The sequence below is a fragment of the Odontesthes bonariensis genome, chromosome 16, assembly GCF_027942865.1.
Source record: "Odontesthes bonariensis isolate fOdoBon6 chromosome 16, fOdoBon6.hap1, whole genome shotgun sequence".
NCBI lineage: Eukaryota > Metazoa > Chordata > Actinopteri > Atheriniformes > Atherinopsidae > Odontesthes > Odontesthes bonariensis.
In genome coordinates, this window is record NC_134521.1 from 25,221,522 (window position 1) to 25,365,700 (window position 144,179).

General features: G+C 41.4%; 3 protein-coding genes across 6 annotated transcripts; 2 read left to right on the forward strand and 1 right to left on the reverse strand.

Moving 5' to 3' along the window:
• The first annotated feature begins 4,145 nt into the window (after positions 1 to 4,145).
• On the forward strand, positions 4,146 to 7,104 carry cytl1 (cytokine like 1). The gene is made up of 4 exons (XM_075487087.1): positions 4,146 to 4,298; positions 4,410 to 4,454; positions 4,731 to 4,877; positions 7,060 to 7,104. Exons 1-4 carry the CDS (start codon positions 4,146 to 4,148, stop codon positions 7,102 to 7,104), a joined length of 390 nt encoding a protein of 129 aa, XP_075343202.1.
• Positions 7,105 to 10,392: 3,288 nt separating this feature from the next.
• stk10 (serine/threonine kinase 10) lies at positions 10,393 to 47,897 on the forward strand. The gene is made up of 20 exons (XM_075486693.1): positions 10,393 to 10,989; positions 20,181 to 20,345; positions 26,941 to 26,989; positions 27,626 to 27,775; positions 29,549 to 29,621; positions 32,387 to 32,581; positions 33,163 to 33,244; positions 37,442 to 37,576; positions 38,710 to 39,060; positions 39,175 to 39,576; positions 42,419 to 42,543; positions 43,329 to 43,452; positions 43,708 to 43,887; positions 44,020 to 44,112; positions 44,267 to 44,396; positions 44,485 to 44,609; positions 44,733 to 44,921; positions 45,019 to 45,144; positions 45,277 to 45,390; positions 46,260 to 47,897. The coding sequence occupies exons 1-20, from the start codon at positions 10,831 to 10,833 to the stop codon at positions 46,398 to 46,400; spliced, it is 3,108 nt and encodes a 1,035-aa protein (XP_075342808.1). The 5' UTR covers positions 10,393 to 10,830; the 3' UTR covers positions 46,401 to 47,897.
• Positions 47,898 to 48,281: 384 nt separating this feature from the next.
• sh3pxd2b (SH3 and PX domains 2B) lies at positions 48,282 to 93,711 on the reverse strand. Of its 4 annotated transcripts, XM_075486694.1 has the most exons (15): positions 93,339 to 93,711; positions 90,512 to 90,592; positions 81,144 to 81,219; positions 73,618 to 73,694; positions 66,134 to 66,225; positions 62,272 to 62,297; positions 61,876 to 61,911; positions 59,829 to 59,960; positions 58,594 to 58,695; positions 56,038 to 56,121; positions 54,775 to 54,892; positions 52,121 to 52,335; positions 51,854 to 51,900; positions 51,625 to 51,750; positions 48,282 to 51,499 (listed from the first exon to the last, which is right to left on the reverse strand). In XM_075486694.1, the coding sequence occupies exons 1-15, from the start codon at positions 93,408 to 93,410 to the stop codon at positions 49,958 to 49,960; spliced, it is 2,826 nt and encodes a 941-aa protein (XP_075342809.1). In that variant the 5' UTR covers positions 93,411 to 93,711; the 3' UTR covers positions 48,282 to 49,957. The 4 variants fall into 4 exon arrangements, with proteins under 4 accessions (XP_075342809.1, XP_075342810.1, XP_075342811.1 ...); XM_075486695.1 differs by lacking the exon at positions 61,876 to 61,911; XM_075486696.1 differs by lacking the exon at positions 56,038 to 56,121.
• Positions 93,712 to 144,179: the final 50,468 nt, after the last annotated feature.

The window sequence follows — 144,179 nt, forward strand, 5'->3', positions numbered from 1 at the left end:
GATCGGCGGAGCGGCAGCGTTGCGTTCTCAATGATTGGTTCCGCCACTCTTCATTTAGGCTACGTTATTTAGGCTTTTCAAAATAATAGTAGCCTAGTTGACAAATGAAACTTTTGAGGAGAATGTGATACGGAAAAGTTACTGCACAAATTTTAAGACCAAGATATCAAAATTCAAGACTTTTTCAAGTCTTTTTAAGGTATTATTTCCAAATTCATAAATTCAATGCTTTTAAGACTTTTTAAGACCCTGCGGGAACCCTGCAGAGGTTTCTTCCTGTTAAAAGGGAGTCGTTTCTCTCCACAGTCGCCTCAGGCACGCTCAGGACGGGAGATTGGACTGAAAAAGAAAAAGTTTTCAGTGCAATCTGTTGGTTTCCCTAGCTAGGAAATTGTTTTTGAATTGGCTCTATATTTGAATTGGCTCCATATTATTATGGAATAATTTATGAATAATTATGATTACAATGAATTGAATTCCAATTGGCTTGAATTGGACTTACTATCTAAGTTCCTTTGAAATTACATTTGTTGTATTTGGCGCTACATAAATAAAAATGAATTGAAATTGAATTGAATTGAAATCGTAACACGGCTGCGCAAAACCTCCATGACGTCATTTACACGGCGCCGAGCAACGTACAAATCCGGACCTCCTCGACCGACCAAGGAGTGGATTTCCTCTGCGAAGCCATCTCGTAGCAGTACAAACTGAAGCAGTAAAATTTGGAGTCTTGTCTTGAGTCTTGTATTTATTTACATTCTAGTCAGTCGTCGCACGGTTATGACGCTTCCAGTGACGACACTCATCGGCCAATCAGTGGCAGGCAGTCGGCTGACGTCACGTTTTAGTAACGCTTCGGGTCGCTTGGAACCAGGCCTGAGGTGGTACTGCGTGCTAGTGGAAACGCGCAATAGCGCGCCGAGCCGAAGCGAGCAAGTGGAAACGCGCCATTAGTTAAGGTTTCCTCAAAGTGTTGAGGTTTTTGTGGTTGGTGCTTCCTCAGAAAAAGAAAAGATGTTGAAAGGATCTCAAGAAGAAGTTCATTAGTGCCTAAAGCTAGTTGTGTAACCTAGCGAATGTAACTGTGATTGTATTTGATCCTGTGCATGTTTATTAAGAGGAAAGGGGCAGATGTAGAGAGGCTGAGAACACTACAGAAGCACTTTGGTAGATTTCACTATTACTATAAAACACACAATGAAATTGTTTGAGTAGTTTGCCAAATATGTGTTTGGTGTGGATTATTATTATTTGCTTTAAACGACTTGATTAGGGGTCTGTCTTAGTCAACGACTCTGTAGGGCAATGAACGTGATACAGGGAAAAAAAAACAGTCTGTTCTGGTAACACTCCTCGTAGCACCATTTGCCCAAGATGTTAAAGCATGTAAGGGTGGTTGCTTTTTGAAAAATAAAGCCACTAAGTCGGCAACAAGAAGAGAAGAAGCTGTGAGCCAGTAGAGCTCAGCTTGTTGCTGACAAACAGAGAAAAACAGGCAGGGGCGGGGCTGCACACAAAGGACATAGAGAGCATTAGATTATAACAGGATGAGTCATATTGTCTGAGTGGCTGAACCTACAGCATCATAATAACCTTTGAAGTTTTACAATAAATAATGATTATACAAGAAGAACTGTGGAAAAATGTTTGTCAACTGCTCAGTTTAGTGTCCATAAAGACTGAAGTGTGGTTTTTGGTATTTTCTCTTCCTCAAAATCATCATTATATTCACATTCTCAAATGGCCAGATGTACTGTATGTCATAGAGAATTTCTCATTTCCTGCAATTTTGTAATTAAAGTAACCTGCAAAAATAGGCAGACAGACAGCGTCTGGGTTATATCACGTTCAACAAAATTTAACATATCATGAACATAACATTGTACACATACATGATGCTAAACTTTAATTAGCCTTTTGTATCTTGGATTTATTGGGTTGAAATGCTGAATCATTGTTTTATAGTCAGACTACTTGATTGTGAAGCACAATGCAGATGAAAGTCAGTAAAGAGTCAGCTGTTTCCTTGACAACTAACATGTAAAAAAAACAAAAAGCGCCTTCACATTATGTGTGTCATCTCGATAATAGCCTGCCTGCCAGTTTGTAAACCAGAACAAGTGCCTGCTGCATTGGAATTTTCTGTCTTTTAGTGACATTTTCTTTGGTCCAGTCCCACATCATATATCAAGTTGTACAACCGTTTACTACTTAGAGCAAAACACACCCATCCATTATATGGACTGGACAGTCACCTGTGTCCCCTGTTAATAGAGCAGGCCAAGGTCAAGAGGAGAATAGCTGAGTGGTGAGACTTGGGGATGAAAGATATGCTTACAGTGCACATTACAAATTTTTTCCCTGTATGCCACTCCCTCATGCCAAAACACACTCTTTGTGGGCCATCCATCTTCACATGGCGACGATCTCAACACGCAATGAAAAGTGGCGAGCATCACTCAAAACCAGGCCAATCCCTTATTGAACATTTGGCAGCATCAGGAGGTGTTCTAGTCTTTTATATGGAATGAGTGGTGACTGTGTCATATCCCACCTTGACAGAGATGAAATGAAGCTACTTAACATGCAGAGGGCCTCAGCATGAAAAAAATCCACTCCGAGTTTTGTAAATAAAAGTATTTCTTTGGCTAGCAAAATTAAGTCCTGGTTTGTATTAGATTCCGTTTTTATTTAAGAGATGGTGACTTTCCAATTTAATAACCTAGCCTAAGGTAAGTGTAGAGATTAGAAGTGTTGAAAATTAGCTTCCTCTAGTAGATGTAAACCACAAGACAGTATGATGGCTGCTGTTAATTGTTAGGGCTTTCTGGGAGAGGAATTTTCAGCATACCACACTTAAATAATATAAAATTCTGCTGTTTAACATCAACCCTTTATACCGTGCAAAAAAGGCTTAAAATATATGTGGTGAGTTTTTGTCCAGTATAGAAACATAAAAGGAGTATTTGAACTCAAGTCATAAATGCACCTACTATGTGAATTTGATGAATAATAATAAAGAGGAAATTTATAAACAACGTTTGTAACTTATGGCCAGTTATCACATCGACTCTCTGTCGGAGAGATGTTTTGCTTGGACATCTCTTTGTAAACTTGTGATATAGTAGATTATTTTGATGGTGCTACACCACAACTGCATCGCAGGTCCAATCACCTGAAGTAGGTGGCCCCTGCTCAGTAAATTTCATATATAAAGTATATTCAACTGCAAGCAAACTGATGTTTACAACATGAAATGATTTTGACACAATGATGAATTAAAACAAAGTACTTCATCTTGAGTTGAGGTCTTCGCAGCCTACAGGCTGTTGGAGAAAACTAATGTCATTGTTGCATTTGACCATTTAACGCGTAGAATACATTTCTATCAAATAATATTCTTGATAGTAAGAGATGAAATGTATGGAAACAAATCCTCTGGAGGAGAGTTACTTTAAATAGTCAAAACAAGTATTGCACATACAGTTGTGTGGTATCTTACTTCAGGAATGAAAGGTTTTGGGTTCATGAAACAAATTGACTGGCCCTTCTCCAACACCCCTCTATTAATTGTATAGCTTTAGTTTTCAGTCACTTTGCAGACATAATCCTCCAAAATGTGTATATGTACTACATGTTTTATTATTAGAAGTTGTACTATAAGTCATTTTGAGTGATCTCACAAACTATCCAGAAATAAATGAAGTAATTTAACTTGGTTCCACCATTAAAAGCTGCAACAATTAAATAATATATAAATTAATGCATCAATTATTATAATCCAGTAATGTAAAAGACATTATTTTGAGTAACAAATATTTTTACTATGCATTTTTCATAGATGTTTGTTTTGACTTTAAAACAGCTGTGCTGTCCCCTCACTGCCACATTTCAACTTTCCTTTTAGTAATAAAAAAGATCACTTCTATGAATTTTGTTGGAGAATATATTCTGTAGTTCCTTCTAAACCAAGTTCTGTCTTATCTTCCACACACAATCTTTGCCTGCCCTCCTTCCATAGTTGTATTTTTTTAGAGTAAAGAAAGGGGTGTGTTCAAATCCGTCCACTTGCATACGTGGCTGCATGTGTTCGTTGGTCAGACAAACGAAAGCTTCATTGGGACAGCAGGTGTCAGCGAGTAATGTCGATTTTAAACCACTTGTTGCTTGTTTTGCTCTTTGTGCCACTGGCACTGAGCTCCCCTTTCTACCCGCCAACATGTTACTCTAAGATTCTGAGCATGGCAGGAGAGCTCACCCAGATGGCTGCAGATTTGAAGAGGGACCCTGAAACTGTAAGTCTGCTGCTGCGTCGTTACTTTGACTTCTGGTCTACATGAAGTTGATTTTAAAACTAGCTTCACCATTTTTTTAAATTCACGGCAAATTTTTTTCTTTTCATCCAGAGTGACTGCATGGTACACATGCCAGATCTTCATCTCGATGTCCATGTAAGATGACTTTAAATTCTCTTTAAAGATAAGATGTGAAAGTTTGCAAAGCTGGAAAAAAACATAAAGCAACCAAACAAGGTTTTTAGAAGAACAGATTGTGTTTTAAATTCTTTTTTTAGAAGCTCTGCACTTTGTCAGCTTTTCGGTCGACTGTCACTCACACTCTGCTTTGAGTTCTCTGGCTGTTGTTGGACTTTCTTCTGTGGTGTTTTGACTGCAAACCTCAGCTGCTGTAAATCCTGCACAGAGACACTAAATTGCTATTCATGACAGAATGCTTGTGTGATGCAAAAAATGAGGACCTACATCTCCTTGGTGGAGGGCCTGAGGCAGCGCCGGTGTGCTTACACTAGAGAAGTGAGGAAGCTGGGGGTCACTCTGAGACAGCTCTTCATCTTCATGTCGCAGAAATGTCACGGGGTAAGACAAGACTAACTGCCTAAATGATCATCTGAGTTCATTTCTGATGGGTGTTTTGGAAGTTCAGTGGCTGCTTGTTCCATCCCTATTTGTGTTTTTCTGACTGGAGGCTGGCCAAGTTGCTATTGTTGCAGTTTTTATTGTAATTCAGTGACAGCTCCAATGAGTCTCCTAACCATTTCTTGTGAGCAGAAAAACAACCATTATTGCCAGCTGCAGTTGAAGACTGTGGGGTTAGTCTCTAATTGGAGAGATGAGCACCACAATGGATGAGATCTAAATGGATGAGCACCACAGCAAGAGTCTGGCCAGCCCACAGGGAGCAAAGCGCAAAAGGAATGAGCAAAAGCAACTGTAGCTTCGAAATAAAACACTTACAAATGTACCATTCTAGGTAAATTGAGGTAAGTAAAAAAAGCCTAAAGTGTCTTCTAAATTAGATGGGCTATTTATCAGCTGATCAGGTAATTAGCATTCTATTTGAATATCAATAATAATTAAGCCTGTAAAACCCCTGGCAAAAAAATATGGAATAATCAGTTTTGGCCAATTCAGCTGTTTTATTTGCCAAGAAAAAAAAAATACAGAGCAAAACACTTTTTATTTTATAGCTGAGCCATCTGGCTTTGTAAAACGTATCGCCAAAGAATTATAGAAAAACCGTTTTGATTCAAGACACATTCTCTTATTTTCAAGACAAGTAGAGAAAAAGGTCTTGGAATCATCTTGTAATTTGAGTTACTAAAACAAATTCCTGCACACCTTTAAATCTGCAAAGCTAAATCTGTAGCTAAAAGAGAGTGCTTGCAGAACTTATAGAGCTTTTACAAGTGGGACAAGGACGTTTGTTTTCTCCAATGAAACATACAAAGATGACTGCCTTAAGTAAAGAAGCAAATTTCCACAATCACTGATGATATTAAAGCACTAGAGGATGTGGCAGTCATTGCCTCTACTCTAAATGAACAGGTCAATGTTCCAACATTCCAACATTCCAACATAAAATTCCAATTTTAGACTCTTCTCTCATTCCATGAATCAGGAGGGAGGTTTGGTGATGCTAAGGCCATTTTACAGGATGAAAATGCATCTTGCACAGAGCAAAGGCTGTTCAGTGTTTTGTTTAATAGGTTTGTGTTACATCTGTGATTTTTCTTTTCTTTTTTTCCCTATAAAATGAAACAGCTGAATCAACATCCTCCAAGCGAGATGATTGGATATTTTTTTGCCAGTGGTTGTATTTTTGTTGCCGGGCCACACTCCTATCACTGCAGCCTGAAATGAAGCAAAGAAAAGGACAACAGAGAGGCTGCAGCATAATGGGTCGCCCAGAATGGGTCGCCCAGATTGGGTCACTCTGAATGGGTCGCTCAGATTGGGTCGCTCAGATTGGGTCGCTCAGATTGGGTCGCTCGGATTGGGTCGCTCGGAATGGGTCGCTCAGATTGGGTCGCTCGGAATGGGTCGCTCAGATTGGGTCGCTCAGATTGGGTCGCTCAGATTGGGTCGCTCGGAATGGGCGCCTCGACTTGGTCGCCCGGAATGGGTCGCTCAGATTGGGTCGCCCAGATTGGGTGTCCCGGACTAGGTTGCCCAGAATGGGTTGCTCAGAATGGATCGCCCGGACTGGGTCGCCCAGAATGGGTTGCTCGGAATGGGTCGCCCGGACTAGGTTGCCCAGAATGGGTTGCTCAGAATGGGTCGCCCGGACTAGGTCGCCCAGAATGGGTTGCTCGGAATGGGTCGCCCGGACTGGGTCGCCCAGAATGGGTCGCTCAGTGCGTGATTAGACAGGATTGAGCAGGGTTTATGATGCAGATTATTTAAACCAGAGCCGTTTATAGAGATACGGCTCTGATTTAAACCATGCTCTGTGGATGTTTAATTCTGTTCACCTGACCTGAAGTCAGGCACAACTGAGACTGCAGACAGTGTCCTGCAACCAACTGACATGACGTGTCTGCCCAGACTAGACCAGGCTGTAAGAAAGTCAGCTTCATGTCTGACTAAGGTCAATTATAGAGGAAATACAGTGAATGGAATGTGACTGCAAGTGTGTCATATAGATAACCTTCTGCTTAAACACAGTGAATCAATACGAAATACAAAAATACAAACAAAAACAATACTAAAAGTTGACTCTTGGCTCACAAATGTTTTTTGCTGTGTTTTGTCTTGATAGGACTTGGTGTTCACAATCTATGACTGTGCTGCACTGGAGCGTTAAGATACTGGAGGCTGATGATAACATTAACACCTTTTTAAGGAGTGTGTAAAGAAAACCAACATGAAGAGGTTGCTTGAAATGCATTAAAGTTACTTCTGCTTTTTGAGGTAATCTATCCTCTGCTGTCCTCTGAAAAATACAAAAGAATTCCCAAAAAGTGGTATTTCTATTCTTCTTATTGTTTGTCTTCTTTGCCGCAACACCCCAAAACAGCCACGAAATGATACAACAGTTGATTCAAGGTGAGATTGTAAGTTGTAACCTACAAGACGATCCCCAAATAAATTTTGTCTAAACAGTATGGAGAATCATTAGGAATATGACATTTCCAAGACATATTAAAGAGCTTTACTTCTAATAATCTGCCTCCCAAGCAACATATGTGATGTGACTTTTGGCAAATATTGTGTGTAAGTCAGTGGATGCGTGTCAAAGGTATCTTATGTGTAAGTAAACTGTAAACTGGGCAGCTTTAAAGAGCCAAGGATGATCCACAGCAGATATCTTCATTTTTACCATTGTGGGTGTATTAAAATGCATTTGTTCAACTCAAGTGACAAAGTAAACCAAAAATGTGAGCCAACAGAAGCAGCTAAGTATTACTCAGCAAGAGGTGCTTTTTTGACTGTGACATGTCAAAATGTGAAAAGGGTCTTCAGGCAGTTCTGAGTGTTGTTACTCATCATGGATCAAAATTACCAACTTACTCAACAAACTTCTAAAAATCTCCAGAGGAGGGGAAAGTGTTTCATGCTAACACTCCGGATCTTTGAGCTGTTGTCGTGGATGACAAACAAAGTAAACGTGTGCAATAGTGGCAGGTCATAAGACAAGTGGAAACCTCTGTGGGCTTGCACAGACTTGCATGAGCTTGCTTCCTCACTGTAGGCTATTGCCACTGTGGGATTTACAGGACATGTCACGAAACTATTAATGACCTAATAAGAACGCAAACAGACAACAAATGACATTCTGTGGGCTTTGTATTATGTTTCGGCAAACAAGATGACTAACATGGACAGAATACAATAAAAGGCTGTCTCATTAAAGTAAAACAGCAGAGCTGAAGGTGAAACACAACAGCTCATTTAAACAGTGAGGTGCTTAACTGGTGACAAAGCAAAGCATGACATCATCCTACTGTCACCAGTCTTCACGCCCATTATTGATGACTCAGCAGTTAATTAGTCAGCTAATCTTTCCTTAGAGATAATAGATTAAGCTCCCTGAGTCTTTTTCTGAATTTCTTTATGCGCTCTGAAGGGAAATGTTGCCTGAATTCACTGCCTCGTGTGTGAATGCCACAATTCATTTTGATGTCAGCAATCATTTCTACCCAAAATAATGGATCGGAGCTAACCTTTAGTCTTTAAACTTTTTATAATGCAGGTTATTGAAACGGCAGGGTCAAAGACTAATGCGATAATCGATATAGGAAGAGTAAGAACAGTTAAAATAATGAAATAGCATGTAGAATGTGGGGAGGATTGATTGATGATGACTGCTGTGTTAGACAGGTGAGCGTGAAGGGATGAGGAAATACAACTCAACTCTGAGTTTATGGAGGTCTAACCTTCACCTCGCTGATATGAGGGGATTCAACAGTCACAGATGCATTTCAGTTAATATAAAGGCATTGTTGAAGTGAAGTGAAGTTAGATCACTTCAGGAATCAGGAATGAATGAAATAAGCACTTTGAAAGGTGTTTTAACAAACCAGGCCAGTTTAATATACGACTGTGAAATTGGGACTGAAAGAGGAATCAGTGCCAACAGCCCATAGCCAAAGCATCCAAGCCAGGCTTAGCTTGTTAAAGTAATACATACAGTATAGAATCCCGAACAGCTCAGCATATCAGGGAATTTAGTCTCAAACCCCTCAGGAATCTACAGGGAAGTTGAAAATGAAGAGGAGAACTGCAATTCAGCACACCATCAAACCAAAGCACACATAAAAACCAGCACAGAAGTGGCTTCACCAAAAGAGGATCGATGTTCAGCAATCTGTGGGGTGATTTAGAGAAGGCTGCACAGAGAAGATCCTCTCACAACGACTGTAAAACTTTAAAGTAAAAGTTGTGAAAGTACTGATGCCATTCAGCATTTTTACATTTGAAAAGCCCACCATTTTAACTGGGATGTCCAGGCATTCTACATCCACTATATATTATTACTTTTTTGTTGTTGTTGTGCTAGTCCCTCCTTTATTTTAAGAGGACAATAAGATTCACTAAAGGACAACTATCCATCATCAGTAAGCTGACAATGTACAGGCCTGTAATATAACCATTTTTAGTCATTTAAACAATGGCTACTTTATTATTCTATTATTCATTCAATCTACAGATTGCCATTAAATGCCAATCACTGTTGCTCTGGGGCAGAAGGTGACCAACAGTCCAATACCCAGAGACATTTAGTTCATCATGATACAAAACATAGAAGCAGCAAAGCGTCAAATCTGAGAAGCTGAAGAGTGAAAATGTTTTTAAAAATAAATGACTTAAAGCGCTTAAACATCGATCAGAATTACTAAGCGGTTGATCGCAAGCCACATAATCGCTGACAATACCCAGAGATGGTCTGTTTTTCATTTGCAAAAAGTCGCTTTGTCTAAACCAGGGATGTCCAAAGTCGGTCCTCGAGGGCCGCTATCCTGCAGGTTTTTAGATGTTGCCCTGCTTCAACACACCTGATTCAGATCAAGACATCATTAACAGGCTTGTACAGAACTTAACAATCTGTTGAGAGATCCTTTTAATCTGAATCAGGTGTGTTGAAGCAGGGCAACATCTAAAACCGACTTTGGACATCCCTGCTCTAAACCGTCAGCAGGTTCGTTGAGTCAACTGCTCCACCAGGGGGCGCTGTAGCGCTGCCTGTGCGGGTGAAGCGAGGAGTTGACGTTGAATGTTCATTATTTGAGGATTTTCATCCAGCTGAACTGTGACAAAATATTAATTTTTACATCTCATTCATTATTTTGTTTTTTTTTCATAAAAACAAACAAACTAACTATCTGACTAACAAACTAAAAAGACCAAAGTAAACAGCACCGAGTAGCACAGTGCTGTAGGGTGAAAATGAGCAGCAGAACGGTCTCATCTAGTAAAAAAGAAGAAGATTAATCTCCACACATCAGGTGCCTGAGCAGGGCTCTCCCAGCAGATGGGCTGATGGGACAGCTGTCGGCCTCGCGGGAGAGGAGGACCCGCCCAGCCGCAACCCGGACATGGAGTCCTGACGCCGCACTCGCGCTATAATGACGACGACTTGAGGGACTACATTTCCATGACGGCGCTGACAGGACTGTTGAGTAATAAGGTGGGGCCTTTTTCGCGCAATTTGAATCAACAAAGTTGGCCAGCCACACAGAGGCTCGAGCTCCATCTGTGTGTGCGCGCGCGGCGGCAGGTGGTCACACCGTTCTGCTCTTCAACCGCAGCTTGGGAGGCGGATTCCGACGCGTTTTCACCTTAGAGAACAACAGACCCGGGACTGAAATGGATGGAGTAGAACAACTTTTCTGACAGAAAAAAAAGAAGAAAGCTCGGTTTTATTTCTTGGTCTGAAAGCGAGCGGAAAGTGAAGAGAGAGACTTCTTGACGGAGCTGCGCGTCCCTCCGAGCGTGATGTTCTCGGCGTAAAGATCCGAGCCTGCGGATCGTTTTCTTTCTTTCTTATTTTTTTCCCCCTTATTGAGTTGTAGCTACCGCACTGCAAATAATGGCATTCGCAAGATTCAGTAAAATTCTCCGTTTGCCGACGATTGAAATCAAAAAGAAAGTCAAGCAGTATGAGCACGTCCACCGGGACATCAACCCCAACGACCTGTGGGAAATAGTTGGAGAGCTTGGCGACGGTGCGTTTGGGAAGGTCTACAAGGTGAGTGTGATTGAGGGGACACACAGGGCACCTGTGGGCAGACCAGGCTCCGTCCAGATGAACCTCTTTCTAACAACATGTTCTCATCCCACTAAAGCTGTGTCAATAAGTTCCTCTTTCCTCTCACAAAGTGTATGTTTCATGATGTTGACCACATCTCATACCTTTCGCTGTCAGGTTTGTGTCTTGTGCTTTTTGGGGTGTGGTGTCACACTACCCATGACTTGGTGGACTGCTGCTGACATATGACAGATGACTGAAATATGCTGCTGGTCCAGGGTTCAGCTGTGACTCTCAGCTTTGGTTGAAGTGGAACAGTTACTCCATTCAAAGCAAACCAGCTGATGAAGATGGAGGAGACTTTAGAGAAAGAAAGCACTCGTCTAAAGTTTGATACTGTTCACTTCCTCTTCTTGTTCACTTGTTTACCGTGGCTGTGACTCCAGTATGAAGTCAGGCGGGCCCCATGGGCAGAGAAAGCCCTTTCAGTTCGTTGCAAACCTCAGCAGAAGCAGCAGGAGGAGGATTCTGGCTCAGAGGAGATGTTTAATCTGGATGTGCTGGCCGGTCAGGGCACAGACCCTCTGTGTCTGCACGGCCCACTGGAGCACACTGGAGCACACTGGGCCTCTTTGACGTGTTGCGAGCTGCGGTGGAAAAGAAGTGATGCTTTTAGTGGAATTCTGCCCCGGTCAGAAAACGCAGTTCTTTTAAGAGCAGCTTGTTTTCCCTGGAAAGCGTGCACACACTGGGGGGAAGATGGGAGGAAAGGTGAATGTTGAAAGTTCACCGTTTGAAGCGCACAAAATCCTGCATCCATGTTTGATGTTTGAGTGGGTGGTTTGCTCGAGAAGGGTTTCACACTGGCAACTGTCTGAATGTTTTAGTTAAATTCTGTCTTTAGAGTTTGGGAAGCACGTGAGACTGTCTGTGGAGCTTTTTGATGATTAATGAAAGTCCTTACACTTTGCTTCCACGAAGCTGAGAAACTGCCTTTGGAATAGGACTTCATAGGACACCTTTTGAAATTCTGAGTGCGGGAGCATTTGCAGTTTAAAAAAAAAGAAACTAAAGGCACAAATGGGCTGATGTATTTAGGAAGATTAAGTGCCTCTTTGGTAGCAGACAGGCTCTCTGAAATGCAGTGTGTCCCCACTATGTTTGCCTTTTCCCTTTCAAATAGCAAGCCTGCGCTTTGGCCTGGGTTTCCTCTCCTTGAGTGGGCTGTGGGAGGACAGATCCACACCTGTAGCTGTCAGATGGAGGAGTGGGAGTGGGGAGCTGCTAATGGCCAAGGGAGGAAGTCGTGGGACAGACACTGCATCGCAGGGGCCAATGACTTTCTCTCACAGCTCCCAAAGCTCAGCATAATCAGCTCGTGTGTGGGAGGGAATGGCCTCTGGTGGTGAAGCGCACATGTTTTCCGTAGTTAGACTTTGAGAGAGGAGGCTCAGTTTTCTGTCGGGGGCAGGTGTGGGAGAAAAGCCAGTTGTGGATGTGTGATAGGCAGCAGGAGGGTGAGGCAGATCTAGGACAAAAGTACAGTTTAAAAACTTGCTTGCGTGTGGAAACAAACTCTGCGTTCTGTTGACAGATTAAAGCACTGTGATGAATTCAGTAGGTTGCACAGGGATGATTTAAAACTGCCTCACCAATGTGAACTGCATTTTCGTAAAGCGAAAAACATCACATCTCACAGACTACTGAAACAAATTCTTAGTAGTATACATTGCTCTCTGGTTGAGCTGTGAAACCCTTCTTTAAGAGCCACGAATCTTCACAAACCGATGGTCAACAACATCCTCTGGTATTTCCAATCACATTTGAGGAGCAGTGGCTGCACACGTGTGCTTATGAGCTCATCCCGCAATCCTTAAGACGCTGTCACGGCGCCTTTTCCTTTGAAATAAAACAAAAGTTTGCTCATCTGTGCAATTTGTCTGTTTATTACCAACTCCTTTATTTATCAGTAATCCAGACAAGAGGGGAAAAACTACGAAAAGCTTTTAAGCACTATTCCTTTTAGTGCCACTGCTCCTGCTTTCAGTTGGGGCTGTCGGTGTCGTTATGCAGATATGTTTTCCTTTGAGACGCCCGGTACGGTATTTATTAGCATCGGTTTAAGAATTTGAGTCTGTTGTCAAACTGTTTCTTCGTCCAATGCGAATGCGAGGTCGGCAAAGTGAATTTTCCAGAGGTTCGTGCTTGCATTAGTAGAATTCCAGGTGGAAGCTTAATGCAACAGTGGAAGTGGGGTTTGTATCAGGAGTTGTCTCAGCATGGATAGGAGTATATGCAGTGATATGTTGAGCAGTGGTCGGAGAAGTCGGTGCGAGTTGCACGAGTAGTTTCAACAGTTACGTGGTGGAGGTGACTGGAATACCAGTTTTACTAGAGTTGCGGTGGTTGAATGACACCACGAGAGTTGGAAGGAATGTGGTTGTAGTACTGCTAGTTTCTTTTTTGTCCTTGGTCAGTGCAATCACACCACTTCCTGTTTTCATGCCTGAACTCCAGCTCGACTAAAGGAGGATGTCGTCTCCTCAAAATAAACTTATCGACCAAAATAAAGGAGAAGAGATTTCAGCCACTGTCCCTGCCTTCAAAGTATTTAAACTCAACCTGCTGACGGAGTGTCGCCCCAGCCCTGTGTAACTTTGGTCCAGGCAGGGGAGGAATGCCCCGTCACAAAGCACACGTTTTTACTCTGCTTTGCACGCTTGTGTCACATTCACACACTTGCTTTTTATGTGCAAATGTTTTCATACTGATTTTAGATGTAATTAAAGCCTGATGTCAAACATTTATACACGGTCACCTGGGTGACTGCATGGACAAATCTAGTAGAATGATAACCCTAAAACTGAGTTTAATGAGAGTACTAGGCACTTTTGACTGAATTCACTTTGCTGGACTCCTGCTAAATGAAAGATCTGTCTCATGGAAACCACTTGCAGTAACTCCCTCATAGTTCCAATAACTACAGGAGAATGTTGCACTGTTCTTACAAGCAGAGTTTGATAGAAGGGTGTCTTACTTTTGTCTGTCTCTGCATGTTCACACTTGCTTGAAAGCGTGTGTCTGCAACTGAGGGCATGAAACATAGGAGTTGTATGCTTCCTCTGACTAATTAATGAGCCACGTGCCACTGAGCACATTGCCCTGCTGCTGCTGCTGCTGCTGGTGAAACGTTTCCATAGACACATGCAGGCTGTGAGGATGCGCTCCGTCAAATTCCCATTGTCCCTTTTGGTCTTGAGGCGTAAAAAGACGGTGTGCCGAACCTGAACTTGAATGGTCTTGTGTTGTCAGTTGGCTCCTGCACAAGTGTTTTACATGGAAGCTCTGTTTGTTCAGACACTCTGAAGAAAAGTGTTTTAAGTGCCTAAATTTGAAGATTTTACTCCAATGTCTGCATGACAACTTTTTATTTTTGTGGCATTGTGAAGAGAGAGAGGGGAAAAAAAAAAGAAGCTGTTACAAGGTGGACTAAATGTGTTTTGATATTTTCCAGTTACAGATGGTGGAAAAGCAGTGTCCATGGTTTAGGTTTAGGGAAATCTGTTCAAACTTAATTCATGCACATCAAGTTTTTGAGTCAAAAGTGTTGTGGTTATCTGGTTTAGACTGTCGGGTTATTACAGACAGTGGGACTAGTGAAAGTCTTACTCAAAAATCACCTCAAATACAACCATCCTCCACTGTCAAGTCAAAGAGAAACACTGAGTTGGTGAGTGGGTGGGGCGCCGGTTTCAACATGCTCTTTCAGAAAGAAAGCCACAAGGTTTATGAGAAATGCAATGCGAGACTTTAGAGTATGGCGGCGTCGTAATGATCTGTTCACATGTATTCAGTGTGAATGTTGTGACTGCTCCTCCAAGCCTGGGTCTTTCCTGGGTCTAATCTCAGGGCGCAGCTGAGCCCACGCTGACTGATAAGAGCCCAGCTGAGTGGGTGGGGGCTCAGCTGGGGGGGGAGTCCCCGTCATCCTGGTGGTCACGTTGATACTCGCACTGCGAGTCTGAGACAAAGCGAAGGTTACAGAGTCACAGTAGAAGTTGTAAAGCTTTTCAGTCCCGTGTCAGACAGCTAAAAGATACGCTGCCGTACAGGAGGTTCTGGTTTTTGTTGGGACATTTTCATCAGCTTGTTTTTTTTTTTTTTTTTTTTTTTTTTTTTAACCACTTTACCATCAGCGTGTGAGATAGCTTTCCTGAATAATCTGGAGGTTTGCACACTCCTGCTACATAACGATACTGCAGCACTGCAGTCAGTTGTAGCTTGCTTTGTGTCGGCTGTTGTCAGGAAGTTCTGCTCATCTGTCAGGAGGCTCGTGGTTTTGAAAGCACTGCGTGTGTGTGTGTGTGTGTGTGTGTGTGTATGTGTATGATTAATTGGAGTGATCATCATCATTTCCTGCCTCAGTGACCTGCTTTGCTTTAGTGACTTGTTGCTTCAAGGTTGAGTGTGGGACATTTTGCAATGTTGATCAAAACTTTCACATCCTGAAGAGACTGGTTGCTTAATCTGAGGGTGTGTGTCTAGTGTGAGTTTGAGTCTCACTCTGTTAGATTCTTCCCACCCAGTCGGCCTTTTAGCTTTGAGCCGTAGGAGTCCAAATCTGAATGCTGAAAGTACCCACTGAAGCGTGTCTCACTTTGTCCATTTTTAAGGTTGAAGTTAGTCATAAGATCAGGTGTGAAGTATGCATTTCCAGGGGAAAGTTAACTGGTAGCTCTGAAGCCAAAATGTAACTTATTAGTCACGTCCCAGCACACTGTCCTAATGCCCTGCCCTAATCTAGTTGATAGTTCCTCTTAAAAACATGTTAGTTAGTAGATTTGAACAATGTAAGCAAGCTTTGCAGTATGTACCAAATGTGCAGAGCTGAAAAGTTCTGCTAGCTAAGTTCTTTTCGGTTTTGGTGAGTGACGCAATCAGTCGTCTGTAAAAAGCCTGATCCTATCCTACATGCTCAAAGGGGAGTAGAGCTCTTAAGTTTGCATGTAGACATACTGGATGATGGTTAAAAGAATGAAATTCAAGTTGTCAATTGATATTTCTGACACCCTGAGACGCATTATGTTATTAAATAAGTTACCATGCTTTCCAAAATGATGTTACTGCATTAAAAGTCCCTCTTTCAGTTCTAATGAACTAACTCGGTGACCACGCATAATTCCTTTGACACAAGCTTGTTTTATATAACATTACTGTCTGTTACTGTATTATATTTGGCTGATCTGAAGCTGTTGAAGAGCATCGCGTAAGTGAAAGCAGCCGGATTCCATTTTTGCCCCAGAAGTGCAGCTGAGAGAGAGATGTGACTTTTTTTTTATCAGCTCTGGTATAAGACATTTTGTACATTGCCCAGGAGGCAAAATCCAAAGAAGGAAAACCTCTTTTCTCTCAAGCTCATAAAGCTTCATTGCTGTAGGCAAGCAATAACTTAAGTGTGACTCAGATTATCATTTTAACGTTTTGATAATTCAATCTTTCTCCAACATGGAGCCGAAAGCTCACATAAGATGTTAGGGTTCTGTAGCTCTTTGAATGGACCCCACTGAATCTATAGTGGACAGAAAAACAAAACAGAAAAGTGAGTCACCCCTGTCTTCAAAAGTAATGACACCTTCAAGTATTTAGAAACCTGACTATAACCGCCGCCGCTATCAGCACCACGTGACACAGCCATAATGGACCAAAACAAGCAGGTGATCTTTAAATGGCTAATCTCCCGCTAAAAAGCGATTCAGTAATCTGCATACGGCTATTTAACGTGCTCTCCCTGCTGATCTGGATGAGAGGTCATCACTTCTACAGGAGTCTGCCGCCAGATGTTACAGAGGTGCTGTGAGACACATTCCTGCTCTCGGACATGTGGGGAGAGCCTTCAGAGGAGAGGTGGTTTCCAGGTTTATGATGGCGAGCAAAGGTCCAACATGCTCACATTAATCTCCCTGAAGGGAGTCATGTGTTTATTGCAGACGGCATAACGCAGCACGAAGGCTGAAAAAGGCACAGCGGCGCGTGTTGTGCTCATTCAACCTGGAGGTGACTGACCTCTGATCGGTCACATGAAGTCATCTGGTCCGTTGACACAATGATTTATTCATTTAGATTCAGACTCCTCTGAATGAACAAATAGAAGTTCAAGTTGAAACAGGAGATGATTACAGTATTCTTTTGATATTTTAGGTTATTTTTTTTTTTTTTTTAGGTTTGCTGTCTTAGCTGGAGTTGGATCCGAGGGTGCTCTCTTAAGCCAACACACCCACAGTAATCATTAATAACTTTGTCAACATTGTTACAGTGTTGCACGTTATTATTTCCCAGCTAGATTGATTATGTGAAGAGCTTGTGCACACGAATGGTAAAGTGTGTGTGTGTGTGTGTGTGTATATACTCGGTCAGCAACTAGAATATATTTATCTGCTGACACATGATCCAGCAACATGTGCTTTTGCAGGTAACCATTTCTAAAGCTGCCAACAGACGGTTCCTGAAAAAGCGATGAACACGAGTTAGAGATTGTAAATAAGGCAAACTGCTAATTTTGAATTTGATGCCAGTATCACGTTAAAAAAAAACAGAAAAAAACAATGTGACAGTCCCTACAAAAGACCACAGTCTGAGACCCGTCCCCCCTTCAGGTTCATTAACAACAGTCGTCAACATGAGCGGATGTGAGAGGGAGCATCCCGGAGAGGCTGATTCATTCAGAAGTTAAGAGCAGGAGAGATTGATCACTGAAACCACAAGGGAAGTTGGGACAGCAAATTAGGCTGAAAAAAAATGTGCAAAATTCTGAGGACTCAGGTGGAGACGAAGCACAATGCTGAAAACAGTTGTGGAAGGGCAGTGATCTACAGGCTGTCGCGTTGCTCAGCATTAAAAACAGACTCCAGTGGGGGTAACCGCATGGGTTAGTGCACTTCGTATATATGTAACGTGCACATCTGTAAAGGCATAATTATTGCGAAATGATGTGTTCAGGTGTAACTTTTTGTATTTCAGGAAAATGAACCGCATTCTGCACATTTTACAGCAGCATGGCTCTGTGGTAAAAAAGCCTGGCTGTCTCCATTGTTCAGTTTGGAGATTTCCTCTCTGCTATTTTTACAGCGAAACACCCAACCCTACAACTTATTTGTCGTACTTGGTTAAGATGCATCGTGTCTTGTATGATGCAAAATCAGTCCTGCGTATCAGTTTTCCTGCGTATTTGTTGTTTGCCTGTTGGTACAGAAGTGAACACTGTGTAATGCATTAGGCACACAATCTGTGGACATGTTGTGAAGGTTTAAAGTAAGGTTGGCATCCTGCTGCCGTGTGTTTACAATATGTACAAACATCCTCGTAGTTGTGTGTTGATGTCATACTGATTAGTAAGAAGTCAAGATTTTGGGAAGTCTTTCCGTTCTGTGGGGTGTGTACAGTTGGTAAGGCTCACATACAAACAAGCACACATGCTTACATTTTACACTCGAGGACCTTCATTGACGTCACGCATTCCCCCCGCCACACAAAAATGCAGCGCATAAATGCACTGAGGCACCGAATCCTTTGTCTACCTGCTTCAGCCCCAGAATCGTCAGCAGCCCGGAGGCACATTCCTCAGCCTTGTTACCACTGAGATGTTAAGGTGTGCATCCGTGACAGAGGAGGCTCTTTTGAAGCTGGGTCACGGGGGTCAGCCTTTGATTGTGCAACAGCAGCCCCAGTCTGAGCCCAACAACAAGTTCTGATGATACTTTATTCTTTCCGATACTGTCCAGAATTATTATAATTTTTTTTAACTAAATCATTCCACCCAGTCAGATGAGCCTGAATGTACAGAACTTTTCCTTTTGAGAGATTTGGCACAACACCAACAAATACAGAGCAGTAACCAGTTAAGTATGGCATGCTCGCCGGTGCTGAAATGGAACCCTCAGCGTAGCGGCACAGAGCTGAGATGTTGGCAGCATGGTGGCGGTATCGGTGTCTCGGTGTTTACTGCTGCGGCTCGTTACCTGACTGACTGATGGTTTGATGGCAGGAGGAGTCGTCCTGTTGACTCACCCTGTGGCTTTCCCTGATGGGGCAGTTCAGCTTCTTTAGAACTCTGTTTTCCTGTTGCGCGCGCGCACACACACACACACACACACACACAGTCATGGCGTGCAGCAGTGTGTGTCGCTGAGAGTCTGATATGTTTGTTCAGATGTTTTCCCACAGCCCCTGTATAGCAGGGCAGCATCAGCCCCCATCAGGCTGTTTAGTCTGTTGTCTTTCTAGGTGGACATGTGCTCACACCATGATCCCTCCCTCACTTTGATTTGTCACAGCCGACAGATACTTTCTCATTCATTCTACTCACTCTGTGAAGGTTCTTAGTCACCGACTCTGAGTCTGTTGTCCTTGTTTTTTTTAATTTAATCAACCGAAGCAATCGAAGGCATCCTTTTATTTGCTGTCTGGCAGATTTTTGGCCAGACGTCCTGGCCGTGCTCAACGCAGTCACAACACTGAACACATGGTTCTGAATGCAGGAAGACAATAATGTTGTGTTTTGCCACAACTTCCCGTTGGTCTGGATCATGACATGTTGTCCTTCACATGATGTTCAGCCTTGTGTTTTGCTGCTGTGTGACTCATTCAGCGGGTTCTTGTTTCTTACCAGCAAGGCGCTGGTTAATCTGTTCATGTTTTCTCAATATCATTTGGAATCGTGTGTGTGTGTGTGTGTGTGTGTGTGTGTGTGGCCTCACTGGCGTTTCTCTCTGGCTTCTCTGTCTCCACGGCCCCTCGAAGAGGGTGTGGAGCTTCCTTTCCTGTTTTCTGTTTAGTTGTTAGTCAGCATTTAATTGTTGTGTGGTGGATCCTGATGTTTCTGCTTCCCTTTGGGTGCAGTTGGAACAGGAAAGTAGCTTGGTAAATGTAAAAAAAAAAAAAAAAAAAAAAAAAAAAAGTCTGTCTGTGTACATATGAATATAAAATATATTTGTTTGTATAAATAAGTAAATTAAAAAAACAAATCTCTTTCTGGAGCTCCCTGTTTCACAAGGTTGGTTAAATTTGAAAGAATGCCTTCAATTTCCTTTCACTTTGACAGATGTTTAGCCCCAAAAAGACATGAAGCGAAATACAAGAATGCTTTATTTAAAAAAAAAAAAAAGCCTCATGTAAGTCATGTTTTTGTCTCTCAGGCCCGTAACAAGGAGACGGGAGCCCTGGCTGCTGCCAAAGTGATCGAGACAAAATGCGAGGAAGAGCTGGAGGACTACATAGTTGAGATTGACATCCTGGCTAAATGTGACCACCGCTACATCGTCAAGCTGCTCGACGCATTTTATCATGAAAACAAACTCTGGGTAAGTAAGACGGAGGTGCGATTCCACCTCGGAGAGAAAACCGCACACGTCACCCCTTTCTTTCTTTCTTTCTTTCTTTCTTTCTTTCTTTCTTTCTTTCTTTCTTTCTTTCTATATATCCTTTTAATTACCCTTTGCTGAACACCATTATGCAAGATAAATCCTCTGAATCCAAACAGAGATTTAGGAAAACAAACCGACTTCATTTTTCTTCTTTTTGTCGGAGCCCAAAATGTTCATTTACACAAACAGTCCATGAGTCTCTGCGTGGAAACACTGGATGCTGCTGGATTAGATTGGCACTTCAAAACAAAGGGAGCTTATCTGCCCTCTAAAGTAGCTGAGATTCTGATAATTACAAAGAGAAATGCCACGCAAACTTTTGACAGGTTGTAATTTTTCTTTCATGCCAAAAGTACTTCATCAGCCATGTTGCTCCTCAGGGGAAACGGCTGATCAGTCATGAAGCCGATCTCATGAGATGGATGTTCTCAATGTCGGAGATTTTCACAACTTTCTTTGATATATGTGTTTTAACTGTGTTTTTTTTTTTTTTTTCTCTGCCCATCAAATTTTTTTTTTCTTCCTTCAAAATGTACATTTAAAAACAAAAACAACAAAAAAAAAAACCAACAACATGGAAATGTTTTGTTTGCTGTCTTTGCACCCATCCGCAGTATTTTCTTTTCAAGATTTCGAAATGGCCTGAGCACAAACGTGAACGATCATCACAGAAATGGAAAAACAAACCTTTTAACCATATATGTTTACGCTCACCAGATGTTCCGTTTCTTTTCTGACAGCCACGTTAATGTATTGCACCTACATATTTCCTTTAAAAGACTCTGAGAACAGTGGACGACCTAAACGGGAGTGACAGCAGATCCCAGCAAATGACCAAATGTATCAGAATTGACCCCGTCCTCACCCTGATGTTACAAAAAGATCAATTTTACTTCAGAGTCGTTTCTTCTCTCCCCATTTGCACACTGGGTCAAGAGTAAATTCTTCAGCTGTAATCTTCCGCTCTTTCCGGCCAAGGCAAATAAGAGTGACCTCATGTTGGGGCACGACCTTGAATATCTGAGGAATTGCAGCGCAGTCTCGAGTCTAAACATAGTTGGCTTTTCTTTTTTCCCTTTTTAATTTCTCTTGTGAGAGAGGAAAAATCAAATGCTAAATGTGGCTAAACGCTTGTTGAGCAGCTGCTATTTAAGAGAGTGAAGCTGAGCTGTCAGAAAAAGCACTTCCTTAATAAACAGGGTGTTCTGACAGCTCTCGTTTGTAATGTCAGTTTAGGTGGCATTTTAAGGTGGTAATGCTCCGTCAGCTACATATATTGAATTGTTTTACGGGTTAATAATAACTGAGTCGTGAAGCCATGAAAGACTCTCGCTGTGGGTTGTCTTGCACTTCATAATGCTATTGCCCACTCTGCCCACTTCTTTTTTTTTTTAATTTATTTTTTTATAATTAGCAGCACATTAGCAGCCATAGTAAATAACCGCAGTGACAAAAACTCTTGTAATGCCAGTGATATACAGTGAATTGTAGTTTTAGGTAGCTGGACTGAATCCACTCTGCTGTGTTGGACTCCTCAATGACTTCCTAAGATCCACACAAAGAAATGTATCTCTAAATTAGGGCTTAACATTTTTTGAGTGCGTCACCAACACGACACACCTTTTTAACCTGATGGACGACTTGCAACAAGATATGACCTCACACACACACACACACGCACACAGAGCTGTATCACAGTTGCAGAGTTGGCCACAGCTGTGTTGGCCATAGCTGGAATTCCTGAATGTGGAAAGGTTCACCTTTTCCATCACTCGGGATTCTTTCTGTCGCTCTGTTTGTTTATGCAAAGAAGTTGAATGCACAAACATTCCACCCCTGTGGGTTTGTGTGTATTTGCAGTTTCAGACTCATCGCCTTAGCTTTAACGTTTCACCTCCAAGCTATGTTGGGTTGCAAAATGATTTCCTCTTTCAGTTCTGAGACTTGGACAGGGTCAGCAGTGCTTGTCAACTCTTTGCTGTAGGCACATGTGCAAGCCTCAGGATCCTAACAATTAGCCTGATGGTTGGTGGTCCGGCCTCTGTAGCCCCCCAGATGGGTGAACTGGGCTGGGTAGGTTGCTGCATTCCAGTACCGACCCACCAGTTGTGCTCTCTGCTGAGAATGAGAGAGTTTAGAGGAGGAAAGAGGAGAGAAAAGCTGTTTGTTCCACTTCAGGGAACAATCTGGTCTTGAGGCTGGCTCGGCAGCCAGGCCCCCAGCGTGAGAAAAAGAGGGCCTTTAAAGTGATGCTGACATCAGCGTACTGCAAAGAATGAACAGAGACGGGGAGAATGGAGGAGGGCTGTTAAACAGATGGACAACAATGCATTAAACATGGAGGAGAAGACATAATTTCGTATTGTTTGAATCAACAAAGGGATGTTTCATTAAACCAAAAATGTATCTTCACTTGCCTGTATTGATATCCCTTCAAGAAATATCTACTAAATATAAAAAAAAATCGATGGAGACTATCTCTTCATTTGAGGAAGGTTAAAGTAAAATGGATGCTGTCTCTCTGGGGATATTTTTAGGGATTTATATGGCAATATTATTCTGTTCTGTAAGCACTACGAGAACAAATCTATCCTCTTTATTGTTTAACACAGGAGGCTGAAATTTAAGATGTGTAGATGTCATAACCCAGGCAGAACTCTTAAAACTGTCTAAAAGCCTAGATACTACAGAGGTAAATGATAATATATAGACAAGAGACAAAGATCAAAGAGAAAACCAACAAGGTTTTATAGTTGGGTGACAGGGCTTCCACCAGCCAACGGCAGCCTAACCAGCTGTGGTGCCATTGATGCTACCCTCTAGAACTGTACTGGGAAGATGGAAGTTAGATTTTTTTTCTTTGCTCAGTGCCCTGACTGACAGTCTGATTACATCCTGCACTCGCACCATCGGTCCTGAAAATGCGCTCAACAGTATGTTCCCCAACAGACGGCAGTAATGCATCATGCTTATTAAACGTAAACCTTCGGCCACTATTGTCAAATCCATTTACAGATACCGTTTGCCGTGGACCTAAACTCAGACGTCCCATCTGTAGACGTTTGGGTTGAGACACCAGCCGTTGAAGCGGTCTCTGGGACTGAAGCTGCTGCCGTCTGTGCCATGAACCTTCTTTAAAGTCTCTTGGATCTTTTGCCCTTACCTTGTAGATACAAAATCAGAGTCAACCTGGCTTGCTCCCCACTTATAGATTCCACTGTGCAGGATTGGACTGGCTAATTGCTTTATGAGGACATATAAAATGCCTGTCAAGTAACAAAGCTCAAAGTCCCTTCCAAAGTGAGATATTGCCCCACTCAGAACACGCAGTCCCTGATCCTGAAATGCCCTTTTTCTTTTTTTTTTCTTTTCTCCTTGATTTATAACTACGTTGCACATTTACATAATAGCCATTTAGTGACTTTTTTTCCTCCAATATCAAAGCATGTGCAATTATTTCAGCGGACCCCCTGCTCCATCTGAAACTGTTCGCTTTACTTTTGTCATCAAAGCATTTTTGGTTGTTTATGCGTTTCCATTTCTTCGCTTTTTTTTTTTTTAAAATTTGGTTTCCTGCTATTTTGTGCCCGTCTGTGTAAAGTCAGCTAATTGTTGGGATCCATTTCCCTCCAGTTTGAGACTACAAAGGCTGACACGCCTTTCTGAGGGAATTGAGAAACCTTGGTGTTAAATCATTTCGAGTGCAACTTGTGTGCACATAGTCTGCGTTCAGTGTTACTTTGACGATTTTGGCCTGTGTTTGACTGTGTTTTTATGTTTTTACACACGCAAAACCAGTATTGATGTTGTTATCATTATAATGATAACAATTGTCCCCAATTGTGAACAGCAATGTTTACATAATGACTGAGATTTTTAATGGCCTTGTTACTCCGTATAAAGACACTGTACTGTAGGCTCCTATTTCTTTTCTTCCCCACTGCCGTTTGGAGGCAGGTCTTTGTTGCTGAACAACCTTTTGCTGTCCTTTGGCGTTGGACATAATGAGGTGAGAAATCACTGTGAGACTCCTAAGTGGTGAATTAAAGGAACTCTGCAGAGTCAGCGAGGACTGCTCCTTTTATTTCAGTTCTTCTTTTAGTTTTTTTTTTTTTTTTTGGGGGGGTTTGGTCCAACTCGTCTCAAAAGAAATGATTAAAAAGTCACTCGAAGCGTATAAATGGTTCATGTAAAATATTGGATCATATCAGTTCTCCCAAGTAGAATAAATGTCTTGAGTTTAAAAGTAGAAATGTATTGCTCAGAACTCTGATTGGTTTCAAAGTGCTTTTACTTCCTATTCCAGCTGAAATGCTGGCAGGTGATCAGTTTGTTTTGGTCAACTTTTAGGGCTCCCCGTGTGTCCCAGGCCTCAGTCTGCATGCTCGTTCCACCCACAGTGGGTATGCTTTACATGCAGCTTGACCAGTTGGAGCACATTCTTCACCGCAGCTCGACACGTCACTCAGACTTCCTTCAGGCGGGGCTAAATAATAAAACTTGTTGCATAGAATCCGATGACAACGCAAACCACAGTTGCCCCGTACACAGTCCTGTAGCATACGGCTGTTTTGGTTGGCTGCTATGGTGTGTAGTTCCTTTAATTTTTCTGGGTTACTTTAAGCAGAAGAAAAACAAAAAGACATGTTGTGCATTAGGTGGTGAAAAGGAATAGGGAAGTGGTTTGTGCTGAAACTCGCGATTACCCCTCCCTTTGTGCTCCTATTGAAACACTTGCACGGGGTGTGTGCTTTCAAACCACAAAACTCTTTGTGGATATTTTTACAAGCTTTTGGCATGTGTCACAGTTTGTCCATTTCTAGGAGAACCCACAATGCATAGTTCTATTGTTTAGCCTATGATTCCAACTTGATGCTCAGGTTGGAGGTTAGGTGGTCAGTAAATGAATCGGAACTCACACACTCCTTATGCTGTCCTCGCTTCCTGCCAACTGCATCAGGTGGGCTGAGAAGCCGAGATCGCAGACCTTATCCAGCAGGTCATCATGCTGCTTGGTTGTCATAATCTGTTGCCTGCAGCAGTGTAAAGAAAGTCAGGCTAAGAAACCAAAAACATCCAATCTTTTTTTGACTATTATGATAAAGCTGCTGTCTTTCTGATCCACTTGTTTCCATCTACTAGCCAGTTCAGTCACTTGAATACAAAGATATTTTTGTGCTTTTACAGACTTGGAACACTGGTCAGAAACGGGGCCGACCTTTTTGATACGGCGTGAAAGTTTGAATGTTAGGAGCATTTGAGACCAGACTGCGTTTCTGCTGTGTGCTGCTTAGAAAGCTGAGATGCGAAACTGTCTTTTAAACAGACCATGACAGAGCTGAAAAGTCCTTGATTACACATGACAAAACCCAAACTTTTGGGGATCGTCAGTCTGAACCTCACAAAAGAACATTGTTCCACTCGGTAGCTGCATGCCAAGATTGGCATTCCTCATCCTCTGGTTTCTGTATGTGTGTGTCTGCATGTGTTCGCAGAGGCAGTTGTCATTTCTCGCATTCACACGTGCCCTTTGTGGGTGCGAGTGTCTGCACACGAGCACACCTTTTTTTTTTTTTGTAACTGGCTTGACTAAAATGCCGCTCCCTGTCCGGTGCCAGTCTGATGCTTTGACTGCGTTGTCATAACAGTCGGAGACTCTGTGTTTGTACAAGAGTGAGATCACACAGCAGGTATGCTGCACACCACCTGGGGCTGATCTCTGCCCATTTGGAATCGAAGCGTATAAGCTGCTGTTCACCTTGTCCGGGTCAGACTACATGACCATTCCCACTGACTGTGGGACCCGTGTTCGTGTGCAGTCAGTTTTCCAAATATAAGTCGAGTGGTGTGCACAGGATTCTGAAATCTTCTGGTCTTTCATTTGTATGCGTCCTCGTTTTGACAGAATTTTAGTTTTTGTGTGTTTTCAAGAGATTGACTCGTTAGAAGATATGTATGATGATTGCTGTAAGTTGCATCTGGCAAACAAGACACCATTTAGAGATTTGTTTTTTTGTCCTTTTAGTTCACTGGCACTAAGGTGCGTGTGTGTGTGTGTGTGTGTGTGTATGTAAAATTAAAGCATGACAGTTAATCACAAGCTTCAACTTTAGACTCCATTAGACTCTAAACATTCCCTGTGATGCTTCTATTGTATATTATATTTTCTGTCTTATGTATTTTCTTTTTTGTGTATTTGCCTGCTTGGTACTACGGATGAAAACTAGCTTTGTAGCTATAATCCGGCATATTTACATTTGTTTTTATACTGATGTTCATTAATGTGCATTGTCCCTATTCAAATAAATAAAGAAAATACAAACAAACAAAACCACTTTACAAAGTGTGTGTATCATAGTGTTGTGCCCAGAGATGCCAAACGAGTGACGACATAAGTTTTTATCATTCATGGACAGGGATGAATTCTAATATTTCATTTTTTTTTAAAAAAAAAAAATGTTTTTGCCATGAGAGTTGTGTGCTTATACATCTGGGTCAAGTTTAACCTCACCTCCTCTCTTCTCTCTCACAGATCATGATTGAGTTCTGCCCTGGAGGTGCTATGGATGCCAATATGCTAGGTAGACCTTTCATGTTCCTTTGTGCTCAGTATCTTTACCAACACCCCCTTCCTCCTCGATGTCTGTCTAACCCTGAAGAACTGTACAGATGTGATTAAAAACCTGTTTCAAGTTGCAGAGCTCTGGTCGGAGCATCATTTATGAGAAAAAAAAATGACTGCACTCTTTATGTGCTCTGACCATGTTCTACATTTTGAATACCTGGACACAGGCAGACACAGTGGAGTCCTCGGGTGTGGGAAACCCCCCTGGACTGTTTTCACAGGATAATCCACATCCCCATGACTGCCTGTACCCCTCTGCAGCTAACCAAACACAGACAAAGCAGAGTAAAGTCTGCGGGCCGGGACGAGCTAGGATGTGTGACGGTCATCCTAATCTGGGATTACTTATCCAGTAACACTATCTGATCTGATATCCCAGGTTTATTTTGTGATGCTATTTCTCCCATGAAATTCACACACTACTTTCAGTCTTCAAGGCTTTGTTTGCCACGAGCGTATGTAAACTAGAAATGCGCTGTGCAGTGTGTGCGCTCAACAGCTTCTGAGCGCCAACTCTTTGGTTCTGCTTTGGTTTAAACTTCTCATCTTTACTCTATACTGAACCTCTCCATCTCACCTCCCTTGCCCTTAGAGTTGGATCGAGGCCTTACAGAGCCACAGATTAGGGTGGTTTGTCGGCAGATGTTGGAGGGTTTGGACTACCTCCACAGCATTAAGATCATCCACAGAGACCTGAAGGCGGGGAACATCCTCCTCATGCTGAATGGGGACATCAAACTGGGTAAGGGTTCCATTTCAGGTGTTCGGATGAAATCTAGCATTTCTAGATATCAATGCATCGACCGCTGCATGTACAAGTGCCATCTTGCAGACGAAGCCAGTGGGAAATGTTTTACTTTCTGATGGAGGATCAACAATAACAACATGAATTGTTCAATCATGTTTCATGTTTTCAAGAGAAAACCCTTTCACTGCCAAAATGATGCAGGTGGAACAAATGCTCAGATAAACCTTCATTGCACATTAAAGGTCATCTCCTGATCTTTGGTTAAATGTTTCTTTGGCATGTATGAATGTTATCCTCACACACACAGTTGGAGGCCCCGCGTCCCTCCTGCGGCACTGTCGGAGGATCATAAGCCAGCATTGTGTGGGAAAACTGCATTCTGAGAATGTTGGATATTTTCTTTTTGTTGGCTTTTTTCGAGAGTCCTCCACATTCCTCACATTGCACAGCTGAAGTTGTGGACCCAGCCCAAAAGCCCGTGTGTTTTGGATTAAAGTGTGGCTTTCCAGAAAAGGGGGAAATGTCAGTTGAGAAAGTTGGCTCATGAGATGTAAAACTTCAAAATGAGAATATCTAAGTGTCTTTGGTGCACGGGATGCTTTTGTTTTTCTTTTGTGAATCTAAGAGCTTCACACACACGTGTTGTTGGAATCAGCTGCACTTTTGTTTTACAACCATTTGCCTTTTTTATGCTTTAACATCAAACGAATCCTTTTTGTCAGACACACTGGACGCACTGATCTGGACTTGTTCTTTTCACTCATGGATTCTTTCCCACTGTCTTGTATTCTTCCCCAACTGGCCAAAGTTAGATATAATCACTGGGAGTTGCCTCTTTTAAGCTCATTATGTCATGGCATGGACTCATTAAGACTTCCCAAGCTTGTCTAACTACATGTTAATTCAAACAAGGCAGCAATCAACTGTCTTTGAGGCTAGCCAAATGCAACAAATTTGCCAATGAGACACAGCATTAAACGATGTTGCGATGCGGCAGCCTTCTTTAGTGCCGATGAATCTCCCAGGTATCTTGGTACCCATCTTGTTTGTTGGGATTCCAGTTAAAACATCTGCTGTTGAGCTTTCATTTACTTCCTTGTGGTGTGCTGCTGTATGAGTTTGCCTTGTAATATTTGCATATACCTACAAATAGTTCTTTTGAAGACAGGCCGTGACTCTTTTAAGGAATGTCTGGGTTACAGCACTGAACTGGTCACTCCCTCTTTAGGAGGTACAGTTCTGCTCGGCTACAGTCTCAACTGCAGCAGTTGGAATGATCTGTTTGGAGGGTCAGGGATATTCGAACTGTAGTCTGTAAAAACTGAAAGTCATTTAAGTCCCCTGTAATAGAACATGCCAGTAATTGAAGAAGTAAGAATGTTTTGTGTGCAAAATCTTGGGATCTTGGCCAAACGCCTCTCTGCTGTGGCTGTGCCGCACATCATGTTTGAACTTAGAAAGTGAAAAATGGAGAGAGAAACGTGTTGAGCCAGAGTAAAAAAACAAAACAAAAAAAACTGACACCCCTGTAATCTGAGGGTTTTGTAAGGGAATTGGAGGGACTTGTTTGGGAAACAGGACTGCTATAAATCCTCTGGATCTGGCTTTGTGTCTCCGCCCATCACAATGCCATGAAAGCTTTACAAGCGGGTGATCTACAGCAGTACAAAAGGGGGGAAAAAACGATGAGAAGTTTTCAACTAACTGTTAAATACCACGAGAGAATATCTGTGTTGTCTAATTTGCTAATAATTTGCTTTCTTGCAGCTGATTTTGGCGTGTCTGCAAAAAATACCAAAACCTTACAAAGAAGAGATTCTTTCATCGGAACTCCATACTGGTAAGAAAAAGATTTGCTTCGTGCAGTTCAGTAAACACTTGACAAACCTACGCATTTTATTGCTTAGAGCAAGTCAAAAAGTGGATGAACCAAAATTTCCTTCAGTTAAATCAAGAAAAAACTGAGGTCATTGTGTTTGGCAACAAAGAGAAGAGGTTTGCTGTCAGTAAACATCTTGAGTCACTGTCTCTAGAAACTAAAGACCAAGTCCGGAACCTCGGCGTGCTGATAGACTCAGACCTGACCTTCAACTATCATATCATATCAGTCACCAAATCAGCCTTTTATCAACTTAAGAACATATCCAGGATTAAGGGTTTCATGTCCCGAACAGATCAGGAGAAGCTGATTCATGCTTTCATCTCCAGCAGACTTGACTACTGTAACGGTCTTCTGACTGGACTCCCCCAAAAGAGTCTCAAACAGCTGCAGCTCATTCAGAACGCTGCAGCCCGAGTTTTAACCAGAACAAAGAGATCACATCACATCACCCCAGTTCTCAAGTCTTTACATCGGCTCCCGGTCAGATACAGAATAGATTTTAAAGTTCTGCTGCTCGTCTACAAATCACAGAATGGTTTAGGTCCAGAATACATGAATGACATGCTAGTAGAGTATAAACCCAGCAGAGCTCTGAGATCTACTGACTCAGGTCAGATAGTGGAGCCCAGAGTTCAAACTAGACACAGTGAAGCAGCTTTTAGCTGTTATGCTGCACACAACTGGAACAAACTACCAGCAGAACTGAAATCAGCCACAACTGTAAGCACTTTTAAATCCAGGTTAAAAACATTTCTCTTTCGGTGTGCTTATGGTTGAGTTTATATTTTTCTTTTTTCCCCTCTTCTTTGATTGCTTTTAACTGTGTTTTTAATTTTTATTCTATTTTTTTGTCTCTTTAAATTGCTGCTTTATGCTGTTCTTTTAAATGCCTTGTCTTTATGTAAACCACATAGAGTTGCCTGTGGTATGAAATGCGCTATATAAATAAAGATGCCTTGCCTTGCCTTGCCTATTGCTCGGTGCTACACTTGAAAGGGACCATTTAACAATCCTGCTCACTGAATTGGAACATTGTCTACAAATATACTGAACTAGTTCAGCGACACAAACGTTTGGGGAAAATCTGCCTCCAAAAGACCCAAACTTAGATTGTTTTCATATTTTTGGTGAGATAATCGTATTGTTTTTGTTGTGTACAGTTTTAGATTTGTATGGAGCCTCTTAGTTCCCCGAATAGAGTTCATCTTTTTTTTTTTTTTTTTTTGCTTTTTGATAGTTCTCAATCGTCTTAACAATAGCCCAGAAGACACACATTTCATAGCTTTAATAGAAAGTATTTGGCATCAAGACACTCCTGTAAACAGCTGCTGAGCATTCTTAAAATTCAAATGACCGATGTTCACAGATGGCTATAAGAAGACGCCACAGTGTTTTCATGGCACCATTTCCTCAGTGTGCAATATGATTAATAAATTAAAGTTAACAGGACTGATGGAGGTCATAATAATAATTTATTTATATAGCACCTTTCATACACAAAATGTAGCTCAAAGTGCTTTACAAATAAGATCAATATACAAAGTAAATAAAGTAAAATAACTACAAGTTGAGGTCATGTTGACCAAGGAAACTCAAAGGGCAAATCAAACCATTGTTTGACTTCAAAGAGTATGAAGTGGTCTTAAAAGTGCAAAAGGATGCAGAGATCTATGAAAAATACACCTCAACTGTCAAACATGGTGGTGGACCGAACATGGTTTGGGCTTGTGCTGCAGCTAGTGTCAAAGGAAACATTTCACTGCTAGAGAGAAGAATGGATTGAACTGATTGTTATGAAGCGGCCAACTGCTGCAAAGACAGCTGAAGATGAAAAGGGAACTGCCTCTCCACAAATCCACATTTATTGCTTTGGCCTCCTTTCTTTTATACTCTTTTGAAACTGTAAAATATGGGAGTAAAGTAAGTGTTATTGTTGAAATGATGAAAGAATTGTGTGATCTTTTACTTTGAACCTTTTGAAAATGAAGTCTTCTTTACTTTTCTTCATCAGTCACAGAAACATAAAAAATAGAACGGTGGTGCCTAAAGCTTTGCATTTCCCCGAGCACTCTGAGGGATGTAAAGGAAATATAGTTGGGTGTGATGCATGCAGCAAAATCCCAAACTGCAGTCATTTAGGCTTTACTTTTTTACAAAGACTTGTTTCTCACTGCTTCTTTCAGAATATCTGGAAAAGGCATGATGTCGTGTACTCACAGACTAAAGCGTCCGCCTCGGTTCAGTGCTTTAATCCTCTGTTGTTCCCACCACGGTGCAGGTCCTTCTCTAAACTTAGACAAGCCAGAAAGGTTCCTCTGTGAACCTTGTTCTATTGTCTTATCCCCAATAAAGTATGGTTTAAAGCTGTTAACCATTGAACAGAACACATCCATCAGTCATGGCTGATTTGGGTACCCTCCCATCTAAATTAAAACGCCATTGTGCTCTAATGTTGCACAATACTGATCTGGAAAGAATATACGCGACATTTTCTTTGACTGCACGGATTAACAGAGTCAACAAGACAAGGCCACCTGCCTCCAAAGTTCAACTTCAGTGTCTTTCCTCTTTATGACAAAGATTGTTCAAATATTTGTATATATCCTACACATTGTGAACATAGATTGTTAAAGTGGTTGTTTTCTTATGCTAAAAGGCACAGTGTGTTGTGTCCCACACTACGCGAGCACCCATATAAAGATTTAACCTTTATTTTGCCACAGGATGGCCCCAGAGGTGGTGATGTGTGAGACGATGAAGGATGCTCCGTATGACTACAAGGCCGACATCTGGTCTCTAGGAATCACTCTGATCGAGCTCGCACAAATCGAGCCCCCACACCACGAGCTCAACCCCATGAGGGTCCTGCTGAAGATCGCCAAGTCTGATCCTCCCTCCCTCGATGAACCGAGAAAATGGTGCGGAAACCACATGTTGCATGTTAGTCCAGACTGTGTTGTCATTTGTGCAAGCTTGGAGAAGAAATCAGGGATATGTATTCCAGGAGTGTGTTTAATTATTCCTGAATGAAAAGCCCTGAAAGTAAAGCTGCTTTGCGCAGTCTATGATTCATTGGTTGCAGCATAGACCATGACAGGGGGAGATAACGCTGCCGTATATATCTTCCTGTCTGGATTTCCCCCAGTTATTTCATTACATTCTTTCACAACATTTGTGCACCTCTGGTGTATTCTAAGTATTTTAGACGAGCCGTGTATCGGTTTGGCCTCCTATCTTCCGCCTTCAGTCTCAATGTTCCACTGCAGCAGAATATGTTGCTGCAAAAGCAAAGCATTAGGTTCCAAAAGGAGAAAGCAGGATAGGTTGCTGACTCATCAGGCTCATTGAAAGCCCTGTTTTTATGAAACAGCTGCGTGCAGCTGATCTGTTGGTTCACATTATTTCTGTACAGCAAGTTTTTCTCTTCTCCGTTCTTCCCGGCCCGTGCCATGTTCCTCTTTTTCTTATTTCCAAAGCTGTTTTCTCCTGTTTGTCAAAGGTCGAAGGATTTTAAAGATTTCTTGAGGAAAGCGTTGGACAAAAACCCAGAAACTCGTCCAACTGCAGCACAGCTCATGGAGGTAGGTCTGGACAAATGTGTGCAATTACAAGCTAGAGAATATTATATAATGCTGCACTTTGACATATTATCATGTCCATGTAAGATAAAGACAAAAAGAGCACAATGTTCACCAGAATCTGGTCCGGAAACGAGGGCTTACAGGCTTGGAACACTGCTGCCTGTTTGAGAGCAATTGGTGTGGACGGATTGCTTTCATAATACACTGATGAAAGGGCAACTTACGGGTTGCCGTGTAAGTGTGCCCTGATTTTGGCAAAATAGGCCAATGGTTCCAGAAAAGAAACTTGAATATCTGAAAAACATTCAATTCTTCATCTCCAGAATTTCAAGACAGATGACAGAAGGAGTAAGCAGGGTGTGGATTAAAGAATAAGAGTAGCATCTATTAAAATTCAGAGCCACAGTTTCCTGTCTGTATCCCACAGCTGAGGGAACGCCAGCTATTTACATTCCTGCTCTCAGCCAATGGTGTGCTGAGACCACCCTGAGCTCACCACCTCTGGCCAATTAGAGGGAGGCAGAAAATGAAAATCCTAAACCCAGGCCCGTTGGGAATTCAGCCTGTGCTCTCCAACGTAGGGGTGTGTGTGTGGGGGGGCGGGGGGACGGGACGGGTGCGGTCCACTTTTTGGTGCCGTGCTGGAGGTTTTAGATGTTTATCATGCCTGCTGCGCCTCACGCCTGCAGATACTTGTGTGATGAAAGCACAACATTTAGCTATGCAGTGGTTGTTGAATGGTGTGTGTGTAACAACTTGTAAGGCACAATGTGCAATCTGTGGTATACGGAGGTATATAATATAGTGCTCTGTGAAAATCTAGAGTGTAGCCTGAACTAAGTGAGATGTGTTAATAAATTAAAGAGAAAAGTCATCAAGCTTTAAAAGCGGAGTCATTTTTCTTTTTGTTGGTTTTTTAACTACAGTCTTTGCTTTTTTGCCATCCGTCGGTCCCACATGTTTGCCTGTTTACAAAACAACATGACACACTATCAGTCACTGCGGCCGGCGGCACACCATCTGAATGACTAGTGCTCATTACACTGTACAGCTTCCCCTCCCACATGGTTTCTCCTCGTCCGGAGTTTTTATGGTGTTTTTAATCTAGCTCAAAATAACATCAAAATAACCATGTGACGGCACAACGTAGCCCTCGTGAGTTCTGTTGACTATACGTAGCAATAAAAAAAAAAAAATGTAAATTTTTCTATTTCTGAGATCGCCTCACGAGATCCAGAAATCTCAAGAATGATCATTTTGAACTTTTGGTACAGAAAAGTCAAGCCAGTGTTATTTGTGTAGACCAAAATCCCAACTTGCTCAACCCTAATCCTCACCCCAGACTTTAGCTAATTATACCCTTCAACCTTAGAAACAAACCTTAATTTCTGACTCGCCCTTCAAAGACACGAGGACTGACTGACCGGGTTTGAAACGCTGACTTTGTCCTGCCAAAGACGGAAGTGGGTAGCGCACACTCTGCCCTCGTCGCTTCACAGGTAACTCGGCCCGCACGCAGATGCCTGCTCTTAAACTCACAGGGCCATATTGTTCACGTTGCACCTTTTCACACCCAGCCGTGCATGTCAAATCTTCCGCCTCTTTGGGCCTAAAGCAACACGACACCTAAAGGAGAGGACTTAAGCTGCACTGATCCACACCTTGATCCGTGGCCATCGTTTAGAAAGAAAACACGGCTGGATTTGAGAAGGCGGCACTGCAACAGTCTGGCTTTTTCCTCCTCTGATTTGCCTCAAGGAACCTGTGATCAGAGCGAGCATGAGAGGTCTGATTCACAGTTTGTTGAATTCACCAATGCTCACTTGTGTAAATATACTTCTGGTACCTGAAGGTAAAAAGAGACGAGATGGTTTTCAATCAGAATAGTCATTCTCTGCCATACTCTTTGGAGACATTGCTTATTGTCAGCCTCCACATGATATAAAGGATTTCAGTAGAACAGCACCAATTAGCTGAGTTGTCTGTTTTTGGAAAAAAATCTGTTTCTCTGCCTTTTAATTTAGTAAATTGCTGTTTGGTGTTGTGAGGTAGCAGGGGATCATGGGAGTTGTTGTTTTCACCACTGTTGTTGATACAAATCTGAAGTGACCTCAGCTGTAACCACGAGCTCATGTATTACATCTTTATTCACATTATTCTTGGGCACATGTAAGTTAACTGTGCTATCTTACAGTCTGATAATTCAAGTGCAGATACAACTACTGAAGTTGATGTTATGGGAAAAATTCACATGGAGTCCAAGCTGTTATGAAGTTCTCTCCTGGTCTGCAGTGTCCTTGTGGCTGGAATGCGCAACGTCTTGCATAGCGTGCCGGGTTTGATCGATGTTTAAATCCTATAATCAGCACATTTATGACAACTGGACAGTTCTGAATGCTGGACATTTAGCCACGGGACAAGTGAACACGCCCACAACTCTCAGGATCACAAATGAACGCGTCACATTTGAAGGTCTAATGTGAAACTCTTCTCTGTTGGCAGCCTGAGGCACGTTGTGAGGCGAGCATTTAAAAAAAAAAAAAAAAAGTCAGGGAGGCAGCAAATTGAAATTTATTGCTGAGCTAATCAATGTTCTCGCACACTGTAATTAGCTGGTGTCTACTTTTTTGATGCATGTTGCCAAGTGTTGTTTGAAGAAAAGCAAAAATGACAAACTAAAGGCTGACATGTTTTTATGTCTTATGTTTTTTGGACCAACTCGGTTTCAGGCTGTAGAGCGCAGCAGCTTTCTGTGGCTCAGAGTAGGAGGGATGCAACGGACAAACGCGGCATAGAGGAATAACTGGTTTCGCTTAGTTTTAATTTGGGTTCTAGGCAAAACGGTAAATCTACCTTCTAATCCAGTTACCTATCAGGAGATTAATTGTTGGCCTGCTGCTGGAGTACTAAGTCGACTACGGCTCTCATGTCAGCATCCAGTTACCGCAGTCATTAAGCCTGACGCTGATGTATAAGGACGCAGAGTTAAGGAAGCTCTTTCAACAAGCTTTTTCCTCTGAGAATGGCTCATTTGATTGTGTTTCGTAGTAGAACCGTATGAAGAGAAGAGCCTGCACACAGGAGTTGGGCTATTTATTTACTTCTGCCCTTCAATGATCCCTCTCAATACTAAACGTGTATCACCTAATTTCCAGCTTCAAGTATATGGAACGCCTGTGAACACGTTTGCTTTTAAATGTCTCTGGGAGAAGGCGTACAAGTTTTCATGTTGGAAGTGTAGCAGCAGGTCCCAGTGATGCAGCGTTCACCTCACTTTCTCTGCCACGTCTTATGAGTGGTCGTTGGTGTTTCAGCCACTTCAGTTTTAAGAGTGAGTTTGTCTTTATATATCCATTTGTGTGGTTTTGGAAGTCGTAAAATCATAAAACAAGCCTGCAGCATAGAATAAAAGTGGCTCTTTTTTGTTTGATCATTCAGTTTAAGTGCAGTGGCACCTTTGAAAAGATTTCAAATCCTAAAACCTGGAAGCGGGTTGACAGTTGAAAAACTGCCCCACTTACGTTTGTGTCATAAGTGGGACTTTATCTGATGCTTTAAATGGGCTGGTGTGAGCCAATATGAGACCTCTCACTGACGGTTCAACTTAGGATGGAATCTCATTTTCATAGTCAAACATTGAAATCTTATTCCCTCCAACATAACTGTTAAGTAAGACTCGAGGCCACGTTTACACATGGGCAGAGCCGAGGTCACATGTACACACACCCTCACATTTTATGGTCCAATATCACTTCTAGCTTTCTCCCTTTGTCAGCTGTTCTAATTAAATTGCACCGTAGTGCAAGGCGTCTGAATAATGAATGATCTCAGCTGCACTTACCTTCTAATTTAGCCTTTTGTTTTCCTTGCACGCAGCTTATTTTTGCAGCGTTTTTCAGGTGGATTTATTGCTATAAGGTGTTTTATGTTAGTCTGAACACAGCGTCAGCGGGAGAGTTGCATTGTGAAGCAGCTTGTTGTTGTAGCTGTTCAGGAACTGCCCGGTGGAAAAGTGTTTCCTCGGAAGGGAAAGTTTCTTGTCGCTTTCCCTCACCTGCTTGCGCCACATTGCTATGCGAGTGTGTTTGACTGGAACTACTTTATTTTGCATAGTGAGGCTTCATTTAAAAAAAGAATAAAAATTATTTCAGCCTGTGATTCATTTAAGATGCTCATCAGTTCTAACTCTGCCCACAGCACGACTTTGTGAGATCGGTGACGTCCAACCGTCCGCTGATAGAGCTGGTGGCCGAGGCCAAGGCTGAAGTCATGGAGGAAATAGAGGACAATAGAGAGGAAGGAGAGGACGACGACACCATGGAACTCACTGGGGTACCAAACCTGCATCTTTTTTTTTTTTTTTGTCATTTTCTTCTTTGTCAATGTTTGATTGCAGAAGTGAAAGGAATGAGAGGTCAATGTGTAAAGTAACTGGATTGTAAGGGTAATCATGATTTAAATTCCCATCATAATGGGGCAGTTCGTTAACAAACGAGTATCGCTTTTTGTACAAACGTGACTGAGCTTTTTTTCATCTTGCTGTGTGGTGTTAAGGCTTAAATGGATAAGTAAGAACACTGTGATTGAGCTCAAACCCATGCACGTAATCACATAGGCATGCACTCACCTGCACATGTACCCATTTCCCTAAAAGCACACAAATTCTGCCTGAACCGCCTCCGTGTGTGTGTGTGTGTGTGTGTGTGTGTGTGTGTGTGTGTGTATATCCCACGATTGCTTATTGACCCTCATCGAGTAGCATGTGTTTTTTTTGGTGAACAGAGGCTTCCTGCCGATGGATTGATTGTCTGTTCTGCAGAGGCCATTCACAAATCCACAGAGGGCACAGGATTAGAAAGTAACAGTGCGGGAGGGCAGTCAGCACAAACAAAGGAACAGAAACCGGAATACTGGCATTCACCCACACCCACACACGGTTAAATATAGGTGCTGCTGTCAGCCTCGCTCCTGTAGAGAAAACAATTGTTTTCCCTCAACCGCTGATGGAGTAAATAATTAAAGGTTGCTCATTGTTCTGATGCTGTAATCTGACCCTTAAATAAATAAATAAAAACGGGTGGTTTCCAAGTATCTACAGAGGATCTGTGGAAAACTCTTAACTTTGCTGCAGGGAATAATTTTGCTTATGTCCCTTTCAGTATCCTGAAGGTACAGTTAGAAAATCACACGTAACTCTGTGACTGTCAGGGCAGTCTTTGCAGATTTGCTAACCTAGCCGCAGTTTAAAGTAGCTATCCAAGAGTATAAAGCTGCTCTGACTGCATTCTATTCAAACTGAGGTTAAAGTTACTTCCTTGAACGCAGGAGGCCTGAACTGCTCCCTCCATTAGCGGTTGGACTGAAATCAAAGGTTGAAAACATTAACATTTGGGAATCCACCAGCGACTTAAAGCCTGAACACATCAAATGTTTTGTTGCATAACAACACCTCTCTGTTTCCTCAGTCTCCAGGCAAGGAGCCATGCCAGACGAGTCAGACCAGTTTGGAGGAGGACCAGTCTCAGCACACGCCGAGCCCCACCACGCCCTCCCCAACCTCACCGGTACCTTTACCGGGGAGAGAGGCCCCGTCAGATCCACTTCCGGAGGACCAGCCGGACCCGGTCACGGTGGTCCCCGTTCCCCTTCCACGTCACAATCTCCCTCCAAAAGATCCTGAGGAGGACGGAGACAAGCTGACCGACGAGGTCCTTCAAGAGTCGAATAAATCTGAGAGCGAGGCCTCCACCAAGACTTCCAGTTCAGACTCAGGAATTGAGGATGGGAAGAGTAGCCCCACACTGGAGGAGGACAAGGTGCTCAGCCAGTGAAACATTCCTGTATCTGCAGTTGCTGAAGTGTTAGCTGTGGTTTGTTCAAGTATTTTTCAAGGAAGTATTTTAGCAATAACACTTTTACTCACTTTTCAGGTTGCTTTGGAGACACCAGAGACTGAAGAGCCACCATCTCTTCCACAAAGTGAGGCACCTGCTGAACACGTCGGCATCGTCGTAGACCCCAATGTGCCCAAGGTCCTGGTGACGGAGGAGGAAAGTGCCACACTGAAACACGGAGAATCCCCCACTTCAAGCTCCAGTCCTGCACCCACTCCCACACCCTCCTCTGCTGCCACCCCTGTGCCCCGTTCTGGGCCGAATGGCAGCATAAGCAAGGGCACCGCAGAGCGGACATCGATTGAAGGAAACACTGACACTATCTCGTCTTATATCAATGGAGGGATTTTCAACAAACGGTACTCTTATTCAGGCAGCATGATGTCCGAGAACATGGATATGTCGATCAACAAGGAGAGCATCTCCATGTCTGCAAGGGTGAGTCCCCAATGAAGCGGAACTTTTCCAACCTGCCGTTTAAGTGCCAAGTGGAAGAACCAAAATATTGTTGTATTGGTTTGTAGAAGCAGAGAAGGTGGATGAAACACTTTCATGTCTCGTGCATGGTGAAATGAAACCATTATTGAAGTCTTAAAAAGGTACAGAGGCAGCTCCATAGCCTAGCAAGCCAGACCCCTACAGCAAAAAGCTGTACAGGGGTCTAGTGACGCTGGATAGCAGTGTGGGCGGGATAAACGGTTGTCTGTTAAGTTGCCTCTGCACTCAACGCCACGCTATAGGATGGCGCAACAACCAATCAGAGCGATGAAGAAGGATTACGTAGTCAGCGCGACGGAAAGTACATGGTGGAGTGTAGTCTAATGTCAGAGAGGAAACTCCGAAAACATCCTTTTTTTTTTTTTTTCAAGAAACTCAAGTGCAGTTTTCTGTTCGCAAAGAAAAATGTATATTTAAATCTTCTAGAGTCGCTGTCAAAGCCAAATCATAAGACTGTTCGCTGGGCGCAGCCATTGTTTACCTCTCTCTAGAACTACACTCTGAAACGTCGCACCTCTGTCGTCACTAGGTAACCCGGCCTCCGACCCCGCTCCTCACGATTTGATTGGCCTGAATAAGTTTCAATTTTCAGCCTCGCAAAAGGACCGCAACTGATTAGACTCACCCAGGAGCAAATTCAATTTGCGGTCGCTAGGGGCGTCTAGATTTCTAGGCTAGCAGCTCCGTGCATCTGTAGGAAAACCCCTCCCTGGAAAAACTTATTTCTCAGCACCCATCGGGGAACTGAAACTGCATTATGTTGTGTTTTGGGATGTGGGTGTTGGCTGTCTGACACAGAGGACTGCCTGTCTCCCATTACGGCTTACAACACATATCGCCCTTTTAGGGAGAATAGAGAGATTCAAAGTCTTACACATCTTAGAATTTGTTTAAAAAAACAATTCCATGTTAGATACTTGATGTTTTGCCCCCCCCTCCCCAAAGAAAGATTATTCTCTCGATATTACAGAAGAGGGTTTATCTCGGTTCAGTGATGTGTCCCTGACTGTTCTATTGAGCGAGGGAAGCTAGAAGTTGGAAGTGAAGCCAAATATGCAACACGTTTAATTCAAAAGGGACCAATGGGGCCCTTTGTCTGGGCACAGTCCAGCATTCACCATTGTGAATGGATGTTTCTATGCAGCTCATTGTCACTCCGTTGCCTCTGGAGTCTATCTGACAGACCCTGATTGAAATCCTATTGACTTTTCATGGAGTCATGTCCGTTTGCGGCAAGTCAAGTTTTTCCAGAAGGGATTACGCTGCAGGCAATCTGCCCCGCTTCCTTTGTTTTCGGGGTAGAACGAGTAAGGGCTCACTCCAAAGAGGTAACGATCGAGGGCATCAGTGTGAGCGCGTGCACGTGAATCTATCTACAACACGTGTGCAATTTTGTAAATGAAGAGTGATGGGAAGTCAACAGATTCACGGATGACTTCAAACGCAAACGGCTGAAAGAGAAAGTGGCTAACACGTCCTTTTGATGACGTCAGTGTGTACTTAATAACACGCAGAAACACACTGGCACTTTTATTGCCATTGTAAATGTATCAGTTGGGACAGAAAGGCAATCGACAGCCCAGAACTGTGCAAAGGTAGCATCTAATAGCTGTCATTTGTGACAGGAGCTTCACTTCACTGCTGTTTACTCAGCTGTGAGTGGACTCACCAACCTTCTCTGCATGATGAAGAGCCTCACTTATTCTTCAACTCATTGCTTTTCCCGTCCTCACACTGTATGTAAACCATTTATGAACCCAGGAAATGACGACAGTCAGCCAGTGTTTGCTGAGTAAACCCTGCCATATCATTTTTGTAAATATAATCTACAAAGGCTTACTTGGATGGGCGACACTGCCACGTAAGCGCTTGACAAAACAAGCTAAGTTTGCCATGACGACTCTTTCTATGCAGACCTATAGAAAAGCCACACTCTGACTCATTACTCAGACTCATTGTTTATTGCAAATGATAGATTTGCGCTCTGATCCTTTCAAAACTCTTAATACAGGACCGTTTTTTTTAATCCCTTGTAGGTTCTGGCGCAATATTTAATATTAGACATTAGGAAAAAACAAGGTTAAGTCGAGATGTGTCATAGTTGGTGAATGAGGCCACGTTTTTGAAAAGATAAACTCACAAAGACTTTAAAAAAAGAGTTTTTTTTTTTTTTTTTTTTATTTCACAAGCTGACACTTTTCTGAGATCTTCATGAAACGTCTGGGAAATGTTTTGTTCAACAGACTGAGCATACAGCACAATTTGCTTTCCAATCAAGGTTTCCCAACTCTGTGAACACGAGACGGTTTATACTGAGCTGGCCCAGTTTGGAAAAACTATGGTATGAAAAAATGCTGAGATAGTCAAAAGCACGTCGTCATTGCTCTGTCATATATGGGCTCCGTAAACCCTGAGCTCCACTGTCGTCCGTTCCTCTGTGTTGTTTGAGTTATTTGAGACCAACAGTAACAACCAAGCCGCTCTTCATCTCTGCTTTAGTCCGGCGGCTCAGTTCTACATTAGCTGCTGGCAGAACATAGCAGCTGAAAGGCCGAAGTGTCCGTGGACAAGTTGTGCTGCGGGTAACATGCGTACCAGATTTTGACAAAGACACAGATTGTTCCCTGAATTTGTCAATTTTTATTTATTTATTTTTAATGGAGAAATCGGCACACACAAGTGCAAGCACGTATCAGTCAACACTTAAGGTTTAAACAAATGTGATATGGTTGCTGTTGTTTGTTTTTGACCTAAACTTGAATGATCTCTGTCTGCCTATCAGGCCTTTTCCAGCAAGACTCTAAAGCGAACCAGGAAGTTTGTCATCGACGGTGTGGAGGTCAGTGTGACAACCTCCAAGATCATCCGAGATGATGAGAAGAAAGATGAGGAGATGAGGTTCCTGAGGTATGTGGAGGACTTCTCGCAGCTTCTAACATCCGTGTACTCAGTACTCGCCATCTGGAGGAACAGTTTGACTCGTGTGCTCTTTGTGTTTCCTGGAAATTTGAATCCGAACTGAGGACCATAAACAGTTTTGTATATTAATTCCTGAGCTAAGACTTCAGACTGCACTGTGAAAAGTAGCCTTTTGGATGTTGTTTTTTTTACAAAGCCAACTATTTAAAGGACCCTGTTCCCCAGGGGTTTAGGTTCTTAAGATTAGAGTACACAAATACCCAAACTGTTATGGGGAAAAACACCAATTTGGTCTGCAAAATTGGAGAAAAACCAAATGTCTCTGTCATTTATAGTTTAGGGGGAAGATGACTATTTGGGGTACAGGGTCCATGCTGCTTTATTGCTTTATTTACTTTGGCAGGAGTTGCTCAGTGCTGTTTTTAAATGAGCACTTTCTACTGTTGGGCTGTTCTACTGCTGCCATCTAGTGGTAAGAATATGACCTTGGAGGTGTAGCACACAGAACAACCAACCTGAAAGTCATTCTGGCCCGAAAAGATGCTGCTCAGGTCATTGGCTTCTCAAAACCATTGTGGATAAAAGCTTTCCTGCTCCAAGGGGGTTTATTTTCCCTCTCTTCTCCCATGCTGAGGCTTGGCCTGCCACTGCATATAAAACGGATGGTGTATTAGAAAAAGCAAATGATTTCTAAACTCTTACTGAGTTATTAATTGGAAGTCTTCTTGCTAAGAGGTAGACCTAATGTGTAAACGTGCTGCGTGTGTGTTTAGACGGCAGGAGCTGCGTGAGCTCCGTTTGCTGCAGAAGGAAGAGCAGCGTGCTCAGGCTGCTCTGAACGCCAAACTGGAACAGCAGAGGGAGCAAATGCAAAGACGCATCGACCAGGATATGAATGTGAGTTCGATGGCACTTCAATAGCCTCAACCTGCAACATTAAACGCAGTTCAGCTAGCATGCAGATGTATGCTGAACTTTGTGTGTGAACCATTTACAACTTGACCTTCATGATCAGTTGTTTTAGACTTAATCAGGTGATATAAATAAGGACACATGGGTGACACAAACCAGAACATTAAGGGCTTTTTAAAAAAAAATGTATTTCACTTTAAAATTTGAATGTTCTTTTTTTTTCTTATTGGTGTGTCTCAGGCCAAGAAGAAGAACTATGACACTGAGCTGGAGAATCTGGAGAAGAATCAAAAGCAAACTATTGAGAAAATGGAGGTAGAGCACAATGTTAAACTGAAGGAAGAGACCAAACGCATCAAAGCTGAGCAGGAACGGGAGCACCGCAGGTTCCAGGATCAGTTAAAACAGAAGAAAAAAGAGGTACTTTTAAACAATCTGCCTGAAGCGATGCTAGCTGCAACAAGACTGAATATAAAGCAAGGAATGACAACTTCTCACGCCTTGCTTGAGCTCCGACCTGAAATTTTATTTTATTTTTCATCTTATTTTTAGGTAAAAAATTCTGTTGATAAGCTGCCCCGAAGTCAACGGAAAGAATCCCTGAGACAGAGTATGAGTTCTTTCCAAGAAAAGAAGATAAGAGAGGTATGTTGATTGGTCAGTGGGCATTTAAGCAGGCTCAACTTCAGCCCAAAGGAGCCAAATGCATTGTGTACTGCTCTTCCATTTAAGTTCCCTTCACCCTCCACTCCACCCACTCACTCCCTCCCTCCTTGACTTGTTCTTTGCTGGGGTTTAGGAGGAGAAATTCTTAGCGGATCAAAGGAACCAACTGGACACGACGCTGAAGACGATAATCGCCAACAACAAGAGGGAGATCGCAGAGACTGAGAGAGAATGCCTCAACAAGAAGCACCAACTTCTCAGAGGTACAGCATCTGACCAACATGTGTCTATCTTGATGCTAGCCCCACCCCGCTTTTGTTTGACATACTCTGTTCTGCTAACTGTGATCAGACCGTGAGTCTGTTATATGGAACATGGAGGAGAGCAACCTGTATGAGAGACACCAGTTGTTGAAGCAGCAGTTGAAAGACCAGTACTTCCTCCAGAGGCATCAACTCCTCAAGAAACACGAGAAGGTCAGTACCTCTTTGCACCAATCCTCAAACCGATTTAACTTGCCGCCGCATGTAAATCGCACGAGAACGCGTCTCTCGCTAATCTTTCTGAGTTTTCCGTCCTTTTTCTCGGTGTCTCTACAGGAGCAGGAACAGATGCAGTGCTACAACCAGCGAATGATTGAGATTCTGAAAGCTCGGCAGCAGCAGGAGAAGAGCCGGATGCCCAAGATTCAGCGCAGCGAGGCCAAGACTCGCATGGCCATGTTCAAGAAGAGCCTCCGCATCAACTCGACAGGCAGCGCCTCGGAGGACCGCGAGAAGATCAAACAGGTCGGGCCGCCAGGTCCTCACACCCCCCCCCCCCCGGTCTGATTTGGTGTTCGGTTGATGATTCAGTCACTCACTCCCTCCCTGTGGGGCTCTTCAGTTTTCTCAGCAGGAGGAGAAGAGACAGAAGGCCGAGCGGCAGCATCAGCAGCAGAAACACGAGAACCAGATGAGGGAGATGGTTGGTCAGTGTGAAGGCAACATCAGAGAGCTGCAGCAGCTGCAGGTGAGCCAGGAGCAACGCGTTCTCCTTTTGCACCTTACTCTGCATCTTCTCAGTTTGTGTCACATAATGGGTGTGGTAGAAGAAGTAGACGTAGCCTGCAATTGCTAACACAAGCTTGTTTTTGTGCGTCAGAATGAAAAGTGCCACCTTCTGGTTGAGAATGAGACGCAGAGGCTTAAGTATCTGGATGAGCAACACAACCAGATGATGAAGGATTGGAGGGATCAGTTGAAGCCCAGAAAGAAGGTACTTCCAGCAACACTTTACTATACAAATCTACTTTGTGGCCCCTATATTTACTGAGGTTAAGTGTATAAAACAGCATAAATACACGACTCAGCATAAGAAGTTGCTCTTGAGAGTACAAATCGATCCATTTTATTACATTGGGTGAAAGAGGCAAGAGGTGCCCCCCCCCGGCTAATTTTAAAGTTTTAGAACACGTCTCCACACACCTCTAAAAGTCATAAATTAGCTTTATGTAACTGCACACAAACAAATTGCATATGCACTCCGCATCGTGTCCTCTCCTGCTCTCTGAACTCGCACGTACCCGGTACTGTTGCTGCCAAATGCCCAAATGTGCTGTTCTCGTTTACATTTTGTGTGTGTGTGTGTGTTCTTTGCCGGGGTTTAAAGAGACAGCACCACATATCAACACTAAAATTAGTTGAAAACTTTGACGGTGCCAACTTTCCTAGTTTAGTATTAAAGATGCGTGTTTCCATGCGTCCAGAATTCTTCCAGATGCTCTGGTGGTGATGCAGTAAATCTGTAGTTTCCAGCAACACGCTTACAGCATGTGTGTAATTATCTTGCTCTCTTCATCTAACAAATAAGCCTAATTCTGTATAAAATAAGCATAAAAAGTCTTTCACAACTCCCTAAATTTCATGAATGATATTAACGTTTTGCACAACATGAAACCTTGTGTTCATCTTTATGCTGCATGCATGAAAGGTTTTCCATAAAGCGCCTGGTGAGCACTGTTGTAGCGGTTTTACCTGCACAACATTCAAACACAATGGGGATATATAAGATTATGCAGGCTTTGCAAACGCAGTCTCTACGCCGGTGCAGTGATCTAATGCCCATTTTGTTCCGCACCCTGCTAGGTCCTGGAAGATGAGCTGGAAATGAAAAAAAGAGACCAGGAGGCGTTCTTCAGGATGAGCGAGATCTCCGACTGCCCAAACCCGAGCTCGCCTCATAAACTCTCCAAGTTTGTGCCTTACCGAGACTCTTCTACCACATGAACACAGATGCTGTGATGTCGCACAATGTTCCATTTGCCTTACCAGTAATAGCAGCATACCTATCCCTCCATTTGGTTTCATTTTTATTTTAGTGAATATTTATGTTTTAACTCGTGTTTTAACTCGCGTTTGATGGTTATTCTTTGGAACAAAATGTTTGTTTGTATTTGATGTGCTTCACATGATTCACCCATCTGCTCCCATACAGTGCCTATGTTTTTTTTTTTTTTTTTTGTAAATGTTCATGTCTGTTTCTTATTGCCCACCAGTGAAATGTGAGTAATGCGACGCTGCGGCTGCTTCTTCAATGGAGCTGAAGATACCAAATGATCTGCTTTTAGTGGGTAATATATTAAGAAAACACACTTTATCAGTGGAACAGTGTTATCCAAAGTGCCCGGCCGTGGAATTTCTTTTGTATGACAAGTAGGAATGCTATGAGTACTGGTGAGCCAGTAACTTCTTTTTGTTAACTTTAAATTATCGGCGACGTCTTCTGAATTGGTTGCCTTTGCTTGGTTTAACTTTGCTCTGATGATCTGATAAACTCTGATGCATGTCACATGGATGCCAGAGTGTATTTAGCTTTACCGCTCACAGAAAAACAAAACCCTGTGCTTTTTAATTAAAGTGTTTATATTTCTTTCTCAGACATCCATGGCATAAAGTACGGGCTTTAAATCTTCTTTTTATCGATGGGGAATGAAGCGAAATCCAAAATTCTTAGAATTTAATCATACTTTTTGTTTCAATTATTCAGGAATTTGATTTTTATCACACAAGGGAAGAGTGTTTTTCTTGGCGTTTCTTTTTTTTGTATTTTTACTGTAAAAATCAGTCACACTGGATGGGAACTGGCAAAGCCAAAGTAAAGTAGGTTTTTTTTTCTATGTTGTGTAGGGAACTTAAACCTGTTAAGTGTACAAATCTTATACCAAGTGCGGTGAAAGAACTGCCTGCTAACCAATGTGCAATATTACACGTATGTCTCTGCTAAGCTTAAAGTTTATTTTTCTTAAGTTTGCCTTCCTTTGCACAGAGGGGGAATAATATGAAGAGTTGAACTCCAAATAACTATATAGTAACCTTTTAAAAAGAAATCTTAGTTTAGTCATTTCTAATTTAATAAAAAAAAAGAACTGAGTGGCCTACTCGTTTATGAGGGTCTGATTTTTGGAAAGTAGCTCTTCATCTTCGTAAGCCTTTCAGTCTGCTGTACGATGCATTCAACTGAAACCCATCGCCTTGTTGAGGGAGGGGAAAAAAGTGTTTTGTTGCGCAGTTCGGCCTGCAGATTTCCACTGAATCAGGTACATCTTAGATTTAAATTAATTGTGAAAATTTCTTTTCGGTGGTGTTTAACGGCTTCATCTATGTCTTCCTCTGCCTCAGTTTACATAACATCCGTGTGGAGGGACTGGGTATGAATAAAACTATCAGAAGGAACCACTGATGTACATAGCTCACAATAAAAACCAAATGCAGATTTTCTAATTACTCAATTGTGGTGGCAATTTTTATTTTTTTTTATTTTCTCCCAGTGTAAGCACTAGAATTTCATGCTGTGAAGGACATCAGGGCCATTTTGTTAAATTTTTATTTTTTTAAAAAGTAGTTCAGTTTTGGACAAAGGATCGAAAAAGGTACGTCTTCATTGCTTCATTTTGTCATATCACAAGCCAGCTCTAATCATCTAGAGATGTGGCAGTGATTACTGGTCTCTCTGGTACCTGCGAAAGCCACGTGGGCTGTGAAGAGATGCAGAACCGTCCATATTAGAGGCCTTTCCCAAACAGACTGGGAGCTTTAAAGAGTGCCGTTGGTGAAGGAACTGGGAGAAGGATTTAGAAACGGTATGACTCTTGAGGAGGAAAAAAAACTTCTTTTTTTTTTTTTTTATTGACTTAAAGCAAAAGCAGACTTGATGTAATGACAATACAAAGTTTAAAAAAAAAAAAAAAAAAAAAGTTACAATACTGAAATGAAACCATCCACCACATACAGTTGTCTTGCACTTTTCTGTACCCTCCTGCCCCCGAACATGTCTTCAAGGTTTCATTAAACTTTTGCTTCTTTTCTAGCTGCTAACATATTGTCATTTGTGTAAAATGTGGCGTGTCGGTGGTGGAACGTTATAGCGACTAGAAGCGGAACAGAATCTGAGTTACAGCTTGAAGCCTTGTCTGCACACTTGGATTCTTAGATTGGACGAGTCGATTCGAAACAAATGGGTGTGAAATGAGCGACCACTTGTTTGACAGAATGCTCTTAAATGTTCCCTTAATTTCACTTAACAAAAAACAAATCCCTTATCTTAACTTTTAACTGCTCAAAGTGTACAAAGGGGGAAAAAAAGAAGGGAAAAACTCTACTGGATGGACCACCGAAGGCAACAGTTAAGATATGACTCTTGCTACTGTACAATAAAAAATAATTTGCTATACTGAGCACGCTTGAGACCAGTCAAGCATCAATGTAAAACATTTTTTTATACAATGGTCGTCGCTTTGAGCACCACACTTCAGGCAACAGCCTGTACACTTAGAATACTGCAAGTCATTGCACAAACCAATGTAAATCCTCTATTCTTATGGTCTGACGTGCAGATTATCTCTGCAATTCACATTTAGCAAAACTCAATTCCAGATGTGAGACAACACAATTCTGTTAAAATACTTTTGACACAGAGCCTCCTCCCACCCTCCGAGTTTGGATATTGCAGCCTCGTCCTTCCATATTAAGAAATGAGACGGATATTTTTGTTGCGTTGTGGATAAAAATGACAACATGGCACATAAAGAGGCCAGTCAAAAATGCTCTGTGGTATTCTCCCTCCCTCCAGGGTGTGCAAAACTTTGAACTAAACTCACCTGAACTGAGTGAAAGTGCACATCTGTTACAAATCACTGCAACATTGATTAGGTGGTCCATAAAGAAAAGCGTTGTGATGGCCGTAAACTAAGTCTCTGCTATAACACGCTGCATGTCTACTGGGCCAGAGATATATTGAAAAGTAATTGCTAATAGAACTTTAAAGCTAAGATGAAGTTGATTAGCTTCACCCGTGAGCTCATGTCCAGCCTGCACCAGAGCGACCGGCGAGATTTGAACATCTGCTCCTGTGATGAGGATCCTGGATCTCCAGACAAATAATTCCATCTAAGGACTAAGTCTACGGCTGCGTACAGTTTAATAAGCACTGAAGCATTTTGCATATACTATTGAGGCACCATATAAAAGGCATGGGTGATATACGTTTACTGCTCGTCACGTGTCGAGCCTGAGTTATGGCAAAACGGACACAAAAGCAAGTAAGAAGTCATATAAAAGCGAGAAAAAAGACAAATAAGTAAACATCACAAAACCCCAACCAGGTGATGTGTTATTGCTGTTTCAGGTGGTGGGTAAAATATTCTTATGAATATATATGTAAAAAAGAAAAGTACCTATAAATAATAGTTATAAAAAACTGAAGTAGAAATAAACGAGCGATGTTTTGTTCATTTTATTCTCTACTTATTTTTCCATATGGTTCTACTCTAAAACATATTTACTACCTAAGGTTTCTTGCTCAGGTAATTCGAGGGGATCCAGCTCTCGATGTCTTCTCCTACATTTTTACAGAACCACCAACCACTGCTGTTTTTCTCCAGAACCTCGAACACCGTGCCCACCTTGAAGCGGGATGTTTGCTCATCCCCCTCAAAGTCTGCCACAGCCAGATAGAGCTCGTCCTTACTGGCTTCCTTTAGTAAAGGTGGAAGTTTGTCTTTGGGTGGTCCTGGCTTCTCACTCTTCAGCTGGGGTTTGGGAGGAATTGGGACTTTATGCACCTTAAGCTCTTCTTTCTCTTTGCTTGGAGGCGGCTGAGCAAACCCTTTGGGTTTCGGGGGAGGGGGCCTGCTGAGTGGTGGGGGTCCTGGCTTTGGGATTTCCTGGAGTTCTTTTAGAGGAGGAGGCTTGTGTTCGGTTGGGCTCGATGGGTCAGTTTTCTTTGGAGGAGGAGGTCTCCTTGGAGCCATGGTGGGAGGTCTCTGAGGGGGTTCCTTGTGGGGGGGCACTGCTGGTTTTGCAGAGGGGGGTGAGCTCTCCAGGTTAAGACCATTAGTGAGTTTTGATGGGAGTTTGGGCTCATCAGTGCACTTACCATTGTTAAGAAAAGGGACATGGACTGGGGAAGAGCTGGGGGGTGAACTTGGATGGGAATTATTTCCTGCCCCTGAGGTCCCATTCTGCTGGTTCACCTCAGCTGACGCAGAGCCAGGGTCCGCAGGTTTGGATGGCCTCAGCTTGCTCCTCAGGTTGGTGATGTCCACTTTGTTCTCTGCTGGGGGATCTGGCTTGGCAGCTGGAACAGGTTTAGGTCTGAGCACCGGCTTGGGTTTCATCAGCACTGCAGGTCCAACTGCTTCTGGCTTCTCTTCTTGCACCTCTGGCTTTTGCTTTGGCGGCTGTTTGGGGACAGGCTTCAGATTAAACTTCTTTACCTCTTTGGCAGAGATCTTGTGGCCACATTCGAGACCCATTTCATTTCGAAGATGAAGAGCTTTGCTCTTATCTTCTTTCTTGGCCTCTGGTGGTTTGTCTGGTTTGAATGGGGCAGTTTTGGCTGTAACAAGGGGCATGATGACCCCAGGTGTGGGGGGTTTCGGGGGCAAAGGCTTGGGGTGATCTGGTCTTGGTTTCTCTGCTACCTCCAATTCAAAGCTCTTATTAATGGACTCCCTTCGAGGAGGCAGAGCTGGTTTCTCCTCAACTGGAGGGGCCGCTGGAGCTGGCGGCAGAGGCCCAGAAAAGGCAGAAGGCCCTTTGCTGGCATTGGACTTCCAGTCTCTCAGCTTAGGCCGGGCACAGGACTCAGAGGCTGCGGTCGGCTCATCTGGTAAAGGCTTGGACCAGGTGTCATCTGTGGCTGAAGCATTTGAAGAACCACCATCCTCCAGACTCAGCCTCTCCATCTCATTGGGCAGTGGAGCCAGGAAATTGGGTCGCAGGGCGTTACTGGTCTTCTTGTACTTGTCAATATATGTGGCAGGTGCCCAGCCCTCTTTGTCATCAATCTGAATATACCACCAACCACTCGTATTCTTCTCAATCACCTAGTAGGTAAAAAAAGTGATTCGATAAACCTTTTACATTACTGACGTAGATATACATACATTTAAAAGTTATGGTTTGATAAGTGATAGTATTCAGAGTAATCTATACTTTAAAAAGGTTTCACCTCTACTTTGACTCCAGCTTGAAAGCTAATACCATCTGGGATGGTGGTCTGGAAGTCTGCTATGGTGTAGAACTCCTCCTCCACCTGAGGAGGGCCGGGCGGCTTGGGTAAGTTTGCACCACGTGGCTGCGGGACGCCGGAAAGACGCATAAACATTAGGTTGATGAAAAAACTTTATCATGTGAAATTCAATTATTTATCTTCCAGTACACACAGTGTCACATCTTACAATGGTAAGGTCTCTGCGTGGAGGAGGTCTGTGTCGCAATCCCACTTCTGCAGAGGAAAAAGATGCAGTGTCATCAAGTCTTTCAAACAAAGTCTGCGATTAGCTTTTCATTTCCATTTGTTCTCTGGGTATTTTGACTGCATCTAGGGATCGAGACTGCGTCCTCAATTTCGTCGCCACCTTGTTTGGAACAGTTAAGGATTCAGCACTTGTGTGCGAGCCACTCATTTACGACAGGAATCACAAGCCGTTGCTAAATTCACTCACTGCTTTTGTTGTTCTCAGAGAAAAGTGAGAGTCTGTTTTCCTTCTGGCTGTTGTCTCGGTTCTCTCTCGCTGCGTTGTTCTGCTGGTTCTGTTTGGAAAAGCCTTCCAAGTCGTTTGCACTAGCATGAGCAGCAGCGCCTGCTGACTGCCTTTGGCTCTGAATATCGGACTTCTTCAGGTAAGAGGCTGGGGCCCAGCCCTCACGGCCCTGGTACCTGCATGGAAGAGAGATGTACATTCAGGGGCTTTAGTCGGAGAAACACAATCCACCTGCAGTTAGTGCGATACCATCAACAGTTAAAAGTATTTCTCATCTAACGAACTGTGGTTTCTGAAAGTATTTGCACACTAAAATGTAGGACTTTTATCATGTTGAACAAATGTCAAAACAAATTTTTTTTTTTTTGTTCAAGAAAAACTACATAAACTGCAAAATGTTCCACAAGGAGAAGTTTGTTTGGATTTAAATGATAAATAACAGTTTTCATGTTTCATCAGCGAAGCTAACAAGTGGATATTTTCTCCAGGACATCCCATCGTTGGTCTGCGACCGACTTAAAGGGATAGTTCGCCTCTTTTGACATGAAGCTGTATGACATCCCATATTAGCAACATCATTTATGAACATTGACTTGCGTCCTGTGAGCCGAGTTCCAGCCGAGTTTTGGTGTTGACGAAGGTAGTCCGGCTAGTTGGCTGGGGCTAAAAAAATAAAGCGTCTTGCTTCTCAAAACAATATGCGTTCAAAAGAGTGATACATTTGCATCACAAAATCGTTGTCCAGGAAAAAGTCAGACCTCACATCGCTTGGCACTATTTTCTCTCCCTTCGTATCACTGCACGCTGCCGCCTGCCGCGCCTGTTACGGTGTTTGCTGCTCGGAAGCAGGGGACTGCTCGGTCTGCACTTCGGTCTGCACGGTCTAAACCGTGAAACAGGCGCGGCAGGGCGCAGTGACACAAAGGGAGAGAAAATAGCGCCAAGCGATTGTGAGGTCTGACTTTTTCCTGGGGAACGATTTTGTGATGCAAATGTATTACTCTTTTGAACGCATATTGCTTTGAGAAGCAAGACGCTTTATTTTTTTGACTCAACTAGCCGGACTACCTTCGTCAACGCCAAAACGAGGCTGGAACTCGGCTCACAGCATGCAGTAGGGGGTAAGAAAATGTTCATGCACGATATTGCTAGTATGGGATGTCCTACAGCTTCATGTCAAAAGAGGCGAACTATCCCTTTAAGAGCTGAATACTGTGTCTGAATGCATCCCATGGACAGGAGACACAGACGGAGCACCAGGGCTGTGTAAAAGGCATTTTTCTCCTTGAGAGGAATCTTCTTTAAACAGGTGACAGGTATTACTTTGTGTGCAAATTTTCCCACAAAATGGCTCTGTACACACCAGTGTTGTTAATTCTATTTGCAATCTGACTGAGGCCCCATCCACACGTAGCCGGGTATCTGCTAAAACGAATATATTTTTCTACGTTTGGACCTGTCATCCACATGAAAACGCATAAAAACGCATCGTAAACGAATGTTTTTAAAAACTCCGGGCAAAGTGAAGATTTTTGAAAACTCCGTTTATGCTGCTGCGTGTAGACAGAGATAACCGGAGTTTTGCGTTTTCGAACGTCACAATATGCGCCAAAACAACAACAAATCTGCTTTAAAGCCTAAAGTGCGACCTTTGTTTACTGAAGAAGCATGGATGTCTTGAGAACTGTGGTGATTATTATTGTGCAGGCGCTGTTTACTGCCTTGATTTTACACGCCCAAGTCGTACTCCCCGAGGAATAGCGTGACAATTTCGCATGTCCCGGTCCTCACTCCTCTCGGTCGGAATTATTACGTCCTCATATCGAGGGGCAGTCCACAGTCATGCGATCACCTGTCCGTGTGCTCAAAAAAGTTTCATGCACACTTTATTATTTAGCTGACGAGGGCAGATTGCGCAAAACAGCAAATGCATTTGGGTTGTCAAGACAGGTGAAAACGCAGATGTTCGGTTATGTGTGGAAGGTGTTTTTTCGAAAACGAGGTAATGTGGATACAGATTTTTTTATAAACGGAGGGGGGGAAACATTCGGTTTTAAAAATACCCGGCTACGTGTGTACATAGCCTGAATCTTTCAATCCCATTTCTAATGGAATACGAAGCAGGAGGTCATTGACTCTTCATTTTTAACATTGAGTGTAGTTTCTCGTCTTCTTTTCTGCTTGGGCATGACTGTGACACAGTCTTTACTACTTGTGCCGTTGCTTCTACGTAAGAACTTTCGAAGTAATTTCTTGTTAATCTACAAAGTCATTAGATATTAAGCCCACAGAGGGGTGCCTGGAGGAGTGCCCACAGATACACTCCATCATGAAAAGGACTGATGTGTTCCTCTAAAATTGTGCCTTAACTTTCTTTGTTTTGTTAAATATCAATGTGATAGCAAGTGTCAACCTTTTTTAATTACAATAGTTAAGGGGATATACTGTATAAGTTACAAATTATGTAGATGTCCTTTTCCTAATTGATCAAACATGAAATAAGTTAATGAGCTTTGGTTTAAAAGTCCAAACACTTTCTTGGGCTACTGTAGGAGAGCATATTCACTTTTCTTCGGTTTGACATTAACTTACAGGATGTCAGGGGTTTCAATTACCTGATCTTCCACCAGCCTTCCAAATTCTTCTGAATAACTTCGACAACCATGCCTCTCTCCAGGTCAATCTCGTCCTCCCCCCTGGCCGAGTACGGGTAAATCACCGAATACTTCTCTTCTGGAGTTGGAACAAAAGCACATTATTAAGTGTAAAAATGACAATGACAAGTGAGAAAATGCTGATGGATGGGAAAAGCTGGGGAAGCAAAGCACACACTGACAAACATGGATTAGAATGACTTGAAAAGTTTTTAAAAAGTAGCAATACACAACTTTCTTCCCATTCAAACTGATACAAAGGTGATGGTGGGCAGGTCTGCATTCTCTAACGCTGGTATGATTGGTATGCACTAAAAATAACAACCTAACAATGAAAGGGCTCGAAAATGGTCCATGATGACCTTCTACCCATGGTTCAGGATGAGATACTGCGGGTGCCACAGACGGGCTGATTAGGAATGATCATACATTTAGAGAAGCAAGGCTGGAGCAACATATGGTGGAATGAGAAGATATAAAACACACACACACACACACACACACACACACACACACACACACTGATCCTCTACAGACAGATAAAACATGCTACTGTATGAAATTATATATATATATAAAAATAAAAAAAACACACTCACACAGACATACATCTATGTGAAGCTCTTTAACCAGCCCTCATTTCTCTATATATTGCCAACAAAAGGCTCTGGGGAGGATTCATCCCTCCATAAGACCAGTTGCCACTGATTTTCTATAACTGTGTTATAGTTGCTATTTTTCATAGTAGCAACTAAAGAAATTGGGAAAGTGATGCGAGTTTGCAACAGGCTATAAGTAACAAAGTGACTAAAGATACTATTTAAAAAACATACCCGTACTTCTGAAAATCGTCAGGTAAAAGGACTGAACTTGCAAAAAGGAGTGAAAAAGCAGACAATGTTCAAAGATAAACTTTGAAGCATCCTCAGAAAGTCTGGATAACTGTTGCTCAAGACCACTTTAAAGGATTACAGGAAGGTCTGGCACCGTAGAAGCCAATTATAAAGAAAAGAGGGGTGGATCAAGACTTACGTACAGCAATGTCTACAATTAGCTTTAAATAGTTTTAATCCCACAATGGATCTAAAATGCACAATACATTTTGCGTGCAAGGATTTTATTTATGTGCCAGGGTCACTCATGCAACATTCGTTCATGCATAAAACATGAACAAACACACACACACACACACAGTAAAGGGGGAAAGAAAGTCGTGCGCTGCACCTGGCCCAAAGCCCGTGCTGAATAGATCCCCTAAAGTTCTGCGACGACCCACATGCCTCGGCAGTGACCAGAATCTCCGAGGCACTGGCATCCCAGCGCAGTGAGCGGGGCAGAACAGGAAGTGAACGTTACATATGTTTCAGTCTAAATGACAGCACTGATGGTTGTTTTGTTTTTTTTCTCGAATCATAGCTCTCTGCAGTGTAAGTTTGGACCGTCTCCTTCTTTTGTTTCAAAACTATGGGAGCGTACTTACTAGCTTATTCTACTTTACCATGATATTGCACAACAGTTTTGTATTACAAAGCAAGACGAATGGGTTAGCGAGGCATGTTGAGCATTGTTCTTATGTTTTATGCCTTATATTTCGTGTTGTTACTCATGTACAGCACTTTGTTTCAGCCACGGCTGTGTTAAAGGGCTTTATAAATAAAGTTGAGTTGAGCCTGAAGTGAGTTTTCCTGGTCATGTATGAATCTTTTAATCCTGCTAACATACCATCAGAACTTACACTGAACATATTATCTACATTCAATATTTCGAATTAAACTGTAAAAAAAAGACAGCACAATTACATTACATTACATTTATTTTTACAATTACCTTGAAAAACATCATTTAAATGTTGTCTGTAAGAAACATTAAATCTGAGTTGATGCCTGAGTTTTAAAGTGCTCGTTGTACCCGATGTTGAATAAACGTTGGATTTTGTAACCTACGTGACAGAAGTTCAACAGCGATGCAGCTCTCATCCTAAAAGGTGCTAAGACAATGTTAATGAATGTTTCCATTTTAAACTGAATCCAAGGTTGATCTATGACATCTTTTCAACAGTTACAACTGTTGAACAGTCCACTGCCCCACGCGACCAGAACTCTTTTGAAAGAATGGACCTTTTGAGCAACGTAGATTCTCAGCAGAGGTAATGTGATTTGCTGGCAAACCTGTAGAAATAAACTGCATGCACTCAGATAGTGTTGCACGAATAGAACTCTTAATCAGCTGAATAGTCTGTTTTACACAGCTAATGTGCTGCTGCAGCTAACGGAGCACAAATTGAATTTTTTTCCTCAAAGTGTCAACTTTATTGTTTATGAGCTGCAGGAGCAGTTTACACACAAAAGGAAGCATTGGTAGTGTATTGTTTTGGAATAAATGGACAATATGTATTTACTACTTTGCGTCGTTAACGCTCCTCTGCCAGCATTCCTTGCTTGCCTTATTTGCAACAACAGTTTAGCTTTCTTCTGTAGTTATCCATACGTTCTTCACACCTCTTCTTTCATTAAACAGTTGCTCTTGACTGAATTTGTGTCAGCAAAAGGCACATAAAGTGCCCCCTTGCAAGAGAGGGCACAAAGAGCCTGAAGAGGGAAGCCTGGGACACCCTTCACCCTTCGGAGTGCTTTGCCTTAGGCCCACGCACCCTGCCAGAGTGTTGGCATCAACTCTCCAGAAAAGCGCAATACGGTGTGCACTGCAGTAAAATTAGTTTGCCACGCTTTCACTTTTTCAACAGTTTAGAATCGACATGCACGCTGGTTTCACAGTTTTGATTCAAAATATATATATATCTAAATTGTGTCTTTTTGGGGATGTCAGACCTAAATAAAAGTTCCTAGATGTCAAGCTTAAAGGAGCACTAGGTAGCATTTTCACCTAATATGATAGCCTTCAGGAGTTTAACAAAGGTTAAACAAGTCAATAGTAAGCGAATGAAGCCTGTCTCGCTCCCAACAGGGGTCTGTATGCTGAAAATCCCATATGTAACTTCGGCAGGAGCGACCCGCTTCTGAAGTCTCGTGATGCGCGAGAAGAGTCGTTTGTGTTTACGGCACTTAGCTAGGTACTGTATGCTAGCTGTAGTTGTAGGCTATGTGTTCGCTTGCGTTGAAGAGCCAACACCAAGCGTTTCATATTCTGCCTTTCACAGACTGAATATGAAACGTTCGATGTTGGCACTTCCCATCTTTGTGAAATTTCTCCAAGCGTGATCTTGTTCATCTACCATAGTGACCTGCGTTTTAGATCGCAGAAACAGGTGATGACGGTGCTCTAATTCCTCCTGAGTTCGAGACGTAGCCTAGCTTCAGCATCTGTCTAAGATGTAACTTTTGTAAGTGTCTGCTAATACAAAGGAATCACTCCACGAATACACCATGATGAGTGAAGAATCCCATTCAAGATCAGCAACAGTCCATCCATACATCCATTATCTGCCGCTTGTCCGGGGATCGGGTCGCGGGGACAGCAGCCTGAGCAGAGAAACCCAGACGAGCTGTCCCCGGCCACTTCCTCCAGCAACAGGATTATAGCATATTATCTTGAGTTCTCTCTTCAGAAAATCTCTGATTATACTATCTTACGTGGGCAGTCTACACTTGTGAATCAGATGACCTAACTGCACTGACTAAATAACACAACGGCAGCATTCGCCACGATGTTTAGTTAGTGGGTGTGTACAGGTGGGCATTTTTACGACAGTGTAGAATTTCAGTTTGACCAATAGAGATCGCTATACTGCCGCTAAACTACCTTGTATCCCTTTAAATTTACCTTCTTCCCCAGGAATAGTGAAGTCATCGGGGTCATCCTGTGCCTCGAGGCAAGTCGCAGGGACCCAGCCCTGGGCGTCCTCTGAGCTCACAAACCACCATCCTAAATAAGCAGAATACAAACACATCCATGGAGAGATCTGTTGCGAATTCAATTTAAGGATTTGTTGTAATTTATCAGCCCCATTTGCAAAAAAAAAAACACTTAGATTTTAAAGTTGACTGGAACAGATCAGAACCCTAATTCGGAATAGAAAATAGAATTTGCCAGGAAATGAGCTGTGTGAAAGGGCATGAGGTGGAAAACGGCGCTGACCTTTGACCCCCAGGCTGCACTGCAGAAACACCAAACATGACTTTGTGGTCAAATCACTGCATGGACCTTTCTTATAACATTAACTAAAACCATAGTAAGTGGACACTGTTAACCACTGCATTCACATCATCTTGGGATGATGGTGCATCATCCGGTCTGAAGAGGAAAGGGACAATCCAGATCGTTCAACACACATCTAAAAAGACCTGTTATTAGTAGGGGTGGGCGAAAAAAAACCGATTCATGTACATATCGCGATTTTTACTGGGATGATTTTAAAAATCGATTTTTGTCCCCAGAATCGATTATATTATACGTCGTATCCGTGTCCAAAAAAAACTTCATCAATTCATCACATTAAGTTATGTTAAAACTAGCCCACATTTGTGCTGTGTGGACATTTGAATTCACTTTGTAACTGTAAACTTTAAAAAATGCTGTACATGTTAAGTACCTCTTTTTGTCTCAGTTGAAATAAATGTCAGCTGCTGGACTGACTGACACATACTGATGTGCATCGTTTATGGGAACGACATTCATTCTAGAAGTGCATGATTCAACTTGTTTGGTTTTTTTTTACGAGGAAGAAAATTGCAATTACTGATTATATGGAATCGCAATTATCAAGAATCGTGATACAAATCGAATCGGCACCTTAGAATCGGGATACAATCGAATCGTGACCAAAGTATATCGTCCCACCCCTAGTTATTAGAGATCAAAAGGTCCTCCCAGTGTGTTATTCTCTTTCTATTCAGTTTACAAAGCATACACATGTTAAAAAAAGTATAGTATTTTTTGGGGTGGTTGAGATATACAAATAATACATTTGAATTCTTTCTTTTTGATCCTCTATGTAACAATGAAACCAACCATCTCGGGAACAGTCATGTTGAGAAACTATAAGGGAATGAACTTACCCGATTCATTTTTCTCAATGACCTCCACCACCTGACCTACATGCAGGCTGACCTCGGAGCTCTCCTGCTTCTCATAGTCTGTTACTGCCACATACTGGTCCAGGAGCAGAGGGTCTGCAGAGGTTGAATCTCCTGTTAGAAAAGGCAAACAAAGTCGGATGTTTATTCGGCTACTTCTCTATGCTCCTTTCTTAGCTAAGCTGCAATTGAAAGCTTGATGTGGAAAAAGCCTCTCCTCATTTTATTCTGCCATTTACTTCTTCTATCTTTGGTAATATAAGCTAATGTGGTTAAGGAAACTCCATGATCTTGGAATCATATGATTACATCTGCGTGGTTTGAAGGTATTGACCTTTAAAGGGTTTTATTTCTCCTTGCCCAAATGTAATGTGACCTTTTAAAATGTCATTTTTCAAGAAATCTACTAAAAACCACATCGAAGCACGGTCCTTCCACAAAAGCTCGTAGCCAACTTTAGAGCTACATTTAGAAGAAAAACCGAATCCCTCTTATGATGAAATGCCATGAATAATTCCGAGATAACAATTTGTCCAAAAGGTATTAAGTAAAACGTTGAAATGAGAAGAGGCTTGTCTGCGGTATTCACTGAGACACAAAGCACAGGAGGTGGCGTACGAGGTTGGAAAGACGGAACGAGGGAACTAAAAAGCTTGCAGTTGAAGAAAGGGAGATAAGGAGAAAGAGGTTGAAGGGCGTGATTTAGAAAGGTGTGGAGGGTTAATTTAATCACTGATTTCACCATGGAAACAACCGAGCTCCACCAAGACCCACCACCACTGTTAGCTATGACTCAGCATGAGAAAAATCAACTTTAATACACAAAAGGGCTCAGAGCGCAACTACATGTTACATTTACAAGAATAAACCCTGACAGATGAAAGTAACAGTCATGTGAGGGCAAACCCGCTTTCAATTCAAAGGATTTAAAGATAAGGACACAAAGAATAAAAAATGAATAAAATCATGTGGTCTTGAAATGACATAAATGGTCAATTAATCAAGTGCATTTGATCAGCAGCACCTGGCTGCCACTTAGCCACTTAATTCCCACGGCGGCAGTGAGGGTTTTCCTGTACCAGATCTGTATTTTGGCTTAAGTTTTGTTCAACAAATGATGGCCAAGTGAAATATGTTGTGCTGTTGCTCGCCTAAAGTTGTATTTACCAAATTTTAAGACCTTGTGTCTTGATGTGCTGTTACATAACACCTAATAACTGAAAGTGGGCGTTTGTTCCTCTTCACATGACTGCAACTGCAAAAAAAAAAAGGAAAAAAAAAACACCCCCCAAAAACTATCCAACTCTTTAGTTTTTCGCATGGCGTTTTACCAGATTGTGAGTGTCCCACCACTTTGATTAGGAATGAATCTTTATTCAATCAGTGCGATATTTAAGTATTAGGAAAGAAAACATTTCTCAGAAGCAGTACTAGCGGAAAAGTAGCAAAGCTAGCTTAAGTTAAGTCTCTGACTTAAAACAACGCTTCTGAGATAGCTAGCTAATAATGTCGTTAGCCCCTGTCTTGCAAAGTTTTAATCATTTTTAATTCATGACAATAGAATTCAGAGGCATATTAACATCATTTTGCTACTTAAAAAGGCTGTATCTAGAGTTTTTAATGCTTTAGGGAACTTTATTGGAGATTTGTATTGATATATCGCACAACCTGATTTTTCCTGATGTTGAGGGCACAATCAAACTACAAAACATTACCCAAATACATTGAGCACAATCCTTCTGGGGTCTACGCACAGTTAGAATTGTCTCATTATCTTCAGTCATTATCTTCAGTCTATCAACTCTGTTTCTGTTTCTGTCAACACATTTTAATGCAGCCCTGATGTGAACCACTTAGATTGGGAAAAATCTATGGCGTTTGCTTCTCTTACAGACCCCAACGCAAGCCCCGAGCCCTCAACAGAGCCACACCCCACCTGCCCAGGCCAGGGAAGGAGAGGGGAAAAGGCCGTTAGCAACCCACTGGGTTACACACACAGCACGACAAAGCATGACAGTGCGTTTACTACCTCGCTTTAGGAAAGTAGTCGCTCTCTCCACAAACCCTGATGAAAAGGAAAATGAATGGAGAAGAAAACTGAAAAAAAAAAAAAATGATATGGATGCAACTGAAGAACAGCAGATGAACTGAGAGGATACAGAGTATATAAAAAGGATCGGAAAATAATGTTTACGGTAGCTTTCTTTGCTCATAAGTTCAGCTAAAGAGAAACAGTCAAGAATAGTGAGTGTGTGTATTTAGTAAAGAAAAATTCATAAAACTACCACTAGATGGAGGTAATGTCACGTCATTTATCATTTCAATATTTTTCTGCACTTCCTTTTGTGTTAAAAAACAAACAAACAAAAAACAGGCCACTTAACCCCGTTTGCATTTTAATTATACAATCAAAGCAGAGTCTTACCTGACTTCTTCTTTCCAATGGGTTCCCTGTTAAAGAGAGGAAACCATCACAAAACAGAACCTCTGACTTTCAATGTTTTTCCACATTATCATTAATCATTAATTATCTATTTAGATCTCACAAGGCATCAATAATCAATAATGATGACTATTATCTTCTCCTGCTAAGTCTAATGAATATGAAATGGAAACATCAGAGGATCTGGATCTGCTTTCATGTGTAACCCCGGGCCAACATGTAGAAGGAGTCTGTGGATAGCTGAGCTCTAAAAACTTGGTCTGATGTTGAATTAAATGCAGCATCTGCCGGGTCTGTTTCAGACATTAGCCAGATAAATAGACCATCACTCCAAGGCAGCAGTCAGGAGCTGATTCAACGGCCAGATGTCTCTAAAGAAATCATTGGTGGCTAATGCTCAGCGTTTTCCTTCACTTTCCCTCTTTTTTATCTAAATATCGCTCCCCTAACTTTATGTGCTTCCATCGCCCCCTTTTTCCATCTCACATCTTCCACGTCTACTTAGCTCACGCCCTCATCTGCCTTGATCATTTTTCTTGGCAGCTACTTTCCATCCATTTCCCTGCATCCACACGAACACTTTCAGTCTCATAAAGCATCGTTTGATCGGTAGAACTGTTAATTGTGGAGACTTAAGTCTCAATAAATCCTTACCCATAAGCATTCCCATTAATGTGCTATAAAAAGAAAGACAAAAGGCAGGCCAACAAAAGCAGTACCAATAATTCTGGTCATTACCGAAGAATGTGCAGAACATATTTGTCCGCTTGCTTTTTTATTTGTTCTTTTTAAAAAGAGGTGAGGCCAGGAGAACATAATGCAGTGGACAGCGCCAGTGACCCGGATCCTTGGCCCAATGGGATTATCTTAACTAGTTTAGTAAGAAACTAAACAAATGCTCCCACGTTTGTTTGCATCACTTTGAGGCTGGTGAGAAATAAGGTAAATAAGGTGAAACTAATCAAACTACAAAAACAGCTGTAACAGATTAGCTCTGATGTCTGGAGACTTTCGGCACTCGATGTAAAATCTTATGGAAAACTGATGCTGTGCAACACAAGACTCAGAATGTCGATTTAAGTGATCAATGCCACCTCTCCCTCTAAGCCATCTCACTTCATTTAAGCCTTTCTTTCTCTACTAGCTGTATAAAAGCTTCTAATTTTTTCCATCAGTCTTGATAAATCAGGACTTATCAACCGAGTATTTTTTCCGTCTTTCTGATCCATACCATCAGCTTTTCCTTTCATTGTCTCTCTCTTGTTACAACACATCCTCTTTTCTGCAGATTTCCTCTTCTCTGACTCATATTGAGCTTCACATAGTTCCTCATTGCAGTTCATTTCTCCCGTCCTCTCCTTTTTGCTGCTCTTAAGGAAATAGTCCAACATGTCTGTTTCACAGTAGCAGATTTATGGGCCAAGATAAATCTTCTCCCTCAGTGACTGCTGTGTCTGTACACCAGCCTTGTTGTCAGTCAGCCAAACAACAGAAACAACAGAGGCCAGTAATCCAATTTCAATAAAGACTAACCAAGGTCTTTCCAACACTTATCCTGCTCAAGTAAATGCTCCCCCTCTCTCCTACCTCTCCCTATGAAATGCCAGAGGTCTTTTTATGCAGAGGTAACCTCACTTCTTCGGCAACCCCCTCAGGGGGAGGACAGAGGCCAAAATAAGTCAGTGAGAATGAAGTCAGACGCCTAGGTGTGTGTGTGTGTGTGAAGCAAACAAGTTTCATCAGTGTGTCTCAGCAAACTACCACACTCATCTAACAACATTACATTTCTGAACATCAGCTTTTTAACAGCTCATGATTGCTCAACCCTATGTGCAAAATATCTTGCTTATTTTCATTCATCTATGGGATTATTTTCTGCTCTGCTATCTTGGCAATTAGAAATAGCCCCTCTCCCTCTGCTCGCCCCCCCCCACCCCCACCCCCACCCACCCGCTCAGTATGTCAGATGTGAAGTCATTCCTTTACCTCATTCAGCTTCTTAAAAAGCAAAGCTGACAGCACACCTCAAAGTGACACCCACATTGTAGATGACAACGTGACAGACTGTTGGAACAACACACTTCACATTCAATCCACACAGCCCGCTTCTGTTGATGTTCAGTATTAGTCACTCAAGGGTAGACGGGAATTAGTTTAATCAAAAACATGAGCGTGAGAACTGCGCTGCTGAAAGAAGAAGTGTTATAACTACACTTTAGAATATTTTAGCCCCAAAAATAATAAATAAATAAATAAAAAATACTCTTTTTATATAGAATATAATAGAAAAATACTTTATACATCCCCCAATGGGGGAAATTCAAATTAGTCAAGTAGCTCAACATTTTTTTAAATATTTACTCATATATATATATATATATATATATATATATATATATATATTTTCATATATGTAGAATAAAAACGTCTGAACACAGAAAGGGACTGAGAGGACATTAGACAGACATGCTAACATACACACACAAATCAAGTTCAGCCCTCTGCTCTAACTGCTTTGGTATCAAATAGAATTCAAAGTGACCCAAACATATTTCAGAGTGAAGGGGGACTAATTGGTTCCTCCACACTTACAAATAAATGAATGATGTGTATTTGAAAATGGCACCATGTATACAGAAGATACAAGACACTTTTGTTTCACATTACCAAATCCAAACAACAGAGTTTTAACTCATTCAACTGCTCCAGGAAATCAAAAATTCCCCAGCTGGGAAAGGCAAACTCACCAAACTCTCTTCAGACATGAGTCAGTGTCTAAAGAGGGTTAAGGCCAGTGTAGCACATGTAATGGTAGCTTTAGAATATGCAGTCTTGTTTCACGATGCCCAACATAAGCAACAATACTAACTGATTGAACGGCTCTGGAATAAAGACTCAGAAAACAAACACATTCTAAAGTTTAAAGCTTTAGTGGCAGATTGCAACAAAAAACACGACCCTCTGTCTCACTGTCTTTCTACGAGTGTGCAGGAGAAGCTGTGGGAAGCAGGCACATTATCCACAGGTCAGCTGGTTACACTCTGAGCTCCTGAGGGAACATTTAGGTGTAAACGTTAGTACAATGTACTGATATGGTCTTATGTTTGATTTAAGGGATTGAGACACATTGATATTCTACAATGTCTATGACCCACATTACAAACTGCAACTTCTACTCTTTCCAGTAGACTGCTTGCACATACGTCACATGTCACAGGACTGATCACAGTTTCCTTCCTTCTGCGGCTACGCCACAACACTGCACGTCAGAGTGTGAGGACGCAGAGGTTAAAACTAATGCCCCAGCTGACAGCTGGGACAGGAAAATAAAAAATAGTTGGCTCAAGGGCCCACGTGTGAGCCCAACCTCTACTGCCCTGAGGCTGCCGGTAACCTTAAAAAAAAAAAGTGCATATGCATGTTAGATGTTGGAATGGAGTGCCGACTGACGGCATTATTTTTGCACGTAGAGCTGTCAGCGCTGAAAATGAAAATTTACAAGAAACAAGTGAGCTAATCACAATCATTTAGAGCCATTGTGCAGTCTCAGCTGTCTGGAGCTGCAGCTACATGCTGACATGCAAACTCAGCACTTAAGTGACCCATTAAGTACATTTTTGCCTAAAAAAAAGAAACAAAACAACAAGATGCAGTGTAAGATTAGAAAATCACACACATCACATGGTATAATGAGTGTTCATTACCAGCTGAGTGGATGATAAATGCTGACAGGACGTGACATGACACGGAACGGGGGGGATGACGACAATAATTTGCCATTGTGTGAGAGCCTGAGGGTTTCTATTGCTTTAGATGTCTCTCTCTTTCTTTGTGCGTTACTTACTCCTTGGGTGGGTTGAGGTCTTCAGGTCTGGTCTCAAAAAACACTCTGACCTCTTCACACTGGGAAATGTAGACTGGCAGCTGAATCAGAGCCTGCAAGCACAAAAGACATTCAGGTTATTACATAAGCTGACAAGTACAATCGCTCTAGTTCACACAGAACTCATGCAGAGAATACAGAAATGTTCACTATTTTCAACATGAAATGTTTGTCGCGGCAGGTCGTTCCTTTAATTTATTTGCTTTCATCCATTCATGCCCTTACTTCTGTAATTCATTATCTCAGAGCATCAGTCAGAGGCCCCTCCCTCGTCTTCATTTGAGTCAAAACACTGGAGCTCCACTCATTGGTGAGACAAAAAGGCACGAGCAAATCATACCAGTGCTTGCCTACCTGTAGATCTTACAGCTCACCTACAAAGCCATAAATGGCCTTGCACCCAAGTACATCTCAGAGTAACTGTGTGTCCCAATCGTTGCCCTCAGACATATTAAATCTGTAGCGACTTTCAAACTTTCCCCTTTGGGAAAGTCTTTGGTCCGTTACATTTTATTACCGTGTTCTTGTGAACATCTATCTGACCCGACTGGGCATGTCCACACTTTAATTTGGAGACTTCTGTTTGGTCCCTGCGGTGACTTTACTGGGATAAAACGTTTTTTCTGAAGTTACCAAGCTTAAATATTTCATTCTGCGGTCTGTTTTGCCATACTGTGTTCTGAAAAGCTCTCCCAAACTCTCAGGGAAGCATCGGAAACTACCAGCAGTGAGCACACCTCACATAAGGTTCTTTTCATTTGGGGAAATAACGTGACCCTCGCAAACAGCATGCCGTTGTGTTAAGAGTTTCAGTGGCTTTTTCAACATTACAGCCTGTCGATTTAAGGGTCGATTAAAAAAGCAAGGATGTGAGCTTCATCTTAAAACCCACTACTGTGGTTATTTACCTGAAACAGAGAATATGTGGAAGATACTTCACAACATTTAAACAAAATATTTCACATTGCATTGTTTTTAGGGGTGGGCGAAAAAAATAAATAAATAAAAAAAATCGATTCATGTACATATCGCGATTTTTTTTATGGGATGATTTTAAAAATCGATTTTTCTCCCCTGAATCAATTATATTATGTCATATCCATGTCCAGAAAAACTTCAATTTATTTTGTAACTGTAAACTTAAAAAAAAAAAAAAACTCTTTTTGTCTCAGTTGAAATAAATGTCAGCTGCTGGACTGACTGACACAGACTGATGTGCATTGTTTATGGGAACGACAGTCATTCTAGAAGTGTATGATTCAACTTGTTTGTTTTTCAATGAGGAAGAAAATTGCAATTACTGATTATATCGAATCGCAATACTTGTAGGGGTGGGCGATATGTATCGTCTGCAAAATTATCGTGAATGTTGTTTTGAAGATGAGTAATTTTGCAATATCGAGATATAGGCAAATATATCTTTTCTCAATCGCCAAAAATCAATAAAGTGCGGCGCCAGTGGTCCTCTGCCCTTACCACAGCGCCACGCCACGCCCTGCTTTGAACACTCTATTTTTTTTTCAAAGTAAACGCTTCGGACCCCGCGGGACACTCAGCTAAGAGCATCGAGGGGGCGCCGAGAGGCCGGGGCTGGGACAGACGGCAGCTCGTCCTCGCGGCGGACCGCCGGGTCGATCCCGAGATCCAACTACGAGCTTTTTAACTGCAGCAACTTTAAGATACGCTATTGGAGCTGGAATTACCGCGGCTGCTGGCACCAGACTTGCCCTTCAATTGATCCTCGTTAAAGGATTTAAAGAGTCCTGTATTGTTATTTTTCGTCACTACCTCCCCGAGTCGGGAGTGGGTAATTTGCGCGCCTGCTGCCTTCCTTGGATGTGGTAGCTGTTTCTCAGGCTCCCTCTCCGGAGGGAGAAGAAGCCTGAGAAACGGCTCGAGGTTATCAGTCACCAAAGCGGCCGGGGCACCCCGAGAGGCACCCCGCATGGGTTTTGGGTCTGATAAATGCACGCATCCCCGAAGGTCAGCGCTCGTTTTGCATGTATTAGCTCTAGAATTGCCACAGTTATCCAAGTAACGGTAGAGCGATCAAAGGAACTATAAACTGATTTACTGTAGGCTACCAGCTGTGCTTAGACTTGCATGCTTATGTTCATTTTATTGTGATCTTAACGCAAGTTTGAATTTTTTTTTAAATATCGTCAAAATATCTTTATCGTGAAAATCCTAAAAAATATCAAGATATTTTTTTTTGCCCATATCGCCCACCCCTAAATACTTGTAGAAATCGCAATTATCAAGGATCGTGATACAAATCGAATCGGCACGCTAGAATCGTGACCAAAGCATATCGTCCCAACCCTAATTGTTTTTGTCATTTCTGGTTTGATTGTTGTTTGCATTCATCCCTTTTTTCTGCTCCAAAGCTCAGCTCATGGATCACTGTTGCCCACCTTCCTCTCTCATCCTATGGCTTTGTGGAGGAGTTCTAAAAGCAGAGTGATGAGCCCCCGACAACAAGGCTTGAGATGAAACACAAATAGTCACATTCAGTCTTCTTTTTATTGGTTTGATGTCTCACACACAGACGCGAACACGACTCCCCCCAGCTTGGCATGTTATCGCTAAGCTTCTCGCTCCGACTGTGCATTTTTGTTCCCTCCTGAGTATGCGTTTTATCTGCCTGCTCCACTCTTTCACTCACTCTACAGAGAAGAAGGAATAGCTGCCAACAGTGACCCTGTGAGGTCCATCTCTTGCTTCTGATCAAGCTAGGCCACGCCTCGATTCGCTGGCAAGCAAAGCTCGCCGCTATCCATCAAGCTTCCTCTGCTGGCCTCTACCTCTGATTTTAATACGCTTAAGTGTTTCAGTTTTGTCCTTTAAAGGAGCAGAGTCAACCTCTCACAATGCCCGTCACACCGATATAACATCAGGGTTGATGTATTGGAATGAAATCCAAAGGCCTAACCCAAGTGTCCTTGCAATACTTACGACTATAGGTCCGTGCCAGCAGCTTAGCTTGCGTTGGGAGGAAAGCTACGTCACTGCTACTCCGGACAAAACACTATTCTGTTCACTGCAAAGTCATACAGAACAGAAATGTCCACGCATGCTGAAATCTGGGTTTTCTGCTTTGTGGCACATACTACAGAACACCATTATGCTTCCTTCTAAGCTTCCAGTCTTACAATTGCTTCATCTATACCATGATATGTTAAAGCTAAGTAGCTGATTTAATAGTCTTTAGTGGTTATCACCAGAGGACCCCCCAACGTTAAGTCCCACAGCCCAGAATGTTGCGATGTGCCTCAGGGTCAGAGTGCATCCTGATAAGCTTATCCTCTCCTTGGATTTATTTCTCTCCTCGTGTCAGCCTGTGCTCTGTCCACCCATTACAATTCTCCCCGGAGAGGAGACAGGAGAGAGGCTCAGGGTAAATTATGTTAAATGGACTTTATGGGTATTCTTTACCGAGGGTGGGGGGGGGGCACATTAAGGTAATTGGGTTTGTCTGCACATGTGTGCGTGCATGCAAGACTGCATGTGCGTGTGTATGTTGTCAAAGGAGAAATATGTAAAAGATTTGGAAGGTCTAATCTTCATACCTGATGGTACATGGTGGCTGGTTGTGCACAATATCTTTTTGAAAGCAGGCACACCGTGAACAGTGGAGCAGGAATGAGAAACAGGTATCTGTTGGATCACAAATCATGTGTGATCATGACCAAAAAAAAGCTGAACTCAAAATAAACGGATTACCCAAAATCCTGATGATCACGCATTAACATTTAAAATATTTTGAATGCTGCTCTACGACTTATTTGTGAGGAAGTAGACATTTGTCAGAGTGCCCCATCCCATCACACCTGCCCAGTGATCCCAGCTCAACAGTCTTACTCTTGGTTTAAGCAAACCAATTCCTGTTGTTTTCTCCTTTTTCTTTCATCCAAATGTTTCCCGACATGAATAAAACCATAAGGCTGCCAAACCAGGGAAATTCCATATGAGTCAGGTTAAAGCCTCAGCTGTACAACAGAAGGGCTGACTCAGCTCTTCTACAAGAAAAAAACATCGAGTTTCACCTTGTAAACCTTGACTGCTTATGGTGGTGGATAAAAAAAATGCCATCTCAGTTGATACAGTGGGTTTTGATTTGTGCCACGGTCAAAGTTGAACTCTAAAGTGCTGTCAAAAGGTTACGAGATGTTTTTAGAATGTCCACATCACAAAAATACAGAGACAAACCAACTCTCCAACTAGTTTTCTTGTAGCTTGTTAGACATTTCCACAACATCAACTTCGACAGTAGAAACGCTGATGTAGACTTGGCTCAGCTTTTCCTATAAACATCCACACCCACAGACATGAACCAACAGCTTCACCCATTCCTCCCCCAAACTCTTATTTTTTACATAAGTGGTTAAAGATGTTGCCTACACCAGCTGAGCATTCCTTTAACTCTGGATGACAAGGAACCCCTCCAGCCCTCAACATTGTTTATTATACATTAAAGCGTCTCTCTTCACCCAAAGACCCCGTGGGTTGTTGTTTTAGTAAGGGGGGAGGTGTTTATCGGTCCTAAATCTGAAACTACTTTGGACAGTGATGGAAGGAAGGAGAAGCAATCGTTGATAAAATAAGACGAGAAACAGTGAGACCGAACAAGTATGGCTTGTTTGGAGGGGTTGTCAAGAGAAAGCCTTTTCTCTCCAAAAAGGACGTGGCAGCACTGCTTTGGTTTGCCAAGTTTCATCTGAACAAACCACAAGACTTCTGGAATGATGTCCTTTGGACAGAGGAGTCCAAAATGGAGGTCTCTGGTCAAAATGCACAGCACCACGGGAGACAAAAATTAAACAACCTATCAGCACTCATACCAACTGTCCAGCACGGGGGTGGAGGGGTGTTGATGTGGGCTCGTTTTTACAGTCACAGGACCTGAGCACCTCGAGTTGATCACAAAGTAATTTAGAGTCAAATGTGAGACCATCTATCTGACATATAAAGCTTAGCTGGATTTAATTCATGCAACAGTACAATGTTTTCAAGTACAGCAGCTATTCTACAACAGTAAGGCTGAGAAAGAAAAGAAAGAACCTGCGGCAATGACGTGGTCAAAAAGTCCAGACAGCAACTCAATTAAAATGCTGTGACAGGACCTTTAGAGAAGTTTGCATAAAATTCACCCACAATGATGTGAGAGACTGATAACTTCAGACAGAATACAAATACTTATCGTTGTTAAATGTGGTTCAACAGACTCGTGAATCATGGGGTGTACTTAGTTTTATCCTCCCACTGAATCAGCTTTCCAACTTATTTTAGTTTTTTTTTCTCCCTCTCTCTTCTCTGGGAAGTTTTACAGGGTTAAGAGCCTTAAGGAAAAGCAGCACAATGTAACAAACACCCAGCCTAATGGTTGTGAATATCCTGCCGAAGCAAGCTCAGCAACAGCACCCTCTTTGTCTTTGCCTCAACTCTGCCAACAGGAACCGACACACGCTAACGCATAACAGTAGTTTATCTGATATCTGAAAAGGCACAGATTTTCACCTTTCACCATGAGAAATGCAGCCGAGCGAAGGTCATCATGAGCAGCCACAGCTACGTTTTTACCACAGATAAATAGTTGGCATTCTCAAAGAGAAAAAAAAAATAAATAAAATTTATCCAAGAAGGATGAATTTCAGTCATGTTGTAGCGGTGGTTACCCATCTGCCCCAAGTAAAGCTGTAAGTCACTTGCCATTGTCAGTTTTATTTGTGTACTTTTACTGCAGTGGACCTTCAAAATATGTTCAGTCGCATTTCCTCATCCTTTCTTGTGATCAAGGCATTAATCTCTTGGTGTAGAAGCCATGCATAATGCACTGTTTTGCCTTCTGTTTCAGCTGAGGGAAAGTATAACAGACACTACCAACACGTTACACCACACAATTATGGCATTTTCAAGTGGGCATCCTGTCTGTCCTCCGTTGCTGACGGCAACAGAAGATTAACGCACTGAAGTAACTTATCAATAATCTTTACAAAAGGGTTTATCCTACAATTGAGAGATCACATTATCTTCCTTTTTTTTTTTTTGGACACTATACAGAAAAAAAATCTCTTCTAATTGGTTTCTTTTCACGGGGATGTGAGTCTGTGTGAGAGTCAGGCCCCTGTGGAGCTTTTAGGACACTTAAGCTTGGTGATGCTAGCTGTTTTAGAAAGCAAGGGCAACAGAATTATTCAGAAAGCTGTTGGAAAAATATAACTGTATGAACCTTCCTCTAAGACAAATCTTGCAGTGCAGCTGATGTCTTAAAAACCATTTGCTTGAGTGAATAAGTGATGGTAAGAGGCGCACACGTTTGACAAATTCATGCAAGGAATGGCATTAAGCAATAAAAGCTTTTCTATTGAGATAAAATGGCCTGGTCTCTAAGTGCAATCCTCAAAACTCTTGGAAAATTAATGCGCAGTTCAGTTGTGTAATTCTTATTATTTTTTTTTCTTTTGAGGCCAAAATTAACATTTGCTGTTGAGTTTATTTTACATTGTTCACCAAATATCTTCACTACTTTATTTATTATTCTGGAAACACTGGGAATTCTATCAGTTCAATATAAGCAACTTATGGTTCTACAAAATCATTTCACTGTTGCTAGGCTACCTGCTGCAATGTTTAGTTTGGTTTTGTGCAACGATGAGTGAGGTCACATCCCGTATGTAGGCGACGGTGCTCGCGACTTAACCTGTGGATGAACAGCGTTTCACAAATTAGATTGTCCGGCAGTGACAATGCACAGCAGTTCACGTGTCTAAGACGTACGTGTGGTTAGGTTTTGAATCATCCGGTCCTTGTAGCTGGAATAATTAATGGTTATAAATAACTATTTAAATTACAACTGTTGTGCCACTTGCATAAATGCACACGACCCTCTTGCCTTACTAAACACAGAGGAGAGAACTCATCCACTGAGTTCTAAACAGTTTAAGTAAAATTACATATAAGCTGTCAAACTCCAAATTAGTCCAAAAGATGGCAACCATAATGAGAAGACAAAACATGAGACCTATTCAGAGCACTGCCGTTTCAAAGTTTATGTCCGTTGGCTTGAAACTTTGTTGAAATGTGCCCACATGTAAACACACCTTTTAAAGTCAATTTACAGTTTGTCTACAGAACACAGGGTTCCTTATGGTCTCGCGCATACATTAACATAGCCCCACTCTTGCAAGGTAAGAGTAAAAAAATACACAAAAGACTGTTTTCCACAAAGATTGTCTTCAGATCTAAAATAGTCTCACTGTTGAATTTTTAGATGGAAAATTTATTTTCCATCTTGTTGCATACCGATACGTCAGTGAGGACTTCCTATGTTGATTTCAGCACTTGATACTGAGATAGAAATTCTCACTGACAGGTGAGCATTTCAGAAAACATGAGAAATAAAACAGATTTGCAGGTTCTGTCACTGTATTAGTCAATGAACGCACCCTGCAGTACTCGTTGATGGGCCTCAGCCTCTTCATCGCTACGTCTCGGATATGGCTCCTCCTGAAGAGAATCTTCCCTGAAAGAGCAGGAAAAAAAAATAGACTTAGAAGACAAGACAAGTCAAACGCAATCACTTCATGACATCTATAGAAAAAGGTGTGTTTTTTTCTGCACGACTCAGGTGAGGGGCTACGTGAATGCAGGTATTTCTACGCCGTGAGGCAGACATACCGCGCGCGTCTGTGCAATCACAAGAAATGGCGACAAACCCTTCTACACCTCGCCAACTTAACGCTATGCAGCAAATTTCACAGCCACCTTTTATTTTCTGCACATTCGGATTGCGGAAGGTTCAACAACAACTTTCCAAAAGACTGCTTTGATAAAACATTATAAGTTACTTATATAAAGAAACTTGAGGATCCATCAGGAGATTGCACTGAGCCATAGTGCCATATTGGCGTGTTTCCACTATGCAGTCCGGTACGGGTCGGAACGGTTCGCTTATTACAGTGTTTCCATTACCACGAAACCTTACCGATCCGTACCGTTACCATTTTCGTAACCCTTCTGCTTGGGGTACCTAGCACACAGGACCGGTTCCAGGCTCTGCTCTCCGTTGTTGGTGAGGAGGCTGTGCAGCGGGAGCTCGATGGCGCTGTGCGAAACCAAAAAGTTTTCCAGCTGATTGCCGCAAAAATGGCAGAGAGTGGTTTCAACCGGACCGCGAGCCGGTGTCGCATTAAGCTGAAGAAGCTTGGAGGTGGTTAGAAATTATGCATGTTATTTGCTGTTATTTGCCATTTACGCTTCAGCACGCACTCCACCCACCCCTGAGGGTCCCCTTTGTACAGTGGGAACACAAGCTGACCCCAAAGCGACCCGACCCGTACCGTTCCGAACCGACCCGTACCGGACTGCATAGTGGAAACGAGGCTTAAAGCTCATCTTTTCTGCTTCCTGAACCCCTGGAATGTTTCTTGGGTTTTACTTTCTGCCCTTTGTCATTTGGATCTTAAGGTTAGTTTAGCCCATTCAGACCTGAGGTGCCTTCTAACCATGGGAACTGTAAAACCATTATGATGCACCAGGTCTTTGTGCGTTAAAGGAGAATGTATGACTGTGTGCAGACTGCTAAATCCACATACAGACGAGCAGACCTTGCAAATTTAACACAATAACCACAACCACCAACAGACCCTTCAGGTTGAGTCAGGTGGTTGAGAAAAACAAAGACAAAACCACAGGAAGCTGCATCACTGTGAGAACATGCTGAATAGTGTCAAATTTCTAAGCTATTATTATTACTGTGAGGCTTCACAAGTTCATGACTTACATGTAGTAAATTTAGCATTACAAGTTTTCAAAAATTTTGTCTTTAAAACGTACAATTTGGGGGAAAAGAGCTATTTTGCATAAATTTCCAGAACAGCCAATCTGAACAATGGATTTATTGGATGAAGTCAATAAATTCCATCAAAGATATCTCATCACTTTAGGATCTCTCGAGCTGAACATTTACTTTTTTTCCCCTCTGCATTACAAGTTTTGTGGAGTGCGATGTTTAAATATGCTGCTGAAGCATTGTCCTATCAAAGTTATCAAATCGAACATCCGTTGTCAAACACCTTTTAAAAAGGACCAAACGTGGGCTCTTCTGCGTATAGACAAACTAGACAAAATGCATCCAAATGTGTAATACCATTACTGGCAGTTTCGAGCCTTAAATCTGTGTGTTGTGTGTAATATCAGAGACTTAAAGGGGAACTCCGGTATATTTGAAGCGCAATCCCATTGCTAGAGGTTGTCAAATACTGATAGTAGGACACAGACTGGTGCAAATCGGCGCTCCCTGTGCGGCGATTACGCTGTTTGCGCAGCCTGTCATGCTAGCCAAATACGTGGTGGCCAATAGTGCTGGGCGGTATGACCAAAAATACGTATCACGGTATTTTTTCACAGTATCACGGTATATCACGGTATTTTTTTTTATGCATAATTAGGTGTTCACAGCATTTTCTACAGATTGAGAACAGAATTAAAAATTAAAATAAAAATTCTTCAAAATAATTCCTTCGTTAATAATTGGTATTAATATTCACATCTTCATTGTAAACAAATTAATAACATAGCTTTTTCAATCGCGGAAAATATTTTTCAATACTCATCTGGATTGAAGCAGCAAACATTCAGTGTAAGAGTTTAAAAAACTACTTTATTTGATTCACAGCTGCTAGTGTTTTGACCTCGACAACCCAACTACATTTTTTTTTAAATTTTTTTACGGCAAACTTGCGACTAGTTAACTTTATAAAGAAGGCGTAATCGCTTGTTTGCTATGGGTCGGGACAACATTGTATTAAAAATATAAAATATTTTTATAGGACTTTTTAATGTGTGATTTTATAAAGTTGCACGTGATACCAACCTTTTGGGAATTTCGCCAGCCGTCTTCTTTCGGTTGAGCTAATCTAACGCGACGCTGAAGCTAGCAAGCTTCCAAGCTACCAGGGATGATCTCGCTGATGGAGACACATGCGGTGTGCACGGAGGGGAGGGGCTGTGTGTGTGTGTGTGTACGCTATGTGAGAGAGACGCATGACTGACAGAGACGGAGGGAGAGCAGGGAAAGGAAATGCAGCTTAACGAATATGAGTATTTTTTTTAAATAGCGTTAAAAATAGACAGTAAACATGCGTGTTTAGAAGCCCAACACTGAAAAGGGTCCCGTCTCAAACAATGTCGCGCGACGCAGCGTTCCCCCCGTTGTGTAATCAAATACACCGGTATATTAAAAATTCATATCATAATGAAATTATAAACCGTTATTCGGTGTGAACCGGTATACCGCCCAGCACTAGTGGCCAATGGGCAATAATAAACCTTCCACGTAAAACAACAACTTGCACACTGCAGAAACGTCACACCACTTTATAAACCATCCGACAATAAAGTCACAAGTCTTACCATCAAAACCATATGCATGGTTCTCACATTACTGGCATGGGGACGTTACAAAACAACTTTATAAACAGCATGTCACTTACCTCTTGTCGGTACAATATATTACAACAGTATTGTTGTAATGTTTTAAATACTTGAACGCAGTTTTTCTAGAGAAGATAATTGTTTTGTATATGGGATTATCGTCCATTGACTGTTTTGGGCTTCAACATGCGCGCGCCTACCGACATAATTTTGTTGACCACAATCTCACAGAGTGCCTTGAAACCTTAAACAGATATTTGAGGCCTTAAGGAAGTGAATCTTGATTTGTCCCAAAATAGCATTGAGACACATTATTCAAAGTTTACACTTCCAGTTAAACACACACATTTCAAATGAATGGACTGGCAGAAAATGTATGACGAGCACTCGTGTTTCCAGGACGGCACGTCTCTGCTGGTCCCGTCATCTCTTGCCACCAGAAGTTTGAGAGTGTTCATGTGACCAACCCATAATCAGACACTCGATGCTGAATTTTATCGACAGTTTGATACAGTCAGTATTACAGCCTCGTTATAGTTGTTGACAACACAAGATCATTCACATGGCTGGAATCTCCCTAACAAGTAAGAGAACTTCTGAGGGCGGCTGTCTTCACTCCCCCCCAACAGCTGTTCATCTGATCACCATCTGGGCTCAGACTGAACTAAAGGTGGCAGGCAGGTGGTAAGTTTAGGCTTTTAGGAAAAGTTGGATGTGCCACTGGAAAGAAAAAGTCTTCTGGATTCATAACTCAAGATACAACAAGAGCTCCGGCGCAAGACAGAGCTCGTAAACATTTTAGTTTCTTGATTATATAGTTTTCAAAATTACTGGAAGCCAAAATAATAAGAAAAAAAATTAGGGCTGGGCAACGATTAAAATGTTTAATCTAATTAATCACATGATTTTCCTGATTAATCGCATTTGTACGCAAAATCCAAAAATGAATTCAAAAGTAGTGTATAGCTTTTAGCATTTAGTTTTATTTTAAATGTGCTGCCATATGAGTGAAAGTACCATAACATTTGTTGTGCAAACACACTTTTAACATCAGCATCTTTCTGTAGTTTTTATGTAGAAGCCTCGCTCCACTGTCTGTTTCCTTGAATGACTTGCTGCTATCACTTGTGTGTTTTGCCTTTAAGGGATATTTTAGACCGGAACTACTACGCTGAGAAGACAATTCAACTTGGTAGTATTTACAAATGAACTTTAAAATGAAAATGGCCGAGTAAAAGTTCCGTACCCTTCTCCATGTTTGGTGGATTCGCCAATTACTTTCTTTTCCGGTTCCGCAGCAGACAGCAACAGACTTTTACAAAATAAAAGCCTGTGAGCAACAGACTTTTCTAATAATAAAATAGATAATAAAACCTGCGCTAATGCGTGATAAAATATTTGTCGGCGTTAGATAATTAACGAGTTAATGCGATAATAACGAGTTAACTCACCCAGCCCTTGAAAAAATATCCCATGTGAAACAAAAATGTGGTGAACTGCACGGTCTGACTGTGATATCTAATTTTGCTGATGAAAATATGTCCGTGGCAGCGGTATGCTAATATATATATATATATATATATATATATATATATGTATTCATAGACAAGAATAAAGACACAGCATTTTATTTGAATGTGCATGATCTGACCAGTTCGATCTCCCCAACACATTTGTGAAGAGAAGGACAGTCTAGTCCTAAGTAAAGGAAGACTTGACTAAATCTAATAAAAGAATAAGAGAAGACATTGCCGATGTCTAAGGCTCTGGCAACATGTAGCCAGAGCATCTTAAAGGACACGCTGCCTGGAAAAAGACATTTGAAAGTTGGCCCTCAGATTCCTACTTCTCTGCCTCCGTTTCTCACTCATTCTTCCTCTCCTAGCGTCATCACTTCTTAAACAGAAAGCGTACTTGAAGACTTTCCAGAGCTCTCTGGGGTCAGGAATGAAGCACTAACTCAACACTGCTCACTTTGTATGCACAGCAGGTCATGGATGCAGCCAGTGAAAAGAGATTGTTTGGGGAGGGAGGAGGCAGGGAGGAAAAAGCCACTGCATTGGAGCCATGGCTGAGACGAGACTAGACTTTATGGCAAATCTGCGAGCCAGCAGGCTGACAGAAATGGCAACACAGAGAGAGTCACTGTTACTCACCTCACACACAGAAAGCTGTGCTCGCGTCAAACCTCTTAATCACCCGACTCGGCACCCTGTTTGGTCTCTTGTGGCATTTTAAGTTTCTGATACAAAGCTGACTCTTGTGACAAAGTCCAAGAATTACAATTGATTTTACACTTGAAACATTTAAGAAACATTCCAAAAATATTCCCCGGCTTTAACTTTGCATTAGCTGAACTCTGGGCTTGACTTAGACGTGCCTACCACTTTAAACCTACTGCTACAGAATTTGATGCAAGGCTTAAGACTTACCATCACTCTTAAAACAATTTGAACCTTCACAGTCGATTCATTGTTGACCTGATATTTAGTCAATGAGAGCAGGTCATTTCTGTAAAATAACCTGCCCAAAATGGCTCTAAATAACACTGCTAAAATGCATGTGTGGAGCAGACACCTTTGTTATTTCACCACATGGGACAGCTCTGCCACCGGTGTGGCGATTCAAATCAAACCAATCGAGAGCCACAAGAGGAATGTGACGTGAATAAGACTCAAGCAATGAGATCATCGTATTCCTGCTGGTCATCAAGAACCGCCAGGGAAATTTGAGTAATTAGGCTGCACAGAACTGTACTTGACCTAACCAAATATGCTGTGACTCCTACTGTGGCGAGCAGAGAGATCCCCGGCCGAAATAAGTAGCTGAAAAAACAGTGTACTGTGGTTCAATCACTGAGAGGAGGAGGAGGAGAAAAGGCAACCGAAATTACAAATTCAAAGTCTACTTCTGGGAAACATCACCTCTTACTTATAGAAACATTCCATCATTGGCTTGTCCTTCTTCAAAGGCTAATCATCTGGCACTGACTTAAAAAGCAGCTATGGGGAAACCGACCCAACTGATCATTTTATCTAAACGTGGGATGCTGAGGCAGCTCGGACCATGTTTTAGTTGAGCGTTACAAAAGTCCTTTGAAGGCTGAAGGCTGAAGGATAAGGAACAACGTGTAGTCGAACATTTGATGTACACACCAGGCCTTAAAAAGAAAAGCTGAGTAAGAAGTCAGCACTGTGTACATAAACAGAAAAACCTCTTTGCTGATGTTTAAGATACTGAAGGAGTAAAAACAACTTGAGGCCTTGAACAAACCGAACCAAAAAGGGAAAACCACTTCAGTGCTCAGTAATGTTGGCCTCAGTCCACACACGCTTTGTAAGTGAATAGTTTTCTTGACTGTCAGGAAGCTTCAGCAATTCAAGGAGTCGTCAGATCTGTTCTGGGACCGATACTAGTAAAAGTCATTCTTTGAAATTTCTTCTTATTCAGGCAGTCAGCAAGGGTTCTTTTTTTTTTTTCTTTCTTTTTTATAGCAAACTTATGCCACGATGCAAAGGCTTACCAACATTCCAAGAGGATGCCTTTTAGAATCAAATATGTCTAACTTTTATCCTCTTAACAGCTCTACAGGAGCACCTTCCTCAAGGAGCACTTGCAAAGAAAACAAGAGTCAGAGAAGTTGCACCGAAATAAGTTTCCCTGGAAGAAAAAAAAAAGGACAGAACCTTTGTGGGAAGTAGACAGGAATTTCTCTGATGAATAAGCTTTAAAACTAAAAAGTATGAAGGAAGTAGAACAGGACTAATGGTTATCCATAGTCGGAATGCTTTGCCTGACTTTAAAAGGGGATAGTATGAAAAGCTCTTTCCTGTTCCTCCCAGTCAGAGTTTATCAAACACCGCGAGTGCGTGTGGTGATTCTGACTGCAAGTTCTCTCAATGAGTTCCAGACTTGCATGAGCATTAAAAAAAAATAAAAAAATTATATATCCCCCACCCATCCCCTGCACCAGTGTGGGAGATGTGGGTGGGGTCTCTGGGTGAGGCTGTTCTCTCATTCAGAATCACTTTCAGCAGGAGTTCAAAAGTTGGAACGAGTAAACCAAACGGCCTCACGCCAAACAAACCTCACTGCTACTTTTGTTGTCGAGAGAAAAGAAGATCATTTTACTTTGGCCGATCACATTACACACAGAGTGATGATTCAGCCATGACGGCGGTGATTTTAATGCTTAGATCGGTTCTAAAACTGGAAAAAGATATGCTGAGAGATGATTTGGTTTTGCTCAATGTTTGAGGATTTTCTTGAAAAGTTTCTTGCTTTGTTCAGTGACAGTAAGGAAGCAACTCCAGGTCCCTCAGGGGGGGCTCTCTGCCCTGCTCAAGATCATTCAAAGGTTATCAGCAACTCACTGCTGGGCCATCTACTTTGGACAAATCCAAAGGCTGGGGCTATCAATAGGATTAGAATAACCATCCAAGTAACTGTCCCTCCTTTTTATTCCTGAGAATCTACGATCGTGTACTGTAGGTGTGTGCGTTCATGAGAGGGGGGACACCGTGTCTTCGGCTCTCACCTGGTAGGAACGGAATGATGCGACGCTTGGGGTCTTTCTGGCCTCCCTCCACTGGGAATTTATCCAGCAATTCCATCTGAAACCCCAAAATTAACTGTAAGTTACCGGCACTTTAAGCATTTACATTCACATACAGTAAAAACACACACTTCCCATAAACAGGACAGCAGAGGGTGGTTGGGAAGTGATTTTCACAAATCAGCAGTTCCTACGAGGAATCTGGCCAATATGGGCAGGTCTGCCAATGATTAGGAATGTACTGAGCAGATGGTATGGTTTTTCCCCTCAGCTGCATATGTTTCTGTAGCTAAGGGCCTGTTAGCAGCAAGGCACCACTGACATAGTGGAACATTTCGGTTTCCATCATTTTGAAAAGGCCAATAAGCAGTGGCTCCTTATTTTTACTGATCTGCTCATTTCATTTTGATTTGTAGTTTTGTTCTCTTTAAAACCTAGTCAGTCTGAAGAGAAAATCTTAGTTAGCGTTTCTGAACACACAGCGTATAAATACAGTAAATGTGATTGTGTGCATGTCTACATGCAGCTGAAGCCAATAAAAATCACATCTGGCATCGCTGACCCATGAACTCTTGCACACTCAGCTCCTCTAATGCACTCTGCACGGTTTTCACATGCAAAGAAAATGAATGAATCATCTTTAGTTTATTCAGTCACCATTTCTCCAAGCATATGGTTCTTTTTTTTAAAATTCTCAATTCAATTCCATTGAAACTCAGTTTTATTCATTTAGCACCATCTCAAAGCACTTCAAAGTCCTGAATTAAAAGTTCTAAAGCGCAATAACTTCAAATGATGGGCATCATGTTTGAGACGAAGGGATTTGTGATTTCATAAATTAGAAAAGCAATGACTCAAACTACTACTGATACTTTTTTGGTTTGTTTTTTGTTCTTAGCTTTTACACGGCCCTGCCAGACACAGCCTTATACAAACGGCACGGAGCACTGAATCATATCATCAAATGAAAATGTTGATGCCAGTATTGAAATGGGAGACTGTTGAACAAATCCTGCGCATCGAATCAAACTGGACAATACTCGAATGATGTGGAAAAGCTTTTCATTTATTTTAAATGTTGGATTCTTTAGCTGTATGAAATCAACTTAACTTTAATTTGGTTCACACCAGCGGGTCATAATCGAGAAAAAGGCTGGAGCACAAACCCACTACGACCTGATGCAACTTAAAAAAAGTATAGGGCTTAATAAGTTCAGTCAAATTGCTGATGTGGTCAGAGATTTATCTCTGAAGGCTGTCAAGAAAAAGTGTTTCTCCAAGTGTGCAGGGCGGAAATGACTTTCACGTCATTCATCATTAAGTACCTCGCAATCTTGAAGAATGTTAAACTGTAAAGAGTCAAGGGATTCCTTTTTTAGTAAATACAGTGTGCACAGAGCACACAAACGCCCTCATCCACATTGAATGTGAATCTTTCCACAGTTTTTTTTTTCCTTCTTCTTTCAACCAATTGTCAAGTGATCCCACAGACAAAAGTTTTATTATATTTATGGCACTGTGGCCTGTGAGGCATAAAATGGAATAGTTCTTACCAGCTGTGTAATCAAAAACCTTTGGCAGGCAGTCAGACCTTTTTCTTTACACTGACGTCTCTTTTAAAAGACACATGAAGGCAGGAAGAAACAATAGTCTCTAAAAGAAATGATGCTTCACACCACTATGCTAATAAACTGAGAATCATCAGGCATGTCAGACAGTGACTCACAGAACTGAGTTCACTTAAGTCCTTTTCAAACTGGTTGAAAAGCCCACAAACACCTGCCAATTTATGGCTTCTGAGTGCAACATTTGGGAAAGTTAGTCAGCATTCAGCTCACAATCAAATTGCTCTGCAGTAGCTTCGGATATTTAGTAGCTCCAGCTCCAGTAGGCATTGATGGAAGCTCAACTCCCAGCAGCTGAAAGCTTACTCTCAGTTCTGTCGTGTGGGGCTGACGTTTGAGGGCCACTGAAAAACAATAATGACAACTTTCTGAGATAATTAGCTTATCAGAAACTGTGAAGTGTAATGTCGTCCTTTTGTTATCGTAGCTTACAGCCTTGTTATGTGAGCTTGTAGCATTATTGGACCGGTTCTGAATGTATTGCAGCCCTAGACGCCCTGAGAGTAAAAATGCTACTACTGGTAATAGGAAAGGATTTAATCGGCTTTTTTAAAAAATGTGTATATATATATATATATATATATATATATATATATATATATATATATTCCTAAACACAGGTGTGCCCGTGTTTAAAAACACAGTGTAAACAAAGTAAATGGTGTGTTAAAGCAGCACAAGTTCAAGAAAAACTCTAGATGAGCTAAAACTCAACACAAGGAACTCAAGTTCCTAGGTTATGAGGCAACAATACACAGTCTGACCAAACCTTTGCCTGAAGCTACACAATAAGAACTACAATAAAGCACATGGCTGTCATGATAAACATGGTGTTTATTGTTTATTATTGTCAAGAGGGTTAGGTCCGATTGCAGCCTGACCACAAACAAGAGCAAAAGAAGATAGTTGGTGCACAGAATGACAACCGTTACAAAATATTGAACATAAATAAATTACAAAAAATGAAAAAAGCACAAATTTAATTCTGCTTTATTTACTTAGTTACAACAGATGTATTTAGGTTCATAAACAAATTTACCAATGAAAAAACAAACAAAACACTGAGCCCTATATTTAAGGTGCTTAAAGTAGAGAGTCACAACCTCTAACTTACAGTGTGCAATCACGGAATATTTACAATTTGTTTTCTGATCCTGCCCCCTTTTCCCAAATGTGCTATAGGTGAGCTGAAGCGTCGTCATGGAAACATGCTACAGCACCAGCACAATGAACAGCAGGCACTTTACTGTCAGCTGTGCAGGTCTGCCAGGATTAAGACAATTTAGCCTCCAAGGTTTACGCTACGCTGTCTTAATGCTAGAGTTATCATGTCTCTGAACTGGCCCTAAATGTTTGATCAAGTACAGACTTCTTATGTTCTATGCATCGCAGATTTTGTTCTTTGTTTGCTGGTCCTGTTTATCCAGTATTTCAAACAAAGCGTCACAGCTAATGCTCATTACTGTATATGCGACTGGTGTGTGGATTCAGTGCACAGACATGTAGTTATTAGTTCAGATTCCTGTCATACAGCAACATTGCCCTAAAGCTGCAAATAACGATTACAGAAAACATAGATGGAATTACTGACAGCCATCTCTTGCACTGTCAGATCAATACAACCAGGACTTCTGTCAGTGAGTTTTCTTTTCTTTTCTTTTTCTGAACAACGCTCAAGATTGGCCTTTAGCCACAAACATATAACGTAAATATGATCTAAAATGACAATAATCTTTATTAAAGAAAAACAGTTCAATGAAAAAAAACAGGATCTTCTTGACAGGCAGTGAGGGAGTTCATCCACCCTTCCTCGTTTGAGATAAAACAGAGGGCAAAGACGGAATTCAATAAAACATAAAGGGGGGGTGCACTAAAGTCCAAAAGCATCCATCTGCGTAATAGTCTGAAACTTTGCCAAAGACACAGCACCACCTTAAGAAGGGCAAAATGAGTACAGAGACGGGCAGCCAGACAGAGAGAGACACAAACAAAGAAGATCCGATACCCCACACATTGTAATTGTTGCCATATGTGTGAGTGCAGGCACACCCCAGTCTCTGTGTCTCCTCTCAACCTTGTATCTACTCTGTAATCAGAGCCACTCAAACAAGAAAAAGGCATACGGAGACAGCAAAGTCATTTCTTCAAAACAACAGTTACGTCATGTACTCCACATCCAACATTAATGCTCCACAGGGAGGTCAATGACAGGCCAAGTGCCCGTTTATACTCGCTCGTGGATCCCCACATTGACAACTACGGGCGCCCATAGATCATAGCTGGTCTTATCTCAGCACCTATTTGGGATTCACTTTTAGGACAAGCTCTGCACACGTGTATTACTGTCATGTACAGAGAGAAGTTGTCTGTGTACACCTAATCAAGCATGCACAGTCACAACAAATTGGTTAGGGTCAAAATGTCCTCAAAGATCCTAATGCGCACCTCTCTGATGATGATACTTATGTTATGGGTATCCAAGCAGACTCCTGCTCACTCTGACAGACAAAAGTAGAACATCCCCACTGCATAAAGCAGAACACAATTCAATAGCTTATTGATCTGAAAACCACTGTCTGTCTCTCTCTCTCAGTCACGGTAGCCTGAAGAGGAGAAGGCTCATGTTCGGAACAATACTTGCTTATCTAGTTTATATACAAGAAAAAAAAAATAAAAAATGCTCATAGTTGCGTAAGGGGCTATAATGATAGCCAAGCTGCTGGTGCTTTTATTAAGTACTGGGAGCACAGAAATCGCCCATGGGTTCCTGCTGTCAGTGTTCACTTATAACGTTATACAATACCAGTGAATTATCATCAACTGCACAATGCTTAGAATTTAACTTGGTCCCGTGTTGTGTGCCGAGTCATGGCTGAAACAAAGTGCTGTACATGAATAACAACACAAAGTATAAGACATAAAATATAAAAACAATAATAAACATTAACAATATTGAAAACAAAAGCCGCTTTCGGACTGTAGGAACCTTTGGCAGTTCTAATAACCTTTTAATCCGCGGGGCCGTTTTCTCCAACATTCGCACATACAGGAACTCGGGACCATCGCCCTCAGTTCCTATAACTATTTTAACTCCTTCTCCGAGGCTGGGTCTTTTCTGGGTTCTATAGCAACACATCTGACGGAGGTGTTTGGTGGTCGGTAGCTACGCCCCATATCATGCTGTCACGGCTGAAATGTTTACTCATACGACACGGACACAACCTGCGTGTTTAATAAGTTAAACTTACACTTTGTCTCCTTTGTCTGCGGCGCTCTGCTCTCCTTTCTTTCTTTCTTTCTTTCTTCATGAAATGAAGAAGTATCACCTGCGCTCGATCCTGACTCTCTCTGTGAGCTCTTCCGGCCTCGATATTAGACGCCCGATGTGATCGTCCATGATTAATATCACCATCATGCCAGGGCTGGGCGATATGGACCAAAAGTCATATCCCGATATATTTAGGTTGAATATTGATATACATCGCGATATTTTTTCTATTATATTAATATTTCTTTGACGATGTTGCTCCCGTTGTCGGTTGTTAGAGCAACCAGATGCTTTTGTTGAAGCTTCCAGCTCACCGGTGTGATCCTGGGGGAAAGTAACTTGTTTGGAGACAAGCTGTTTTCATCTCCCAGTCTTGCATGAAGTGAACTGTCACACTCCTATAAGGTTTGCACGTCCTGATTGACCACATATTGCTGGTCAACGCAAAATGGGTGACGTTAGCGAGCCGGCCTGCAACGTTCTGTCTGACTTCACTATACATTTGCGGCAGTGCTTCTCGTAAAAACGACTGGGAAGCTCGTATCTCGGGTCCAGCTTTTTAATAAGCTCTTTGAACCTGACCTGTTCCACTGTTGCAACAGGGACCATGTCTTTGGCAATGTGAAAGGACACCGCCTTTGTTATTGCACGCCACTTGTCGCTTTTCTTGTCATACGGCACACAGCGGGAAAATGAAGCTTGCAGTGAGCTTTGTTTTGGGGCTGGAGCTTTGTCAGGTTGGGGACGGTTTGTGCCTGTGGCTTCTGGAGGACCGTTCTTAGAACTGCTCTGTCCGAATGCGGCTAATAATGCTCGATAAGTACTCTGTTATCGTTTTATGTCCTGACAAGGATATCCGACAATCAATTTTTTATAATTTTTTTTTCAACCTGTCAGAGGTGTAAAATTTCCCATTTGTTAATATAGCATCACAAAACACAAAAACAGAGGAATACAGCAGGAGGGAAGTCCAGCGTGTTTCTACTTAGTAAGACTGCACCCTATATGTAAAACTGATCTTTTTCACGATAGCAAATATGTTTAGATGAACATGGGTAATTAATAAGGGCCGCATTCCACCTTGAGAAAGTTCTACAACTAACCAGCATGCACAGGTGCAGATGTGGAATGTAGCCCTTGTTAACAGACCTAACCAATAGCCAATTGAATATTGCCCATCATAGGTTTTTTGCCTAATATCATACAGCCTGGTGATAAGGTAAAAAAAATAAATAAATAAATAAAATAAAATAAAATAAATTGCATATAAAACTAGTTGCTTTTTTCAAAACAAGATTTGTTAAATTGGCAGCAATGAGCAGAATGAGTGCACAATGAGTGCAACTCAGATTGTTGCTCAAAAAACCAGAGGAAAAGGTGGGGGGCTGGGCTGTGCTGGGCCTTAGGAGCTGCTTTAGAGGGGACAAAGTCGGCGTTAGATCGTATCGGTATAAATGGTGCTGGCTGATTTCATACCTCATTTGGAAAAAATGCCGGTTCAAATAGGTCCCTGAAGATTTTTTATTTTTTTCAATTAAACCAAAAGGCTGCGACTTGTGTGCTCGCTGGTATCAACAAGAGAGAGAGAGATAACATTTTCCCAGTTCTGGCCTCTTTCCGTTGTCTCCTAACTCCAAAAACAGAATTTAAAACCCTTCTCATTACAAACAAACCCCTGATTGGCCAAGCTCCAACCTATCTGCAGGTTGTTACTGTTCCCCGTCAGCCCACATGAACACTTATCTGTCATCATGCTCCCCCTCCCCCGCAATAAGAAATGTTCTGTTACTTCGTTACTGCAGATGGAAAACATGTGACAGCTGAGCAACTCTGAATAAGCAAAAAAAAAAAGTTTCATTTTTTCCTACAGCTGTAAAGTAGAGCTGCGGTGCACTGCTCAGTGAGACGTGCGGGATGGAAACGGTTTTGGGTGACACAGTAAAAAGTTTAAAGACGCTATGATCCACAATAAAAAGGGAAAAAAAAAAGTGGAAAAATGTGCCGATTGCCATATCAATTGTATAAAACTCCTTTTTACAATTCAGGGTATGGAGCGACAGATGACAAATATCAGCGTTTGTGGAACCTTTCTGTGTAGTGAATGCTGTCAGGCATGTGAGAAATCGGGCAAATGGTTTAAAACCCAACTGCTTTCATCTAAAAGAGGCATCATTGGTAAGCAGGGTGATGCAATGTCATTTAAAAAAAAAAAAAAAAAAAAAAAAAAAAAAAAAAAAAAAAAAAAAAAGGGCAAATGAGTTATGGTTAGCGTTACAGTTTTTATGTTCCTTTCAATGTTTAGAAACCTGGAAAAATGGATACACATTTGACTTTTGTGGTGATATTTCCCAACCCCAAAGTAAAACTAAGTCAATGAACACAGTCAGTGTCAGCACAGCAACGTGTGCTTGTTTTTTTCCAAAGTAGGAGCTGCTTAGCGCCAGCTGTGCTGACAGGATGTGGTGAATGACACATCCAGAGGACCAGAGGACCAGAAACACTTTATTACAGTATTAGCTTTTTTACAGTCCTCCCGAATCACAAGACGGCAGCGTTCAAACCATGAGATGAGAGGTGACGACACCAGGAGGTGAGAAAAGCAAGGGAGGATGACAAGAAATAGAGTGGTGGCTAACGAGGAGAGTCGAACGCCTCAGCCACATGTCATCATGATGGTCCGTCACCTGACAGAATGCCTGATGATGACAAACCACTGCCTTCATTCTCATCATAGCCAACAGTCGAGATGAAAAATGGACCTTTTCAGAAAGACTACGGAAATCCGGCTTCAAAAGGCCAGAAACAATACCGGCACAAAAACTGTAAGACGTCTTTATGGTGGGGAAGCTGATGAGACTTAAGTGCATTCAGACCAGCCACTCAAGCTGGCTTGCCTTGTATAACTGCCAAACCTTACGGGAGATAAGAAACTCATTTCTAATCTCCCCATTTGAGTTTATCTTTTGTCCACCTTACCACTAAGAGCCCTTCCACACGCTGTCAACTCAGCAGCAAGCAGATGAATGGCGGCTGGTGGTGAGCGACACAGGGGAATGCTCCGGGTGAAAATACTTCAACCATGTTCATCCCATTCTACGGCAGCAATATGCGTCAGCCGGGAAATAATCTGTCTTACCGTTTTGTCAATCGTCGTGGCTGTTTTAAAAGGTGCAAAAAGGCTAAAAGCTTTCTCTTTAACACAGAAATAACAATATGTAAAGTCAGTGAATAATTACTAGTGTCAACAATCACCACCACAAACAAATCTGACATTTAAGGCCTCTTTAGCTCCTTAACTTAAAAGGCAAAGCAGTGCTTTGGCTGGATGATGACACGTAATTCATGGAATAACCGATATTGAGAATATCTGATTCAATCCAATTCATTTCGGTACAGAAGAGCTCCACATAATAGTATTTATTATATGCAAATACAGAAAAACAGATGGCCAGCCAATGAATTTTTATTCCTTATTTCTATTATATTCTCCTATATCTTTATCTACATCCCTATATTTGCACAATGTCAACAAAAAAATGAGCACTATTTTTGACCAATCAGAGGAGGTGGGGGATTTTGGGAGGACCTTGCAGAGACTAGAGACTACAACATTTCAGACAGACGGGCGGAAGAGTTGCTGCAGCAATGTACATGATGAGGAAAAACAATGTTGTTTAACGAGAAAAAAAAACATTTTAATTGACCCCATCAATAACACTGTAAATTTGAATAATATGGGCTCTTTGACACTCATAGGAATATTAAGAAAGAGCTGAGAGCTGCCTTCAGTCATCGTATTCAACCAATTTATGCTCCACTCACAACAAATTGTACAGTATACTGCTGGTGGCTACAGATGGAATGAGTAATGAAACCCTTAATGGCCTTTTGTTTAACATTACACCGGCGGGCTCAGGAAGCTTGGGTGAGGCATTACGTTTCTTTAGTTCGCTGCTCATGCCTTGACCATTCTGGTCAATCAATAAGAATCTAACTCGGTTTTCTTTGACTGTATGCTGTTCTTAAACTGACTACATGCTCATTAAAGGCAATTGCTTTCCTGGGTTTCCTGGACGAGGATACTAATGAGATTCCCTCCTTGTGCAACACACACCAGCAGCCTGACGTTCAAGAATGATTCAGATACGTCTGTGGTCATCAGTGTTGCCTCCCCATTCATCACTGTCCTCTACTGACTTCATTGGAACATTTTCCAACTACTCTGGCACAATATAATTACCAGTGTCATATGGGTGGAGCACCAAAAGGCTGCCAAGCAGTACTAGGCCCATAAGGGAGGAGTCTCGTATGATGAGGACAGTTCTTCCAGGGCCCTCCTTGCCGATGCTCATCTTTAGCGATTTAAAAAACAACCAAAAAAAAAAACTGGCCCCTGAAACATCTCTCTGCATACACTTACAGTACGAAAAGAAAAACGCACTAACATGCTCACTCACCTGGAGGTCAAAGAACTTGCTGTAGCGTCTGTAAATGATTTCTGTGCTGCCATCGCTCCAGGACACTTTGATGATGTAAACCTGGCAAAGCAAAAGACAAAAAAAATAATTGGAACATGTAAACAAACCAAACTGCCATCAACATCCAAACCCCTTGGTGCATCACTCCCAACTCACAGTGCCATTTTTTGGAGGAGCCGTGAATCCTAAGAGGCCGAATGAGGAAGAACAGACGCACACTTAGTTAGCTAACATGAGGCATCAGTCAGCGTTAACATCCGTTCACATGAAAGCAGCAAGGATATCCCATTATTTCCCTTCCTAGGCCATCTGAATCATTTCCTGGATCATTATCCTGCACACAAGCAGCAGAGTGACTATATTGGCTCTTTAAGGATTACAGACGTGGCAGATAGTGTCTCAAAGAGGAAACAAAGGGATACTAAGACAAGGTGTTGTTTTATTTGACACAATGGTGGCACCATATAATAAAATACATATTGTATTTGTACAAATGCAAGTTCACCACTCTCATGTGAACACCGGTGTTATATTGCATCATGTCAGATGTAATCACTGAGATCTGGAGGCAACAGTCACAGTTTTTTGAGTCTGTTCTCTGAAAAGAAAGAGAAGAAGGCAGAGGGAGGAGATTGGAAACTCCCTGGTGGCTAACTGTGTCTGGCTGACTGCTGCTGGCTCCCCTCCCAGACCCTCTCTGGCCTTACTCTTTCTTCCAGGGCACTAGATATGGTTGTGGACTGGTTGAATACAAGAGCTATACAGACAAGTAGTGAGACTGTCTTGATCAAATAAAAAGAGTCACCAGTTACTGATATCGAGTGTGTGTGTGTGTGTGTGTGTAAATGTGAGCAATGGAGGGCACTCTACACGATACGGTAATCCACTCTGGCCCACACCATAAGTCAAATTACCGCTAATAATAGAATAAAAATATTCAGTGCATTTGTCAGTGCTACAGTCAAACATCAGAAAGACCAAAAAAACTTGCTAAAGTTACATCAGCTGATATCACAAACACTACAGATATCATAACAACAACAAAAAATGGTGATAGGCTATATATAATGTGTCTCACTGTGATGCACGGATAAAACTGATTTTTGTCCTCCCAACCAATCCTCAGAGTTCGGGAAGGTTTAAGGCGTGCATGTGCAAATAAGTGGACCAGAAGTAATAAACAACACAAGAGCCCAAACAGACAGATGGAGAGGACACGGGGCCACCGGCACGCCGAGTCCTTGACCACCGCCACTCGCAGCAGCAGAAGCTCTGTCGGCTCCAGGTTTTCATTTTCACACGCACACTACATGGATGCAAACCAACATATGAGCCCCACACGCAGGCGCACACCATCCACACAGAACTAACACAAACACCTGCTAAGGCCTTGGCTGTGGCTCTGGTTTTAGGGCCTCCTGTCCATATGACGTCATACATGTTGCTTTGTACAAAGCGTGCGCACGCGCTTGCAGGCGAATGCACTCACAGTGAGCTGCTCCCACTGCTCACTCCATGACAAAATGGATAGAAGCTCTGTTCAGAAACACTAGAGACGATGATTTGTCTTTTTGACATTTTTGTCTCCCACACAAACTCTGCTCGACCTACACAATAACAAAACTGTGGCAGCACACAACGAATCCCCTCAAACGAACGCCAACTTTTGCAAACTTGCACGTTGTTCCTTTTCGTCTCATTCTACGAGTACAGTGGATGTTCCAACCAAACAAAAAAATCACTACAAACCGACACAGATTGGCAGCACCGTTATTGAAACGGTTTTTAGAGGTCAGAAAAGTACAGATGCTGCGGGACATTGAGCCCATTCCACCGTCGAACGCTGCGGTCAGTGACGACCTCAACAAATCCCGTCGTTACACTTCCTGGTCACCCTTGCCTGCAGGTAGGTTTTGCTGACTTAACTGGAGCCCTTGAAGCATGAATAAGCTTAAAATGCGCATCAGGATTAGTCCTTATGGTGAGCGGACACGCCGAGATTTGCCTGTGGTGAGTTCTGAGAACTTCCCCTATGTGACACACAAGGCCGGAGACATAAACGCAGTTTAAACTGAGATTTTCCTAGAATTCTCTCTCCATATTCGAGTCCGTACAATGCTTACATTCACATAGAAGCACAATGACAAAAAGAAAACTCTTCATACTGTAGATTTGTACATAGTGAATGTTTATTCACTATTTTATTTTATTCTATTCACTTGTTTTTACTTTAATTGTTTTCATATATTTTACTGTATGCTGCTGCAACAAAACAATTTCCAAAATTGGGATGAATAAAGTATTTATCTATCCATCACTGGGGGTCACTTTAAGAGATGCTAACTAAGGCAGGGTCATAGGTCACATGAACATGCACCATTTAAGGGCTCCACAGTGACACCTAAAAAACAAACAAGGGCCTTTACTTTCTCTAGACACAGTTGTCTGTTTCAACCTTAGACCCAAACAGCATGACAAGCACAGGTTATGGTGTCTTCTTCACTATATGGATTGTTGGCATCTAACCACCTAAATCCTTCTACCTGCTAATTTTACAATCAGGGGAAAACAAAAATCAAAACTATCCTCAAAATTTAAGACACGACCTGGGGATTTAAAAGAAAAAGAATGCTGTGGAACTCTATTTGGCCGTTCCGGACAGGCTTGGTGAAACTGTAATTTGACACTCTCTTTGTTTTGACTTTTCCCAACAGGAGAAGAAGCAGAACTGCAGAATAACGTGGTTCTGTTGCTCTCTAAATGCAGCAAAGCGCTGCTGAGGTTATCCAAAAAAAAGGGGGCTTACGTAGTGTTTGTTCGGATTCCTTCGCTTCTGGACATCTTGCACGGTTACTTCTTGCACGGTGCGCCGCGGCATGATGTCCTCTTCTTTACGTATCCGTTACAAAGAAAGGCAGAATTCCCCGTTGGGTCTGACGCGCGATCACACCCGGCTGGAAAAGTTTTCACCGCGACGCTCCTTTGTCATCCGCGTTGCTCGGATCCGTGACCTCAGACTGCGAAGTCGTCTTCCTTAAAGATACCACGTCAAATTTCCTGTCCAACATTCAGCCGTGCAACGGAAAGAAGTTGGCAGTCTGTCGGCCCCTGTATCCCCGACTCTCTTGCCTTGTCCCGACCTGCTGACGGCTGCAACCAAACTCCCAGCCTATCCCAGCTCGCCCACTCCCATTTGAGCAGCTGGAACGCTGCGCGGACCAACCCTGAGGCGTCACAGCAAACCACAGGCTGCTATGGAAGTTTTTCTGTGCCGTCAGAGTTTGAATACGAATTTCCAATATTGAGTTTTTAAAGCATCAAAATCAGACTTTGAATTTGAAAAACCAACAGTGTAAAAAAAAAAAAATCCATTCCTAAAAACAAAAATCAGTGTAGAAAAATTCAACATCTAAAAATGAATTCAGTGGAAAAAAATTCAACTTCGAAAAATTCAGTGGAAAAAGAACCAGACTTAAAGGTGGGGTAGGGGATCTTTTTCTGGAACATTTTTTTACATATTGCTTGAAATACTCTTCACACCCCCATTGCAACCAATTAATTAAAGGGATACAAGGTAGTTTAGCGGCAGTATAGCGATCTCTATTGGTCAAACTGAAATTCTACACTGTCGTAAAAATGTCCACCTGTACACACCCACTAACTAAACATCGTGGCGAATGCTGCCGTTGTGTTATTTAGTCAGTGCAGTTAGGTCATCTGATTCACAAGTGTAGACTGCCCACGTAAGATAGTATAATCAGAGATTTTCTGTAGAGGGAACTCAAGATAATATGCTATAATACTGTTGCTGGAGGAAGTGGCCGGGGACAGCTCGTCTGGGTTTCTCTGCTCAGGCTGCTGTCCCCGCGACCCGATCCCCGGACAAGCGGCAGATAATGGATGTATGGATGGACTGTTGCTGATCTTGAATGGGATTCTTCCCTCATCGTGGTGTATTCGTGGAGTGATTCCTTTGTATTAGCAGATACTTACAAAAGTTACATCTTAGACAGATGCGCGCAGGCACTACCAACACACGCCGCAATAAACGCAGACTAGCTGTACACTATTCCGATTACAATCATAATCCGAACAAATTAATCCATTTTCATTTGTAGATAACAATTCTTGTTCGGATCAAAACGCTATTCTTATTCTAATCAGGTCAGTCCGTGTATTTCTGAAGCTAGACTACGTCTCGAACTCAGGAGGAATTAGAGCACCGTCATCACCTGTTTCTGTACGATCTAAAACGCAAATCACTATGGTAGATGAACAAGATCACGCTTGGAGAAATTTCACAAAGATGGGAAGTGCCAACATCGAACGTTTCATATTCAGTCTGTGAAAGGCAGAATATGAAACGCTTGGTGTTGGCTCTTCAACGCAAGCGAACACGTAGCCTACAACTACAGCTAGCATACAGTACCTAGCTAAGTGCCGTAAACACAAACGACTCTTCTCGCACATCACGAGACTTCAGAAGCGGGTCGCTCCTGCCGAAGTTACATATGGGATTTTCAGCATACAGACCCCTGTTGGGAGCGAGACAGGCTTCATTCGCTTACTATTGACTTGTTTAACCTTTGTTAAACTCCTGAAGGCTATCATTTTAGGTGAAAATGCTACCTAGTGCCCCTTTAAAAGTTTTGACTACTACTACTACTAATCCTCTTCGTCCCTGATGGGACATAAGGCTTCAACGATCTGCCTCCAAACGTTTTGACACAAATATGAAAAGTTTTAGTGGCCTCTAGAACGTGCAATCTAGGAAAAACAGTATCCAATCATTGTGAACGGACCATTCACTCCAAAGCCTGACATAAGGTCCACACACCATCAGCAGTTTAAAAAGGGCTTAAACATTTTTTCTTAAATTTGCTTTCATCCAACTAAGTTAACTTTAACGATTTCAATAACTGCGACCGCAAGTTAATTGACAGACTTTGCATAGTAAGCTAATTAGCCAAGGTGTAAAAAGTATACCAGTTTGCTTGTTATTTTTGGCTTCAACTTTAACAAAATATTTATTACGTAAAGGTAATCTATCATGCGTCTATTGTTTAAATGTATTCATTTTTCTAACTTTTTCTGTTTTCGTCGTACCAATAAAATGTTATCATCTGATGGTTAGCATTTTCCATATTTTGTTTAGCAAATGAGTTAACTAACAGCTAACAGCTCCCTGCTCGTTTGCTAACATTAGCAGTGGCACCACTGACATAGTGTAAATACATTTTTCTTTTTTTTATATAAATTTTTATTGAATCAATGCTTTCATTACTTAAAGACTGACTTACAAGTTGGCAAGAAGGTCTCTTTGGCAATAGCGCAATTTTGTAATGAGGGTCAACTAACTGCCCCATGCCTTGTGCACACCTGTGTGAGATTGACCATATTTGGCCCCCCATCATTTTGTGTTCCTTTGACTACGAGGAAGAAACAGTGGCGTCGAAATGTTTGTTTGCACTATTAAAATCACCATAAGAATCAGTGACTTCCAAAGTTTTATTCTTTCCAATTTTAGGAAATATGGTAAACTCTATAATTTACTGACAAAAGCGGCTCAGTTCAGACTGTTGCTTGTACTGTACAGCCAAGAATATTAACTGCTTTTATATTCTTGGAGATCATACAAAAAGTTAGGTTTCCTCTCATAAAACAGAGGGTGAAATTGAACAAATGGATATGTTTTATGCTAAATATAATAGCATCCATAGATTGTACAGTATGGCCAAGTTTGAGGTTTAACAGCAAACTTTCTTGCAAAATAGCTCCATCTTTTGGTTTGCTGCATTCATTACATTGGCACTGTCTTTGTGGCAGTTCTATCTTGTTCAGAAGTATAGCCCATGCAGTATAATTTCAGTAACCTGATTCGAAATAATGATTGCATTGGTTAGAAAATAATAATACTGTCATAATAACAGAACACAATTATTTACTGCTCTTCCAAGAGATAAACATATGTGATTCCACACTTTATGCTATTTCCTTTTTGTCACATTCTGCATTTTTCTTTAAGCTGGGACATGGGAAACAGAAACCACTTCAAACAAAAGCGGAAAATGTTGCATCATTTAAATTGAGATATAGGAGTCCATGTTGTGGGATGGAACATTTTTCACACAAAAGTGTAGGAGGGAAAACACCATAAGGGATCAAACGTACACGTTTATTTTTTATATGATTTTCAGTTGAACGTGACAATGATAGTTTTTAAAAATAACACAAATTGTTGTAGAAGTGGAGACCTGATGATGAAATATGATTAGTTGTTATTCAAAAGTTGGCTATCACAAGCTTGTGAGAATCATATACTTTCTGACGATTTCTGAATAACAATACTGTGTTGTTAACAGGTTTTGAGACATTGGCTTTAAATTACAAACTGATATCAAAGAGAGAAAAGGTTAGTATGGCTATAATACAGATGAGAAATGAATATTCAGACTGATATATTAACATCTGCGTCAGCATTTCCAAAAAGAGCTCCATTTTGGGGGCATATAAAACATAGAACCCAATGCACCAGAGTAATCTGATCCATGTAATCTCACAGGTAAGGTAAATCCATATAATAAATGAGAATCAGAGGTCATATGAAAGGAGAAGGGTCAGTACCATCACACGTGCGTAGTTCCACGTGTGATGTTATACCAGAGAAGTGGTCTTGTAGTGGTAGCAGATAGCCTAAGGCTTCTCCCTGAGCCACCGGGCCAATGTAACGGTAGGAACGGATGTTGGAGATCTTCACGCAGTGCACTGCATGAGAAAGAAACATATATAACATTATAATGCAGCTACAAAAAATGCCAAAGGTAGCCCAGCTTGAAATGTATAAAATAGTGTTTTGGCACCAACAAGGCGATTCCCGAAGAGCTGAAAACTTGGCCTATCTCAGCACGGTGTGCAGTGTGTCCTTAAATAATGTGAGGAAGCTGGAAAAGTGAAAGACAAAAGACAATGTAGCGCCGAAATCAATATTTACAGCAGATTTTTGAAAGTGATGACCTTAAGAAAGAGGAAATTCAATGTCCTATCAAATTAATTATTGATTACCACTTACTTAATTAACTGTTGCATGACCCAAAATATTGAATTTGTTTCAACTAGTTTTCCACATTTTTTAAAGCAATTTTCAGGTGGTATATACTAAATAACCACAATTATTCTAATTGCGGTATTCTAATAACAAGCTTTTTTGTCGACAACCGTTTGAAAATGTAAGGTGCCCCAAGTTGATATTTTTCTGTATTTTATTTTATTCCTGTTTTTGTCCATGTAGCGTTGAATAGATTGATCTATTTGACAATTTTTTTGTACAATGAATGTTTGTTTTGAACTCAAAGTCTGTCTTCAAAGACAACTTATTCGAATCTATTCAAATTCTAAGTTCTGTTTCATATTTGAATCCAGGGAGTTCAGATCAGACCAGTACCTCTGGACCATTGTGTTTTCCATGTTAAGTTAAGTTAAGATTTTATTGTCATGTAGAGAGATACACAAAATTACTCCTTCCATTCAACCCATCCAGGTTAGCACCTGCTGGACACACATGCACAGGGTCACACACTCATCTGAGATAGATGCCATATTCACTGGAGCGGTGGGCAGCCATTCACAGTGCCCGGGGAGCAGATGTTGGGGGGGGGGGGGTATGGTGCGCATCAAGGGCACCTCAGCCGTGGCCAGGAAGTGGACTGTCACCCCACCAGCTCTTCACCAATCTTTGAGCAGTGACAGCGGGAATCGATGGCTGCCCTGTTTGTAGTCTGGTCTTGAACAATTATATGCCCACAAAATAATGCCCACATGAATGGTCACTTCCCTGCCATTTCCTTTTTGAAACTCTTTTGTTTCCCTTTAAGGTAAATTATCTATAAGCATTGTGCTAACAGAAATTAGTATTACACTTTTATCTTCCAACCATGCATTTACTTTATGGTGGTAGAGATGCATCTGACCCTTCAGTTCACCGAAGGCTCAATAAAACTGGTCCCCATGGAGGGGTGGCTGTCAAAATGGTATTCTTAGGGAAGAGAAGAGAAACAGGAAGAAAAGGCTCAAGTATGCCAAGTTTCATAAGAGCTAAACTGAAAATCAGTGGCAACAGGTCTTATGAAGAGAATAAAGGCGCTAGCATGGTTGACGCGTCTGTCACGGCGGTGGCGGACCGTGACGTCAAAATGACGTTTCAGACATGGCGCTTCCCTTGAAAAAACGGCGCAGCGCGTTGTCGTGCACCAGTAGATTTTTGTAACCAAGGAAAAACCGGATAGACCGTTGTGAGACCAGGCTCAGCCAGGAGGTGCGTTTGTACAGGCAGCTGTACGAAACTGCAGTGAAACAGCACAGGGAGCACGTAAACTCCCAAAACTGGTGCACAGAGATGGGCAGAACTTTGGGGAAAGAGGGAGAGTTCTGCAAGAATGTGTGGAAGAAGCTACGGGACAGATACAGATACGATAGAAGAGCTTTGGGATGTCCTTCAAGAAGCCTGGAGAACTATTCCTGAAGACTCCTTAAAGGGACACTGTGTAATTTCTTCCCCCATCTAGTGGTGCAATTTTATTTTGCAAAGTCGAATTAATTTGCTCTCTAGCGCCTCGCATTTTCAAATGTGCGTTGCAACTTGTTGAACTACGACAGGCGGTGTGTGTCAAGATTCTCTTTTTCGCTTTTTTGGCAAAGAGGATCCCTTCCCCTGTGGCGTGGCATAACTATGGTCTTCCATTGCGAACAAAAGTGCAGGCCGTTCAGGCTGGTTTATACCAGAGAATGTCTAATGGTGTAGACTGGCTCTGTTTATACCTGCGTGCAAACGTGACGTCAAAATGACGTCATTTCCGCTTCCAGGCCTGGCGTTGGGGAAAACGCGATTCAAAGTGCTTTATGTCCCTCTCGGCACTCGGAAGGACATGGCAGCCTCCATAGAGCTTGCCCGCTCTGTGTAGATACAGACAAGTGATTCTTCACTCAGGAGGATAATTGAGAATGTTGACAGAGATCATTTTACACCAATGAGGACTAATTTATGAATAAATATGTTGATTTGAGCTAATAAATTACTTAATATATTACACAGTGTCCCTTTAAAGAAATGACAGCTTGTCAGAGAGGGTTCAGGCTGTGTTGAAGAATAAAGGTGCTCAGACAAAATATATTGACTTTCAAACCTATTGGATCTGCACACTCTGTTTTTGGCTTGTATACAGGATTTCTATTATTTAAATATGAATGTTCACACCAATGAATGAGTGACTTGTGACTGTTGATTGTCAGTCTCAAATGGACAAACATGGGATCGAGACCCACGTACACAACATTATGATCTGTCTGTCACTACTCTGGAGACAAAAGCAGCCACACTGCCAAGGAGCAAACAACACAAAAGTGGGCTACAGAACACAGTAAACTCCACACCGTCATTAAATCCTACAGGCACCTAATGATCAGTGTCTCAGCATTAATGTGGGTATCATGCTGGGGCAATGTGTCTCTGTGATGTGTAATCATGTTTGTGATTTACCCGGAGATGAAAGGAGCTGACGGTACATGTGTTCTTCTGATAATACAGTTCAATTAGGGGTAGAAGCAGAATGAGGACTAATGATGTTTACTCGTCATGTCAGCACCTTGTCAGCTCAGGATGGTCTCAAAATACATTAACCTGCACGAGCACACACACACACATACACAAATATACATTGCATGGGCATTTTTTGGTGAGCTGCTTTGTTCTGTAATGATGACTCTAAGTGGGGGTCTTTTACGCATGAGCAGTTTTTGATGGGGTTACGCGTGAAGATGAGTCAAAGTGTGAAAGGGAACCCGGAGTTCAATGGAGTCTCAGCCATGCTACCAGTGCACCTTTACTAATCCCTCAAAATTGCTACTTTTCATCCCCATATAATGCTTTCATCATAATAACTATGCCTTTTCCCCAGATATGGAGGCTGGATAACAGGAATTCACAGGAAGAAGTTACAGCACAAGCTTAAAGTGGTTAATTAAACCCACGTACTTTCTGCTGTGGTAAAAATCTCCAAGGACGTTTCGATTCATTTCTCCAGAAAACAGAGAGGATGTGTAAAGCTATTTTCAGCCTCACTAACAGCATGGATCAAGGAATATTCCGTGGGGCACTTGACCGGTCCACCACTTTGGTAGCAACATAAGCATTTCGACAACAACTTTGTTTTTCAAAACATTGTTATGAAAGGCGTTCACAATCTCCAGGAAGCAATTTCTCTTACTCTTACGGACATTTTTCTTTTCCTTACCATCAGTCAGTGGGGTCACATGGCACCGAAAGGATCGGATTATTGGCTAAATTACAATAAGAATGAGTTGCTCCTTATTTGAGAAAGGGTAATTATCCTTGGATATATGGCGGTGAATGAATCGAATCAGAGGCACAAAGCACGTCATACTCCGATACGATAGGTGGCGCTGTACCCATTTCAACTATTGCTAATAGAGCCACGTCCGTCCGGTTGACCCCTTCAACAACAACAACAACAACAACAACAAACTCAGGCATTTGAGAAAATGGCAAATGAAGAGCAAGATGAAGCTACGTCCCTCTACGTTTCGTTTGTGATGAGCTGCTTGTTGCACAAACGTGATGCACAACGGAGCATTCTCCATCGCTCGATCGCGAGTAATCCGATCCGATCCAATTTCTTGTCAGATTAAGGTGTCTACATGCACCTAAGAACTCAATCTTATTGTAATTTAGCCAATTATCCGATCCTTTCAGTGCCATGTAACCCCACTGAGTGAGCAATTTGACCCCGTCATACTGATTACCAGCTGGATCTTTCCAGGTCACTGGACCTGCCAAAGAGCCAGAGAACGGAGCATCGATGACACTGAAGTCATCACACACCACTGCTTTATGGAGGCCTTTATCTCTGTAAGGCTGAAAAAAAGGCTGCTGTTACACAATCATTTCAACTTTTAAATGCTGTTAAGATTAAATTTGACCCATGATGATTTATCCTCAAATGACTCTTAAAGTGATACTCCGGAGTAGATTCAACCTGGGGTCATTTGAACCGTGATATCCAGCCAAGTAGCCCACCCGCAGTTTTTTCGATATTGGCTGAACATCAGCTGAGTTACTGAGTTATCCCGAATAGCTTAGTACAAGCGCTAACGGACCCTGGCAGTATCTCCAAAATTACCACACTAAAATCACATGCCATGACACCAAACTCCTACAGTAGTACAAATATGGTCTGTACTCACAAAACGATGCATTTGGAAGTTTGAAAATAGTCCAGGAGTTTATTATTATCAACACAAGCCTAATAGCTTTTCTGCTGCTAAAGCTGCGTCGACATCACTTCAGGGAGCTGGGAGCTTCAAAGTCAGATGAGGGTTGATCTACTACTGTAGATGTTCAGTCAATATCGAAAAAACTGCGGGTGGGCTAGTTGGGTGGATATCACGGTTCAAATGACCCCAGGTTGAATCTACTCCGGAGTATCACTTTAATGAACAAAAAAGAAAAGAGTAAACAATCGTACTTTATTTCAAACGAGATGCCAAACTATACCCAACAACCAAGTTGGTCACACAGGAACACATAACAGGGGCCACACAGCCATTAGTTCTGAAGAGTAAGCTAAACTCAAAGTGACAAATGCTGTGTTATCAATATCTACACCTTGAGGCTGTCACTTCGCAGGATGATTGATCTTTTGAGGTTTGAGCATTAATTGGATCAGGGGGTTTCACCTTTTGGAGTTGAAAGCTCCACAGCTGTGTGCATCACAGGCCCTCACTCTGTTGTTGTGATGAGCAGCACAAAAGACACTCCAGGATCCAGCTAAAGAGGAGGGTAAATGTAATCAGTTATTTTTTTCCTCCCCTAAAAAATGCACCACATTAAAAGCTGAGTCACACCGTATCAAAAGGCCAAGCATGAGAATGGTATTTTTAAAAGATCTTTTAACATCCACGGTCTGAGTCACCACATTTTCTATTCATGTGGAAATAAGGCTGATTACAGCAGAAAGGCACAATTTATGTGTCATTTTCTGACGTCCTCTGTGTCAGTCATATGTCAGACATCGACACAGCCGAAGATCTATAATAACATTTTCGTTGGTGAGTCATGGTAAAAAAAAAACAGAAAAACTTTTTATCCCTTCTTGGTAAAGAAAATCTGTGTATCTGAAACTGTCCAAAGAAGTTTTCAGAAAATGTACATAACGTTAGCCTTTGGGACGTTTGCATGTGCTATTATGTATTTGCGCATCTAACTGGGTCATCAAACCTTGCATGCAACACTGTGTCATCTTGGCCCCAGAACACCTGTCTATCAGGTAGTGGCCTCGGCAGATGTGGTGGTTTGCCAGGCAGATGCCTCCCAATCTGGCGCACTCGCTGTCACTTCGTGGTCCCTTGGAAACTCTCTTGCTTCCCATGTTTTTAACCTTCCTTCTCACAGTGACAGGCTCGGGTCTTGTGCCATTAGCGGGTGTGTAATTTCTTCTCACCTTGATGTTTTTTGGTGTTCTTTGCCAGAGCTGGGAAATTCATCACTTTCCCTCATTTCTGAACTCAACAGCACATCTTAGGGAGAGATGAAAGGTACTGAGAAAATGAAATGCAAAAGAAATAGGATCAAAAATGAGAATGGCTTGAAACAAGTTTCTACTTCTGAGGACTGCATCAAACTTTTGTGAGTTGGATATTTGGGCTTACCTTTAACTTTAAAGGATTGTGAGAGAGATTTACTTATTTTTCAGGTAACACGACACACACAAATCTTATTCTTAAAGTCTTAAAGTCTGTCTGGCTCACCAGCATGCTGTTTAATGATACAAAGTGGTGAAGAAAAATGACACCCTCTCTCCATTTTAAGGTTTTACTTATTAGGACATAATAAAAGAAAACCTTCTGATCCTTATTAGTTCTTAAAATTACGATGACCAACAGCACACGACATATTAAACTGTGTCATTGTCTATGTGATGCTTTTGTGGTGATCTGCGTTTGGTTTTCTCCAAACGCATTAATGACCAAACAGCTCATCTTTTGTCTTGCCTTGTCCAAAGGACCCTGTTAAACCTAAGCTGTGCTGCAGTGTTCTTTTTTCGAGAGAAGAGGCTTTCTCTTGGCAACTCTTCCAAACAAGCCACATTTGTTCAGTCTTTTTGTAGTTTTTCTGACATGAACTTTAACATTTAACTTCCAAACTGAGGTCTGCAGAGTCTCAGATGTAACTCTTGTTTTATTTTTATTTTTAAAGTTCTCCATGCATCATCTGACTTTGGAGAGAATTTGCTGGGATGTCCGCTCTTCGGAAATTGGCAGTAATGTTGAATATTTCCCCCTCGTGAATAATCTTTTACAGTGTAGCTTGATGGACTCCAAATGACCTTATAACCCCTCCCCTGATTGAGTTGCTTTTCTAAGATTATTGCTGATGTCTTTCCTCCGTGTGGTTGTGTTAACACACATCTGAATGCTGCAGACCAGTGAGCTGCTTTAAAAGAGGCGCTCACACTTGCTGAAAATCAGTTGATCAAGTGTATTGGATTAGCAGTACCTGGTTGCTGTTGCCCTCTTAATCCCATTGAAGAAGTAAGGGAAGTACTTTATTTTCCCTTTGTCTTTTCCACACATGCCACAGGGTAGGTAGTCATCGTTGTGTCGTTTTTAATCAGAGGTTGCATTTACCTGGTCTTAAGCACTGGGAGGCACCAGATTATTTTTTTTTCTGATATCCTGATGTTAAACCTTAGTAGTGAAAAAGGGTGTGTCCTTTCTATTTTACGTGACTATATATCAACTGAATGGATGCAGATAAGGAGGATGTAGAAACTCACATTTATTAATAAAACAATGAATAAATGTATTTGTAAAACACAAAAAACGCCCTTGCTTTTGAAGTCGTAGCTCACAGATGATTACTTGGGCACTCTTGTTGAGAACTCTGTTACTTGTCTTTATATGGACACAGTGAGTTAGTTTAGTTCTTCATGGTGTGTTTAATTCTGACAGTGTTCTAATTATCCTGCCCAGACACGAGTCTCCAATCTTCATTAATCTCAGTGGGACGGAAAATATTTCAATCACGCTGCCAAACCACAGGAACATCGATGGACCCAGTTATTGAAAGAAGCTGCTTCTCATAGGAAAGGCCTTAATAACTAGGTTTGCTGGGGCATAGAAAAACAAATTTTCATATGAAACACAATTAGAGAGAACAACATTCTATGACTAATATAGAATACTTGATGCTATGTTTTTTTGGCCGGTTGAGAATTAAAGAGATAAAACAGATTGATACAAACAGAGACTGACATAACACTGATTGGCTTGCATGTGTCCAATTACTCATCATGACTGGGTACCTCTCATGAGACTGCCATCTCATCTTCTCCTGTTACTCTACACTCCCCCAGAGTCAGTGCCTGCCTTTAGCTTTTCAGTTAGATGCAATAATGCAATGTTGCATTAAGCACTCATTCATGCTTTAAATGTGCCATCTACTTGTGCCAACACACAGTCTTTCTAGGAATGGACCCAAACCCTCCCCCAAGGTTTGTGTTTACAGGAGTTTTCATGGTCATTTGTGGTGCAGGCAGACATTTATACACCATTTATTGTGTCTATAATGAGAACCTTATTAGATACACTACTGAATGGACAATTTAAGTGGGTATATGCCTGCAAATGCAAGACTACAGTAAGTGGTTGTGCATAAACATTTTAAGTGCACGTATGTGTTGCTTTGGCAGTGTAATTGACTTAATGCTAAAATGCAGGCACGCAGCATATGTTCATATGCATGCAGGTCAGAGTGGAAATTTAGGTGAGGGCATATTAGAGAATGCTACTTACAGCATACCAGAAGTGTTGCAATAAGGCAACAGACCCTCAACAGCAATTTCATCTTTTGAAGATTAGAAAAACTAGAAAAGAAAATGCAGGATAATTTTTTAGTTTTTTTGTTTAAATCATGAGAATAAAGTAAATCTGATCACATAAGTGAAGCATGTGTGTCATTCTTATGTTATGATGATGCAGTAAGCTAATGGCTATTTTAGGGTTATATACGTATATATCTACAAATTTCACCCAGGGATTCAAATCACGTGCATTCTCTCACTTCTTGTTTTCTGTGACGAAAACCTGTCTCAAATCTCAAGGTTCCAAAAGGTAGTACCCTCTCCAGATAGATCACTACTCAGGCTTTCTGGTGGGAGAAAATAAAAGTGTACGTACCAGTCATACTGAGAAGCTGAAGTGCTGCTGCAGGCACTGTGGGAGGAAACACAAAGCTGAGACTGTTGGAAAGCCAGCCTGCTGTGGAAGCTCCAGGCCCAGGCCACAGGACGTTCCCCCCACTGTCAATATTGACTTTGAGCACATTCACGGGCTGGAAAAGGCAAACCTTATGGACTTTTTGTTGCTGTACTAAAAGTCACACAGTGCAAGTTATTGGCAAGAAAACAGCTGGCACTGTCAGTAAGGTCTCAGTCATACTTCACTGACAAAGTATAATTTTGTCATTGAAAAGAAATTAAAACTCAAGTTGTAAAGATAATCAACATTCTCCATGAAGGAATCACCCAGGGGTATGATAGTGTGACAGCTATAATATTAGTAGGGAAAGTTATCAACAAGATGAGTTTGTATAGTACTAATTTATCTATTTATTTTTTCACATTTATTCTGAGGTGGAAAATGTAACTGTTGTTTGCATTAAGTTATTTACAGTAGTAATAAGGAAAGCTCCAATCAACCCCCTGACAAACAAACTCATTAGTAAATACTGTCAGCAGGCATAGAAGTGTTTCATCAGGCTTAAGGAGACAATAATGAAAAAAAAAGAAGAAAAAGAAAAAACACGATATTCAGCATGAGTCTGGTGTTTATTATGAAATAATTAGCTTTAAGTAAATCAGTGGAAGGAATTCCTCCGTCTGTAAATGCTGTAAAGCACGTGAGTTAGGAGTTTGCTTTGTGAAGTTTGCACAATGGGATGGTTGAAGACAACAAATCAGATTTTGTCCAGTTCACGTGCGAGTTAATCCAGTCAAACTGGAATACAATGCCCTGTGAATAATAAGGTGTGTTAGAAGCACTGGCATCTCTAATTGAATTGTCTTTATTTAGGAGATGCCATTGTTCACTTAGAACAGATATACTATCCTTTTACTATACTTGGTCCTCCTTCACATTGATTACAATTGGCCCTTGTACAGTGAATATCGGAAATCTGTCTCAACTTGCTTGGTTTCCAACTGTTTTAAAGAAGCTGTTGCTGAAGCAATTCATGAGGAATCCAGTTTGGATCCCTCTCAGCCAAAACACTATAGGCCAAGAATCCCATTTAGAAACGGTAGTAGTAGCGGCTTTTCTTCTTTTCCTTACCTCAGCCCCAGACACTGTTGATCACAGCATCCTAATCATAGGATTCAGGATCTCCGACACTGTTTTATCATGCATAATTTCTTATCTTTCCAACTGAAAATTCCGTGTATGTAAAAAAATCAGATCATGTCAGACTCCTGGTCTGTTGTGTGAAGTCCCTCAGGGTTCTGTTCAGGGTCCTGGTTTGTTCTTGGTATATATTATTCCTGTTACAGATTATAGGTCAACTTAACAACATTTCAAACCAGATTTATTCTGATGATATTGAGCTGTACTGCTTGTTTAGGGACTCATGTGACTAACAACAACCTGACTTCGTAAAGACACAGTCCATGAGTGCTTAAGTGGCCAACGTGCACCTTAAACATTTCTGCATTCGTTTTCAACAATATAACAGAAATAACTTTTGAAAAAGTGGTTCTTTACCACAGCAACACAGCACGTGAAAATGAGCTCAAGAAGTGAACGGAAGAAATGACGTCTCGTTGTGCAGATGAGGTCACTGTAGAATTTGAGTTATTTCATGTAAACTGTAAGCTGCTTCCTCTCTCTGAATTACAATTTACTAAGTGTAGAGAATGGACTCAGTAGCAGCAAGTGCAGAGTTTAGCCTTTCGCAGCCAGACAGCATTTATAACAAAATGCATGGGCAGAGGATTAAACTGATGGGCTGTAGCCTATGGCTTGGAGTTTGTGAAAGGAGAGAGGAAATTAGTGAGCAAAGCAGACTAATAAAAGGCAGCGAAAATGAGAATCTCACAAGAGATGGAGTAACAGCACTCAACAGATAGTGAGTGAGGAAATAGAAGGGGAAGAAAAACAAAGGCGATGGAAACTAAATCTTCTTGAGAGAGAGACTAAGAGGTGAAATTAGGAAAGACAGCCGACCTGGCAAAGAGAAAATGAGACTGTAGCAGTGAACACCCCAGATAGCCTGTCTGCATCTTAAACACTTTCTGTTCCAGCAGAAGAAAGCCTGGTGTTGGCTCAATGAGAAACCTTTCATAAACATGGCCACTTAAATAGAAACATGCACCACGCTCTTCAAACTCCTGGGAGGACAGAGCTGACATTTCACTCAGCTGCTTCTCTGTCAGTTAGTTCTGGCATTTCAAGGAGAAGGAGATGAGAAGCCACAAGTGTTTCCTAGCAACAGTTCGCTGCAAAAAAAAAAAACTCCTCTTCCTCCTCCTCCTCCTGCCTCCTACTCTCCTCCACTTTCCCCCTCCCAAGCTCCCTCCTTCCCTGAGATACGAGTTGCAGCAATGCACCACTTGCTTTAGACCTGAAATACATTCTAATTCTCTTGACTCTCCCTCCTTCTTCCTAATGTTCCCTTCAGCAGACTGCCAGGCCTGCATCAAATGACATTCAGGCCCCTTTTCATCTGTAAAGAAACAGCATACAGCCAGGCTGCTCCTCCTTTCAGGATGACGGCTCTGCAACTGAGAAAAATTGGCAGACAAAATATCAAGAGGGCAGTGATATGTCACCTTTTTCAAGCCGAGTGGTTTTCGGAATGAGCCCGACTTTTCCATTTTATTGTTTGAGAACCTCTTTGCTGCTGAGGTGAAAGAAACACCACACAAAAACAGGCTTGTGAAAAGGCTCTGTGGTCTGCTCGTGGACTGGAACTGCTCTGAGGGTCTAAATCAGCTTTCACAACACAGCAGCCCCAGTCACACCAACTTATCTGTGTCGATTTGTAAACATATTCCTGGGGCTTGGGGAGAGGATGCTTAGCCAGTCTGAACAGACAAACAGAGCGCCATAGGTTACAGGATAAAACTGGTGGTGCTGGTGGCTGCAGACAGGGGGCTCCAAATACCTAATAATTTCTTCTATTGAAAGGATTTCAATGTCTTCCACAGAGGACTTTAAAAAGGGTATGAGTAGATTGATTGAAGTGTGGACAAATGTATCAGTCTTCCAATGTGTCTGTAGGGAACAAAACAACATTCAGAGTATCCTTTTCATGTTTTTCATCTGACTTGTGCATTCCCTGGTACCTACAGCACAAGTTAAAAGCCGACCAGAGCAACAAACTGTGAGACGACAAAGCACAGGACTGAATGCAGTTGAAATCTTAAGGCCCAGGAGGTTCAAAGACGTGTGCTTCCATCAGATGGGTTGCAATGTTATTCCAGAGCTATAAATAACCTGCAACAGATATGTGCAGTTGACACGGCTGTTAACACAAGTGTATGCATCTATAGTCCTTGCTGAAATGTACACACCCACAAGATCCCACGACTCAACTTACAGACATGAAGGAGAAAGAAAACATGAAGTCACCCATGACACAGTAAAACTAGTTTTATGGGGAGGGAGGGGGAAAGCTCAGACTTTAAAGATGAAAGCCTTTGCAGTATGCATGAGTGGACATAACAGGAGTGGTGGAAGTGATGGTCCAAGACGATAAATGTCTCGCATGTCATGCCCGATCATGTACGGATCAAAGCAAGGGTTCATGACTGATAGATCAGCATAGAGGAGTGTGAGAATATCAAACGCAGTGAGGAAGATACTTACATCACATCCCATTGCTTTGATGAGGAAGAAGGCAAGGCAGGCAGCGAAAGGTGAGTTGGAGTGGGGGAAAAATGAATTAAGAGAGAGCAAAGTCACAGCTGAAAACCGCAGGAGGCAGCCACATCACCTTCAAAAGTATCTGATCCCGACAGAGAGGCCATTTGAATCTAGATCTATTCTTTCATGGAGCTTTTATGAGACATATGAAAAAACTTAATTCCAGTCTCTCAGGCTGGAAATGTCCATATAGGCACAGCTATCCTCAAACCCCAAGGCTACAGAATAATGTTTTTCACAAGAAATTCTGTTCATAATATGCTATATTGCAGGGCTTGGACATGGTGAGCAGACACAGCAGCAACTGGATCGATTAGCCTGTACTGTGAGGATGCATTGATGAGCGAACAAAACAGATGACCCCAATTTTCACTTCCAATATTGTTGTTGCACACATATATAGGAGAAATTGACTTCTGTAAGTGAGGACAATGCATTATAAATGAGTTCCTATCTTCTCCTGCTCTCATCTACGCAACATCTCATTTAAAGTCTGTTCGTGAAGAAGTACCTAATTACACCCACATTATCTATAATTACAGTATTTTTACTTCATGCTTCCGAGATAAAACTCCTCTTATGCTGCTCCAGTCTGTAATTAGCATTAGCATGCCCCTGCTACTCACGCAATTAGAGGAAGTAATACCAAGATACCTGTCCAACAGGCAGAGAAAAAGCACACCGGTGCCTCCGAAGATATAGAATAGGCCTTTTTATATATATAATTATTGCATAACTAGCTCTGTTTAAAAAAAATTCAAATAATTACAGAGCTTTGTACAATATAAACAGAATACAATTATATGCAAATTAATTGAATGTAATCATTTAAATGTAATATGCGCTCCATTTGAAACTTAATGCCAGTTATACTTTTAAGCAAAATTGACACAGGGGTATGTTTTACCAATGTGTAGCCCTTTTATTACTTAATTTTCTGTCTTTGCGTTAGTTCTAAAAGAGAAATGTTTCCTCATTCTTGCTTATTAAATGATTCACACTGCTTAATAGTTCAGGGCCTCTATTATCGTTCCTTTTTTGTTTTATGATGTGTCAGATGGGATCTGGACTGCTGTTGTAATATGATTAGAATGTGATTAGGCTTTGCCTTGTTGAGAAGAAAGACCTACTTTGAAAAACAACACCCATCTCATGACAAAATCTAAGTAAAAAGTCTTGGCTTCATAATAAAAGCCTTGAGAATTGTAGATTTGCGTTTTGACATTTTTTTAAACTTTTATGTCACATGCGTCACCAGGCGATACCATGTATGCTGCATTCTCACAACATAATGGCATCCATGTGTGGCGTGTAGCAACATTTACATCTCACTGCATCACAATGTAAATTTGATGCACTGTTCATTTGGATGCTTATTAGGAGGAAGAATGGAGGATGATGTTAGTCCGCTGAGTGGCGTTCAAGAGACCACAACAAGGAGACCTGTCCAACGAAACATTTTCCAAAGTCTTCACACTTTTGTACTACTTTATGTTCAGTCATGATTTCTCACTTTTATACTTATACACACACACATATACATTTATAAATATACATATTTATATATGCAAATGACACATACCATGTGCGCTTATGCATCCCCATACAATCAGCTACAGTCTTTTGATCTGTGTGCTGATACCAAGCTGGATGATCCGTTTCTTCCTCAGCCTAGAGAGTAGCATCCATGATTAAAAAAACAACAACATGAAATTATCATCAGGCCTCAGGAGATTTTCCACTTTGCTTCAGATCCCCTTTCTGACACGGTGTGGAAACACTCACCTCATGCAGAACAAGACGAAGACGTTTTATTTATTTATGGATTTTAGGAAGAGTAGCAATAAGCCAGCAGAGCTGGTTGTGGGAGGAAGAATGTTACACAAGCTGCTCAACATGATGGAAAATGCTTCGTACCGTCTACACAACTTAGGCTACTGACTTCAGTCAGAGGAATCTCCAGCTTTTCCAATGGCTCTGTCTATGGAGAGAGGACCCCTTTAAGATAAATACAAACTTCTTCTGCCTTTTCTCTTCTGATCTAATAAATGCTTTAAATGTTCAATAATATGGCAACAATCTAATTTTCTTTTTACATGAATTATTATTCAATTTGATCAAAATAAATTAGCTCAGCTTTCTAAAGCCTTTTTTATGCTCAGCAGAGTTTGAGCTTGCATTTATGGATGAATTGATGATGGATCTATTTCTGAGCCCAGCAAGGATTTCCACTACAGAATCATGTATTTAATGACGTAATGCCTGAGGATCACAGCCATTGAAAGCCATGCAGCCAGAAATATATTTTGTATATTATCTCTTCAATATATATATATCTACATATCTTATGACAGCTGGACCTTTTCTCACTATCAGCAACACTCAGTCTCTGTGGGATGCTGTTCTAAATGAGCAAAGTTACTGACAATCCCCAAGTTATGAAATGTTCCAACAGCTCTTTTTTTTTTCAATCAGCATTAAACAACGTGTAAATTCTTTGTAGACAAGCAACACTTTGGGAAATTAAGTTGCTACCGGTAACACCCAAATCATGGCTAAAAATGACACAGCACCCTTATATTTTGGGATGAAAATGGTCAAAGACATGATGAAGAAGCCAGCCAAGAAATGATTTGAGGTCACAATGAATTGTTGAGTCTTCCAGAATGACACATTTTACAGCACCAGCAGCAACAGCAAAATGGTTGATATAGACTTCCTGAAGGCAGAGCTGCAGTGACATGCCTGCCAAGCTTCCCAAAGGGGTCTTGTTAAATTTTGGCCAACCTGCCAACGATGACTTACACTTTGTTTTGAAGAAGGTGAACGGGGGAAGTGAAGGAAGCAGAGATAGGGCAATTGGCAATGTAAAGTGTAGAGCAACCAAAGCACAACCTTCATATCTTATTTTTGATCTAAATACTAAGAATGTATTTTAGTAACAATATCCGTGATAGTGAGGGAACAGCAGAACAACCTAGTTCACCCATGTGTCGTTTGTAGAAAACACTCGAGGTTAAAGCACAGATCAATATGATATATCAGGCATTGCTTAGATAGGCAGAATGCATTAGTGGGACCTGTTCATTTTCAGAGCTTTTTACAAGTACAGAATATCTCAAGTCACGTCTTTGGCTGATAATGAGGTACAGGTAAATTAAGCCAGCCTGTGCAGTCACATCTATTTAAAGTGAGCCTTTAAGTGACTCATATCTTACAATGAAACACATGTGTATGGTCCCATCAGATTTACTGTTTCTGAGGAGATATAAGACAGAAAGAGAAACTGCCTGTTGCATGGTCACCCATTGATTGCTTTTGAGGGGCTGCAATCCATCATCTCAGGAAAACTTGGGTGTGAAAATATCAACTCCTGCCTCTGTCACTTCTTTTTTTCTTGCAGAGGAGATCCTTCGACTTACGTTTGGCCAGAAGATGGCAGAAATGATCCACCACAGGAGGCCACCAAGGCAGGCAGGAGGCACGTTGCAGCAGCGAGAATCTCATACGTTAATTACACAGCACTCTCATGCCAGGGAACGTGATCATTCAAACAGCGTCGAACTGGATAGAAGTGCAGTCAGGGATGGAGAGATGAAAGGAAAATAAGAGACAGAGAACAGGCAGGCTGAGAAAAAAAGGGAGAACTTTTGTTTTGCTTGCTAATAATTGTGTCACTGTGTTCGCCTGATAATAATCACCCCCACTCACTATGTTGATCCGGTTTCATAGCCTCTTTTTATGTCTCTGTCCACATGATTGCAAGCAAGACCTGATAAATCTGTATAGGCCAATTTGAACAGGACCCGCTGACGTAGCTTTAAAGACCACACACACACACACACACACACACACACACATATATTCTCATACTCAGATGTATTTCATCCCTAATGTCAGACTGAGGGTCATTCACTATATAGACACTACCTACCTTTACTACAAATAAAGTAAATGACTTGCTCGTAGCAGCCCACAGGGGTGTGGCTTCAAGCAGATGTCAAACAGCATAAGCTCATTTTCTGTCCCATACCGAAGCCTCTTGGTTAATTAATGGTTAGACATTATTAAATAAACAGCGGGATATATAAAGAAAAGATCACAAGAATACTGTAAATGATTGATGTTGTTGACTTGAGAATTATATTCACTGAGAAAATGAATTATGCAAAACATTTAGAAACTGTTCACATTACATTCTAAGTTCTTGTGCAATGCATTAAGACAAACCTTCACAATTCACAGTTACATTCCTTAAATCCTAAAACGATATTTAGATACTTACCAAAAGGCCTACAGCTCTCTGAAATCAGTTCTCTTTCACTGACTTTCCTGTCCATTTTTAAGCAGCTTCAGTGGAAGTGGAGTGAAAGCAAAAATATACAAATGTTCACATTTAGCCATGTAGAGTTGGTCAATCGAAGCTCTAGAAGTCCGAGTTAGACAAATCCGTCATAAATAGACAGCATTTAACAAGACTCTTTTTTAGTCTTCTTGACTGCTCAACACACATACAGCACTGAGTCCAACCATACACCCACTCACATGTCTCTGAATGCATCAGAGGGTAACCGAGGTGTCCAGCCCTGTCTCACTAGAAAACCTGCAGTAGGGACCTTTGTCCACATATCCAAAACATAGCAATGTCATGATTCTTGTTCCTAAATTGTGAGATGGTGACGTATGCCTACTGCTATTTGATGTTGGGATGCATTCACCTGGCATGATGGGAATCACGACCCATGAATCATAAATATGTGGCTGTTCATTGCATGCATTTGTAGGAGAGGAATCAATATATTGACTCAAGTATGTCCAACACTGGAACGCTTTGGAATGTGTAAAAAATGTTGAAGACGATCTGCTGCTTCCAACTTGTTCCGTGGGAGATCATTGTACATGTAAGTATTCCCTGCACAGATGTTGCTGATTTTTACAGACGATGCTACAGCTATGAAATCAAGATTTCATTAGATCAGTGCAACTGTCTGAAAATGCTCCAAGTGACCAAAAGTTGCAACGTATTTTCAGACATCGTCACAGTTTATGATTTCTAATTTCCGCTTAAACCGTCGGACAAAAGAAATAGAAAGGAGCTAAAGATTTATCCAATGTTAAATGATACGTTTAATCTTCACTAAATTCTGTAGAATTTTGGATTTGATTGTTGATTTGGTCTCAGAATTTATTCTAAAGTCATATTATGAAGGCGTCTTGTCAGCACCAGTATGGACAAGAGCAACAATTGCTTTACACATGCTTGAAAAAAGGGTGCTCCAACCCTATAATATAATTAACTAGACAAGTTTAGTTTGGTCATTGGAGACCGGTTTAGAGTAGAATGAATGTGCTGTCAGAAGGTTAACTTTTTGTTGGTGGTTGGTATCACACACAGGTGCTTGCGCAGTTAACTGACTGGATAAAGGCATAGTGATTAGAATCGCTCCTGGAACTGACTGGTACTTTCAAGGTTGCTTGCTTAGAAGAAATTACCAGGAGGAACTGACTCTTAAAAGCCAAAATGATCATTAAAAGACTGTTATAGGCTTAGTGATTAGCAGTTTAAGTATGGATCTGTGAATTGAGTAAATTTAATTTCAGTACTAACACAATAATGTGCAGAAAGGATAGTGTATTCAAATGAATCCAGGTCATGTCTAACTTATTCAATCTATGTTCCCTTCACATACAATCACATTTTGCATTAACACTGAGGGGTGGGGATGGGGGGGGTTGAATGTGCAACCAGCGGAGCACCACATTGCTTGCCAGTTTCAAGGTAGGCAAAATGAAAAATAAAAATCAATGTGGGGAAGTAATCAGACACCAAAGTTTCTGCAAACATGGCTAAACCATTTTTAAAGGGTAGAATTTTGTTTTTAGTTATCCCTTTGACCTTTCCTGCTGCTACACTGATTCTCAGTCTGAACCCACCACCTTTTTCTACCTTCAGCACATAACCTTTCAGAGCAAAACGATTTCACTCCAAGACGATGACTTCATGAATAAAAACTGGGATCTCATCTCTGTTGGTACATAAAAACTTACCAACACTTGTGCTAAACATTTTTTAACCTTTACCCTGCAGAGTCACTGTAGATTTCGTCTTCGGAAGCAGCACATGATATATACCGTAAATAGAACTAAATAGTTTCAATATGCTTCCTGTGTCATGACAGACCACAAACATTTCTATCAGGCAACTTGATAAGGTTATCAGAGATAATGTGTGTTTTTGTTTTGTCAAGCTCCTTGTATTATGGTCTTGTGTATATGTCTGATTGTGAATGATAGGAGTTAACAGGAGTCCTTAGTGTCACCGTGGTCGGGGATAAATAGTATGAAGAATGCACAGGGGTAACTCTTTACCAATTTAGCACAGCCAGCATTTATTAACTTGAAGAATTTCAGTCTGTGAAACAGTTTATGGGAGTTATCCTGAACTCCCATGATGGCAATGTTCTTTTCTTGTTGCAATATGGGAAAAATGCTTGTCAAGAGCTGCACAGTGGTGTGCTGGTTAGCACTGTTGCCTCACAGTAATAAGGTTCCTAGTTTGGATCTTGGCTGGGGCCTGTCTGTGTTGAATTTGCAAGACCACTCTGTGCCTGTGTAGTTATTTTTTGGGTCCAAACAACATACTCTAAATGTTAGGTTAACAAGTTGATGACCGGAGTGAATGTGAGCGTGCATGGTTGCTTGTTTCGTTCTGTGTCCCTGATTAATTAGCGAACTGTCCTGGATGTAACCTGCGTCTTTCCCAGTGGCAGCTGAGTTAGGCTCCAGCCCCCCCATCCTGGATGTAAAAAGGAGTTCCTTATTGAAGACATGATGTCTGATTTTTTTACACACAAGACAGTTACAGAACAATGACGCTCCATGTCAGTGCCATGATAAAGCAAGTACAACTGTATTTCAACTAGTACTGCACAGATAGCTATCTTTTCTGTCGTTAAAGGAAAAATAAATGATAAAAATGGTGTTAGCTAAATTATTATCTTTAACATCCCAGATTTCAGCTGGGATAATGTAAAAACATTTACATTTTCAATTCCAGGTGTCAAATCGTGAAATTGAATTAAATTTAAACTTAGCTATATGACAGACTTGCTTAATAAGAAAACATGAATGTCACAATAGCCCAATTGGCCCTTCCAAAGTTCTCAGAGTTCTTCAAAGTTATATGCAGAACTTTTTGATTGTAAAATGAATTATATAATGGCTGAAAGAAAGTGGATGAAGACTTTAGAGTTCTCTGGGGTAGGAAGGGAAAACTAAAACGAGACTGAAGAGGGTTATGTGAAAGAGAATAAGGGGATTTGAGTGTGCTGAAAGAAAAGTAAAAAAAGAGAGACTCATCAATGAAATAACAAAATGCAAGGAGGCAGGAGTCACTGTCTGCTGTGAAGGCTGATCCTCCTCAGTTAGGAGTATGAGGGTGGATAGGTGGCAAGGCTGGTGAGGAACCCAATAAAGAATGACACACATCACCGAACACTTCTGTCTTCTGCAGAGAGGTCCCCAGTTCTATTCCACAAAACCTACTTTTCTGCTAGAATCAGTCCAACTTCACCAACATTGCCCCCAAATGTGAACGATGTGTTTTCTTTAGCTGCACTGACTGAAATGCTGTTATAACTTACTCAACCTATTAAAATGCACCACAACTCTACAAGCAGCGCCAAGCCTCTAAACCTTTAGATGTTCATGGTATAATTTTGTTTCACACGTCTGAGATCCCTTTCCAAGCTTTTCCAGATATGATCTTATCAGTAACTAAATATACATTATGCATGTAATCATGTATCACTGTATGCTGTACATTTAGATAATTAAATGTGTCCCAAACACTGTAAGCTGTCACATCTCACTGCTACAGCTGTTAGTTTGCTGAAGAGGTTATCGTTACAAATAACTTGAGAAAATGAGTGGGACGTCTAGAAAATTAATTTTCTCAAGATTAATTCTTAAGATGTTTGAGTAATGTAATGAAACATTTTTGTATCTGATAAAACGGATACAAAACTCTCAATCAAACAAACACACCACAGTTTGGTTTGATGAATAAATGGATGACTGCTTTGGAAGAGCGCTTGAGTTGAGATAATTTGGCTTCAAACCTGTTTTAGTCTATTTTCCTGACTACTCATGGGAAACTTGACAGGGTGTAAACACAACACTGAGATATAGCGCACAATCACTTTACATGTAAACAGCTGCTTATATCCTGGTTGGGCATAAAAAGCAACCCTAATATTTATTCTGATAACTATTCTTTTTCATCTCTTAAAGTGCGTTGAATATTTCTAACTTTGTTTATTCTCTTCACAAACTACTGTGGGAACATCGATGTGTTTGTCTTTCTCTGAGCATTGATCCAACCCCTTACAACTAATCTCTGTAATTTTGAATCATTTATATGATTTATTTCGATGACAAACTCTACACCTTATGCATCATTTCATATTTTGGGATGTATAAATATGCCAATAACTCTGTCTCACTCCTCTACTGCTTGCCTGCCGTTTCCCTTTTGCAGAGGCAAGGACACCTGGGCTGCACCACTTCCCAACTCACCAGCTCCAAAGACAAAGACTGTGTGCCAATCAAGATAATGCAATGAAATGTGTGACTTTTTAAGCAGGAGAGGAAAGCCCACTGATGATTGAGCCAATCAAGGGGTCCTGAAACAAAGCAGCTTCTTCTTTTTGGATCAAAGCATGTAGTTAAGCTTTTATTACATTTATGGTAACGTGTTGAGTTGCAGAGTTGTCAGATCTAGTAACTTACTTTATGCATCCCTCCTCTCCTCTTTACTCCTCAGCTGTATCTTGTCTGCTTGACTCTGCTCAAAGTACCATGGAGAAAATAGACACACCAACTGGCTCCTGTGCCACAGAGAAAAACACACATCAAATGGAGTCACGTAGAGCAGACACACGTGCAGAGAGGACCCACACAGGTAGTGCAACAGATGGGACCCAGACACACATCCATGCAAAACAGAGAAAAAAAGCAACGAAAGAACAGCAGAGACTCTTTCTGAACTCAAATGCAAACAAAGTGAATACAAATGAAAAGAGCTTTTAACTTGACTATGTGAGATGACTGGTCATATGTTGTTTAATGTTAAAGCTAGATAAACCATGGCCCCAAGTACCAGTTGAAAAAGTTAGCTCCTACATTGTGACAGAATTAGGTTTGTATGAAATCCTTGTTGTTTGACTCTGTGATATGAATGTATTGCAGCAAACTCAAGTGTGGATATAATATGAAACCTAATCTTTCGGAGGCCCCTTCAAATTCTTGTGTGGAAATGTTGACTCAAAGACACAGATGTGGGGCATCCACACCAGACAATATCTTCTATTTACAATAACTTTTGTCTTTGGAAATGACTTGAGGGACTCTCTCCCACCAGACTTGTGCCATAACTTATCTGGAGGACATTAAAATATAGCAAATGCTATCAGTGAATAAACAAAACCTTTTCCTCTGAGAGAGGAACCTCAGACAGACCAATTGTTCCTCCCCCTACCTGGACATATAAATTAAAAAGAATGCTTTGACACGTCTCCCCATTTTATCTAACAAGACAAGAAACAGACCTTTAATAGCTATAATGTGTTGTATACCTTTGTGCAGGTTCTTTAAGGTTTTCAGTGATATCTCAAACTGCATTTTGATATCTTTTTCACGATCGTACTTGGTATATTAAGGAAGACAATAGACTAAATGACTAACTTTTCTATAGAGCCACATTGCCACCTAGTGGTGTGTAGCACAGAGTAGTTAAACTTAAAGGGATACAAGGTAGTATAGCGGCAGTATAGCAATCTTTACTGGTCAACCTGAATTTCTACACTGTCGTAAAAATGCCCCCCCCCCCCCCAAATCGCAATGAATGTATTAGACCTCTGACCAATTCGTGCAACCTGGCAGATAAACGACAGCGACCACGTCTTCTGTACATTGTCAGTTTTTCCTATGATAATTTGGTTGTTTTGCATGTTTGTATATATACACATCCACTAACTAAACATCGTGGCGAATGCTGCCGTTGTGTTATTTAGTCAGTGCAGTTAGGTCATCTGATTCACAGACTGCCCACGTAAGATACTATAATCAGGGTTTCTCTGCTCAAGCTGCTGACCATGAGGAAAGATGCTTTGTACCAGGTTATAGCAGGAGATGCTAATTTCCACCTGTAGGATGGATGGATGGATGGATGGATGGATGGATGGATGGATGGATGGATGGATGGATGGATGGATGGATGGATGGATTGACTGTTGCTGATCTTGAATGGGATTCTTCCCTCATCATGGTGTATTCGTGGAGTGATTCCTTTGTATTAGCAGACACTTACAAAAGTTACATCTTAGACAGATGCGCGCAGGCACTACCAACATACCCGTCGCAATGAACGCAGACTAGCTCTACACTATTCCGATTACAATCATAATCCGAACAAATGAATCCATTTTCATGTGTAGATAACAATTCTTGTTCGGATCAAAACGCTATTCTTATTCTAATCAGGTCAGTCCGTGTATTTCTGAAGCTAGGCTACGTCTCGAACTCAGGAGGAATTAGAGCACCGTCATCACCTGTCTCTTTACGATCTAAAACGCAGGTCACTATGGTAGATGAACAAGATCACGCTTGGAGAAATTTCACAAAGATGGGAAGTGCCAACATCGAACGTTTCATATTCAGTCTGTGAAAGGCAGAATATGAAACGCTTGGTGTTGGCTCTTCAACGCAAGCGAACACGTAGCCTACAACTACAACTAGCATACAGTACCTAGCTAAGTGCCGTAAACACAAACGACTCTTCTCGCACATCACGAGACTTCAGAAGCGGGTCGCTCCTGGCAAAGTTACATTTGGGATTCTCAGCATACAGACCCCTGTTGGGAGCGAGACAGGCTTCATTCGCTTACCATTGACTTGTTTAACCTTTGGTAAACTCCTGAAGGCTATAATTTTAGGTGAAAATGCTACCTAGTGCCCCTTTAAAGGTGATAGAGAATCAAAATCATCTTTTTTACGTTTTTGGTGTTAGTTCTGAGTCTCCCCGCTGTGAGGAGTACACACGAAGTGCCAGCAAGTGTCAGAACCTCTGTTTCAAGTACTCCCCCTTTTTTGAATTGCCGCCAGAAAATGGGCCAATCCGTGTTTGAGCATAAAGTGACATATCTTTTGGGCATTCGCCCCCCCACACCCAAATCCACAGCCACCCCCTTTCAGACACGCCCCTTCGGCGAGAAACAGAAACAGGTGTGCCTTCCAAGGCTGTGAAAGCGTAGCCTGACGACGCCATCCTACGTACTTCCGCCCAAAGATTTTGGCTCCGCACATAGTCTGGCCAAATCCCCCTACCTCGGTTCGCTCAGTGTTTTGCCAATCAGCAAACAGTTGCGAGTGGTGACGCAGAACTCACGCGCGGAGTCCATTGTAGTCCATGTAATTGTAGTTCAACCGCAGCGGAAATAAACATGGCGACGGAAGAACGCTAGAAGCTACCCATGAAGTTGTCTCAACTCTGGAGAGCATTACACAATTAAAACAAGAGCAAGAGGAATGCCTCGTCAATTTTGTTAGTGGCAAGGATGTCGTAGCTCTCCTTCCAACTGGCTTTGGGAAAAGTTTGATTTATCAAATGGTACCGGTATAATGAAAGCGGATGTGGGAAGCGTGATTTGCGAGCTAGAGCCTCGCGAGAGTAAGCATAACCTACGTCCTTTCTAAACATTACTGATTGGTTAAGGGAACTCCAATGAATTTAAGTTGCTGAGTAAGGTCCCACCCTCCATGGAAACGGATTCCTCTTGGGTTTTCCCAGACTGTTTGACGGAGTCAACAGTCGGCTTTTGCCCAGGCTAGTGAAAGCGGACTACGATCCCGGAAAGCAATGTTCGCGATCAATGGCTTTTATTTATTTTTAACAGCATCCCCAGTAAATACAACCGCCGACTTTTCCTTTGCTCTGTGCATTTCACGGAGTAGTTTCACAAACCTTGCACAATTCCGAGCAGGCTTCAGTCGGAATTTAATGCTCAGTAGAGGGTCAGTTCCGACTTTGCAACAAAATCAACCCCAGCAATCAGTACAGCCTGTAAGTATCACATTTTATTTTGTTTTAAATGTGTGTTGTGCCATATTCCTGTTGTAAGAATTGCACGTTAGCTCTGGCTTGCTCATCTAAAGGGAATGAGCTTTCTTTTCAGTGAGAGCAAGGGCAGCCAATCAAGCAACGGCAACCGAATAGCGCCAACACCTACCTGCATTTCATAATGAGGTTGCCAGATAAGCTCTGAAACGACGCCAATTAGGGCAAACGACGCATTCTAAACCCAGCATAGTAACATAGCTGTTTCAGAAAGCCTTTTAGGGAGGTTCTGAGCCATTACAGACCCAACCAATTTTTTTTGGGCTACATATCACATCACAGAACAAGGATTAATGCCCCATTCAACCTTTCTCTGTCACATTTAAATGAATTCCAGTAACCAGACATCGAAATTAAGTAATTCAACTGTTAACCGATGTTCCCTGTTGTTTCTTTTTGTACTACATTGTTAACACAGGAAGATAACATTGTTCGGTTCTTTATTCATATGGTGTAATTTTACATATATCCATCTGAATTTGAAAGGTATTCACGATCCACTCCTGTAATCCATGTTATTTTAGTTCAGAGTACAGACCCGAGAGAAATCCACTTGGAGACCATTGGCCATCGACCTGGTGTATTCACAGCTGACTAGCAGGGCTAAGTGCCAACCAAGGTAAGGTATACCATCTTTTTCTCCTTTTACGTACGTGGTGTCGAGAGAATTCCCTGCGAAAAATAATAAATGACTCTAAAGTTGTTAGCCTTTAAACTGTAAATAGTGCCGAAAATTAAGACCAAATTTTAGCAATTCTGGTACATTTCTCGATGCTCTTGCCCTTTTACCTAAACCATAAGGTGTTTCCTATACCACCAAACATAGTCCACGCATTTCTTCCACGTTTTTACTTTAAGGTTCATGTTTCTGATTACATCTTTCGAGAAATAGTTATATATAGTTAGTTGTATACTTAACAAGTCGTTGTTGAATGTTTCCATATGTAATTTTGATCAATTCAAAGAAGAAACCATGAAGTAGCACTGTGAGACTGATTAAGATAAATCTAAATGTTCCTTCTACTGAAGGATGGTCCCCCCTGTTATTGAAGTTTATTTAATTCAATAGTGAGTATGCTACAGTATGTATACATGTAAATATGTTGTTGGTGAATTGTAGTTCCAACATGGAAATGCTCAGTCATGGACATGCTAAGAAGGTGAAGAACTCCATTTCCAGAAGAAGTCATATATTAGACATTATCTTAGTGGTGAAAATATAGTGCCAATGGATTTCGGAGCAGAACAAGAAAACAATAATCACAGCATTGGGGTGTGAATTATTGGTCAAGCAATTAAGCTACTTAAAGGATAACTGCGGTATTTTCACGACAGAAGCAACTTTTCGCAACAAAATTTGATATGGATTACCAGTGCATACCAGTAACCACTCCGGTGAGTTGATGATTTTGAAAACGGACGTTTATTGTGCTTTTACGGACCTTTTAAGACATGCACATGACTTGCCATTCTGAAGCAGGTTGAGAAGAATCAAAATTAGGCAAATACCGGAGACAGCAGTGAACATCAAAAAAGCGGTGAGGGGGGTTCTAAAACATTGCAGACGACTCAGAAAAGAGGCTTAATGTTGAAAATACCGCAGTTATCCTTTAAGCTACTAAGCCTTAAGCTACTAAGTTATGCTGCTGAATAAAGTCCTAAAATTGTTTTTGGTAAGAGTAAAGTTAACTTTGGACTTTTTAGAAAAAAAATGTAAACCTTTTTAAAGACATTTTTATGAAATTTTCTTCATATTAAGGATGTGAGCTTTGTCATTTCTCCCCATTCATTTGTTGGGTCACAGTAACCATACTTTTGCAAGACAAACCTAAATCTAGTGTACTGAAAAAGATCTGGAACCCATGTTTATTTCTAGGATGGATAGAAAAATGTTCTCATTTGTTTATATTTTTGTACCAATCACAATCATCTTTGGCAGCAGAGGGAGGATGCAACACTGCCAGCTGGAGAAACATATTGCAACCAACTGGGTTAACTGACATCAGGTCAGAAACATGATTGGGTATATAAAAAGAGCACCTTTGGGAGGTAGAGTCCCACAGAAGTAGAGGTAAAAATTCAGCAATCTGCAAAAAACTGTGTTTGGAGAACATTTAGAATAATGTTACTCAATAAACAATAGCAAAAACCTTGAACATTCCATCATCTACATTACATTGTATCATCAAGAGATTCATTGAATTTAGAGACATCTGTCCAATTCCTGTCATGCTCCCTACCATCTCCATGCCTGTACATCTGCTGCTGTGGCACTCTGCATGCTGCTCGCGTTTTCATCTCAGCCCTCCACCGCCCTAGCATCCAACTTCAATCATATTTTGCAAAAAAAATTTGAGTGTTTGACAGAAAATAATTGTTTGATATTTTCTGAAAGAATGAACGGACACATGCACATACTATACATGCAAACTGTTGGCTTGGACAACCCACAAATATAACCTATCCGATACAGTTTTGTACACAGGCAGGATCTCACCAAGACTGAGGGAGACAGCTAAGTAAAATGGTGAGTGATTTATATACAATAAAACTGCTTTCATAAACAGATGGCAAGAACAGGGAGAGGATGGCAGGTATTTCTCCGAACAAGGTGGCTTTGGTCTCGGGGAGAGGAGATGCTGGTTAACAAAAGGTTGAGGGGTTCCTGTCGAGTTTGTGAATTCCAGAGGGTTTGTACTGATTGGTAAATTGTTCGTTTGAAACTTGGAATAACTTCCCTGTGGTGAAACAGAGTTGTGGTAATGGTGGTGGCGGTGCAGAGTGGCTTTCCTCCTGATAGTTGCTTGGCAAAGAATTGGCTGATAGTCTTCTTGTGAGGTAACTGAAAGAGATTTTGAGAAGGTCCACAAAAAGCTTGACAAAAACTTGAGTCACATGAAAACCTGGCTGCTGTTGTAGCACTTAGAAGAACAAATGAACTGGCAACGAGAGGAGAGGAGACTGGAGCTCTGAAGCAGGAAACACAGGATCTGCCGCAGGTGAGGATTATCAAAGCACCACCAGGCGCCACGCCCACCGGGAAACAGGAACCAGGAACCAGACACACAAACAGGGAGAGAACATGGAAAAAAACCCAACAACAAACCATGCACCCTGACATTATGTTGTAATGCAATATGCAGAAGTTTAAGATTCAATTCAGTTTTCAATTCAGTTTATTTATATAGCGAATTGGAGTTCAATTTGTTGTAATCATAATTACTTTCAAAATAATCCAATTAATTCTGTGGTGGAAGTTTTTCAAAACTTCCTATTAAGTTTTTCTTACCTTCCTATTACATCTGATGAGAAATGAAATAGAGACTTTTCTATTTCTGCCGGCTGGCCATGTGTTTATATTTCTTCTGCAGGAGAGGTCAATCTAACACCACTCAGCAGTTAGGGTGAAAAAAGACTCAGGACAAAGGGAATCAAAATCATTTATACCTGAGGTTGGGGGGTTGGGGTGTGTCTTACTTCTCTGAAACACAATTACTGTGTCTCCGCACATGGTACATGAGGCAAATGGTGATGTGGATTGGAAAGCCTGTTGTGAGGGTTTCTAAAGCAGTTCTAAGAAACAAAATTTACCATAACAATTCATATAGAGCCAATTCAAAAACAATTTCCTAGCTAAGGAAACCAACAGATTGCACCGAAACTTGTCTTCAGTCCAATCTCCCGTCCTGAGGCGACTGTGGAGAGAAACGACTCCCTTTTAACAGGACGAAACCTCTGGCAGAACCAGACTCAGAAAGGGTGGCTGTCTGCCTCCACCAGCTGGGGTTGAGGGGAAGAAACGCTGTAACACCATTCAAAGGATACAGGGAAACACAAGTTAATGACTACAATAATGTCACATGTTCATAATTTCATTTGAGAAATTAAACGGGGGAAAAAGAGAGTAAAATTAGGAAAGGTGTGACAGATGAGGCCCCCCAGCAGTCAAGGCCTGTAGCAGCTTAACTATGGGATGTTTCAGGATAACCTGAACGATCCCTACCTATAAGCTTAAGCAAAATGGAAAGTTTTAAGCCTAATCTTAAAAGTGGAAAGGGTGTCTGCTTCCCGGACATTGACTGGCAAGAGAGGGGCCTGATAACTGAAGGTTCCTCAATGTATTACGAGATGCCAAGAAAATACCATCTAGAGTACCTATATAGCTAGACAATTTCTCCCTGAAGCGCTCAGGTCCAAAGATAACAACTTTAGTTTTGTCTAAATTTAGAAGCAGACAGTTCTGAGTCATCCTGGGGCCTCATGTACAAAGCGTGCGTACGCACAAAATAGTGGTGTATGCACCTTTTCACGTCAACGATCAGATGTATCAAGAACGAAAAGACCGTGGAAACGTGTGGTGCCTCACGGCAACTTCAGGGCTGGCGTACGCACTTTTCTACAGCTGTTGATTCTTTGGTGATGTTGGGAAACTGTTATAATAAATAAATGTGAAAACAATTAGTCCTCAGACAGTGATGTGCACATTTGAGATAGATGAACAATTAATACTGATAAACAATTAATACTACCCAGGCTCCGCCCTCGCAGTGACGCAACACCTTCGGCTCTGCTACACTTACTCAGGCAAACTGCTCATTCAGGGGGATTCGAGTTCCCGAAAAAATGGGAACTCCACCCACTTTGTCGGGAAGCAATCAACTTTGAGCAGCGCCCACGGCCCAGGGTAGAGGCGTGTTCAAGGTAGTGACGTGGTTGAACTGCCACTCAACCCATGGATTGTACACGGAAGCGCTTCATTCAATATCAACATGGAGCAGCGTCAAGCTTTCGACACTGCTGTAGATGCTGTAATGAAAGTGTTCGACGGGAGATTCTCGTTAAAAATCGAGCAAAGAATAGCCCTTGAATCATTTCTTGACAGGAAAGACGTTTTCGCCTTGCTCCTTACTGGCTTTGGTAGGAGTTTAATCTACCAGTTAGCCCCGCTGGTAGCTAAATCATATGTCAGAGGAAAGAGTGGTGTGATTGGCTTAAGCTTAGGCACAGCCTTTTCTGGCCACAACCAGTAGCAAGCCGAGGGAGGCGGGTTGACCAGGCCATTTCGAATCGTATTCGTTATGGTCTTGGTCAGACCAGAATCTCGAAGAGATTTGAAAGTCTATGTTAATCAGGCTAAATTAATACACCCATGTGTCTCCATTTACACAAGTATTAGAAGACTTTGCAAATGGTGCAATTCGAAGAGAGCGTGTGTTCACTACAACAGAGAGGATTAGCTGGCATATGATGGCGACTGACTCATTAGCCGTTTTGAGGGAAATCCTCCTAGAACTTTGCGCAGAGCTGTGGCCGGCGTTGGAGCGCAACACAGCGAGGAGCCATGCGCTGCCTGTGCTCACAGGTGATGTGCACACTGGGGTTCCAACCGGGGCATTCCAGAGGGAGCTGGCCAACCGATTGGGACTGTGCCAGTCTACCCTAAGCCGAGCCATGCCAGCCGCGTGGGACATAATTATCCGCATCTCAGCTACGTATATCAAATTCCCAACAGGCCAACATTAAAGCTCAATTTGAAGCGAGAGCCGATTTTTTAATCGGAGCTATCGACTGCGCACACATTGCTATAAAAGCGCAATCACATGATGAATTTGTATGTTAACAGGGAACATTTTCGATCGATGTACAGATCATATGTGATGTGTAAATGCAATTAACCAACATTGTGGCGAGGTGGCCTGGTTCAACGCACGATTCATACATTCTGAGTAACAGCATCGTTGGGAACAGACTTACCGGGTGGCACTGTGCGTGATGGCTGGCTTCTTGGTGAGTAACTTCATTCTTGTAATTGTCCTAATATTATCCCCCGTGACGCGCATTGAGTATGTGCGCCCCCAATTTCTATCCCATCTTCACAGCAACATTATTATATTATGTATATTAGTCGGTGGTTAAAGTTAGTTTCTTGCTGTTTTTTGCTGGTTAAACTTCAGTTTAAGATCTTTCTAACAAGCCCCTGATCGTCTCTGTGGGCAAATGTTAATAACCCCGTGCGTAAAGTATGAAATGTCTCAATTAGCCTCACCTTTTCCCCGGCGCACTTCTGCACGTTACTGTATGAACACGTTGTTGTGAGTTACACAAAAACATGGGTATTTAGCTTGGGGGTAATCAGACTCACCCACATGAGCTCCCACCACCCAATGAGAGAGCAGTGTCACCCATTGTTGTGCCGACTCTCTGTTCAAACAGAGTCGGTCACCTCGGAATCGCAGGTGCAGGGCTCATTTAAATATAATTTGAGTATTTAAGTAGGGGCGTGGACAGGGAGGAGTTGGGTGCTCCGACATGTGTGCTCAATTCCACGTTGATTGGGATGTACAAATGAAATGTGCTTGGATTGATGCGTGCGCACAAATTCATACATCCGACATTGGAGGTCATTTGGGTTTGAGCGTACGCCATGTTTCAGTAGGAAATCCATGCAAGTCTTTGTACATGAGGCCCAAGGTCTTTATGTCTTTAAGACATGCTTGTAGTCTGACCAACCTATTGGTTTCATCTGGTTTCATAGATAAGTACAGCTGAGTATCATCAGCATAGCAATGGAAATTTATGCCATGCTGTCTAATAATGTTACCTAATGGAAGCATGTATAAAGTGAAAAGAATCGGTCCAAGCACAGAACCCTGAGGAACTCCATGACTTACTCTGGTGTGTGAGGAAGATTATTCATTTACAAGAACAAACTGAAATCTTTCAGATAAATATGAATTAAACCAGCCCAATGCAGTTCCTTTAATCCCAATAACATGTTTAAGTCTCTTTAATAAAATACTAAGATGAAAGCAGAAGGTGTTGAATTAATCATAAGATAAATATTGTGCAATGTGTACAGGATGATATTAAATCAAAGTCAAAAATATTTACAGCATGAGCTAATAGATTAAGTGTGCTGTTTGTTTGTCCCATGGTAATAGTGCAAGTATATAAACATAAAAGTCTCCTCAGTGATTTTTCTTTTCATCCAGTGTTTTAGTCAATTTGTGATTGTTGGACAGCATGGTGGGATAAATGGTGCTTAAAGAAGGAGTTTGTTCAAAGGCAAATTCATTTCTGTCATTAACTGACCATAAGAGCTAGCAGTAATTATCCTTTACTTATTAATAAGAAATTAAATTAAATGAAAATGTTATTCCTTAACCATTCTGAGAATAAACAAGCATGGCATTTATTTAAAATCTTCGATTAGTCTAGGCTTCAGGGTGTATGTAGTGGTATCTCTGCGACACACACGAGGTTGCACTCGTAATATCAGCATTAAAACATTAATTCATGATAAAAAGACAAACAATATATTTGGATGAAGTGATAAGAAAATTACAAGTCCTCCTCCCTGCCCTACCTTTCACATTTTTTTTTTCCGGAAACAGAAATTATGCTTTACTTGTCTATCTTCCTTAAATGCAGTCCTCAGGGTTAAAAGTAGGGAAACACCTACATATTTTTGCCCTCTTCCAAATGTGTGTTGGGAGAAGCTTTGACCATCAAAAGGATTAAGTTAGCCTTGGCAAAAAAAAAAATTAAAATGGAAGAACAAAATCAGACTGAAATCATAATAAAAAAGGATGGATTATATTAGATTATTCCCTGGCATTCTTCAAAGGGAAGAGTTAAGTTTAAAATACTACATCGCCAAAAAGCCACCCATAACATAATACAGATGTGTACTTATAAAGAGAAGGCACCAGTAACATTTTTATCATACATGTGGACTCTAATAAAAACACTGTATCAGGCACGCCTGCTCACAAATTCACTCACAGAAGCATCATATCTCTGGTGTTCACCTTGACTTAGCAGAGGGCTGTCTTCATAAATCCCCTCTTATCTTGGGTCTCAACTGCACCCAGATATATGACCATGGAATCTGACTGAAATATGTAACACTATCAATAGCAGTGATGGGAAAACCATTCCTCACACACACACACAGACACACAGTTGTGTTTCCATCAATTCAGAGGATACTGACTGACATTGCTGCCCAAGAGACTTCACCTTACCTTAACTGTGACGAGTGCTTGCCTCAAGCTAACATTTCACGAACCTGTTTTTCCTCTACACAGAGAGAATCCAAAGGGGAAAAAATGTATAACTGTCTACAACAGAATCTTATTGTACTCTGCAATTAGTTTTGTAATCAATTAGTCACTTGTAATGATGTATGCAGATGCTAATATCGGCTGGTAAATATCTCTGATTAGACAATGTACCTGACATTCATAAAATGCGACTGCTAATTTGTACGGATAAAGTAGAAATAATCAGGATTTTTGATGGTGGTGCATTTTGTGTACAGTTCTAAATAAAATGATTGACACCTCTTCATTTTAAGCACAGGGATTTAAATATCTTGCTAAATAAATGTTTAGGCAAGGCAAGGCAAGGCAATTTTATTTGTTGAGCACAAAAGGCAATTCAAAGTGCTTTACAGCTACATAAAATCAAAGAAGGCAATGAAATCATTTAAAAAAAAAAACCCATAAAAAATAATCATTAATTAATTCATTTAAAAGTGAAGAGTGTAGATAAAATACTTTTAGGTGTCATATGCACAGCTAAATAGAACTGTTTTCAGCCTGGATTTAAACATTGTCAGAGTTGAGGCCTGTCTCACATTTTCTGGAAGGCTGTTCCAGATTTTAGGAGAATAAAACTGAAACGTAAGCAATATAAGCTGATTCTTTTTCACAGTGATGTAAATATAAAGACTGTCAACACTTGGTCAAGAACTTCTTATATATCTTATATCATACAATTGTTTAGATTAGAACTTCCAGAATAAAGTGTTGAGAAAGTGACTGATTGTGGAACAAATACATCTTAAGAGCTTCAGCTTGAATTGTAGCTATCTGGAATGTTGGCTTTGGCCTGTACCATATAATGCGTACTGAACCACGTAGAAGACTCCGGGGGGAAGGACAAGGACATGAGTAAAGGCAAGGCATAAAAAGGTAAGACAAAACTTTCACAGATTAGCCACAGTTTCTTCTGAATAATGTTCCATGAAAAGAAGAAACCAAAGTAGAGCTGCTTGAAATGTCAATGTTTCCTTATGAGCTAAATAAAGACAGAAATAACAAAGTAAATAAATGAATAAATAAGTTGCTATTAAGGAGAATATTGCTTTAAAACATGATGGAGCTTCCATCGTGGTATGGGGCTTGTTTGCTGTCCCTCATCCTTGAGAACTTGGAAAGAGCTGGAATCTGTCATTACAAAAAACTGGAAGAAGGTTCCATTCCATGTACACTAAGGTGTACAATGTGTATTTGCAATCTTTATTCAACTAAATTAAAGAGTTGTGTTTGTGTTGTTCAATACCTTTTTTTACTTTTTCTCATCAAGCTGAAAGAAAAACTGATTTGCATTTTAATTTTGCTTGATTTGGACTTATTTCAGGGCATTCTTAATTTGTGGTTAAGATTCATGGGGACAAATCATTCAGACCAGCGCTACTCTTACATTGTGTGTTTGTTTGTAGTGTTTTCATTGATCATGGTTTTCTTATACTGAGGAATATTTTACTTCCATCTTCTTACTAAACTTTGCATATCAGTTGCACACTGTGAATGATAAACAGATAAAACCCTTCCAGAGAAAACCTATCACACAATCAAATAAACATTTGCAGGGAATCACCTGTATCATTGTTCTGCCTAAAGATGTTCCAACACCAGCTCTCTATGAAGAAAGAGTGGATGAAATTAAGATGTGAGTAGATTCCTGAAGACTGCCGGGAACCCTAAAGTTAACACAGTTAAGTAGTGATTTGCTAATGCAGATCAATGTTGTCAGATCTGGCAAGGAAAATGAGCAGTTGCACTAACAAAGCAAAGAAAAAAAAAAGACAAGCTTATTTCTTACAATGTGAGAGGGGGGCTTTTTCAATTTATATAGAATAAAGAACGCTGCGCTAAAACTAATGCAGTCTAATATACCAGTTGGGTAATACATCTTAACAACATAATGGTTGAATTATTCAATCTTTGTTTGAGCTGTTGACCATGAACACAGAACTCCCTTCTGTGAATAATTCAATACAGCCCATGAGCTGTTTTAACAGACTGAGACGAAAAAAACACAAACTGATAAAATTAGCCAATAAAGTGAGAGTCAGAAAACAGTCAGTGTTGGTAAACTTTAGAGAAGATGCACGGAAGTCAGTTATTCGAGTAGACTGTAAGAAAGTTAGACTAACTTAGTTTAGTGAAGAGTTTCAAGGGCAGGATTGTAGAGAGAACTGAGAGTCAGATGTGGACAGAGGGCACCCAAGGAATTGCCAGCGCATCAGAGTACCAAGAGATAAGAACGTAAGGAAAGAGACGAGAACACAGGTAGAACACTGAGGCTACAGCCCTGGCTTCCAGTGGGACAACCCACCTGCAGAGCAAAGCCATGGGGCATTGACACGGCCCGTTCTATGATTAATAGAGCTGTCACTATATGACAAATGCTGCACAGGGTATATGACCTACTTCAAGACAGTGGAAACACAACATTCCTCCTTCTCTTGCTTCTCTTCTCCACAAACGAAGAACTATTCTTCAAGTCCCCCGTCTCGTTTTTGTTCCTGGGGTTCTGGCAGTACCCCATCTTTGTCTCGGGTTGTAAAGATCTTCTGTACTGACCTGAAGAGGGACTGTCCTGAATAACTATTTTCCATTCAAATTGTTTTTGTGGGAGGGCTGCAGTGTGGTGTGGTGTGGTGTGGTGGTGAACGCAGTCGCCTCAAAGTGAAAAAGTTCCTGGTTTGAATATCGGCAGGGATCTTTCTGTGAGGAGTTTGAATGTTCTTCTTGTACATGCCTGTGTGCTCCAGCTTCCTCTCACTGTCCAAAAACATGCAAGTTATGCTGTAATGGCCCTGTGATTGACTGCAGACCTGTCCAGCCTAAATTGGTTAAAGCAGGTTTAGAAAATGGATGCATTGATTATTTTTTGTAGGATAACAGTGCTGGCCATTCCCTGTCTGGTTTGCATGTTAACTTTGGTGAAAATGAATGTGAATACACTGTAAAACTTTATTACATTTCTTAACCCTTTAAGATGATATCTACCTGTTTTTTCATCATCCATCTATCCATCCATTTTTCTTTGCGTTGCATGTCCAACAGTCTGAGTAAAGATTGGGCTATAGATCAACTAAATCCACATCTTCACCACCAAGCTTGGCTCTCTGCTGAGAGCTCCGCCCCAGCTGCTTCCAGCTTTTCATAATTTCTTTGCAAATCACCCACCAAGGCCAGCGCTCTATTTTTCAGTTTTCAAAACAATGACCTGGATCCACACCATCATTTAATGAGGACTTCATTTGCCTATGGTCCACCTCTTCACCTCGTGTGATGAAAATTCACTTGATTGTTTTGTGTTTTTGCAAATAAAGTGACTGAAAAATTGATAAAGAAGGAAAGAAAAACTATCTACAAAGTGAGTGGTGATGTAAAAAGGATTATAAGTTACTGATCTGTTCTATCAAATACTGAGAGTCACAGTGTACGCCCTAAGCTGTATTACAACCTTACAGTCCTATCCAGGGCTGATAAGTTTTAGATTTTGTGCCAACAGGTGGAACAGTATGCCAAGGGTTTTCATCCGTCTTCTACTTTCTTTATATTCCCTCCTTAACCTTCAATAGGTTTAAAAAGCTGGAGGCAGAGAAAGGACAGTCAGTTCTACATGAAGTATGGAAGTTTGATAGCGATTGTACTTTTTGATTGAAGTGAACAACCTTACAGCATACACATAGCCCCAACAACGACTTGATAGGCCTCAAATGTATTCCCAGGAAGAGAAGGAAACTGGTAAAAGAAGTGAAAAATAGAGGACACTCAATGAGCATGAATGTGCATGTAGGGTAAGAGAGATTTCTGTGAGCTCCACTTGTTGTGAGCTATTAACTTTCTCTATTCTGTCTTGGGAGTTGGAACATCAAAAGGTTAGGCGTATGCAAATTGTTCTTTTACACATAAATTGCTCACTAAAGCAGAAAGCACTTTGTGAGGCTTTTTATCCTGTGACCTCACCATTCAGAGGAGCTACGTGGAAATTCTTTTGACCATGAAATCATTGCCACCAAATAAAAGGGGTCATATTTAGTTTCACGCAGTAACAGCAGAGAGTTTAGGGAACTGCTTTTGCAAAATGAATTCATAGTATTGTGATTGTAAAACACATAGTGCACATTAAAGCAACACTATGTAACATTTCTACAGTAAAATAACAGCTTGAAAGAAATTGTGAGGCTAGAATGAGTTTTAATATTACGATTGGCCTGTCTCCTATGCCCTTCTGGGGTCTGAGTTGGAAAAACTGCGCTATGTAACTTTGCTGGACCGGTCCGGGAGCTGAGCGGAAGTACTTGACTTGCTTTCTGGCACACCTACCGCAAAAACAAATAGACCCCTCTCACGCTCCCAGGTACATTTGATTACTCTTACCTTCTCGGTCGACATAGCTTGCACCTTCTGACTCCTCGCCGGTTCGTCAACAAACGTGAAACGTGAAAGCGAAAGGGTGTTGTATTTACGACAGTGTAACCGTACATTACCTCCAAGCCTGTAGGGGGAGGTCCATAATGGGCTTTTTGAGAAGTTACATAGTTACTTTAAAATACTTAAACGCTAAATTGTGTTATATTGTTCCCCCACTGTGTAGAACTGAGGATGTAGTTGTGAATCTGATAACGTTAATCACGGACTGAAATCAAAACATTGATTCAGTGCATATTTTCTCTACTTAATGACTTAAGTAGACTGGAGACTATCCCAGCTGTCATTGGGCAAGAGGCAGGGTACACCCTGGACAGGTCGCCAGTCCATCACAGGGCCACACAGATACAAACAACCATCCACGCTCACACTGGCACTCACTCCTAGGGACAATTTAGAGTCACCAAAGAACGTGACATGCATGTTTTGGGGTGGTGGGAGGAAGCCAAAGTACCTGGAGAGAAACATGCAAACTCCACAGAAAAGCCCCAGCTGGACCCTGTTGCTGTAAGGTGACGGTGCTAACCCCCAAATCACAGTGCAGCCCGGAAGTTGAACATATTTATTGAAAATATTCTAAAATGTGTAATTAAGCTTATGCATGTAAAATAAAACAGGTGGGATTCCTGTTAATATACTTAACTAGTGAACTTATCAAGATCAAACCAGTTTTAATCAAATTGTAATTATCTCCACATGCATGACACCACTCAAAGAATTAAGTAAAAATATCTCACAACATCTGATGTGTTTTATATGTTCTAGAATGTATACAATTTAGTTTGTGACATTTGCAAATTATTACATTCCGTTTTTATTCCAGGGCTGCACGGTGGTGTGGTGGTCAGCACCGTCGCCTCACAGCAAGAAGGTTCCAGGTTCAACTCCCAGCTGGGGCCTTTCTGTGTGGAGTTTGCATGTTCTCCCCGTGTATGCGTGGGTTCTCTCTGGGTACTCCAGCTTCCTCCCACTGTCCAAAAACATGCATGTTAAGTTAATTGGTGTCTCTTTAAAAAAAATTGTCCTTAGGAGTGAGCGTGTATGGTTTTTTGTCTCATTTGTCTCTGTGTGGCCCTGTGATGGACTGGCGGCCTGTCCAGGGTGTACCCTGCCTCGCCCATTGACCGCTGGGATAGGCTCCAGCCCCCCCGTGACCCAACCGACGGATTCAGCGGTATAGAAAATGGATGGATGTTTTTATTCCCATTTTTATACAGCAGCCCAACTTTTTGGAATTGGGATGAAACACATATTCTTTTTTTTTTTCAGTTGAAAATTATGTTGCTGTGGAGAAACAATTCCAAGACGTAATTGAAAGACCAATCTGGCCAATACATTTATGGTCATGAAGATTGTATGTAAACTGCAACTTTGCGTCCCATTTGGATGGCACTGGGCCAACACGAGGTCTAAGTTTTAGGACCTGCACACAACTCTGCCCCAGATTACTCCCATTGCAACACTGTGGAGGGCACTCCAACAACATGCTGGAGGCTGAATCCATCAGGTCATAACTTTTTGTGTTCACTGTTTATTATCATTTGCTACACAAGATTGTGGGTTTTCAAGATAAATTAATGTTGGCTGATTGTAACTTTTTAATTAAATTCAATTTGGTTTATTTATAATACGCAGTGGAGATGAAGAGCTCCCTTTCAACCAAGAAGAGACCTCCAGCAGAACCAGACTGAGGAGCTATGAGTCTGAAACAACCTTAATCCTGAAAAGGTCAACAGAGCTCCCTCGCTCCTTTCCATGGAGGGGCACACTTCTTCCACATTCTTGTTTTGGTACACAGGGCCTGGATCTATGGGGCCGTGTTACCTGAGGAGGATTTATCCAGACTCTACGGTTGCTTGGTCTTCTTCCCCCGCGGTGAGTGGAATATATGAGGGACAGAGATCAAACCCTGAGCTTTCAGACCCTTAACTCGGGGCATTTCTGATAAAAATTGGGCTTCTGCCTCTCTAAGCATGGCTCTTTTGAATGCTCGATCTGTGACAAAAACCTGGCAACCCGAGGCGGACCATTCGTGCCTAATTGAACTCTGCCCAGATGGTTACTCCTTCATCGGGTCGAGGAGGAGGAGGTCTTGCAGTGGTCTTTGGGAGTCGGTTCTCATGTTGTTCAGCAAACGTCGGTCACTTTTCATAACTGAAATCCTTTTTACTGTGCTGTGGTGTATTGTCCTCCTTACCCAAAAAAGACTGTTTTTAAAGGAGTTCAGCACCTTTTTATCTTCCACCATGATGCTGTCCTGTCAGGTTGTAGTTTTAATTTTTTACCCAGTATGTTTCTGGGCCCACACATACCAAAGCTCACACACCGGACCTTGTTTTTACTATAGGTTTTAATATTGACTGTATGCTCTGAGGACATTTTTTTTTGTGCCACCCTCTCCTGTTTACCATACGGGCAGCTCTTGAATCCTAAATTATTAAATGCTTTTAATTTGGTCTTATCCCCTTATAATGACGTTGATCTTTCAACAAATCTTTTCAATTATTATTGTTTTTCCATTTTAGATAAAGTCTGTCCTGTTAAAACAAGACTAGCTCCCGTTTTTAAGTCCTCCTCTTAGGTAAATGACAGTATTCAATGTCTGAAACATTCTTGTTGGAAAATTGAGCTTTTATGGAGAAAAACTAGCTTGCATTTTCAAATGCTTCAGTTAAAGGACCTTTTAGTTTCTTTTTACAATTCAGTTAGAGATGTGAGGCCTGCCTATTTCTCAGAACTGGTTTCAAAGAACAGAGGTAATCCTAAGGTGCTATTCAACACCATTAGTGATATTGTTACTCCTTCTCCTCCTGGTGTCCCAATGTTCTCAAATGAAAAAGAACTGAGAAGCAATATTTATCCCTCGGTTTCTTCAATGTCTGTTCCCAGTCCAGCTCGGCCTGTAATTTTAGAGGTAGATAAGTACAGTACAGTATAGATAAGCACTCTTATTTCTGTGGAAATGATCCCAAAGTTGAGCTGCAACTATTTTGACCATTGGTCCCTGTGTACTCACTATAATGAACTTTTCTCTGCTTACTGGTCTATTTAAAGAATGTTGTCACCCACCCACTCTTAAAAAAAAACAAGCTTGATCCTTCTCTTTTCAGCAGCTATGGAGCAATCTCATTTTCTAAGATTTTAGAAAATGTTGTGGCTAAGCAGCTTACAGCTGTTTTAGTAAAGTACAGCTTTCTTGATAGTTTCCAGTCAATTTCCAGATAATTCGCAGGGCTGATTCCTCTGAAACCAATGCTTTTATTTTATCAATGCTTTTATTTTATGTAAAGCACTTTAAATTGTTTGTACATGAAATGTGCTATACAAATCAATTTGATTTGATTTGAAACAGCCCTTGTGAGAGTTTGACATTCTATTGCAGAGTGATACAGGAGAATGGTCTGTGTTACTGATATTAGACTTGACCTTTGACCTTTTGACTGTTAACCATCACATCATGCTCGATAGGCTGAAATACTTGGTTGCAGGCCTGGAATTTCGTCATTTTAGGGGCAAGGCCACTTGGCCTTTTGAGTTGTCAATTTTTTAAGGGCACAAAGGCCAAAAGCCAGGGCACCAAGGCCATAAATTAAAACAATGATTTAACATATGATATGAAGTGACTACGATTGTATATGCATTTAAAATACTTTTATATATACTTATTAAGCATTTAATGGACACCAAATTGCAATTAAACAATTTTTTTATTAAAACTACACAGGATTCTTATAGCACAGACATGTTTGGCTCACTGTGAGACTGTTTTAGTGGGCCTACGTTGAAAGGACGTCACTTACAATGTAAGTGAATGGCAGTTGCTATGCTAAGCTAACTAAGCTAGTTCTGGCCAGTGGGTGTAATGTATTTTTTTTGTGGACAGTTTAGGCATGCCACAAGACATGTGAATGGGTATTTTGATTGCGTTTTGAAAATGGGGCAATATCATTTATATCCACTAGCCACAGACAGATGAGACCCACTGAATTCATTTGATCAATTTATTAACTAAAGCTTTAAATTAATTTTACAGTGAAATTGGGAATGTACATCCAATTAAAATAATTAAACTTATGTACATACAAAACTTATTCTAACATTTCATTACTCCTAAACCCTCACATAGCCTACTATTCAGGGTCACATTTTTTGTACATAAAAAAAATAACTTTAAAACTGACCTATATTCATGTGAACCCTGAATCTACAAAAATGGAAATATTTAACAACTTTCTAACCATGTTTTAGTGCAGATAATGCACAAAATTAAACACAAAACTATGTGCAGAGACTAATTATGGAATTATGGATACTGTGAAATGCTTAAACATCGTCCGAGCTCTCTGAACTGTCTTCGGATCCATCTAAATCAGTTCCATTTTTCCCTTTTCTCACAAAGTGTGGCCTGCGTGTGCGCAAACTGTCACCATGCCAGATTCAATATATTCAAAATATCATCCTCCTCCCCTCCTTTGGCAGGCATATCTTTTCTCTTCACGGCCGGCTGTCCCAACCATCGCCACATTTTGTTAGTGTTTGCGTCTGTATTTGTACCAATAACGCAATGCATTCATTTACAATGATGGAGCAGAGTCACCTAAATAAAGACAGAAGTGTCCCAAATACAAAATGGTGAATGACACCCCATTTGTGCATGATAAGCTAACTGCAAGTTAGCTAACTGCAACTGATAGTGTTTTATTACTTTGCATGTCTTCCAAAAGAGAAAATAATCAGACGCAGGGTAGCAAAACATTATGGGCGTGAAAACGAAACTTAGAAAATCGGCTTGGCGCATGCACAAAGTAGTAATTCTTGACAAGTAGGAGAAATCGGCTGAACACCGGCGTATTTCCAAACCAAGAGTGACCCACTCCCCTAGTACGGCAGCCTCGGCGGATGCGTTCCCATAGAAACTGCGCTCGCGCGTCCCGCGAAATAGATGGTAAAGTTCCTCATTTATCATCGGCCAAGCCGGCTAGTGAGTTTTTTTTAATACACGCCAAAAATAACTTTCACCCGCATTTGGCAGGTGTGCGGGTGTTAATTTAGAGTTTATATCATATAAACGAGCAGCAAACGAACCTAGTCTGCACAGAGGTCTTTGACAGGTAACAACACAGCGCTAACTGCCTAGTTGTTAGCTAACTGCCTAGCACTAGATAAAAATAAAAGAACACAACTGCAATGTAACTTATCCAAGTAGTAACAAAAACACTTCAAAATATTATAATTATGTATTACCATACGAGCAAGAAATAGTAACGTTATCCATAAAATTACACTTAAAGCTGGACAAATGAAAAACTTAAGGCAAACAGGATCATCACAAAACCTTACCTAACCTCAGCCTTTTCTTGAGCGGAGAATCAGCTGGCTACGCACACGGATGCGTGAGGGGGTGGGCGGAGATAGACTGATGTCAACTGTCATCATAGACCGTCCGAGCGGTGTATTCCAGGCTCGAATCAAGCGCACCGCTGATTTTTTTTTTCTCCACCAGATGCTCATTGATCATTGAAGCCATGTCAGAAAAGAGGCAGACTGCTAAACCGCAAAACTTAGTCAGAGAGGGACTCAAGGCCATCAAGGCCATTGTGGCCTTATGGCAGATATAATTTTCAAGGGCACAAGGCCAAAGTGGGAGGGCAAAGGCCAAAGTGCGAGGGCCATGGCCCTCGTGGCCCTCGTGAAATTCCTGCCTTGCTTGGTTGGTATATCAGGATCTGCTTTGGAATGTTTTTTCCTCATATCTATCTGGATGATTATTTTCTGTGGCTGCTGCTAAATCATCCCTTAGCTATGGTGTGCCACAAGGGTCTGTTTGTGGGCCTTTCTTGCGTCTTTCATATCTGCTCCCCCTTCAGCATATCTTAAGTTCTTATAAGGACATTTCGTATCACTGCTATGCAGATGATATTCAGTTATATATTAGCTGTAAACCATATGATGTTTTTAAGGTACAGATCTTGCTGGGGAGCAAGATCACTGGTTTGCTCTTGTTTTTATCATTGAAAAAACATTGCCAAGCTAAGTCCAATTGTGTCATGCTCTGAGATGGAAATGATCATAGATGCTTTTATTTCATCACATCTAGATTATTGCAATTCTATATTCACTTGTCTCAATAAAAAATCCCTCTAATGTCTTCAGGTTGTACTGAGCAAGGCTTCTAACAAAATCTTCAAAGTGTTCTCATGTCACTCTGTTGCTAAGGCAGCTGCACTGGCTGCCCATCCACTACAGAGTACACTTCAAAATGTTAGTTTTGACATATTGAGCTCTACATGGACAAGCACCAACTTACATCAGAGAACTTTTGCAGCCATACATCCCCAGTAGGTCCCTTAGGTCATGTGATTAGGACTCACACTGTTGAAAACTAATGGTGCCAGAGCCTTTGCAACAGTGGCCCCCACTCTCTGGAACTCCCTTCCTCTGAGCCTGAGATCCATGGACTCGGAGATCTCTTTTAAAAAGCAGCTGAAAAACCCATCTTTTTAAACTTGCTTTTGATTAGTTGTTGTTATGTTTGGATATTTTTCATGTTTCCTGTATTTCATTGAGAGGGATTTTTTTCTTGAAAGGGGCTATATTAATAAAATTTTACTTACTTACTTTCTTTACTGCTTTCTATTATCACCTAGTTTCTTAAACTATGTGAGCTTTCCTTATCCTCATTTAAAAATAAAAAGCTTGAATGGGAGTCTTTAAGAAGAATAACTTAACAGTTCTACCTGTCAGTCAACAAAATATTGTCCTAATTTTGTCCTAAGTCAGCACCTGTGGCCCAAACAGTTTGTATGTGCATGTATCTGTCCGTGTGTGTTGATATGTACGCAAACCTTAACACATGTGCCCTTTTTCGTGTGCCTGCTGGCATTGCTCCATGTGTGAATGTGTCACTGTATATAAATGCACATCCTTGTGTTGTATGGCCCTCTGTGTGACTCGGTAATCCATGAGGTAGGAGTGAACACTACTGCAAGTCTGTGTGTGTGGAGCCATGGCAAGGTGTGTGAGAGCTCAGGTCAGGCAGATGATGGGGTAGATCAGAGGAAAAAACAGAATGTGATGAAGAAGTCCCTTGCATTGCTCACTAGAGGTTTCTTAAAACATGTCCATTCACACTTTCTGGGAAGTTGGGAGAAAAAAGATTGAATATAACATACAAGAATAAACACACACACACACATGAAAGAATACACAGATAGACACATAGATATACAGAGACAGAGACATACAAATCGAGTTTGAACAGATGCTTTTCAAGTAGACATATGACTTCTATTGATTGAATTTATTTTTAAACCCTTAACACCACAGCTACATTTTACTAGCACACGTTTGCATTCACAACCAAGTAGAACTATGGTCCCAATTACGTAGTACATCTATTTTAATCTCCAAGGGCAGTCACACACTGTTAAAGTGTTATATTCACTCATAAACCCCACAATTGTGCATTGATCGCTTTGACATTAGAGGCAGGATGACGTCATCCTAGCTGCAAAAACTGAAATGACTTTCATCACTTGCTCAGCAAAAGGCTCTCATAGTGTCTCCTTGGTTAACCATACTATCGTGACACATAATTTTCCTGATTTCCGTGCGGTTCCTTTTCTTCCTTTTTCCTCAAAATTTCCTTTTATCTGCCCACGGTTCCTTTGTGTTTTCTCTCACTTGTGATTTGGGCTATTTTATTCCTTCCTAATAACAACCCGCTGTGTATGTTTCTTCTCAGATTCTGTCACTTCTCTTTTTTTTCTCCCTTTCATCTTTTCTCCTCTTTACCCTACAATTGTGCTTTATAAACCTATTACCCTATGGTTCTCATGGAATCATATGTAGCTGGTAATCCTGTATTTAGGATTCATCCTGTATTTTTCGTTCATAACGTCGGCCACTCTGCTGGTCTCTAATCTTTTCTTGAGTAAGGTTTGCATCATAACTCTGTCTGTGAGAAGAGATGTAACCAATAGAGTCACAGTGGAAGAGTGATGATCTTTCCTTTTTATTTTTAAGTTTTATAGTATGTCAAGGTCATGTGACTTAATATGTCAGCAGAAAATAATAACAAGATGGGGAACGGAGTTCCTTACAGAGAGTATTTTCAAAAAGGAAGGCACAGCAAAACACAATTACCATAAATGTTTTTTTCCCCAATGTCAAAGAAAAATGTCCCTTTTCTCATTACTTATTTGGGTCGGAAAGGCACTACTGGTGTGACATGAGCTGTTTTCACACAGGAGCTGCAATGCTGAAATTCTCCAGAGATGTTCCAAAGGGAAAGCATGTGTTACTGCAAATGTCTTCAGCTTTCTCTGTTAACTTCATGAAGAGATTTTCCAGCAAGCTCCCCGGTAACATCCTCAGCAGATTGCACAAAAAGACGATGTTTTAATATTGCAGTTAGAGTTCGAACACACACACACACTCGCACGCACACACACACACACACACACACACACACACACACACACACACACGCACATTAGGTGCATCGCATGAACTCATGCATTCATTTGTAAATGAACACATTATGCTGAATCTTATGGTGAGCACACAGGAAAGCTTTATTCTTTCGACTGATAAATCTTCCTTATGGTCTTTTAAAGTCAAAGTCAAATTTATTTGTATAGCACATTTCATGTACAAAACAATTCAAAGTGCTTTACATAAAATAAAAGCATTGCAGCGGGTAGTGGAAGGAGCATTAAAAAAACCCATAAAAGAATATAAAAAGAAAGAAAGAAAATAATTAAAATGAAATTAAAATGATTGAAAACAAGCAACAGTCTAGTTAAGTTAAAAGATACCGTGCAGATTTCATGCATAGACACATGAGAAAAGGATGTTTTTAACCTTGATTTAAAAAAAACCTACATTTGTTGAAAGTTTACATCCAAGTAAGGGGTTTTATTTGCTATTCTTCATGGAATTCTCAATAAAAAAGTATCTATGATCTTAACTTAAGAAAAACTTTTCCTGTTCACTGACACTTCTTCATTCCCTTTTGAATTGAGGAAATTTCTGGAAATGATTTGCTATCTTCTTAAACCCATCTTCCACTTTGCGGGCTTCAGTTATGTTAATTTTTCTGGGGCTTGGCAGCTGCCCAGGGAAACTCACTCCTTCTGATTGCTGGAATAAAGTTTGAAAAGGTTTTAAAGACATTTAAGACCTTGGATTGTCCAAACTTTTGCATTGTTCTTCTGTCCTTTTTTTTTCTCTCAAAATCAAAGCATTTTTCAACTTTTTGTCCCCACTTAATCTTTTATTTTCTTTTTGTTAGAGAGTCATAGATTCGGTATCTGTCTGCTTTCTCGCATTATCTTTCTCTCCCTGCTCTTTAAGCGTGGCACCTCTCTTCTTCCTTCACTCTCATATCACAGGGAACATTGTCCAGAGAAAACAGGAGGAGCTGTCAGGATGCATCTTGAGAGACAAATTGCAATGAGTGCTACTTCTGACATTGTAAGTGAATGTAACACAGGCCTGAGGTGAGTCTCCTGGGCCACTACAACTGACTCACATTGGGATCACAAATGTGGTTGTGTTTCTGTATGTGGTGAAAGGGAGGGTGGGAGATCGGCTGAGAGAGCTTGGTCGTCAGTTGACAGTTTCCGCATTTCAAATGGACAAACGTATAGTGAAAAGTATGATTTGACAACACAAAACGTTTTAAGAGTAAAAGTGAAATGAAACAATTCAAGACTGTGTGACAGAGAAACCAAATGTTTACATAGTAGGATTTTTGATTTGCTGAAGGCTACGACAATGTAAATTCAAAAGGGTTCAGCATTGTGAGGGTGTATAAAAGCACCAGGAAGAACAGACAGTCTTTACTTGGTTGCTATGGTTACAGCTGGTGTGAAATCTCTCCAAACTGCAAGCAGTCATCAAATGTGCACTGTCATCACATGCTCGTTGATCCTATTACACTTTGAAAACACATTTCTGGTTA

Coding starts and splice junctions, on each gene's coding strand:
- cytl1 (XM_075487087.1), top strand. CDS start 4,146: ATGTCGATTTTAAACCACTTGTTGCTTGTTTTGCTCTTTGTGCCACTG. Junction 4,455..4,730: donor ATCTTCATCTCGATGTCCAT/GTAAGATGACTT, acceptor TATTCATGACAG/AATGCTTGTGTGATGCAAAA. Junction 4,878..7,059: donor TGTCGCAGAAATGTCACGGG/GTAAGACAAGAC, acceptor TTGTCTTGATAG/GACTTGGTGTTCACAATCTA.
- stk10 (XM_075486693.1), top strand. CDS start 10,831: ATGGCATTCGCAAGATTCAGTAAAATTCTCCGTTTGCCGACGATTGAA. Junction 29,622..32,386: donor TTCATCGGAACTCCATACTG/GTAAGAAAAAGA, acceptor ATTTTGCCACAG/GATGGCCCCAGAGGTGGTGA. Junction 45,391..46,259: donor AGTTGAAGCCCAGAAAGAAG/GTACTTCCAGCA, acceptor GCACCCTGCTAG/GTCCTGGAAGATGAGCTGGA.
- sh3pxd2b (XM_075486694.1), bottom strand. CDS start 93,410: ATGCCGCGGCGCACCGTGCAAGAAGTAACCGTGCAAGATGTCCAGAAG. Junction 62,298..66,133: donor GACCTCAACCCACCCAAGGA/GTAAGTAACGCA, acceptor TCTCTTTAACAG/GGAACCCATTGGAAAGAAGA. Junction 52,336..54,774: donor GAAGGCTGGTGGAAGATCAG/GTAATTGAAACC, acceptor TCTTCCATGCAG/GTACCAGGGCCGTGAGGGCT.